The sequence below is a fragment of the Sarcophilus harrisii genome, chromosome 1, assembly GCF_902635505.1.
Source record: "Sarcophilus harrisii chromosome 1, mSarHar1.11, whole genome shotgun sequence".
Taxonomy (NCBI): Eukaryota; Metazoa; Chordata; class Mammalia; order Dasyuromorphia; family Dasyuridae; genus Sarcophilus; species Sarcophilus harrisii.
This window is the reverse complement of record NC_045426.1, coordinates 32,796,350-32,940,528: the sequence shown is the minus strand read 5'-3', so window position 1 is coordinate 32,940,528 and position 144,179 is coordinate 32,796,350. Positions and strand designations below refer to the sequence as shown.

General features: G+C 34.1%; 1 long non-coding RNA gene across 1 annotated transcript; it reads right to left on the bottom strand.

The window, feature by feature from the left end:
• Positions 1-26,751: 26,751 nt before the first annotated feature.
• Positions 26,752-142,014, bottom strand: LOC105749579. The gene is made up of 4 exons (XR_004232194.1): positions 141,728-142,014; positions 58,248-58,312; positions 32,697-32,864; positions 26,752-26,908 (listed from the first exon to the last, which is right to left on the bottom strand). It is a non-coding gene; the product is annotated as an uncharacterized LOC105749579 (long non-coding RNA).
• Positions 142,015-144,179: the final 2,165 nt, after the last annotated feature.

Here is a 144,179-nt window from a genome sequence, read left to right as displayed (position 1 = left end):
TCCTTGCTCTATCCATTGTACCATTTAGCTATCTGGATTCTAGATAGAGAATTCACTCAGGAAAAAAAAAAAAAATGACAAACAAAACCAGAACATGACAAGAGTGAAAAGTGAAAAATTGTTTTATTATACTTTTCACTATAATAAAACAATTACATAGACACCAATCAGCTGAAAGGCTATTATTCTCCTATTACCCCCTCTAAATCTTCAAAGTATTTCAGGAGGATTGATTTTCACCCAGGAGTTCTGAGGCACATAAAATTCCCCACTGTTGTGTCCTCTGTGAGTGAGCAGTCTAAAAAATAAAATTTCCACAGGAATCTGAATTCTCACTTCCAGTGGAATTGACCCTCAGAAGTAGAAGCAGAAATATTAAAGATACTTCCATTGGGACTTAAATTATGGGAATGAAGAACTTAGCAGCTGATACAAAATTTATCTCAGAATGATCAATCATTCCTCCATTCTTGGCTTTATTTTTGTTGGAACAGCTCTTCGACTTCAAAGTTCTCCCATCAGGGACAAAATTAACTAATCAATTGATTAATTAACAATGTCCAATATTTTTATATTGCCTACTGAGTATCAGACACAGTGCTAAGTATTTTTTCAAATATTATATCATTTGATTCTCAAAACAACCCTGGAAAACAGCTGTTGTTATTATGCCCATTTTATAAATGAAGAGACAAAGGCAAAGAGGGTTAAGTGACTTTTTGAACTCATTCTAACTTTCTTTGGTAAAGAATAGTGCCATATGTTGATTTTGGTGTTTGTCTCTCACCAACTGAATGAAAGAAATCTTGCTAAGTGTCTCCTAATTTTTGAAGGCAACTAGGTAGCATAATGGATAAGTCTTTGGGCCTGGAGTCAGGAAGATCTGAGTTTAAATATGGCCTTAGTAGTATCTGAGTTTAAATATGGCCTCAGATACTACTTCTTATGTGACTCTGAATATATCACTTAGCCACTATTTTCCTCCGTTTTCTCAACTATAAAAGTGGACATAATAATAGCATCTACCTAACAGGATTGTTGTGAGAATAACATGAGATTATATTTGTAAAACACTTAGTACTGTGCCTGACACATAGTAGGCACTATAGGAATGCTTATTCCCTTTTTTTCTGATCTCACCACTCCAAGCAATATATCCAACTGGTCCTTGCATAGGGTGGCGCTCACAGTACAAGATGGCTATAGTATCATTTCTTACTTGTATTATTCATTTTCCATGGAGATTAAAATGAGAACTCTATCAGCCGATTTCCTATAAACTGGAAGTAGCAAAAGTTTATATCTTGAATTTTGGAAGCTCAGTCCAGAATATGTAGTAAACTCCCCCTCTTTTGTTACTTTTAGTCAATCAACTGATATTAATTTCCAGGCCATCATTATTTCATTTTCTCTTCCACAAACTTCTCCTATTCTCCTTCTTCCCCCCCCCCCCCCACTTCTTGCTTAGTGGACAACTGCCTGGTGGATATCTCTTCTTAAATGTCTTTTAGTTATCTCAAATACAACATGGCCAAACCACTGCTCATAATCTTTACCCTAAAGCTGCTTCGATTAAAATGTTCTGACTTCTGTTTGATATAAGCCTTTCCATTCTTCTGCCTGCCCATATTTGGCATCACATATTCCATCCCTGGTTTTCCTTTTGTTTTCCCATGACCCCAATATAGTCAGCTGCTGATTTTCCTGTTGCATCTGTGGCCTCCTCTTCCCTCACATTTAATATTTTCATCAGCTTTTACCTGTACTATTATAAGAAACACATAATGATTTCTAATTGGTTTCCTGGATTATGATTTATCCACTCTAGTCTTTTCTGTCTCCAATCCATTCCCCACATAGTTACTAAAATAATCTCATCATGGTCATACATTTATACTTGTAATTCTTTTGCTCAATGATTTTCAGGGGTTCCCATTCACCTGATACAAAATCCTTAGCCTGTTATTTAAACACCAATTATTCTTCCTCTTGCCCTTGTAGCATTGTTTTATATTATTCATCTTCATGAACTCTACGTTTTTACTAAAATGGACTCCAAGTAATTCTCAGAACTTCAACCTTCTTTCTCTTATCTCAACAATCTGTACCCTATACTTCTTCTTTTCTACCCTTCAAAGTCTTAGTCTTTCTTTAAAATTCATCTTCAATTTCAGTTCCAAGCTGAAGACTTCCCTCATCCTTCCAACCCTAGTTGACAATACTCTTTCCCTTTTAAATTTTTCATACCCATCTATGTGGTGTATTCCCAGCGAAATGTAAGCTCTGTGAGTGCAGGGATTATTTCATTTAAATAATGAATAAATTATTATTCATTTCAACAAATAAATGTTGATTTGCTTCATTCAGGCGTATATTATCTCTTTTGCTCACACATCACCATTCTAAGCTAAATTGGTGATTGGAAATTCACAAAATATTAAGAAGTACTTCACAGTTCAGTCCCAAAGAGTATCTCTGCCATTTCTTTGGAAGCCTATTTGGACAGTGTCTTAACCAAACTAAAATTATCTTACAGCTAAGTATATAAATACAACCCATAAGACCTCTACTAAGCTATATTTTTTCCTCAACTGCTTGTATTTCTAGATTGTCTGTATTCTACATATCTTTATGTAAAAAGAAGAAATGTGATACAATGGAAAAAACTGATCTCAGAGATAATATGCACTACCTTGTATATATATTGGTTGTGGGACCCTAGGAAAGACTCTCACCAATTGGCAATCCAATAACCAAATGTTTAATCTTTCAAGAAAAGCATTGGTGGAGAGAGTTTCCTGATCTGTGAGTTTCTTATATCAAGGCAGTCAGGGGTTTAATCTTCACACCTACAATTCTCATAGATGTTCTTCAACACTTCATGCCATTCATGTATCCCTGTGACATGACCCTCTGATGAAGTCTATGCATCCCTTCTTAGAATATGGTTTTTAAACAGAAGATACACATAGAATTACAGAAAAAATCCCAAATTGCATTGAAATATAAATCAAAAATTAAAGTTATGAATTCATGGACCCCTTGAAATGTATCTTCTTGAGGGTCAGTGAAACCTAGGCTAAGAAGCCCTAACATAAATCTGCAAACATATACAGCATGGCACGTGTAAATGTTTGTATGCATATGGAATTCTGCAACTCAATGACACTGGCTTCTTTGGTGTTTCTGGGTTTTCTGATTTTCTTGAGAAAAAAAAATTGTTTCATTCTTTGTATTTTTTTTTTTTGGCCTGGTCCATAGGTGCTTAATAAATACCTGTCAATTGCTCAATCATTCTAACCAGGGACACAAGTACATACCTATATACACATAAGTAAATACATTGTGTGTTATATTCAATAGAATGTTCAATCAGTTGGCAGACATTAAGTCATCAGGCAATAAGTATTAACCACCATCTATGGCCCAGGCACCAGGGATACAAATTCAAAAAATAAAGCAATCCCTTCTCTCAAGAAGGCTAGAGAAGCCATGGAAGGAGGATGAGGAGAAAGAGGGCTCCAAGCATGGGGGACAATCAGCGAAAATGCACAGAAAGATAGAGCATCATGTAAGGAGCAATGAGGCCAGAATCACTAGATTGACAAGTACATGGAGGGGAATGCAGTGTAAGAAGTTTAGAAGGTAAGACATAGTCAGGTTGTTAAGCACTTTGAACTCCAAGCAAGGTTTTTTTTCTTCTTGGTGGTAATAAGGAACCACTAGAACTGATTAAATAATGGAGTGACATGGACAGATCTGCTCTTTAGGAAAAGCAATTTGATAGCTGAATGGAGAAAAGATTGTAATGAGGAGAGAGTAGTCAAAGAGCCCAACAGGAGGGCTCTTCCAGGTATGAGATGATGAGGGTCTCAGTCACGGTGAGGGGAGTGTCAACAAAGGGACATGTATGAGAGTTGTTACCAAGGCAAAATTGACTAGACTTGGTAACAGATTGGTTGTGAGGAGGGAGAGCTAATGAAGAGTTGAAGGTAATATTTAGGTTGTGATAAAATGATGATGGGATTAAGTTGCAACTGGAAAGATGGGGATGTCTTCTATAGTAATAAGAAACAAAATAATGCAAGGACTGTGAGTAAGATAATGAGTTCAGTTTTAAACACAGAACATTTAAGATATCTATGGAACATTCAGGTTCAGATGTCCAGTAGGGAGATGAAACTATAAGTCCTGATGTTAGATGAGAGATTAGGGCTCGATGAGTATATCAAAGTTCCTCAGTATTGAAATAATAATGGAATTCATGGGAGGTGATAATATTGCCAAGAAAAATTTTAAAGAGGGAGAGGAAAAAAATGGTCCATGACAGAGCCTTGATGCTCATGCATGGTTAATGGGTATAGCCTGGTTGAAAATTCAAAAAGGACACTGAGAAGGTATGGCATATATACTATGATAGCTGAGATACTATTTATATGAAGCATATCATGGAAACCTAGAGGACAGAGAGAGTATTAAGAAGAAGAGAGAAAATGACAGCATTAAAGTTTTCAGAGAGGTCAAGAATGGTGAGGATTTCAAAAAAGATCATTATATTTGGTAATTAAGAGATCAGTAGTAAGTGGAGAGAGCAGTTTTCATTGAATGATGAGGTTGGAAATGAGACTGTATAGAGTTAAGAAGAGAGTAGGGTGAAAGGAAGTGAAAGTTGGAGATGGCCTTCTTCAGAAGTTTAGCCCCCAAAAGGAGTAATGTGGGATGGTACCAGAGATAGATAGATCACTTGAGCACTTTTTGAGAATGAGCAAGATATGATTTATAGGTAATTGGAGAGTGACTTATAAATAGGGAGAGATTTAAGAAAAGTGAAATTGAGGGTAAGACAGAGAAAGCAATCTACTGGAGAACATGGGATGAAAGGGGATTCCTTGTGCACATAAAATGATTTGCCTTGGCAAAACTAAATAATTCTTCAAATGAGCCAGGATAAAAGTGAAAATGATAGTGGAAGACATCTGAGGCATGTGGGATGAGAAGGAGAGAGGAAAAAGGCCCCAATATTTGTCATTTTCTACATTTACAATTAGGAGAGATATGAGATAGACATTAATTTTGTTTTAATTTGCAGTTATTTAATTATTTAAAATTTTAAGCATTTTTTCTCCCAAATAGCTATTGTTAGTTTAGATTTCTTCCCTTGAAGACTGTTCATTTTCTTTCACAAATTACTAATTGAGGAATGATTCTTATTCTTTGTTGTATAAGTTGGAAATAAGAACTTTATCAAAAGAACTCACTGAAAGGATCTCCTTCCCTCTCCCCTAAACTGTTTCCCTTATTATCTTAGCTGGAAGTAGAGATATTTGTGCAAATATGTAGTGTTCTGGTTGGTTTTCTGGAGGTCTCTTGAGCAGCCTTCCTTTCAACAGATTAATCATCACAAGAATAGCCAGGTGTTAAAGTCCCATTTCTTTATTGTCTCCTTGCTTGGGGCTGGGCTAGCTTTCTGGAGGCCCTTCAGGCTGGCCTTGGTATCAGTGGGGGAATTAGGAGGACAAGCCAGCCACCAAGAAGCTGATGAAGATGGAATGAATCTTTCTGGCTGAGTGTGTCCCAGTTTATATGCTCTATTATAATAACATTATCATAGGTGTGAATCTTGTAGAATAGGTGTTAATCTTGTAGTAGAACTCTATTAAGTACTAAGTTCATGTACTGAAGTAGAGAACTATTAATCACCATGCTAAACTAGATAGCTATTGTATTATCAATTCCACTGACTAAACACCTTGTAAGAATCCTTGTTTCAAATACAGAGTTCTGGCCCATAACACAAATCTATTTTTCATTTTATTTAATCCAAATTGTCCATGTTTATCTTCTGGGATCCTTGCTATTTCTTGGTTAGTCATGAATTCTTCCCCCATTCATTGATGTGAAAGCTATTTTTTTTTCCTTGCTCCTCTAATCTGTTTATGATGTGACCTTTTTATAACTAAATCATGTATTCATTTGGAAATTATTTTAGCATATGGCATGAGGAACTATACTAAACTTAATTTCTGCCAGATTGCTTTTCAGTTTTCCTAGCAATTTTTATTGAAGAGTTAATTCTTACCTCAATAGCTAGGATTTTGGGGTTTACCAAATATAAGGTTACTATGATTCTTAGCTTCTCTAAATATAGAGAATTGTGTGGCAATCTGTTCTTTGATTATTTTTTTTAACCAGAACCAAAGCATTTTGATGATTAGTGTTTTGTATAGTTTGAGACATGCTACTGTTGGGTCCTTTTCCTTCCTACTTTTTTTGTTCATTTCTTTTGAAGTTTTAGATTTTTTGTTCTTTCATGTGAATTTCATTATTATTTTAATAGTTCTATAAAGTAATCCCTTGGTAATTTGATTAGTATGACACTCAAAAAGTAAATTAATTTAGGCAGCATTGTCATTTTTGTTACACTGGCTCAGCCTAGCCATGAACAATTAATATTTCTCCATGGATTGAACATTCTTAATCAATACAGTAGCACAGTACATTAAATTTAAGAATTCAACAAGCTTTTATTATCAATTTATTATACTATTTGTATTGAGTAGGCAAAGAAAATCTCTGTCTTTAAGGAGTTTACAATCCAGTGTGGGTAGAGATGATGTCATTTGTACAAGGAAGCATTATGTAAGGTAAATGTTGATAGGGGGACATCCAGGCAAAGTGCTTTAAGATAATTTGATGGGGAAGGTATCCCTTATACCAAAGGCAATCATGGAAAGCTTTATCAAGAAGGCAGAGCCACATGTGGAATGAATATGTTTGAGGCATGGGTGAAAATAAGTATAAATTCATGGACTGAGGCAGGATAGCATGTTGAGACTCAGGGAACAATATTTGAACAATTTGGATGGGATGAAAGGGTGGGAAGGGAACTTAGAGCAAATATAACTGGGAAGGTATTTTGTATAAAGAAATACATTTCAAATTAGGGCAAAATAAAGGTTGCTTTTTTAAAAAAATGTTGTTATTCATTGCAAAAAGCCTTAAGAGAAGAAATTGCAATGCGTGCATCCAATCTCCCCATTTAACTATAAAAAAAATCTGTAGCAGAGTAAGATAAAATATAGATCCCCTATTCTTTCTTCACTTGATCTTTTGTGTTTGATCATAAATGCACATTGTGAAAGGATGTCTTATACCTCCAAGCTAAACACTGTTTGCTACTCATTAGTGATTTATAAATGATATTTTCTCCCTGGTGACATATCTTTTGATATGATTCTCTAATAATAACATCCACCAATATTAAAATAAGCACATCCCCATGTATTGTGATCATCTTCAACTACATTTCCTCACGAAAATTAAATTTTCGCACACCAACTGATATTGTATGCATATATTTGTCTACCATCATTATAAATCTCCTAAGGGTCTCTATAAAATGATAGTTTTGCCTCTTTGCAGTAATTCTACCTAATGCTCCAAAGCAAGAAACTAATTACATGCTGACTTTTCACTAACTTTGATCTTTCAAATACCATACTATGGAGGTTCTATAGGTAATCATATAATTACAATACACTAAATGAGTTGAAATTAGCCATAAACCTTTTTATTTAAATTATATTAACTCTTTCTTCAGTAGCCCCATGTGCTAGTTCAGCTCTTTCTTACATAAGTTTGCTGATATAAGGTTTCAAACTCAAATCCGATTAGAGGCACTAATGTTTATAACAAATGCCTCATTATAACACCAGCAGCTTCAATGAAGAAGAATATGCAAAGAATTTTTCAAAATATGCTTAAGGAAGGCCAAGGATAAACTACAGTGGTGTAAGGAAATGACTGAAATTTCTCTGGGGAATGTTTGAGTCAGGAGAGAAAAAAAAAATGACCTCACTTGTATTTTCCCATTGAATTGGTATATTTCCTGTAAGAGCAATGGAAGACAATTGTTTCTTTCAGTGAAACTGAAGGACTATGTGGCTGAAGAAAACCCTGAACTTCCCATTTGAAAAATGCCATTTTGTTTTTCCCCAATTTCAGATTAGCATGGTTATTAAAAGTTCTTGGCTTTTTATAAGTGTCTTTAATTTCTTTTAGTCTAAGAAGTCACGATTGATATAAATCCTTCAAATTTCTGTTGTCAACATCACAGATGATATTTTTTGCTAATCATTTCAGTTCAGCAATAAATCCGTTTGTTTCTTATGTTCTCAAAACACTATGTGCGGACTATAAAAAAATTAAATTAGGCTGAAGTATTAATTGCCTTGTAATTCTCTTAAATTAAGAAACCCCAATCCAAATTTTATAGATATCCCTAGCATACTTGATATAAATTTTTTTATTGAAATAGAATTAAGAAATGTGGAAAGAAAACATTCCCTTGTTGATAAAACAGATCTTTACCTTTACCTTTACCATGTTTGTGGGTCTTATTTATTTAACAACATTAAGAGATCCCCCAAACCTGAAGAAGTATTCACTTTAAAGCTGAATAAATACAATTTGTTTTGATTTGTCATCAATCATGTCATGTGATCACAGGGCATATTGTGTGCGAAAGGTCCTTGTTTTATCTGGAGCCTCAACCTTTAAAAAAATCCAAAACAGCCAAGTTGTTTATTTGACACCAGGATTGACCCTTTCTGACTTCAGGACTATGATCTGAGTAAAAGAAAGTCAAACATATTTTGCTTTCTGATTATTTGTATTATGCAGAGAGTCTACTTCTCTAGCTGAATTCTGCCATCATCTGGGGGCCTGAAAGAAAGAGTAAAAACCATTAAAAAAACAAACAAAAAAAAAAAAAAAACCAGCCGCTACATTTTGAAGGCAGTTTGGTGAGGAGACCAATTGTTGTTTCTATCAGCATGGTGTGCAGCACTGAGGAGAATGTAGTTTCTATGAATTTGCAGGCATATCATGTATGTACTCAGTATTGGAACTTGCATCATTTCAGAGTCCTGTAATCAGAAGAATGAAGTCGTACAGACAGTAAAGGAATAATAGTGTGGAAGTAGAGTCCTGGAAACATGGATACAAATCCCAAGGGAAAAATATTACCTATTTGTCCCCATACTTCCTGGGCCATGCTGAAGAATGGTTTACAAAAATTGTGGGATATTTCGTTAGTTTGTTAGTAAGGTCTAGTGTTTTTCTTACTGTTTCTACTTGTTGAACCAATCAGATACTCATTCTCATCACAAGCGAAAGGTCCACCTCAACCATAGCCTTTGGCCCCTTCTAACCTCAACTCAGAATCTACTTAACACAGAAGAGAGTGAAGCTTCACAATGTGGAGCAGGAATATTTTGGATTGTATAGGGGGAAAAAATATCTGTCCTCATGTAATAGGATTGTTTTGTTCTGATCTTTCTTCCCTTAAAAAGAATCTATCGGATTGTGTTTCCTTTCTATAGCTAGAAATGGAAACCGCAAGTCAATAGCCAGATATATACCCCACCATGTTTTCAGCCTTCCGTTGGCCAATAGGGTACAGAAGAAGAAAGAGAATTAGATTTGAAGTCACAGTAAAAGGGGTAATCTTGTATAACTGTAACTCTGTTACTTCTATGTCTATGAAATGGGCAAGATAACAAGATCTCCAGACTTGAGTTTCTCAGCTGTAAAACTGAGCAGGTTGGACTAGGTAACTCTCATTGGCTCATGTAGCATTTCATGACCCTGTTTGTGGTACTAAGGGATCTGGATTATATATGTTGGTTGGGGAGTTCAAATTTATACACAGATATTAAGTCATTACAAAGAACATTTGGCATGATGGATTTAGGAAGACCTTGGTGTTAGAAAAACTTGGGTTCAAATATTGGCTAGGTGTTCTTAGACAAGACATTTACATCTCATTGTTCCAGGCAACTCTTTAAAACTTTAAGATACAGATGAGTTGTGCCTTTGTATTATGGAGGGAATTTCTATAATGGATGTTTTTCATTCAGATGAAACCATTGTTCTCCACCTATTCTTCTACAAGGTACCATTTTAGGTATGGAAAATTCTTGTACATAAAGTCATTACTAATCAAAATTCCCTTTTACAGCCTTCAAAAAAAAAAGGTTAAGTGATAGCTTATTGGCTGTGATATGGCAGGGGATGGGGTGGTATTTAGTAAAAGAAGATTCTCCTTCAGGAACAGGCTAGAGTAGCTCTAGTGCTATAGGTAATACTGAAAGTTAACTGGCTAAACTCTCCAATTGATGAAGGGGAAACTGAGATGTAGAGGAATTAAATGATTTGTCTAAGATCACACTTAGGAAGTGACAGAGCAGGGATTCTGACTTAGATTCTCTTTTTCTGGATTCAGCCCTATATCCCTTGCAAAAACATTGAATTTTCTTCCAATCCCAAGATGCTGAATCTGTCACATAATTACTGCCTATTTGGAGCATTATAATCTAGTGGTTGGTGATAAGACCAAATGCTATCCTAACCTGGGTAGAGTAAACCATCACAAGAGTAAATTTTCCATTTTTCAAACATCCCTTTCTAGGACATCTCTTGAGTCCAATCTAAGGAAAACCAATCCATCCCTCATCTTTCAGTGTAAGGAACTGGTCCTTTCTTTGTCTCGAGCTGCCTGTCAGGCCAATAAAGTTGTTGTAAATGAATTCAAACGAGAGAAAGGATATAAATGGAGAACCCCTTAGATCTATCTCTTCCCTGGTGTATGCTCTTCCTCTTTTCCCAGAGTAGGGTGTAAGTTAATTGTATTTGAATGAATAATTCTAATAAAGCATGACCTTTAATGCCGACTGGTGTTTTTAATTTTGATTCACTGTCAGTCACTTCTGCGTGAGCTCCTCTCGGATGTGAGCTGGCGGAAAGGCCAGTGTGTATATAGAACAGAAAAACAAATACAGAGCTTGGGGCCTATCCCAGGAGGTAAACACACACCTATAGTGTAGATCTGACAAAGAAAGGAATCTACTTGCTGGAGTCAGTCCAACTCAGGAATTCAGAAGAAGCAAAGATTTATCAAACTCTCAACTTCGTGAAAACCAAAGAAAAGCAGAAAAAAAAAAAAAAAATGGAGGGGAAAAAAAAAAGCCAGGCACCTTTACAAGTAGGAGAGTCAGCCCACAGCTCTCGAACAACCTAATTATTGGAGAGCCCCATAGGCAAAAACAGCATTCCTGTGAATTGTAGAGGTGAATTGTGATTGGGGCCTACCAGAAGGGTCAGAGAATATCATCTTTGTTCTCTGGGCATCTGGGACCCGGACTTTGAGGTACCGTGTGAAGTAAACACTATTATGAGTGTTCTAAAACTTCAGCTCACTGACGGTAGGCTCAGGGGAGGAAAGGAATTATTCCTAGGTCTCAAGCTATTTCTAAAAATACTAATCATTTTATTTCTTGGACTTCAAAAATTAATTAAGGAAAATGTAATCCTTTTAAAATTTACCTCCTCAACCCCATTCTTCAAAAAATTAAATTAAATTAAAAGTATGATTGTAAATGAATGCAATGCCTTTCTTCTGATTAATCTCATCTGTTCAATAAATATTTAGGGAGGATCCAGCAACAAGACTTTAAAATGATGCATTATTGGCATTGTTAAAAGAGAACTTAGAAGCACCTATTACTTTGCATGGTTGATTGGATAGTCTACCAGACACACAGTTCCTTTTCTCTTCATGGTCTCAAAGACCCTTGCAAGAATTGGTCAATCACTAACCCCACTTTAAAGGTAGAGAGAGCTTAGAATGTCACATCCTTTTGTCCATGGAAACATGGGTAGAGCAGATTTGGGGCATGGAGTTATTGATTCTCTAATAGATAAATTTGACCTTATCATGCTGCTTACAATTCTAGCATCAGTTATCATGGTGATATCATGAGGTAGGAATAAGCATTTATATAGCTCCTAATATGTAGCAGAACCTGACTGTGCTAAGCATTTCATAAATATAATCTCCTTTGCTTCTCACAACAGCTCTGATATATAGGTGCTATTACTACTCTTATTTTACAAAATAAGGAAACTGAGGCAAACAGAGGTTACATAACGTCTTAGGCTCCCACAGCTGTTAAATGTGTGAAATGGAATTGAACTCAGCTCTTCCTCACTCTAGGTGTAGTACTCTATTTTGCAACCTAGCTGCCTGGAATAGAAATAGAATTTGTGATTCGGAGTCATGAAGAAAAAGGTTGAAATTTACCTCTGAAATGTATTGAGTGGCAAATCACTCAAGTTCTCTGAACCTCAGTTGGCTCATCCACTTAATGGGGGTAATAAGATCTGCATTACAGAATTTTAGTGAGGTTCAGATAATATAGTTTAGAGAGATTTTTTTTTAAGACATTAAAAATCCTTTGAACAATGTCAATTATTATCACACACAAAGCAAACCTCTCCTAGTGCAATGTATTATCTCTGTTCTTACATAGAGTGTGGGATAAGGCAGGGAGAGAAGCAGAAGGGTAGCAGGTGACCAGTGTACTGGGATATGTTGGATTTTTTGGATGTGTATATATAGGTACATGTATGTGTTTGAATATATAATTATATGTATGTGTATATGCATGTACATAACAGGAATGTGTGTATATATGTGTGTGATTTCAGTTCAGTACTTTCAGTCACATCTGACTCTTGGTGACCCCACTTGGAGTTTTCTTGGCAAAAATACTGGGATGGTTTGCCATTTCCTTCACTGGGTCATTTTATAGTTGAGCACACTGAGGCAAATAGGGTTATGTGACTTGTCCAGGTTTACACAGCTAGTGAGAATTTGAGGCCATATTTGAACTAAAAAATGTCTAAGTCTGATGCTCTCCATTCTACCACCTAACTGCCCACTGTCCTTACCAAGTCAGCCTTAGCTCCTCATCTGGCTGCTTCTTAACAGCCTACATATTTAAATGACTTTATACACACACACACACACACACACACACACACACACACACGGCAGCTGGGAAACACTCTATCCACTGAGTCACATAGTCACTCCAATTTCATCTACCCATAATCCATATCAATATGACAGATGAGAAAAGCAAGTCCCCGGGGTTACATAGCTATTTCAATTGAAATATCTTCACAAGATTAACCTTTGGTAAGAGTAACTGAACTACTTCTTGATCCCAATTATATCTTATCTCCTTATGGGTGTTTTACTTGGACTGCTCTTCCCCTGATCTCTCCCAGCTCGTGAAATTTCTAGTTGCTTTCAGAACTCAATTATAATGCATAACACTTTTTAGGATCACCATAGTTGTAAGTGCTTATCCCCAGGGAAATTATTTTCTATTTTCATAAAGATTTTGTATTAAATTATGTGGGTCCTAGTTGGTTGTTGTTCAGTCATCTCAATCAGGGTTACTCTTCATGACCTCATTTGGGGTTTTCTTGGCAGAGATACCAGAGTGGTTTGCCAGTTCCTTCTCCAGACCATTTTACAGATGAAGAAACTGAGGCAAATAGGATTAAGTGACTTGTCCAGGATCACTTAGTATTTGAGACTGGGTTTGAACTTAATTCCTCCTGACTCGATGCCCTATCCACTATACCATTTAGTTGTCTGGATACAAATTTCCTCTCATAAATGGAATGCAAGTTACTTGAGAGAAGGATTGAATATTTGATAATAGTTGGTCTCCTTTTTTTCATATTGTTCCCCCATAACACCTCAATTTATGTCCTATTCTATGGCTCTTCTCTCCATCCTTTTGTTATTCAGACTAGATCCTATGACCATATGAATATATGAAACAAGTATATAATTTTGCATGTGTATATGTATAAACACATACATAAAAGTCTTTGTATTCCTAGTATCTGATACTGCACCTGGGAAATATTCAGAGCTTCAGGAATCATTATCGAATTGAATTAAAAACATGAAACCCATCTAGACAAAAGGACATTGAAGTCTTTAGCATCCAATGGAAACAACTACATATTTGCAATTTCCTTAAATATTCTGCAGAGACTCAGATGGTTTATAAATCCTAGGTAGGCATGAGACACAGTTTGGAGTTTAAAAAAAAAAGAAATGAAAACAAACATAGCACTGTATCACATTAAATTCAAGAAGGTGTGAGTCTATGCTTAGAGCCTGAAAAATCCTTTTGGGGTTAAGCAAAAAATCCCATGATATTACCTCAAATTTAAGAAGGTGTTTAATAATTTGGGAGCTAGTAACTGTGATTTGTATATGGTATTAGCATTTGATTTGATTTAAAATTTATTTCTCAGTGAATCTAAAATGATTCACTATATATGGTTTTTAACTAAAATAATATTTTGTTAGACTCTAATATGATGTTAATACCCAGATGAGACAGGCCAGAGCCATTCAATGTTCATCTTAATTAACGAACATTAACTATCATTAGGATTTTATATGGTACAATGCACATTACTTCATAACTTCAACACAGATCACATACAGCTAGATTATAATGCGTGTTATCAATCATGACTTTTTCCAAGCTTTCCTAACACCTAGCTTTTATTTTAAAAGTTAAGGTCAATGTTAAGTGTTACACTTCAGCTGAAAAAGTTAAAAATCAATGTTAATTAACAATGTTAATTAAATGTTAATCAGATAAATGAAAACATTTTTCATCCATTTCCCTATTAAATTATAGCCAGGTAATCTTCCATGTAGTGTTTGAGATGACACAGGGAAATGGCATCCCCCACTGGGAGGGAAGAGGGAGGAAAAACTTGGAATAAAATTTAAAAAGAAACATAAGAATTCAAAAGGAGAAAGCGGTAATATTACATGGGGAACCTCCCCTTCTTTTCCCCAACACACCACGTCTATTCTCAGAACTAGCAGTGAATGATTTAGGAAATAATGCAGAAAGAATGAAAAATTTAGCTTTGGATTGTTTTCTAATTGGAAGACCTTTCTCCAACCACTCCTTCAAGGACTGGCCAGACAATTCAGATCAGAAACACTTGGCTTTAATATTTTGAATTAATGAAAATAAGATATTTTGAAATTTTTAGCAGTTTATTACAAAGCTACAAGGTTGTTTTTCCCTTCTAGCCAACAATACTGTTGGAATGACCAAACATTCCTAATGTGGGTTCATATTTTATTCTCATCCTGTTGGCAGCTCCCATTGCTAACAACAGGGGTTCTGATCAGAGGATGATAGCAGACTTGTGGTCTTCTGTGAATTTATGAAGAGAGAAGGAATCATCGTGTGCTTTAAGGTTAGCTTTTTTAATACACATAGATTTTGTTGGTATAGGGATCCCTTCTACTAACATAGATTGGTAGCCATGATGTAACTTAGTGACTTTGTCAAAAATTAAAATAATTTTTAATGAACAAAAATTGCCTTTCCTTCTCACCAATCTCATTGGTAGAAAATAAAAATAAAAACAAAGCCACCATAATAAATATGTTTAATGAAGTAAAATTAATTTCTGCATAGCCATGTCTAAAAAATACCAAATGTCTCAATTCCCATGAACCCATCACTTCTCTTTTAGAATGTGGATAGCCTGATTCATCACGTATCTTATGGAATCCATTTGGTTATTTTATGAAAATTCAAATTTTAAAGAGCTGTCTTGAGCCATGACAATTTAAGTGGCTTGCTGGGGACAATTGTCCAGTAAAGGTTCTGGGTTAAACTTGGACCCAGATCTTCCTGATTTGGCAAAGTTTTCCACACTGCATTTTATCCTTCAATTTTAGCACAGTAATTCATGGCAAAATGAATAGAGACTAGTAGTGAAGTAAAGACATCTCTGTTACTTTAATAATGACAAAATGTTCATAGATGAACATTCCATAGCACTGGACTGCTTTTTCAGGCTGATACCAGGGATGGCTCATTTTATTCTCTACTTCATGGCCACCTTCTCAAGTGCTTTGCTATTTCTACCATATACTAGGCTCTGGAAGTTTTGACTCTTTCATCTCAAGGTGCTTTGCAGTCCTGAGTGGTGACTGCTTTCCTTGGTTCACTCTTTCAGGCTGCCTCTGGAAATTCTTCACTTCATTCCTTACTTCTAAGGGCAATGTGTCACACTGGATAGAGTGCCAGCCATTCTGTCTTGCTGTCATACTAGTATTTTCCCCAACCTTTCAATTATAACTGTGATCAAATCAACTGCCTTTGTTCCTGGAGTGGGCATGTCAACATACCTAGCATCTCTGTTACTTTTCCCATCTAAGTTACACTTCCCTGGCTGCAAGTCTCCTATTTGGGCTGCATCCCCATTGGAATATATACTATGTTTAGGACATTTTACTCATCAGTAGGAAAGGAAACACACTGGAGTTTCAATATAACACTGTCATAAGGTTCCATAGCCCTGAAATCACACAAGTGAAACTGTGTGATAACGATCTGCCTTCATAATTAAAACCCAATAAGACAGAACTAAAGATAGATTTTATGTTGATACCTAAAAATCATATGTTAGGGTTCCAGGTTAACTGGGGAGGGAGGGGGGAGATGTATTTGAATTTATTCAAGGAGAAAACAAACCGATAGGAATATTTGATTCTAAATGTGAGGGAATTGTTAATAATAGGATAGAATGAGCTCTGGTTATAGATTTCATATTATAAGTATAAGATACACACTCGATCTTTGTAACATAAAACATGTGAAGACAGGAGCTTTTTTGTTTTTATGTTTGAATCCTTAAGAAAAAACTTAATATATACTTTTTCATTCATACATTTAGTATCTAAATTTAATCTTCTTTAGTTGGTACATTGTCATGACTTCATGACTTAAAGGGGTAGCTTTTTGGTAAGAAAAGCTCCATATTTACCCAGATGGGATTTTAAAAAGACTAACATTTTCTGATTCCAGGGTAATTCTGATAGTCTAGGATGGTACAACTTTCTAGGCCTTATGTACTACTGGAATAGAAATGAAGAATTGAGACAATACCATAGGAGAAAATGAGAAATAGCCTAGAGCATTGGGTGGGCATCCTGTTGGCAAATTAATGGGAGATTATGGATGAGTTGCAAAATGCAACTTTGGAAGCAGTACTTATATAGATGCAATCCTATTTACAGGGATATTGTAGTAACTAATTTATGGAGTCACAGACTCTTAAAATTTGCAGAAAGCAAACTAACTTTATTTTAAGTTGGGTAATGAAATAGAGAGAACATTAAACTAAGAGTCAAAATACTGTTTTCAAGAACTTGCTGACTCATTCTATATAATTCTGTGACTCTATGAAACTTAGAAGGGTAACTAAGTGATACAGACCCGTAATCAGGAAGACTCATTTGCCTCAGTTCAAATCCATTTCAGATATTTACTAGCTGAGTATAATTATATATTTACTGGACAAGTCATTTACTCCTGTTTGCCTCAGTTTCTCCATTTGTAAAATGAGCTGGAAAAGGAAATGACAAAACTATTCCAGTATTTCTGCCCAGAAAACCCCAAGTGGAGTCACAGAGTCAGACATGAGTAGAAATGACTAAACAACAAAAATGAAACTTAGAAGATGAAAATACTCTCTTGAGACACATATACATGGAAAAGATTAAGATTCTTCTCTGAGACCTGACTTTTGAGTCTTGAAGTCCAATGACCTTCTGAAATTCCCTACTTTTCCTAGGCTGTCTCTCTCTAGTAAGATGCGAGTCACTTCTGGAAATTATAGATGGTAGAAATAAAATTGCAACTACTTATTTTGTCAGCCTCAATAGGGCATAGGAGAAAGAATACTAGACTTTGATTTTGTAAGCAAGCCTAGTGCATGGACCCAAGTCATATGATTAACAGTGGGATCACAGAAATGTCAAACCTCTGAGCTTCAGCTTCTACTTCTACAAAATGAGGAAAATAACAGACTAATGCATTTTGTAAACTTTAAAGCACCATATGATTGTGAATTCTTATACTCCCTGAATCTAAGCATGCATATCTGTAATTATTAATGGGTGATTGGAAATGTTGAATAATAGCTAAAGAGAATTTTCTAGTCATTCAGAAATATATAGGTTAAGTCCAAGAATTAATTGACTTCAAAGTGTTCTTGCAAAGTTAACCTTGAAAGTTAATATAATTTTTATATAATTTTCCACAGGCTACAATATTGCAATAGAATACTGCAATCTAGGCTTGCAATAGAATTCATAGTTGAGTTCACTGAAGCGCTCCAAGTGAATGAGGGCTAGCTTGTGAGTGCTTCTCCAGTCAAAGCAGTCAGTTAGCACCCAGGCATGGAAGCATGGGTTGATAAGGATGTCAACCATAGAGAAAGAAAATCAGTTTTATAATTATTGATTTAAGACACTTTGGAGAAAATGGGAACCCTGTTTTCCTTTGGGGAGCTGAGAGGAGAACAAATGAGATATACTTCTATATCTATAATCAATATATCATCAATGTCATCTACATATATTCTTCTATATGGATATAATCTGCCATCCCTATTCATCAAAATCAATAAATGTTTATTAAGTACTTATCATGTACCAGGCACTGTGCTAAATGTTGAGGATACAGCCTTCATGGGATTTACGATCTATCATTTTTAGACCTATAATTTTATTATAACTATATTCATATCACATCTATATGTCCACATATATCTTCTCTATTTTAACTCTATATGACTAATTATTTATATGTAATGTATTCTTTTTAAAAAAATGAAGATTTTTTTTTTCCCCTCTAGTAGAATGTGTGCTCCTCAAGGGAAGGAATTTTTTTTTCTTTTTTGTATTCTTAGTGCCCAGCACTATGTAATAAATGCATTTGAGGTACAAGAAATAGTTACTGAGCTGACCTGGACAGAGCTGGAACATACTCTTAAAATGTTAGCCTAAGAACTTTTCAGACCTCAATAAAAGACAGGAGGAAACTTGTCTATAGGGAGTTTTCTCTTGCATTTTCCAAATGTTATTGCATTCTTTTTTAGAGTGAATGTATCATGTCTGAAGGAATTTTCCTTTTTTTTGGAGGCCTCTGCTGTTTGCCTCAGCATTTTCACCTTCTTAAGCTCAAGAAATGCAGTGAAAAGCCAGGCTTGAGACAAGAAGGGCTTGGAGGGCTTTGAGTGAGTGAGTCATTGAGGAAATCTGATTTAAATGACATTTTTTAAAAGCACAAAAATTAGGAAACAGTAAAAAAAAAAAAAAACATTTGTGAGAATTGAATGGAAAATATTAGATTTCATATTGGTATATTATATATACATATACTTGTTAGCAGTTTATTTTTCTGTCCCAAGTGAACTTTCTGGGAAGGAATCTTACAAATAATATAATATTCTCACATAAAAAATGTTAGCGTAACATTTGTAAGACTACAGTTCTCTCTTCACCAGCCCCAATTGAGCTAGTCCAAGTACCTTATTTTTGAAGGAAACTGTTAAACTTTCTGCTTAGGAGCATCTGGCAGCTTCTATTTAGTAATAATAAAAATAAATGGAAAAATACATGCAAAGTGCCTCAAACATCTTTTATGGTTAAGAATAAACAAGAAGAGATTTTTTTCCATTCATCTATTCAAAATAACATATCTGAATAATGTTCCTGTGTTTGACATCAAAGTCCCGCATGTTAAATATAGGATACTTAATCCTAGCTGCAGTGGCACATGGAAGGATGATGCATGGAACAAAAAATCCATTCACTTACCTTATTTTATTGAATTCCTCTCCCTGCCTCCCCCAACTCTTTTTACATTTCATTTGGAGAAATCTATTTTGCGTCATCATTATAAGAATCTTTTGGCTGAGGATATGACTTCTCATCATCTGGATGTCACCTTTTTTTTGTTAAGATAATAAATAAAACTAAATAATGTTTGGATAGTGATGTATTTTTTTTTTAATTTCAGCATTCTCACTTGAATCCTAAAGGATTAGGATCAAAATATGTTACTTTTTTTGTTGTTGTTCTCAATTCTCATTTTTTTCTGAGGCCATCTTTTTTTTTTTCTTCTTGTCTTCCTTCCTTCCTTCCTTCCTTCCTTCCTTCCTTCCTTCCTTCCTTCCTTCCTTCCTTCCTTCCTTCCTTCCTTCTTTCCTTCCTTCCTTCCTACTTTCCTTCCTTCCTTCCTTCCTTCCTTCCTTCTTTCCTTCCTTCCTTCCTACTTTCCTTTCCTCCATGACATGGATTTGTTTTATGAAATGACAACACATTAAACTGTGATTCTAAAGACACAAAATTAAATTGCAAAGGGCAATAAAAAATGCTAAATCTGAGGACATTTTCCTCTTATATATGGCATTTATATTTCTGAGACTGGTATCAGAATTTAAACATTTGAAGAAACATAAGCTGCTTTTCCTTCCCTCAAAATTGTATCTTATTTATTTTGTATACCTTTTATATATACTTTTATCTATAGATATTGCCTTCCCTGATAGAATGAATGTAAGGTTCTTGAGGACAGGGATTTTTTTGTCTTTGTAACCCCAGTAAAAGTGTGATCCCACTGACTTTTGCACAGCAAGTACTTAATTGATGCTTGTTGATTAGTAAATACAAGTAAATTGATTGTGTAGCATAATATTTTTTTCTTGATTTTTATATATGTTAACATTTTGGAAGGATAAAGTAAAGTTTGTCAGCAGTGGTAGAGAAAATTTTGGATGTTTTTTGATTGATTTATAAACAAGTTTTTGGTCCAGTTGAATATTTTTATTTTTGTGTTCTATTTTAATATTTGGGGAATTGGAGTAGGTTTAAGGATGTGTCAGAGAGAGAGAAAGAGACAGACAGAGACAGTTACAAATACACATACACACATACACACACACACACACACACACACACACACACACACACACAGAGTCAGAGACAGAGACAGAGACCGACATAGAGAGAGAGGTTTGTGGTCCTTACTAAAGACAAAGAAGATATTGCAGAATTGGAGGGGAGGGATTTTTTAAAGATGTCTCATAGTCTCTCCAAACTATGCAAGAAATCAATCTCTAAATAAGTAGTCTTAAAGGAAAAAGAAAAATGAACATTCACAAGGTGAGGCTCTAAATAAACAATTCTTAGAAGAACTCCTGGCTGGGCTCCAGGCTCCAGGGATTTAGAAGAGGGCTGCCTAGATTCCAGAAAAAAAGGAAATCAAGAAGGATGATATAAAAACAGTCCATCAGGAAGCATATTTATGTAAATTTTCCCTCTGCCATTTGCTTTTCTTCCCTTTGCAATGTTTTAGTCATATTTATTCCCATACATGAGGTTTATATGGGACTCTCATTTCTCAGTGGCACAAGATCCCTCGTTCTCAGCCCTCTCCCCAAGTGCCCCCACTCTACAGCCCTGGTGTTCAAGGAACATTCCCAAACATGAAACTGAGTGTTTGTTTTGAGATCGTTGGAAATATTTTTCCCCTTTATTTTCACTCAGTCTGAGAACTTTGGCATTTGACTAATTTACCATGCATTTAAGGTTGGTAGCAATATTGGGAAAGAAATATGATAATCACATGCTGCCACAAAGTATTCTATAGTGTTCTCTTTTCCAGCTCTAGTTTCACATGTGTTGGTTCAATGGGAAATTCAATAGACATTTATAGGAAATAAATTGAGAGATGAATGTAAACCATATGGCATCTGGAGGTTTATTTGTAAAGCCTCAGCATCAAAGCTTTCTCCAGATCACACCATATTAGCTATGTTTTTCCAGTCCAGCAGAATCAGGAAGGCAACCACAGACTTCCTTGATGGAAAACACATGAAAAACAGAACAAATCTTAATATATAGCTGCAAAAGCAATTCAAGTAGCATCACTTAAAATCCCTTTATTGCTCATGTGTAAAGGGCATTGTTTGGCAGTGTGCGAAAAATTAAACAAGTTGATTTGCTTAAAACTTCCCTTGAAATTGTGGGGCAAAAAAAAATATTTAAGCATTTCTGACACTTAAAAAAATTGTTCAAACAAGTAACATTTTTATTGAAGGTATTTAGAAGAAACATACTTTCCATCCATGAGCACACATAGACATCACAACCCAAGAGTAATACAACATGCAGAAATATTTCGTGTGTGCCATACAGACGTACGTGGAGAGTTGTGTTATTATAAGTAATAGTTAAAAACATTGATTGGACAGGATGAGAAATGGGTCTTGGTCACATTTGTTTAAAAAAAATTCTTCAACCTTGAGTGTGTTTTGCTTTCTGTCATTTGGCAATAGCTAACATTAGATCTGATATCAAATTAATTCTCAGGCAGCAGGCTATATAAATCATTATGAAATGTCAAAAGCCCATACCTAATTTTTTTTTAAAGTTTTCACTTACTTTCCAAATAGTTTCCATTTTTCAGTGTCAAAGACTTTTCAGGCCCTCAGTCAGTTTTAATGATTTCTTATCATTTGATATTTAAAATTTCCTCATTTAAGGAGCATACTTGTGTACCATTTTCCACTACTCCATGGCAGGTGAAATATGTATAGGCTAACTGAATATTGCTTTATTTCGTTATCGATGGTTATCAATGGACTACAAAATATGAAAGTTTAGATCTGTTCCATTTTCTTGCATTTTTGGGGGGGAGTGGAGGGTGAGGAATAGCTCCGAGAAAATTTGTGCAACCTGAATGAGAAACTTAAATAAATAAATAAACAAATGCTCCTTCATGAAGCCACAGAATAAAAAGAAAAAAAAAAAAAAAACTTTGTTTGGTCCTGATGATATAAACACAATATCCCACACTTTTACATCTTATCTGTGACTGAATTAGCTACCCCACTGAAAGGCTCATCATTTTGTAGGTTAATCTTCTAAATGTATGGCAGTTAGGGAGTGTCACTCAGGATTTGAAAAAAAAAGCCAACTATGTGAGCAACATCACTTAAAAAATATGTGGCTAACTGCTGGAAGCTATTAAAAACCAAATAAACAAAAGAGATTACACTTCAAAGAAATGTCAACAGTTTTTCCTCTCAGAACAGAGGAGTTTTCTTTACTTATATCCACATCCACATCTGGAAAATGCTCATGGCTTTACACATCTTTTAGAGTAAAAATGAATTTATTGATTAAAATATTTCTTGATGGATTAATGTAATCTTTACAATAAAGGCAAACACAATCCAGCTTTTTTTTTAAAAAAAATATGGGACAAAAATCAGATTTAAGTAGCACCCCCTTGCTGGTACAGCTCTTTGGAAATCAAGAGATTTGAAATTTTATATTCTTTGATAGAAAAGAAAATGTAGTATCTTCTTCTTCATGACCCATCTTTATGTGAGCACAATTAATTCTTCAGTTGACAGTGAAGGGAAAAGATGATGTGTAATACCAATGCAAAGTTCAAATAGGCTTACCTACTGCAATTAAGTAGAAACAGACTTTGAAAATAAGTCTAGCAAATTTATGCATGGTATGATTTTTTTTTTCCTTTCTGGGAGGAAATCAAATTTCTTCACAATGGATGAGATGATTTCCAAAAGAAGATTTCAAAATGGGTAATGAACATCTCTATTTCACAAATGCCACCACATGAATTATTTATATGTTTGGAAATAATATTGAATTGCTCATTAGAAAAAATGTGCCTGCCCCAGAAGTCCCCAAACAATGACTTCATATGTTACATAAGTTTTTACAATTGTAGGAGCTGATCGTGCAAAGAAGGCTAATTTGACTTGGGTTTTTAATTAATTCAGTAGTAGTAACTTGCTCTAAAATTGGCTGCCAAGAAAAAGGAGACCTTTGGTATGTAACCAAGTATCCAAACATGGACAACACATAGATTTTTTTTTTTTAAGTTTGAGGAAATTCACATTTTTGAGCAAAGCAAAGGAATTTTAAAACCCAGACTAAAATGCCAACTTGTCTCCCAAAGAGAGAAGAAAACAGCTGGGAAAATATGTCTTAAAGGCCACAATAGAATTTGGATATAGAATAAGTGCTCTGTATTCCAATTTTATAGAAAAATTAAAATAAACTCCACCAAGCCTGCTGTCGAAAAGGAGAGCCGATCGATTTTGTTTATTTGTAAGTGGCTAACAAGTAGATTCTTTCGCACTAACCAAAGCAGACGGTCATTATAAACACAGGTTGCTTGAATTCTCTGCACCCTATCAAAGGAAATGAGTTCCTCTCTTTTCCAAACACTGTCATTTGTTTATTGAGCCTCTTTGGGATTTGATTTTATTAAAAAGTATGTAAGCTTACATCTCTAACCTCCACCACACCCTCCAACAATGTCAACCTTGTTGAGCAGAGCCTGCATACTCATTATACAAAAATTTGCTGGCAATTTAAAAAAGAAAAGAAAAGAAAACAAAACAGTAGCCTGTTAGAATCCTGAGCTAAGTATCTATCTATCTACCTTTCTCTCTCTCTCCTCTCTCTCTCTCTTTCTCTCTCTCTCTCTCTCTCTCTCTCTCTCTCTCTCTCCCTCCTCTTCACACATGCATGTATATATGCATATACATAAGTAACCACACATGCATTTATGTGTACATGTATATATATATATATATATATATATATATATATATATATACACACACACACACATACATATACACTTGTGTGTATACACATATATAAAATACTTATATTCCAGGGCAATTATACTGGAAGTAAATAGTAGCCACTTCAGTAGTTTTGGATAATTGGTTATCTAAATTTTTGGAGGTGAATATGTTCTTCTTAGAAGGAGGCACATTATTGCTTATATTCTGTAATACAAGCACATATTCTTGGTTACCAGTGAAATTATAAATAAAGGAATGAAACATCATTTTAAAAATCATTTAGGTTTTATCAGTATAGTACAACTGAATTCCTCATTTAAGCAACTGTTTTATTAAAAATAAGGAGGGGGTGATACTGCTTATATTAGCTTGTGTCAGATATCAGATTTCAGAAAACTTTAACACAGTAGACACTATTAAAACATCATTATTAGAGTTGTCATGCTTGGATGCTTTGAACTAAAGTGAATTTCATGTATTTTCTAGGAGACTGCAATAATAAATCCTGGAGCTAGCATTTGTGAGACCTGACCTCAAGTCCTCAGGAATTGACTTTAATGGAAAAACTGGACAATAAGATGAATAAGAGGGTGGAGGTAGAGTCCTGATGAAAGTGCAAATGGAAATACACACCCAGCATTACGGAAGTTCTACTCTGCCATTTTGAACACGTTACTGCCAGATTTGGTGTAGAAATATTGGGGACTGAGTTGGAATTCTTTCTTGAATTTCTAATCCCCTGCAAAGACAATCCCATATCTTGTTAATATTAGAGAGTATCATTTAATATTATTTGTCCTCAAGCAGGAGCCTTTTTTTTTCAGTTTAAAAGCTGGTGGGTTGGATGTCACTTGTCCATGAAAATGAAGAAGCCACCTTGATAATATTACATCTATCATTTCACATCAAAAAAAAAAAAAATCTGTCAATTGTATAAATGACCTATTCTTTACCTGTATGGTTCCACAAATTTTCTGAAGCCAACACATTTGGATATATATGCTGTATGGTCATTTAGAAATTTACAGACATCTAAAAAACTGATAAGATATTTTGTTTTTTGTTTTTCATCTAGATCACTGACATCTTGTAAAAATTTTTGAGTGAATATATAATTTAATATTTAATTTGATTGAGTGTTGAGTACCAAAGAAACCATTCTTCATCAACATGGATTGATATTTTTCCTGAGTACTTTGGTCTAAGAGAATTGTCTGAGGCACTGAGAAGTTTAGGGACTTTTGCAGGGTCACATAGCCAGTGTATAGCAGAAGAGAAACACAAACGTAGCTCTTTCTCACTTTAAAGCCAGTTCTCTATCCTCTATGAAAACTGTATGAGATATAGGATATCAAAATGGAAAGAGAGCTGACTTTAGTGTAAGGAGGAGCTGAACATACCTGTTTTATGCATAACTGGTCTGACTGGGGTGGGGGATATTTCACTCACCTTTTCTATAGAGTGTCCTCTCTATGGCTCACCACTATTTAGTATGGCGTGCTGCTCCAATCTTTTGGACAATACAACAAAGTTGTTCAAAAGAGTTTGGAAGGAGAGGTCTTGACTTAACTCATGTAACCAAGATCTTGAAAGATGAAATGTCCAACTTTGATATAGAGACATTCCTGGTTTTGATGTAAATAAGCAGAAGTGGAATGTAAATTCCTTGAGGGCTGGGGCTAGTTTGTTTTTATATTTTATTCCTAGAAACTGGCACTTTGTCTGGCACAAAGTAGGTGCTTAGCAATTATTTGTTGAGTGAATGAATGAATGGCTATATTCTAATTTCCTGCATTCCTCTTTTATATATCATAGAAGTACATGAAATTTAATTAAAGCTAGTGAAGATCTTGGGAGGAGGAAGCACAGTTTTTTTTTTTTAATAGTCTTTTTTATTTTTCCAAACACATGTAAAGATAGTTTTCAATATACGATTTTGTAAAACTTTGTGCTCTAAATTTTTCTCCTTCCTTTCCTTCCCTCTCCTCTCCCCAAGAAAGCAAGCACTCTGATATAGGTTAAATATGTGCGATTCTACAGTAATTTTTATATGTTGCTTTTCATTTCTGCTTTCAAAATTATAATATACTTAGTCACTTTAACTTTTGATGAATTATACTAGTGGGCAAAATTAAAAAGGAGGAAGTTACCAGGTAACAAGCCTTAGAGGAAACTTTTTGATCTTTTTTGATCTTGCAGAAGAATTTTGCCTGTGCTCTTGTAACCACAGCTAAAAACAAACAAATAAAAACTCTAACTGAAAAAAAAGAAGGATATAAAATCAGGTGTTGTTGTTCAATCATTTTTCCAGTCATGTCTGAATCTTCATTTGAGGTTTTTGTTTCTTTTTGGCAAATATCCTGGAGAGTTTTGCCATTTTCTTTTCCAGTTCCTTTTATAGATGAGGAAACTGAGGCAAACAGTGTCGGAACTCAGATCTTCATGATTTCAGGCCAGACTCTCTATAGTATCATTTACTAAGATGATGATAACAACAACAGCAACAATAACAACACTGAAAGAGAGTGGGATACAAAAGTAAGGCATCTGCTTTCAAATCCTAACTGTAGAATCTGTAATTGCTTATACTTGTCACCTATCAAGAGGGGCTGGATTAGAGCATATTCAGGGGCCTTCTGTCTTCTAGTTTATAATCCTCTAATAAAGGTTCTGAAGCTATACTTGTTTGAAAAAAGCAAAATAAAAACTAACTCTACATGTTAAAAAAAAAAATCTTTATTCTATAAAGCCCTGCCCTCACTGCCTTGCTTCCAGGGGTGACCAAGAGATGCTTCTGCAAAAAGAAAACCACATTCTGTATTTAAAAATAAGTTGAACAAGTGAGTAAATAAATCTAAGAATAAACCGGGTGTGTATATGCAAACAGGTCCAGTTAGCATTATAGGAAATTACATCCCTGGTATTATTATGATTATCATTATAATAACAAAGGACTGCCTACTGGGAAAAGGAAAGTTATAAAAGAGAAAGGGAGATATTTGTTAAAGGGGATAATGAGTTAAACATATGCATACATACCAGTGTGCACCCTGCTTCCTGTATTCCCCCAAATCATAGACTAAAATGGATCAAAAGGGCAATTCAGGCTTTGGAGAGATAGGTAGGAGGCAAGGAAATGTATCTGTGATCTCATCAATAAGGGAAACGTCCAAGTGAGGAAACTCCATCTAACAATGCAGGTTGCTGCCCAATTTATCATTTTTAGAGAGTTGCTTAGAGTAATAAAAATTCAGGATCATATAGACAGTATAGTCTATGACAGGATGCCATCTCTCAAGTTCCTTTAATATGCAGGAAGAGCAAAAAGGGACTCCCCAAACCTTTCTGTCTCTTATTCTCTCTCTTCCATTTCTCACCCACCTCTGTGGTCCTTTTGTCCTGATTTCAGTGGAGGCCAGAGTCTTTTATTTCCCCCAGTGAATTTTGAATCATTAAGGACTCAATCAAATCGGATGAACAAACAAATATCATGTGCTGGCCCCAGAGCCTTCCAAAAGTAGAGAGGATGAATAACATAGAGAAACAATCAACCAACCAGCATTGCTGTGCCTCGAGGCAGCTATTGGCCATACACTAAGGAAAGTCACTTAGTGCCTGCTCTCAGGGAGCTTACTTCTGTGCACAGAGAAGAAATCATTTTTCAGAGAGGTCTATGAAAGAGGAGAATTCAATAATCATTACAGCACCAGATGGATGATGATCCTGACTAGATTTATAGATGATCTTAGAAAATTCCACATGAGATGGATGAAATAATATTTACCCATCAGAGTTCTGCTAAGATCTGACTTGAGGGTTTCTATCTCATGCCCTTCCTCCTAACAAAATGTATTTTATGCTGCATTTTATCAATCGATATTTCTTTTGAGCGAATTAAAAAAAAAGGTTTTGGGGACATTAACACAGTTTGCAGCTCTCAAATTACATATGTATTTGTTAGCATATGGTTAGGAAAACCATTGAAGCCAGTTTATTAATAGCTACAACTCCAATTCCCTCTATACTTCCTCTGTATATCATGGAGCCATCAAGGAAATTAAGGAAATCTGGTTAAACTTTTGAAGATCTTGGAGGGAAAAGACAACATGTAATAGATTAAATTTAAATACCACTTACTATATGCTAGACACTGTAACTCAGTAATTTACAATTTTTATCTCATTTAAGAATATGATCCTATTTTTATAAGACAAGGAAGTTGAGCAGAAGTAAAGTGACTTGACCAGAATCACACAGCTAGGAAATATCTGAGGTCACATTTGAACTTTGGTCTTCATGACTCTGGATCCAACATCCCACTCCCACATACACATACATGCATATATACACTTATGACAGAAAACTAGAATTAGTATCCAATTAGAATTGGTTCCAATATTATCTAAGATAATTGCTAGTTTTATATTCTGGGGCAAATCACTTTGCCACAGTCTCCTTTTCTATGAAATGAGGACTAGAATAATCATAGGATTAGCTCATAGGATACCTATGAGGCTCATATGAGATTTTTATCTCTTGCTGCAAAGGTAACATGGAAGCATTTCTTTTTTTGTGATCATTAAAGAAAAAAAAAACATTAACAACTTGATCATATTCTTAAATTGAGGGACAACAATGGAGAACAAATCCATCTTGTACTCAAAGAAATAGTTTCCTCTGAAATAAAGTTATTTATTCATTCATGTACCTATGAATTCATTCATTCATAAGTGCCAGGGCACTAGAGAAAAAAATCTTAAAACAAAATAAAAGAAAAGCCAATGCTTTCAGAAATAAACATTTAAAATAGGAATATATCAGAAAATAGATTGCGTAAAGATCTGATTCAAATCCCAACTCTGGAGGGGAAAAAAAAAAAAAAACAATACAATCAGCTCATTGGGGATAATGCTATGGGTAAATGAAACAGATATGGGCATTGGGAAATCTATCCCTTTTTATTTTTAAATGCCCAAATGTTTACCAGCTGACCTTCCCCTTTACTGCAGGTCTGGGAACCAAGGTGCACACAATAAAGTTCAAACCAATCAACTGCTTTCAGCTGTTCTTGTGCAATGAATTTTTAAACATTTGGTCATTAAGCCCAATCTATATGCAGGTCAGTTTTTGAACAGGATGGGAACAGTTTGGGAGCAGATGCCAGGGCACTGACTCATGAAAAGGGGATAGTAAAGAAGCTGGGAGTGTATTTATATAGGTCCACCCATCAGGTGCCTTTTCCCCTAGTTTGTCTGCCACCTTAAATAGCTTTGAGATAGTTTAAATAATCAAAAAAATATATTAACTTCCCTTTCTAGTTTTTTTTTTAATGCTTTAACCAAAAAATTTGAAGAACACGCAGCTCTTATCGTCAGTTGGATTCTCTTTTTAGACTAAAGACCCCATTGATCACTGATGATGTTGGAGCTGAGAATGGACCCGTTGTGCTTTATTAGTGAATGGCATATTGTGTCAGTAGCAGTGCATGCTTGATTCTTCTACTTAGTCTTGAACATCAATGATCTGAGAGCTTTCAATGGTAAAGAATTTAAATCACTTAACTATTTCCCTTTGTTGCATTCTGGCTGCCATATGTATGAGAATAAGCTTTAATGCTGATATCTTGGGGTCAAAACACAAAATTGTTTTGAAGTTAGGTAGGAAAGTAATAGAACACAGCATCCCAAGAATCAACTATAAAGACTATCTTTAACAACAGATGGTCTAAGCCAGTCACTCAGTTCAAATGACTTCTTTCTATATAAGGAACAGCTAGTGACAACATTCACCAGATTGTTTAGATGTGCTCTTTATGACATGCATTCTCTTCCTATGCCCATGTGCCCTTTTCTCCCCCCAAAAAATATGATGCATGGTGAGGGGCTGAAAGCATTTATGGTTTGGATTAAGGGACAGATATAAATAAGATCATATTTATAAGTTATCCCCAACAAATCATTGGGGAACGTGGACAGACATGTCTGAATGGAGGGGGGGGGGGTGGGTGGAATAAGACATCACAAACCAACCACAGCTTGCTGATAAAAAAAAAAGGCAACAACTGGGATTTATATGGCACAGCTGGTAATGTATAGTGCTTTGTAGAGCTTTGGCATCTGGTCACTTGTTTTAAATTTTTGAATAGCCAATAATCCTGCAATGAAAGTAATTGTGAAAATGAAGCAAGAGTGTTAGGAGGTTTGCTGTAGTGAAAATGTCAGCTGCAAATTAAAAATAAACAACCCCCCCCAAACCAAAAAGGATGAATTTTTAGAATACATTGTTCACAAACTTAGAAGCCAATAGGGGAATTCTAAAATGAGGGCAACTGATATTTTAAAAAAATCAATATTTTGTTTAGTTTTCATTTTTGATCAGAAAGGATCTGTTGGCTATGCCAAATGAATGGCGATCATGGAGATTTTGTACAAGATAGACTAAATATACCTAAGGAAAGGCATGCCATTGATCTGTACCCAGAGTACCTGAGATTCTATTTTGTTTATTGATCCAATGTGTCAGGATTCCTCTCCCTCATCTTCCCAAACCTCAACCTCAATGGTTACTAAGTCTCTCTAAAGCAATGTTATTGCTGTATTTAGTATAAACTTTTAAATTGTTTTGATAGGCCGCTGGGGAGGATTTCATGGAGATAAAGAGAACTGGCAGTATGCTGGTGGGGGAGAATGGACACAAGAAAACTCTTTTAGGCCCAGGATGGTCCACTTTGGATTCATTAAAAAAAAAAAAAAAGGTAAAAAGTGGCAAAGTTCATCAAACTGAGAAACTAAAGCAATATTATGTGACATAAGAGAAAGCTGAATGTGAACTCTTCAAAAATCAAATAATACTTTGGGGTTGGGAAGAAAAACATTTTCTGTTTCTCCTAACACCCTTGTTTCATTCATTGAGAAGAATAAGCAGACTAGCTGTGGAAAAAGCATTTGAATCCCAATTCTGCTACCTAACTATAGGCATAAGCAGGGAAAGGTCACTTAATTCTCTAGAACTCAAGTTTCCTCATCTGTACCATGAACAAGATGATTTACATAATTCCTGAGGTCTCTTCAGCCAAGAATATCTATGATCCTAAATTTAGGGTTAGAATTTAAACCAGGAAGGAATGTGAATAGAGATGTCTATCTGACAAGCAATTGGAATTCTTATTTTGATCATTTTGATCATTAATTATCTGGTTATTTCCAACAGAGGTGATTTGGGGCTCAATTCTAAAGACACATTTGCATTCTCCCATTCACCTTAGGTATGTAGACACAGTCCCAATTTCTAACACACACAACAGAAGAGTTTTTCAGCATCATTTTGCCAAGTTTTTAACTGCCTTGAAGATCTTTCTGTTTATTAAGATCCTTTGAAAAGTTTTCACCATATAAAATACTTTATTGGAAATAGTGAAAATGATTCATTTCAATCGAACACACACATACACATACATATGCACCCATATGTACACATATTTATACATTATATAGTCAGTGTGTTGTGTTTGTGTTTTTGCACATACATATAAAGTGGGGCTGAGGATGGAGTACAGGGGAGTCAATAAGACTTGCTCCAGACACTCATTAGCTGTGTGATTGTGGGGAAGTCACATAACACCGTTTGCCTCAGTTTCCTCATCTGTAAAATGAGTTGGAAAAGGAAATGACAAACTGCTCCAGTATCTTTGCCAAGAAAACCCCAAGTGGGATCACAAAAAACTGGACATTACTGAACAACAACAAAATAAATACACACATATTTTCAAAGTCTATATAGATGCTGTATGTATCTATATTGGTGACAATAATACATAATCGATAATGATGGTGGTGATGAGAATGCTGAAAGAGAGAGACAGTCATAGATAGATAGATAGATAGATCCCCATCTAGTTGTCATCTGTTCTAGTTGAATATATTCAACTATATATAATTCTCTCCACCAGGAAGGTTTTAGTGTTTACTATAATCCCCTGATTGGAGGAGTTGTTTGAATCATAGTTTATCTGAAAATCTAATGCATATGTCAGGGATACAAGAATGGTGTATGCTTCTCAAAATACTGGCTTTACCACAGATCGTTTTAACCCTGTTCATTGATGGCTTCTCGCCTGATAACTGTGACATTGGAATTACACTGTGGGGGCATGCAAAATTGGCTGCAACTTTCATTTCTCTGTCTGGGCTGGAGAAATTCTAACTGCAGTGGTGCAGGGAAACCATTTGCTGGAGTACCACCTGAAGGAGGAAGTTATTAGATGCACGACTGAACAGAACAGAAAGTTATGTCTGAATACGTACTCAAGGCAAAACAGATGTTATCTTGACCTCTACTCACAAGAATCTTGCACCTTTTACGTTGACTCTCTTCTTTCTTAGTGGTATCTTTTGGCCAGGTGCAACCATTGATAGAGCATTGACTTCTCTTGGAGAGACAGAGTATAACTGAACCTGACAGCTGAGGGGATCCTGCAGTAACAGGGGCAAAAAGCAGTTTTAAAGCAAACTTCACTCTTCACTCTTCAGATCACTCCAGTTTCCATTGAATTAAAAAAAAAAAAGAATCATCAATATTTTGAAAGTCACATCTTTACCAAGTGAAGAAAGACTGAACTACTTTTAGATCCACCTATTTTCAAGGCTTTCTTGCCACTTTACCAAGCTACCACTCTAATACTTCTTAGCTCAGAAGCAAACTGAACTCTTACTCTGTTTTTTTTTTTTTAATTAGAGATAGGAATACAGACTAAACCTGTAATAAGAAACTCCCAGGTGAGGAAGCTCCCTTTACCAATGAAACTTTTCCTCATTTTATAGTTTTAGAGAGTTGCCTAGCATTGAGAGTGACATGATTATTGTCAGTATGGACCACAAACATGATTTTAAAGTCAGCATTCTCTCTACTCAGCCACAATAACTTTGATAATTCACAGATACCATACTTTAAATCCCTTCAACATAACGTTACTCAGAATCAAAAAAGTTGGAACTTTAGAAATCATATAGTCCAAACTCACTTTACAGATAAGGACACCAAGACTGGTTTTCTGACTTGCTTAGGGCAGCTAAGTGCAGTAGATCGGGTAAGAAGAATTAAAATATGTTTGTTCTCTCTCTCTCTCTCTCTCTCTCTCTCTCTCTCATCTTTTTATCATCTATCTCTCTTTGTCTCTCACTCTCTATTATCTATTTATCATCTATCATATATTACCTTTCATCTATTTATTATTTATCTACCTGTCATCTATCTACCTATCAACTGTATATCTATCTATCATCTGTCTATTTATCATCTCTGTCTCTATTATTTATCCATCATCTTTTATCTATATATTATTTAATCTACCCATCTATTTATCTACCTATATGTCACCTTTCATCTATTTATTATCTCTCTATCATCTATTTGTTCATCCATACATAAATACACCTGCAAATAAAGTAATTAACTACTTATTAAATTCTTCACTCTTACTATCCATTATAATACTCACTTTTCCCCTAATCTACAACATCACTCTCCCAAATAAAACCAGCAACTTCCCTTCACTATGTAAAAACACAGTTAAACTCGCTTTCTTTACCAGCCTCTAACCCTATTCATCTACTCAGGACAAGAAGCCACAATTACAAACTGACAGTGATTCTCAGTAAGTACATTTAACCTAACAATAAGCTTCAAACTAGACTACTTCTCCATTATCTTCATCCCTGTTGCACTATAGTCACATGATCTATTCTAGAATTCTCAACATGATACATACATGCAGCACCTAATATCCATCGCTTCTTTAAATATCTAATCACTTTCCTATTTACTATGATCATCCTTGTCTCTGCAAACAATCTATTTCAACTTTTCATCAAATGAGATATAGTAATCCATATAATTATATATGTAATATATATTTTCTATATATACGTATATGTATAGGCATATATATAATGTCTGTACTAGCTCCCTGGAGGGCCTCAGGATCAGTCAGAGTCAGGATCAAAGTCCTTGGTTTTTAGGGGGAGAAGTGAAGGAGGCAGTCAAGCTGCATGGCAGCCAAAGATGTATCCTGGATTTTGGAGTCCAGAGTTTCCAGCCTTTCTCCTCCTTGTCCTACAGTCAAGGGACGCTAACCTCTCTCTCTCAGCCCTCTAATCCTTACCTTCGATTACCTCACCACCACACATTCAACAAGCACCACAGGTGAGGAGAGCCATCACATCACATTTAAATATATGTATATGGAACCATTATCTTACATTAAATAGGTAATTAGCCTTAAGTGTTTTGCTGTCTGATTCAAGTATACCTTTTCAGAGTTTCAGCCCTCTATACATATATCCTGAAATATGTGTGTATTTAAATGTATTCTATATATGTGAGTGTAAGATATATGTATATGCATATGGTATACATGCATATATATTTCCTCTTAAATATTTATATATGATGTTTATGTAGATGTGTATATAGACATATATGTTTGTACATATGTATTTATTTATCCTATAATAATATGTGTGTATGTGTTTCTCCTGGAAGAAAATGTCATTGAAGGTAGGGATTCTTTCATTTATTTTTGTATTTACATCCTTAGGATCTACCTAGCCCAATGCTGAACACATAGTAAGTGTTTAATAAAGGCTGGTTGAAGGAATGATTGGCTTGATGGATTGGATCCATTTCACATTGCCTATTTTCAGAGACAGCAGGACAGAGTGGGAAGAATGGTCATTTGGAAATATAGGGCATGATTTTGACCCCAGCTCTGTAACTTGTTACCCATGTGACTTCAACTAAATCACTTACCATCTCTAGTTCTTGCTTTTCTTATCTAAAAAAGGGGGATAAGGAAATGACTCGTAAGGTCACACAGGTAGTAGCAGAGTCAGATTCAAACCCTGTATTGCTGATTGTAAATCCAAAGATCTTTCATGATTTCCCATGTTGTTGTTGTTTTTCCCCAATTGTAGGTAGAGCGCCTTTTTATTTAAAGTATTGGAATTCAAGTCAGTAAGGTCTGAGGTCAAGCTCTGACTCCCAAGCTTATGATATGTAGTTGGGGCAAATAACTTAACCTCTTCTGCATAAAGGAAGGGAGAGGGAAGGGTCAAATATGATACCCTCAAAGGTTTCTTCCAGCTGTAACTCTATAGCAGTATAAAGTATAACTGCCACAAATAGTGAAATTCTGTGATTATTTCTTCTTTTTAAAATCATTTTCTCTTTTTTCTTACTCAGATTTGAGATTAGATATGATAGTATAGATAGAAAGTTGGCTTTGGAATCAGGAAGATGAGTTCAAGACTTGTTCTGAGACACTGGGCATGTTACTTACTCTTTCAGTGACTGAGATAACTGAGACTCTCGGTGACCCAGTAGATGCTTGTAAAGGGTTTTCTTTTTGGGGGCTATTCACATAGATAAAATCACTACATATGAGACAGAAAAGCAATACATATAGGCATATATGTACATCCATTCATCTATCAATCCATCCTTATTTAGATATATAGATTTATCCATCTCTTTTTTTTACTGTTTCCTTCCTTCCTTCCTTTCTTCCTTTTTTACTTCCTTCTTTCTTTTTGTCCTTCCTTCTTTCTTTCTTTATTCTTCCTTTCTCTTTTTTCCTTGCTTTCTTCTTTCTTCCTCTCTCTTTTTTCCTTTCTTCTTTCTTTTCTTTTTTCCTTCTTTCTTTTTCTTTTTCTTTCCTTCTTTCTTTCTCTTTTTTCCTTCTTTCTTTCTTTCTCTTTTTTCCTTCCTGTTTTCTTCCTTTCCTTCCTTCCTTCCTTCCTCCCTCCCTCCTTCCCTTCCTTCCTCCCCCTTCCTTCCTTCCTTCCTTCCTTCCTTCCTTCCTTCCTTCCTTCCTTCCTTTCTCTGAAATGTTACAGTCTCAGAGATTTATCAAGAGCAGGGATCTCAAATATAGTCCTGGGACAACAGTCCCAAATGAGACCTGAACCAGATGAAAATGTAATTGGAAAAATTGAACAAAATGAATAAAAATATAACAAAGCATTGATGGCTTTACATTTTAAACCACATCAATTCAGGACCTACAAAGATTGGTATGTACAGGTTAGTATTGCCTTTTTCTATCTGAGTTTGACAACATTGCAACTAAAGCCATTTCACCTCTTCCAATGTTCTTATCAACAATAAAATTGGATTTCTTGTTGAAAAACACACTTCACAACAACAAGAAAGCCAATCAGGCATTTTTCTTTAAAAAACAAAAAACAAAAAAAAAAAACCCAGTAATCTGGAGATAGCTTCTGAGTAAGGGACCTTTGAGGAACAGTTGTGGGTCTCTCTTTCCAAAGTTCTCCTCTGGAAGAGAATCAGTACATATGCATTCAAGGGCTACCTTAGCGAGCTAGCCCTTCGATTTAACACATGCCAAAGCCGGGGTGTCAGCCAGCGGCGCGCAGAGGTCTGAATATCTCAGACTGTACAAACAGGTAGAGAAGCCTGCTCAGTTGAAACCTTCAATTGAGTATTAGGGAGAGCAAAAATGTGTTATGGAGGAATTTATGAACCTATTTGAACATCATAAGTTTGAAATTTCCAGACCAAATTGAGCCTTGTACGATTCCATTTATCACACTTTCCATTTGAGGCCGGCTGAGAGAGGAGGGAGGTTTAAGTGACAGTTTCTCCCCCTCACTCCCAGGCCACCTGATCAAATTGTGGCAGATGGCCTGAGCGGCACGTAGGAAGGAGATGAGGAGAAGGAGGCAAGCAGCAGGGGGATTGGGGCCCGAGCTCTGGAGCCGGTCGTACCAAGGAAGGAGAGAGAATAAGAGATTTTTTGGAGGGTGCAGTGGGGAAGAAAGGATGGGGCAATCAAGGAAAGGGAGGGCCCCCAAAGGCGAGGGCAGAGACCTAGTTCAGCTGAATCTCAAAAAAGCCACGAGGAAGGGAAAATGTCTGGCAGCCAAAATAGGGGAAAGTTGAAATAGAAGGGGAGGTTGATTTTTGAGAACAGTAATCAGTCAGAAAAACTAGCACAACAGAAGCGGTTGGGGCCAGGACTGTGCCTGGAGCAAGGAGGTCTCCCCGGCAGACTTTATTGCTTCTTTTGAAAAGGGGAACATGCTTGGAGGTGGGTGGGGGCCCCTCGTGTGGCTACCTGCCTAGTTGTGGTCAGGGTATTGACTTTGCTGCCTGGTTTCCTTAGAAGGCTGGAGGGTTTTCAGAGTCATTTCAAAGGCCTCCAAGCATTTTCCTGAGAGAGGGTGGTGTGTGTGCCCCAGGAGAAACCAAATTGGGGCAGGTCTGGTACAGCCTTCTTCAGTGGATTTCCCATCCGCCCCATCACCACCCTCTCCCCATTCTGGTGTTTTCTTTGCCCTTTTCAGAGTCCTAGCCAAACCAAACATCCTGGAAATGCAGCTAAATTTATACCCTTGAAGTACAGGTCTGACCATGTCACTTCCTTGTTGAAGAAGTACCTTATTGCCTCTAATAGAAAATGCAAACTACTTAGTTTGGTGTGGAAAATCCAGCAGGATCTGGGGCCAGGATACCTTTCCCTGGTTTTCCTAAGTTACTCCCCTTTACACACTACGTTCCACCCAAACTGGTCTATTTGCCATTTCTTTTATGCTTTTCATCTCCATTCTCCCTAATTTTGTATTTTAGACTGCTCTCCTCAACCCCCAACTTGTTTCTACCAGAAAGGGCAAACTGGAGCATGTTCTAAGGCCTGGGCCCTCCATGCTTCCTTACTTCTGACTCATAAAATCTTTATTTTCCCACAAGGGAAGTTCACAAGCCACCCAGACCAATTTTGATCCAACCAACTACTATTAGTCTACTTCACACCCCCAATGAATATGAAAATACCTCTAAAAGTTATTATTTTTTGAGCATAACCAGGAAATCATTATACACGGCAACATCAAGATTATATGATAATCAATTCCGATGGAAGTGGCTCTTTTCAACAATTAGATGATTCAGGTTAGTTCCAATGGTCTTGTGATGGAGAGAGCCATCTGCACCCAGAGAGAGATCAGTGGACATTGAGTGTGGATCACAACTCTTTTTGTTATTGTTTGCTTGCATTTTTTTCCATTTTTTTTCCCTTTTTGATCTGATTTTTCTTGTGCAGCATGATAATTGTAGAAATACGCATAGAAGAATTTTACGTTTGACTTATATTTGCCATCTACGGGAGGGGATGGGGGGAGGGCAGGAAAAAATTTAGAATATAAAATTTTGTAAGTGTAAATGTTGAAAATTATCCATGTATATATTTTGAAAATAAAAAGCTTTAATTAAAAAAAGAAATAATAATTTTATTTGCTTATCTGTGTATATGTTTTCTTTTTCTTTTACAAAGAACATAAGCCTTTTTAGGGTAGTTATTTATCTACTATTGCCCCTCAAGTCCCAGAATTAGCATGGTGTTTGGTATATAGTACAACTTAAAAGAACAAAACAAAACAAAACACCAAAACTCATCAGGTGACTGAAGGACAGCAAGGCACTAAAAAGCCTTCTTTGGAAGATCTGATCACCAGTTTTCAGAAATTGGGGCAGAGGAAATAAGTCTGAACTTGGAATCATGAGATCTTGAGTTACCTACTGCCGGAGTATTTTAGAACAAGTCAGCTAATCTCTGTGGTCTTCAGTTGTTTTTCATGAAAATAAAGAATAAATTTTGAAAAATAAAATTATGGAAGAAAAATGTAAGGAACATAAGGGAGGGAAGGGAAAAAGGATGGAAGGAAGAAAATGAGGAAGAGAAGAAGGAAAGAGAAAGTAAAGAAGGAAAGGAGAAATAAAGATTAGCAGAAAGATAATAAAGAACCAAAAATAATGTAAAGAAACAAATGGGAAAAAAAAAGAAAAAAAACAAGAAAGAAAAGAAAAAACAAGAAAAAAAAGGAAGGAGGGAAGAAACAGAAAAGAAAGAAAGAAAGAGAGGAACGGAGGGAGGGAAAGAGGGGGAGAAAGGAAGGAAGGAAGAGAGGGAGGAAAGAAGGAAAGAAGAAAGAAAGGAAGGAAGGAACGGAAGAAGGAAAGAAGGAAGGAAGGAGGAGAGGGAAGAAGAAACAAAAATAATTAAATAGTTTTATCTGAGGAAAGCAAATGATCAATGACCAATACTAGAGTTGAATTTGGCAATTCCTCGTTTTATATTTCCTTGAGGTAGTGGTAAAACTTTGCCCTTGGAACAAAAACCTGACAATGCTTCCTCTTCAAAGACTTGCAAAAATATTAGTCATTTTGCAAAAGAAAAATTGATTGTTTGATAAGCCTCTAGCATGTGCTTCTCTAAGATCGAGCCAAAATGTTTCATTTAGATCTTCAGATAGCTTAGTAGTATACATCTTTCTTCTTTTTTTATTTTTATTAAATATTTTATGAAAACCTTAACATTGGGCAGCAATACAATCAATTAAGTGAGCCTAGTAACTATTTACATTAAATTAATTCATTTCAATACCTCATTCTAGCAGCTTTTCTGTAACTGCCTTTAAGTTATGTTCAGACTTTCATTTATTTATTTATTTGGTTCATTCATTCACTTTAACTCCTGTGTAATCATAGTGAGTTTCCTGCTTTGACTCATGCTTTTTTTTTTTCTTTTGTACTATTTCATAAAAGTCTTTCCATATTTCTTTGTATTTGGCATATCTGTGAGTCTTAACTGTATTTTGAGATTCTGTGATTTAAATGAAGTATGATTTATGGAATCATTTTCCTACTGTAGATCATTTATGTTATGTCCAAGATTTTTTGTTTTGTTTTTGTTTTGTGATTATAAACAATGCTGCTATGAAAATCCTTAAATGCAAAATTCTTTCTTCATTTTTGACAACATATTTAGAGGGTATTCAAAAGAATAAAATTATTGAGTAAAAACAAATGATTGTTTTTGTTGCAATTATAGCAGATTGTCAAGTTATTTTCCAAAAGATGTCTATAAGTTTACAATTCAACCAACAATGAATGACTATAAATATTTCTTCACAAGATCATCATTGAATTTTGTGGCTGTTAATTGAGTTTGACAATTTAATAGTGAAAAGGAAGCATCTTAAAGATTGTTTGTTGTTTGTTTGTTTTTTTAATTCTTAGGGGGTAGTTAAGTGACACATTAGAAAAATCTTAGGTCTGGAGTCAGGAAGACCTGAGTTCAAATACGACCTCAGACCTTTATGATTCTGGGCAAATCATTTTACCTCTCCCTGCCTCATTTTTCTCATTTACAAATGAAGATAATAATAATACTTAACTCCCATGGTTAATGTGAGCAACAAATGAGATATTTGTAAAGCACTTAGCATGGTTTTTGGAACATAGTAGGCATTTAGGGGCCTCTCCTGATTATTAATAAAGTAGAACTTTAAAAGGTATGAATTATTGGTCTTTCAGTGTAATCAGTGGTGATAGCTGTCTTACACAATTGTTTATTGTCAAAGGCTACACTTGTGGCATTAGTGTAGGAGTAGGGGGTCAATGTTGAACCATCTAATCAGAATCTTAATTCAAGTCTACATCCAATGGGAAAATTCCCTTTCCCCTTTGTCCAATGTGTCAATGCACCTTGAACATGGTAAAATAAAATCAGCCATATGAGTACAAGTTACTGAATATAAATTCTTTACTAATAACCATAGGAGAAACAAAAATAATAATAAAAAACCCTCAACTATCTATCTATCATCTATCTATCTATCTATCTATCTATCTATCTATCATCTATGTGTTTGTGTGTGTGTATATATATGTAGTGGGGGTTTAATGCAATGAGGCAGCTTCTGTTTATTAAAATAACCTTATAAACCTAATCCCCACCAAGAGGCAGAAGTGGTAAAAAGAGAGATGAGGCTTAAAATTATACACACTGTACCCCCTCAAGTTATTTTAAGTTTTAAAGTTTTATTAAGTTTTAAGTTGTCAAGTTCGTTTTTAACTGCAAGCTTCTCTTGGATTAGAGTTCCAGACACTCTTATCTAGCTCAAACCGGTGGACTCTTACATTCTCATGGTTCATATTCCAAGTCCAGATCTTAGATTTTATCTCTTATACTTATAAAGATTTAAAGAATGAACAACAAAACTAAAGACCTAGCAGAGTTATATATATAATCTATATATATCAACAAAACTAAAGACCTAGCAGATATATATATATATATATATATATATATATATATATATATATATAGTAAGGGTTATATGGCCTGGGAAGGGATAAGGAGACTCTAGTGCTTTTCTACCTTACTGGACAGTCTCCTCAGCCATTAGTGAATCATATTGTTTCCTGTCAGACATAAATTCAACAAAAGCCCTAGTGAGTGTGTTGACTTGCCACGGGAAGATATTGATAGTTGTGGCCCAATAGCTAATAGAAAAAAGGATCCTCAATGCCATGGAGTGGGACAATCAATAATGCCTTTGTATTCTCATAATTATGGAAACATCTTTGAAAAGATATATATATATATTTATGTTTATATATGCATATATTTATACATGAATATACATACTTACATATACACATAGCTCACGGTTATATGCCTTTCCCAGAAACAGGGAGTTCACAACGATGGCATAATCATTCTCCAATGCCCAGAGTTCAGAAAGACATCATACTCTCTGTTCTCATTGAAAGTAAGTAAGCATTGATTGTAATGCTATTCTGCTTATGGATGGGAATATGTCTAGATTGGGAAGGCAGTGATCAAGAGCTACAGCCAATTCATAAAATTTTAAATCCCATCCCATCCCACCTCCACTGGCACAATATCTATTTCTTTTGTTTCAGATTTCCTCATTCTGCAATGCATCCACATTCATATACCCCAAGTTGTTCAGCCCTTTCCCAATCAATGGGCACATCTAGTTATTATCACAAATGATCCTTGGGTCTTACCAGTTCAAAGTTCCTACATATAGTCTTGACTATAATATATAGCAGCTAGATGAAGCTGCTATATTTGGAGGTGGGGACATAAATAACTAATGTAGAGACTTCAAATTAGAAACATTTTTCTTCAGTAAAGCCTGACTGTAGTCTCTGGGAATGTTGGGTATATTTAAGTGTAATAAACCTACCCAGATCCTTGAGAGTTGATGTTTCCCAAGATGGCTGAATTTTCATAGTGATAAATATTAGTTCAGATGGTTACTATGAAGTCTTTACTTTGTTTTTAAATTTATCACAGAAAAGGAGTGCCTTGCTACCAAGAAAGTGAAATTAAAAAATCATCAAGCTGAACAGAGTTTAAGTATTTCTTAAATAGCTTGAAAATCTGAACCATATCATATCCTTATTGTGTTAACTCATTGTCCTTTGGAATGGACAGTGAAGAGAATAATGCTGGGTGCTCTTTGGAATCAAATATGCTGAGCCACCACTTCCTTTGGCTCCCCAGCAAGCAAATAAAATCTATGCTTTGAAAATAACAGATACGAGGCAATACTCTGATGTGAAATGATATTATAAGATGCTCCAATGGCTTCCAATTTAGCTTGGGTTTGCCTGGAAAATGTGTATTGGAAATTCCTTTCACCATTATGAAATTTAGCTTGCAAATCTAAAATATCTTACAGGCTAAAAGAGAAATAACAACACTCCTGGGAACAGCTTTGGCTGTCTCCCAGAATAATATGGGGTTATGGTCCATGATAGGGTAAGATGAGGTAACAATTTCCCACTACTCTTCCAAAAATACAGGAAATCACTGGGCTTTAAATAGAATTGGGCGACGTTACCAATTAAAAGAATTTGGATCAAGGAAGGGGACATGGAATGTGATGTCGATATTTCCAGTTCTTACTCGGAAAACCTTATTGCAAAAGGTTTGAAAGATAATTGAGAAAATAATTTCTCCCAGGGTGAGAGTTATTGGTGTGAAGATAAAATACAGCGTCCTTTATCATAGAGATGGAGAACCTGCCAAATAGCTCACAGTGATAATTCTATGCACAGAATTCCTAGTGGGCTTCAATACCTTGCCAGCTGAGAGCTCTTGCTCAGTTGAAAGTTGGAAAAGAGACTTGAGTCCCCACCAAGGATAATGTGTTAAGCTTGGTAATTAAAGGCTGTTTTTCATAAATAATGCCAAAAGAACATTAAGAACATGGGGCTTGTACACTACTGTACTTTTCAGAAATTGAGGACTTTACCACATTCCTTCTTGGTAGGAAATTTTTTTTTTTTTAAACCTACCATTATAAATAACATTCAAAGTGGAAAAATTCAAATAACAAAATCAAACCAAAATATCTGTTCATTAAGAGCATCACATTTTGGGGAAAAGATTCCCTCATTAAGGTTTTATTATGAAATGCAGATAAAAAGAAAAAAAGTTTTTCTAACACTGTTGGTAAACAGAAGTAGCTAAATGATCAAATATTTTATCAAGAAAGACAATGATCTTTGATTGGCTCTCATATTATCTTTGTGCTATAAGCAATATTGATACAGTGAATTTCCATTCATCCAGGAGCAAAAAGACCAGAAAATTGACTGAACACCATATCGGTTTGGGTACTTCCTTCAGCACCATAGCTCATCACCTATCCATGTCTGATCACACAGCAACATAGCAACTCTTGTCCATGACCTTACAGATATACTGCATAAAGGATCTGCCCAGTGTCCAGGAGCATGTAGACTAGCCTTCTGGTCTCCCTTTTGTCCATCTTTCAGTCTTCAAAAGCTTAGAGGAAATTGTTTACACCTTCCTTTTTGAATATTTTTCTCTGATAATGTGTTGCCAATCTCATTGTGTTACCATGTGTCTGCTCATACTCATCCTGCAGTTCTCCATTCTCCTTTCAATGAACCTGAACATTAATTGTGAGATTGTGACTTATTCTACAACTTATAACCATACACCATCATCCAAAGACTATTTGTGGCTTAGGATAGTCATTGTTACACATGCACACACACACACACACACACACACACACACACACACATTACTGGACAATAGCATGAATGAAGAGGATTTATGAAGTGCTTATAATATGCCAGATGGTGCCAGATATATTAGGGCAAAACTATTGGTCTTTGAATATGTTATTCAAAAGTCTTTTTAGTTAGACAAATGTTTATTAAACAATTACTATGTATAAAGTATTTCAAAATATAGAATCATACAATTGTGACTACATTCTAGTTCTCTCATATTAAATACCTGTAGAGTAACTACTCTGGATGTCCATTGTGCCAGATAATTTAAGGATACCCAAGAGACATATGCCATGGTCCCTACCACAAAGAAACTTCCAGGCTTCTTGGAAAGAAAACGGATGTTCAAAATCAAACTCTCCAACCTTCTCACAAACTCTGAATTCCAAGGCGTGCCTTTTTTTTTTTCTTTTTTTTTTTTTTTGATTGTGATATAGAGAGTCCAGAGGTTGCCAAAATAGCTTTAGTAACAATGGGAAGAGAGTTGAAGGAAAAACAAAATTAAAAAACCCCAAAATATAAACAAATCAACCAAGCAACCAAAAACCTAAGTTTATGATTTCCTTACTCAGCATGATGAGAGACAATGAAGGCATAATGATAAGATGTCTGGAAGACATTAAGGTTCAAATCCTGCTTTTGATATTTACTACCTCTATGGCCATAGAGGAAACACTTAAGCTATTTGAAACTCAGTTTGACCATCTGTAAAATGGGGATAGTATTTCTCATATGTAGAATTAACAACAAAGTTATTATTAAAAATCAAATGAGATTAAAGCTCTTAGTAATCTGCTATTATGCTAAACTGATTAATTTCACAAAACAAGGCTTAAGAAATGTACATCCCCTCCATACAACATTATTTGATCTTCTTGATTTATTTTTAGTTATTAAAAGAATTATAATATACAATTCTGTTATAAAAAACAATAATGTTGTGGGAAAAAAGGAAAAAAAATGACCCAATTCTAGAATATATTCATTCATTCATTCAACCAAACATCTATTGTCTCCTGTGCCCAAGACACTCCATGGGGAAATAAATACATGTATAATACATCTTGCTCTAAAGGAGATTGGCAGGGAAAGATTTACACATGTCATTATCCAGCAAAATATATGTTACTTGATGGCCATGACTTTCTCATTTGGTCTTGTGATCAATTGATTTTCTCTGAGGTTGCCTTCTTTTCAAGTAGCCTGGAAGTTTCTTGATGGTAAGGAACATCGTTGTTTTCCAGCATAGTGCTAGTATATTGTGGACATTTTATAAGTACTTAAAGAAGGTATGAATGAATGAACAACAAAAAGAGGAAGAATGAAGGCACAATGACAATTTGAGGAGGGAGACATGACTCATCTTTGGAGATTCAGAAAAAGCTTTATAAATGTAACACTTTTATAAAAGTGCTTAAACTTAGTTTTGAAGGAATTAGGTCATAGATGTAGGACATCTAATCCAACCTTCTGGTTTTACATATGAGGAAAATGAGGTCCAAAAATGTCAAGCAATTTGCCTAAGATTATAGAAATGATAAGTGAAAGCTCTGGAATGGAGGGATTTAAACAGATAGAAATTGTTGGGCCATGGGTTTGGGAGAATAAAAGGCATGATAGCAGGAAAGAGAACGACATTGGGCCATGGGTTTGGGAGAATAAAAGACATGATAGCAAGAAATAGAACGACAAAGACCAAAGGCTAAGAATTCCAATTTGGCTAGAACAAAGAGGAATGATAACTATACGAAATAGGGCTGGAGAGGTAGAATGGAAGCAGATTGCAAAAGGCCGTGAATATCAGGATCAGACTTCCAAACAAATATTGAGAAAGAAATAATAATTTTTCTTTGCGTAGTGACTGCTGGATGATAGTATAAATCACTTTCTCTTAGAAGAAACCAAAGCCTCCTCTTCAACTCTCATTTTTTAAACACTGAGAAATTTTAGTAATGGAAAAAAAAAGATCCGTACATATACAGAAAAAAGATAATTATTTTAACATTTGGTGGCCTTTTATTAAAGATTCTGAAAAAATAAACTCTATAGATGCCAAGTTTTGCAACATGATCTTCATCAGTCTGTTCCTCTTTGGAGGCATGGAACCGAATGGAAAAGAAGGCTAAGTTTCCTTAAACAGAAGAAAGATGGGTTTCCTTTACACAGGCTCATGTTCATTTTCATGATTTCTTTTTTATTTTGAAGAGGTTATATTAGCCCAGGGTTTATTGATGGTATAATCTAAGACCTGACTTCTTAATAGATGCCCTCTTAAAGGAGAAATATAAATAAATTAGACAAAAATGAGGGGGGGGGGGGAGGCAGGGAGGAAGGAAATCAATGAGATCAAGCAGATGTATTTGACTTATTTTCTTATTCAGGAATAAATGCATATTCACACTTTAAAAAAACAAATTATCATATTATTGATTTTAGTCTCATAAACTATCCCCCTGCAGAGAAACCTCGTAATTAATTTTGGTATTTTTCCTCTAATGGAAGATGAAGAGCATTACAACTGTCACCTAATAAGCAACCTTTTATATATATCAAAAGAGAAAAACAACAGACAGGACCCTTGCTTCCCTTCACAGGCAAACCTGGAGGAAATTAAAGGGGAAGTTCAACTGGAAATTAGGGGTAGTGAAGAAAGCCCTAAACTCCATACTTTTAGTTTCCCAGTACTATACTCTGGCAGTCACTCGGACAGGTAGCAAAAAAGGAGATGGAAATCACTTTAGCTGGGACTTAAAAGAAAAGTCTCATAGGTTCAGCTCCCATTTTTAATACCCATCCTTTGTGTTACTTTAGAGAAATCACTTCCCAGCACTGGGCCTCAGTTTCTCCATTTGAAAAATGAAAAGGTTGGACTCACTGGCCTTTGTGATCCTTTTCTATGATCTGAATTGAAGTGCTTGAAACTGATTATAATTACTAATCAATGGTGACCAAATCCCAATTTATCTAAGAATGGGAACATGCAAGAAATAATAACATGTTTTTTTTTTTCCCTCAATTGAAAGCAGACTAGAGCTCTCTGCTTTAGGCTGTTTGTGTGTCCCATCTATTTCTGGCCCACACCCAGGGCTGGAGGGAAGAGCTTAATACACTAATAGGAGACAAAGGCTATCCTTAAAGTAATACACCCCCAGAGGGCAAATTCATTACAAACACACCCATACAGCTGCAAGGTTAGGCAGGCAACAAAAGGAAAATCAGGTTTAAGAGACTAAAAGCTTACAAAGCTTATTCCATTCATGTGGCATTATATCATTATAAATTATTCTAATGTTTTAAAAAAAACACAACTAAATGGATTGATATGATCACAGACTTTTGGGGTGTGTGACTTACATCTCTGAAATTGAATTATTACATCTAGGATGGGTTTTAACTCTTTCAGGCTTGTTTTTAAGGAAGTGGATGAGAGAAAGCATTGGGGATGATTGTTTCTAGGGCAGAATTTACCAGCTTTTCCCAGTATATCTCGTAGGGATAGCTAGATGGCTCAGTAGTTATAGTGCTGGTTTTGGAATCTGGAAGACTTCCTGAGTTCAAGTGTGGCCTCAGACACTTCTCAGCTGTATGGGTCTGGGCAACAACTTAATTCTATTTTGACTCAGTTTCCTCATCTGTAAAATGACAAATCACATCACTATCTTTGCCACTAACAAATAAAAACCCCCTTATAGAATCAGGAGGAGTAAAACCTGATTGAAAATGACTAAACAAACACACTTGACAAGTTGTTTAAAACTCATATATTCTGGAATTTATAAAGTTATCTGAAGAAAGGGAAGTCTAATGTCAATCTTGTATCACAAGATAATAGGGTAAGAACTAGAGGGGATTTTAGATTGCATAAATGAGAAAATTGAAGCTCAGAGAGGTTAATACACTTGAGTAAGGACACATAGGGAGGAAGAGGAAAAACTATGACTGGAACACTTGTCCTCTGAATATAAATTCAGCAGTTTCCCCACTAAATCACATCATTCTGTCCAAATTACTTAGTTTATAAATGAGAACACTATGGTCCTAGAAGAAAAGGCATAGAGCTATCACATATAATAACTATGATTTTTACTAGTGTCCTGAAACACTAGTGTCCTTAGTGTTTCACCTATCCATTGATTTCCATGTCTAGTCCAATATTCAGTTTATATAAGACTTTAATAACTGTTCAACTGGATATTTTAAAGAGTAATAACAATAACAATAACTAACATATATAACACATCAGACTTTTCAAAGAATTTTATAAATATCATCTCATTTTATCCTCACAAAAATCCTGAGAGGTAGATCCTATTAATCCCCATTTTTACATTTTTAAAAAAATATATGTTGAGAGATCAGGAAATTGGACAGAGGTTAACTACTTACCTAGAAAGTCACATAGTGGACTTGAACATAGATTTATTCTAATTTTTTGCTTTATATTAAAAAGTAGTCTCTGTATCTTGAGTGAAAATCACTCACGAAACCTCTGTGCGTGGGTGAATCCATGAAGCAAAGTCATCTAAAAATGCTTAAGAAAGTATATTTTTAAAGGTAATACAATTTGAAGTAATTTGAGAGAAAGGGAGAGACAGACAGACAGACAGACACACAGAGAGTATATATATATGTAGTCTTTGTGAATATATTAACTTGGGAAACTATAAAGTAACCAGGTTTTCCCAGGTGGTGAAGGATCTTCTTCCTTTGTAGGATTACATTTCTTTATGATCCTTCTAAGGAACTCCTGATTTGGGGGCTTCTGGTATTCATCAGAAAACTTGTAGTGAGCATTATTACTATTAGAGGTAAACAATGGCACGGATAGCAAGCCATTGGGAATTAAGATACCTGGGCCATCTTTGTGGTACAGCCAAATGTCAAGTTGCACTGGATATGTAAACAATAGCAAACCATGGAATCAATTCAATACAATTCATTTATTAAGGGCCTACTATGTAGAAGAAATTATGCAGATCACGGGGTTACAAAAACAACAGCAACACAAAAGTGGGATTTACCCTCAAAAAACTTATGTTCCTTTGTTAATGAAATGCCAGATATCTTTTATTTAACTAGTAATGTAATAACAAGATCTAGTGCAAATAATTAAAGAGATATTCACAATTCAAGGGTTAGTCATTAGAGCACAAAACTAATTGATCCAATAGTGAATATCTTTTAACCAAATATTCAAGCTACTTTCAGGTGCTCTATATGAGGCTCTTTACCAGCACAAAGACATTTAATTATTACAATTAAATAGCAAATTATTTTGATGTCACTGATTTGGGATTTATGGCCATTTGGATAGAGAAGAAACAAATTTACTTTGTATTAAATTTCCTCTAATTTTTGCCATAGCATTTCATACTAATAAAAGTTGAAGTAGCTTAGAAGGGATACTCAAAATATTTGTAGACCAATCAAGATGAATGGAAATTCCCCCTCTATACCTTAACTGACAAATGATCACCTCCTTTCTGCTTGAAGATATTTGATGAGGGAGAACCTAAGCTCATGTCCCATTACATTTTAAAGGAACTGTAATTGTTAAAAATTTTGGATTTACTTCAAATTTTTGTCTACTTCTCTAAGAATTCTTATTCTGCCATCTGGGGTCAAGTGTGAACCATTTTCTTTATGACAGACATTCACATACTTGAGAAATAGCACTCATACCCTTTTGTCGTACAAATCTTTTCTTCTTTAGGCTAGAAATCCTCAATTCTTTCAATTATTCCTCATGTTATTGTGAGTCTTTACTATGTTGGTTATCTTCCCCTTTCGTGATACCAGAGTCTTTTGCTTAAAATCCTTCCTCTGATATTTGCTAGCTGTGTAACCCTAGGCAAGCCATTTAATCCCTGACAGTCTTGTTTTCTCATATGTAAAATGTGGATAATAATAGAATTTATCTCAGAATGATTGTGAAGATGAGATGACATAATTATATAAAGTATTTTGCAATCCTACAGTTTTGGTGATTGTTTCATCACCATCATTCTATTGCTTAATTTGCTTTTTTTTTTTTTCTCTCACTTGACTAGTCCTACCTTCTTTCTACTAAATGTGGATGCAAAGTTCATTTCCTTCCTTCTGCTCTTTTCACCCTAGAGTTTCTCTATTAACATCTTGTCTCTTTCCTGGCAATGTCTTTCAGCACTTCATCCATGACTTTCAGCTCTCCATCTCAAGCTCTGGATTTTCCATTTTAATTTATCCCCATAAATTGTACTGTTCTCTGTATCTCTTTTTGGATGAACCATTAAAACATCAAACTGACAACTAGTATGATAAATAAATGAATGAATGAAAAAAGCATTTATTTAGGGTGTACTGTGTGCAAAGCACTGTGCTAAGCTCTTGGGACACACATTCCAAAGCAAATGATTCCCAGCTCTAAAGCACTTTACATTCTAATAAGGGAAGATAACACATAGAAGGGAATAATGTACTGGGTTGATTGTCTTGATTTAGAAAGTAAAAAAAAAATGGTTAGTAAAGTAATAGGGGACAGGGGGATGCATTTTCTCCAGTATCAATGATAGAATTATTTTGTTTATATAAATTCAAAATTTCCAAGGAGCATTAGTTAATATCAAAAGACCAGTATTTTAATTCTTAGTCTTCTAGTTACTACTCAAGTTAGATACTTAATTCATCTCCCTGAAACTCAGTTTCCCTCTTTTCTTTTTTTCTGTTGTGTTGATGTTTTTTACATGATAATTATTATTTCTAGTTAAATGCTACTTCTCACTCAAACAGTGAATTCTCTCTTGTAACAAAGAAAAGCTCTAAATGAAACCAACTGAGGAAATAGCCATGTCGCGCCTAGTCAAAGCACTCTGTCTCTATCTCTGTCTCCACAATCTGTCCCCAATTCTTTGCCAAAGTATGCTTCAATATCTGTTCTCCAAGACTAAAATATATCATTATAACTACTTGGTGTTTGGCTTCCTTTTACTGTATTTATTTAACTTAGTATAGTCACTATTTATATGATCCTTTTGGTTCAGTTTTCTTTGCTCTAGAGAGCTTCCTAAAAATTTTCCTGTTTCTATGAATTCTTCATATTAGTCATGGCCCAATAATATTCTGTTACACTCATATCACATAATTTGTTCAGCTGTTCCCCAGGAGAGGAGAAATCTTTTTTCCTTTTTTTTTTTTTTTTTTAAATAATACTTTGTTACTGTCGAATTTGCTGCTATGTGCTCTTTGGGGGGGGGAAAAATAGAACCTTTCCATCTTTAACTTCCTTAAGATATATGTTCAGTAGTGAAATTTCTGAATCAAAAGGTTTTAACTATTTAATCACTTCTGCTGTATACTTCCATACTATTTTCCAGAGCAATTGCATTAATTAAAAATATACTAGTGACCATGGATAACCTTGCTTTGCTCCTAATCTTAATGGAAAAGCCTTTAGAATTAGATAAATACTATTTATTATATTCAAAAATGATCCACTTATTAATATTTCTTTTTTTCTGTTTTTGACATAAAGGAATATAATATTTGGTTAAAATCATTCCCCCCCTACTTTTCATAAAATAATCAATGGGAAGGGTATACACATAGAGTAATGGAGGGAAAGCTTAGGTAGAGTTGGTTTTGAAACCAAGAAGACCTGAGTCACAGACATAATAAATTAGGACTAAATTTTTCTGTGCTCTAAGTCATTCTTAAGATTACATTACAAAGAAATTACATGAAGATTATTCACCCCAATGAATGCCAATATACGAATGAAATTACAGGATTTGATCTTTTTTCTGCATACTACCTATAAAAATCACATGATTTTATTTTATTTTTGGATTATTAATGTGATAAATTATTTTTATAGTTTTCCTAATAATAAACCAATTTTGAATTTGTAGTTTAAATACAACCTGTTCATTTTTATTATGTTGTTAAAATTTCCCTGGTAAAGTTTTACTCCATATTTTTGCATGAATGTTCACTACAGATATTGGTCTATAGATTCCTGTTTATCCAAATGAAGAAACTTTATTTCCATATTTTTTTTCACAAATAATTCATGTCACATTGGAATTAATTTTTATTTGAATGTTTGATAAAATTCACTTCTAAATATATATTACCCCCTTTTGACTAAAAACCAAAAGTTGCAACAGGCTACCTTATTGTTGTTTTTGTTTTTCATGAAATGTAGTGTTTTTCTTCTTTAAAATATAATATGATGGTTCTTTCTGGGAGCAGGTTTCTTGGGGAGCTTTTCTGGAGGCAGCCTTTGTTTCAGTTAAAAGTAATAATCACCCAAATGCAGCCAGGTGTTAAAAGTTCAGATCTTTTATTGCTTCCTCCAAAATAGCCGGGTTAGTTTTTCTTAGAGGCCTATCTTTCTGCTTGGTTCCAAGAGCTCTTGCAGTTTGTCTGCCAGCTTCTGCCTCCAGCTCTCTCTGAATCTTCTCAACTGACGCCTCTACTCACTCCTGGCTCTCAATCTCCCAGAGTGTCTCTGGCCCTAAGAGCTTCTTGCTTATATGAGCTCTCTAAAGGTGTGAACACAAGCATTGTTTCTATCAATTGTACTTAGTACCTTGTTTCTTCTGGCCCATAACATCTCCTTGTAACATCAGATAAATCATACTGAACCATGCTAAATTAGATAATTATTGTCTCTATCAATTCTAATGACTTAACAATTTGTAAAGATTCCAACAATGAAACCTTTTTGTTTCTCTGATTTCCTTATCAATAAACCATTTTTTTAGATGCAAATTATTTAATCTACATTTGTTTATGTACTTTCTAAAATGTTTTTTATTAACTACAACATTTATTGTGTTGTGATTAGTAAAGTATTGCTTAATTTCTATATTTAATAATCACCAGAAATTGAGCATATCTATTTTTTCTAAGATTCTAATTTTTAAAGAAAATCCTTAGCTTTTTTCTCATTTGTACTTTTTTTCTTAGATTTATTTGTCTATATGGGAAATATTGGTGATAAATATATTATACTTTTATTTTCTCTTTCCTTTTGTACTTTGCTTATTTTTTAATTTACATTTTATATTATTGAGTACATATATATAAAATTTTGATATTATGTCATTATCTGTGAGACTATTAAACATCTTATACTTTTGTTGTCATCCAGTTGTTTTTTACTTGTGATTGGCTCTTCATGACCCCAGTTGGGGTTTTCTTGGCAGTGACACTGATACTAGATTGGTTTCCTGTAACCTTTTCCAGCTCAATGTTAAGGATGAGGAAACAAGAAAACAAGCTAAAGTGATTAGTCCAGGGTCACAAAGGTAGTCAGTGCTGAAGTCACATTTGAACACAAATTTTCTTAATTTCAGGCTAAGCTCTCTTATTTACTGGGCCAACTAGCTGTCTGTGACGTAGTTCTCTTATTTAATTCATTTAACTGGGTGTACATTTTTTTACTATTTTACTATTTTTACTATTGCCTTTTCTGAAATGGTGTACCTTAATTATGTGAAATAGTTTCCTCTTTTTCTCATTTCTTCTTGAACATTTTTTTGGCCTTCTTCTTGTTATTTTTCTTAAACCTCTTCCCTTCCATCTCCTGCTGCCAAATTACTATATATATATATATATATATATATATATATATATATATATATGGCTAATGTCTGAACTTATATGTTTCCTTCCTTTGTGACTCTGGAAGATAGTGCTATTCTGATAGGAATTTGTCTCTTTTCATCCTATTAGAAAAAACATTGTCTTTGGTTAGTTCCTTCTGATAATAAACTTATATGACTAACTATATACTCATTAATCAAGAATAGTGAGAAAGATCCTAATATGCTGAGGGAGACCCCAATGATGAATTTGTACAAGGACATGGATAATATCTGTAGAGGATGCATAAACAAAGATGGATTTTGAGGAAGGAAGATTCATATTGATGAGATTAATGAATAAATAAATTAATCATTAAGCATTTATTGAATGCCTATTATGTGTCAGATGCCATATATGCATAATAATAAAATATCATAATAATAAACACACCATATATGATTATAGATTAATTACCACATTGGAACATTTTCTCATTTGTTCTTAGTGAATTAAAGAAATGTAAACCATTATATGCATCTACTAGCTGGTGTCACAATGAATAAATTACTGGCTCTAGAGTCAGGAAGACTTCAGTTCCAATAGTCTTAACTTCTTAATAGTTGTATGATCCTAGCCATGTTATTAATCTCTATTTGCCTTAGTTTTCTCAACTTTAAATGGGGATAACAGTAGGACCTTCCCAATGTTGATGGTGGGATTAAATGAGGTACATATTTGTAAAAGGTATTTAACACAGTGCTTGACAAGTGTATGCATGACATATATACTTATCCCTCTCCCCTCCCTACATCCCCCTCAACCCCCTTCAATCTCCCAAGACAGATCAGTCTACTACTTTGACTTAAATATTGCATTAATTCTTTGGGGGCAGAATTAGTTGTCAAGGGATTTAACTTTAAAATTGGTAAAAACTTTTCCAATCTTGAAAATTTCATAATCATACAGTGGCCCAAATATTTCTTACACATTCTGGAATCAAGAACTTTTTTTCTGGATTCATTTTAGTAGGTGTTTTATACCTTATTAGTATAAAAGTTGACTGTCAAATATTTTAGAGTATTTGGACATATCTCAGCATATAAGTTGATAAAGGCAACATAAGGTATGTGTATCAAGAACATGTTTATACATGGTTGAGCCTGTTTAATTAAAAGATTTCAACTAAATCCATCAGAAATGTCATGTTTTTGTAATAGCTTAGAAGAGTTTTTTTTTCCTAGTTATATAATGTGTTTTAATTATTTGACTGATGTTGAAAGTTCTCAGAGTAATAATGGAGCATTCTCTCTTTACCAATTCATTATATATCTATATGTATGAGAGAAAGATATTTCTCAAGAGGGAAAAAATATCATGTATTTGATCTTTAGAAAGCCCATCATAGATACTCCTTTCAAAATATTTAGCAGTAGCACATTTTTTTGGTCTTTTCATGTCATATTTGTATTATTAACTTTCATTTTTCACAGTGTCTTCAGCTAGATAAAAATGCATTATAATACTCTTTTTTTGGATTGAATTATCTCAATAGACTCTTGTATACTAATACAACATGCAATATATATATATATATATATATATATATGTAAGTATATCTATATATAATATACTAATAGGATATACAATAGGACATTTGTATGCTGATGATTCTATGATCTCATTGATGAGGTCATGTTTTTTAATGAAATGGAATGGGAAAGTGTTCATTTAGTGCTTAATATATGCTAAGCCCTACACTAAGTCATGGAAGTACAAAAAATTAAATTGAACCAGTCCCTGTTGTCAAGAATCTCACATTCTAATAGAAAGAAGGGCTCACATTCAGTTCACAGCACATGGAAAATTCAAGTAGTCCTTAGTTTCTGATAAGGAAAGTATCTGGACAAATGGCAAAAGCTCTGAGATCTTGGGGAACAATGAGAGAAAAGATGGTCCTAGCTTACAAAGTAGTGGATTTTTAACAGTTATAGCATAGTGGGACTGAAGGATTCTCCTAGAAGAATGAGAACTTAGGTTCAGTAACCACCTGATGGCAAATTCCCATGGTCTAGTGGGGACTTAAAATGGCAGCAATGAGGATAAGTTAGAAGAAAAAGAAGAATTGGGACTTTACTTATTCTGGAAGGTGGTGCTGGTATGGATGGGTAGGGTGAAAAGCTGTAGGATCCCTCTGTCATATTTGGTCCCAGTATTGGACCATCTCTCCTGTAAATCCCTTAACCATAAACATAACATTAGGAGATAGACCAAATGAGCTTGGAGATTTTTTAGAATTTCATTGACATTATGAACACATCTATGGGATCTATACCTGTTGTTGCAAGAATTTATTCTTTTGGAGATTTCAATGTTTCCAAGTGTGCAAAATTTGGGGGACAGAGAATACTTTTACAATTCAAAAATATTAGTCTTGTGATCTCTGTCCTCAGATGAGAATAGTAAACAACATGCACTTCTTCTGCCTACATTTTAAACTAAATGATAATGACAAGAAATGCCCAAATAATTGCTGAATTATCAGAAAAAATATTTTTCTAGGAAAAAGTGGAGTTTTCTCTTAGGGGAAAGTGATAGGCAATAGATAGAGCATATGTAATCTTGTTTCCCAAAGAAAAATGCCACCAATAAGTTGGGCACATCTCCCAAGATGAAATTATGGGAGAACACAAAGGAGAATCTCCCAGGAAGAGTTGGAATCTGAACATTGGATAGAGCACCCACATCTAAAATCTAAGATCTGCAATAATAGAGTATTTTCAATAATTATGTGGTTTATTGGGTTTTTCATAACATCTTTGGTTTTGCAATAGAGAAAGAGAGATCTAGAGCAGCTAGTTAAGTGCAGAAGGTCATGTAGAGGGAGAACTAAAATTAGAGGCTTTGAAAGAGATTTCTTTCAGGGTTCTTTAATTAGAGGTAATGAATGAAACAAATCAAACATTCCTTGAACAAAGCTAGTCTGTGCATCTGAAGACAATCAACCCAGCATCAAGTTCTGTGCTATAGACAAATACAAACTAATATGTATTATGGAAATATGATTTACACAATTTATTTAGATATTATAACCTATAATAAAGGTTGATATATGCAATATATGATTCCCATTTATTTGATGGGCAATATGTCTTACATTGCAACATTCAATAAATGTTCACTATGTAATGTCTTCTAGAATGTATATGAGAGACAGTGTGGTGCAGGAAAACCTAGGTACAATTTTCACTTCTGACATATGTAGTTTGTATGATCTTTAGCAAATTATTTAAACTTTGAATTCACTAGGCATCCCTTAGCTTAAAACTTATAGATCACTGATAGAAGTTTCTCTATCTGGAATTATCTATGCCAAAGAAATCATATGTTTAGTCCATGTGTATGTGTGTGTGTGTGTGTGTGTGTGTGAATAATACATACTGATAACCCATACTGACTTTTAATAATAAATTATTAAATTTCAATGGTTCAGTGTAGGAAAGCATTTCGATCACTATGTAGCCCAATTCATACTTGAAAAGAATCTCCACTATAACACATCTCATATGTACTTGAACATCTTCAATAAAAGGGGATCTAGCCTTCTCCTCTGCAGTTTTTTACACTTTTGGATAATTCAAATTATTAGGAAGTTTCTGTTTGAATTGATAAAGTCTCGGTGCAGATTAAAGCATCATTTTTTTTCCCTTTTTTTTTTTTTTTTTTTTTTGGTGCAACATGACTAATATGGAAATTTGTTTTAAATAATTTCACCTACATCATTTATATCACATTGCTTGACTTCTTAATGGGTAGGATGAAGGGAGAGAATTCAGAATTCCGAATGAAAAAAAAATATTGCAAATAAATAGATAAATAAAATGTTTTTAAATTTTGTTGTCATTTAAATAAAGATTAAGTTTTGCTTCTTTGTAACTTGGTCATTTCTGTTTCTACTGTATGAATCCAAAACAAAGTGTCATCCTTCTCCCATATCAAACTTTCAAATACTTGAAGATAGCTATCATATTCACTCCAACTCTTCTCTAGTTCCTTTAATCAATCTTCGTATAACATGGATTTAAGACAACTCATGTAGGTATACCTAAAATGTGTCCTTTATGTACCAAGGCACAAAAGAATGTTTCAAAACATTTGGTTATTTAATGTCTCATTTTTAAAAACTTGGATTTGTCAAGTGTATCTGTTAATTTGAAAAAAAAAGAGCTTTCTTTTCTTTAGTTTCATAAATAAAAGTAATGTCTTTTAAATTGCATATTCAATAAAAATAAAATTCTTTGGGAGCACACCTTAATAAAATATGCTGCTATATTGAAGACTCTTACCAATCTGATTGTCCTTCTTTGCAAACTCTCCTGCATGTCAGAGTTCTTCAAATGCAACCCTGTGACTAAAACAAAAGATCAGATGGATTTGATCAAAGGAGAGTAGAATAGAATTTGTTTCATTTCCCAATAAGGTCAAAGACAATGCTACTGTAAATGAATGCATATGTGAGTGCTCTCTCTCTCTCTCTCTCTCTCTCTCTCTCTCTCTCATACACACACACACACACACACACACACATACACACACATAAATTTGATTTCAACACTGTTCTAGAAGGCCAAAAGAATAGCTATATTAAAGTTTCTCATGTTGACAGAGAAGCACTACCAATGACAATATATTTGGAAAATGATTTAACTTATGTCACAATTGAAGCAGAGGAACCCTAATCTAGGGTTAGATTTTTTAATATAATTTTTCCCCATTAAAAATAGGTGGTGATATTCAACAATGGTTCATATTAATTAAAATTTCTTATTTTGAATAACTTTATAAAGGGAATAATACTTAAATGGTTTAATTATTCCAATGGGAAAGAGAGGAAGAGGACAAAAAATTTGATTGAAAAAAAAAAGATAGTAAAAAAGCATTTTGAGCAAGAAAGATAGCTACATTTAGATGATTATCAATGAACCAGAAATTATTTTATTTTTCATGTACATAAAGTGTTTAGAATAAAAAGGATTTGACAAAAAGGCATTTTGGATTTTTATCTAATCCTACAATTTGAAAAAAAACATTGTTGATTCAGTGGAATGGAAGGGATTTGGAGAAGTCCATAAGGGCATCTTGTTCTTCATTAAGAATTATATTCCTTTATAAAACTTTCCAATGATACTAAAATAATAATAATAGGAAGAATGGTTTGAAATAACACTTTAGCATTTATAAATTAACTTTGATATGCTATTTCCTTTTGCAAGCATTCTTATATCCTAGGCAAGCATTCTTTTACTGTTTTTTTCTCACCTGAAATAAAATATTTGCTTATTGAAATCTTACTTGGTGAACAAAGATGGCAGAGAAAAAGCAGAGACTCATTTTAGTTCTCCCAAATTCCCCTCCAAAAAATAACTTTAAAATTAGTTCTCAAAACAACTTTGGGGCAGGGGAAAGTGAAGCAGAGCCCACAACAGAATGGAGTGAAATGCTTTTTCATAGAAAAGATCATGGGTCAGGAGAGTGGTGACCACAACTCTCTTTAGCTCATAACATCTTGGAAGAGCTGATAACTCACAAAATCCTCAGATCTAGTTCTGAAAATAGCTGTACAAAACAAAAAAACAAACAAAAACCTGACGCTCAGGACAGTACTCCCTGCACCCCCAGAGTCCAACTTTAGCAAAAAGTTCAAAAATCAAGAAAAAAGCTGGGAAAATAAGCAAACAACAAAAAACAACAGAACCCAAAGAAAAATATGAATTCAAAAGAAGATAACAAAAGCAAAATAGATTCATCTAAAGACTCAAAGGGAAAAAAAAAAACAAATATGAATGGTCCCACGTACAAAGGAATTTCTGAAAGAGCTCAAAAATGATTTAAAAAATCTAATAAGAAAGATGAGAGGGGAGTGGAACCAATATGGTGGAATAAAGCCAGGAAACTGCTCAAACTCTCCCAGTTTCCCTCAAAAACCACATGAAATCAAGCCTCTGAACAGAGTCTGATCGAATAAAACCACTCTCCAGCTCATGATAGACTGGAAAGACTTCAAGAAAGGTCAGTTACTCTAGGGTGAAAAGGATGTTTAGCTCAGTTCAGATAAACTCTGGGAAAGGTTGTGAGAAGGTCTTAATCATAGAAAATCAGCAACTAACACCCTCAATCCTGACTCAGTAGGGGAGCAGATCAGTGGGGCAGCTTTCAGTCCTAGCTTAGAAGGCAAACTCTGCAAACCAGTCTGTTTCCTCAAAAAAAAAAAAAAAAAAAAAAAAAGGAGGTAAAGCTATTCCTGCAAACACAAGGAACCCCTGCTCAAAACCAAGGCTCAGAGGTCCACAGGAAGCATGGGACAGTGCCACTTTTAAGCCCATGCTCAGAGTACAACCATAAAAGTAAAAAAAGAGGAAATACCAAAAGAAAATGAAAGAAAATGAGCAAGAAATAAAAAAGAACCTTGACCACAGAAAGCTACTCTGGTGACAGGGCAGAGCAAAACATAATATCAGATGAGAACAGAATGTTCACAGAAGAAATCTCAAGGAGTGAGATAAATTGATTTCAAATCTAAAGAGGCTTCTTGGAAGAGAAGCAGAGGGAAAAAATGAGAAAGAAATGTGAGATTTGCATGATACAGACAACAGTCTGAATCAGTGAGTCAAACAACAAATCCCAGAGACAATACATAATTTCATCTAAGAAAATGACAATAAAAAGACAACAAACCAAAACCTATGAGATGTAGGCAAAGCAGTTCTTAGGGGAAATTTTATATCTCTAAATAGTTACATAAATACAATAGAGAAAGAGGAGATCAATGAATTACCCATGCAACTAAAAGAGCTAGAAAAAGAACAAATCAAAGAACCCCAATTAAATACCAAATCAGAAAATTTGAAAATCAAAGGAGAGATTAATAACATAGAAATTAAGAAAACTATTGAGTTAATAAACAAAACTAAGAGTTGGTTTTATGAGAAAACTTACAAAATAGATAAATCTTGATTAAGTTGCTCATAAAAATGAAAGGAAAAAAAACCCCAACAAATCACCAACATCAAAAATAAAAGAGATGAACACAACATCAATGGAAAAAAAATTAACGCAATAATTGAGCTGTTGAGGCAGCTAGGTGGCACAGTGGCACCATCCCTGAAATTAGGAGGCCCTACTAAATTCAAATATCACCTCAGACACTTTATACTTCCTAGGGTCACTTGATGTGACCCTGAGCAAGTCACTTAACCCCAATCACCTCAGCAAATAAATAAATGAATGAATGAATAAATAAATAAATAAAAAAATTAAGAACTATTTTGCCCAACTTTATTGCAGCAAGTTTGACAATCTAACAAAAATGTATGATTATTTAGAAAAGTTATAAACTGCCCAGATTTGCAGAAAAGGAAATAAATACTTAAATAATCCCATTTTAGAAAAAGAAATTGAACAAGTTGTTAATGAATTTCCAGGGTCAGACGGATTCACAGTGAAGTTTACCAAATATTTAAAGAATAAGTAATTCCAATATTATGCATACTACTTGAGAAAATATGTAAAAAAGGAGTACTGCCAAATTCCTTCTGTGACACAAATGTGACAATGATATCTAAACCAAGAAGGGCCAAAACAGAGAAAGAAAATTGCAGAACAATCTCCCTAATGAATATTGATGCAACAATTTAAAATAAAATATTAGCAAAGAGATTACAGCAATTTATCAGCAGGATAACATATTATAACCAAGTAAGATTTATACCACGAATGTAGTGCTAGTTTAATGTCAGGGAAACTATTACCATAATTAACTTTATCAATAACAAAACCAACAGAAACCATATGATAATCTCAATATCTCAATAGATGCAGAAAAAGCTTTTGAAAAAATACAGCACCCATTCCAATTACAAACACTAAAGAGCAGGGATAAAGGGAGCTTTCAATAAAATAATAAGCAATGTCTATCTAAAATCTACAGCAAACATTATCTTGATGATATTAAATTAAAAAGGTTTTGCACAAACAAAATCAACAAAAACACAATTAAAAGAGAAGTACAAAGCCAGGAAAAATCTGTACTGTCAGTATTTCTAATAAAGGTCTCATTTCTAAAATATATAAAGAACTGTGTCAAATTTATAAGAATACAAGTCATTCCCCATTTGATAAATGGTCAAAGGATATGAATCTTCATTTTCAGATGAAGAAATTAAAGCCATCTGGCGTCATATGAAAAAATTCTCTACATCACTATTGAAAAGAGAAATGCTAATTAAAACAACTTTGAGACCTCACACCTTTCATATTGGCTAAGATGACAGGAAAAGCTAATGATGAATGCTGGATGAAATGTGGAAAAACTGGGACATTAATACATTTTTGGTGGAGTTTGAAATGACCCAACTATTCTGGAGAGCAACTTGGAACTATGTGCAAAGGGCTATAAAACTGTGCATATACTTTGATCCAGTTGTGCTATTACTGGGTATACATTCCAAGGAAATCATAAAGGAGGGAAAAGGGCCCATATGGGCAAAAATGTTTGTAAGAGCTCTTTTTATATTAACAAAGAATTAGATAATGAGTAGATGTCCATTAATTGGGGAATGGCTGAATAAGTTGTGTATGGTGGATGAAGGTAATGGAATATTATTGTTCTATAAAAAACGATGAACAAGCTGATTTTTGAAAGGCTTGGAAAGAATTACATGATCTGATGTTAAGTGAAACAAGCAGAACCAGGAATACATTGTACACAATTATAGTAAGAATGTGCAAGGATAAATTATGAAAAGCTTGATTCTTCTCAGTAGGTCAGTGATCCAAAGCAATCCTAATAGACTTTGAACAGAAAATGCCATCTGTATCCAGAAAAAGATCTCAAGAGACTGAATGTAAATTTACGTATGCTATGTTCACTTCTTCTTATTTTTTAAATCTCTGCCATTTTTTTTTCTTTTGCTCTGATTTTTCTCTCCCAACATGATTAATAAATCAATGTATATTAAAAATAAATAAATTTACAAAAAACAAAACAAAAATATGGGAAATATGGGGGAAAGAAGTAAATCATGCAAGAGAATCATGCAGAAAAAAAGGGTCAAGAGCTTGGTAAAGAAAACACACAAAAACATTCTAAAGAAAATAACACTTTACAAAATTAGAATAGGTCAAATGGTAAAAGAAGTAGAAAAAATCCACTAGTGAGAACTTCTTAAAAAACAGAATTGGCCAAGTAGAAAGAAATGTGTGATAATTAACTGAAGAGAAGAATTAATTAAAAGCAATTGGTTGATTGAAAAATACTTTCTAACTCCAGAGAGACTTGATGGTATCTGAATACAAAGCAAGGTATTCTTAAAACAATCACAACTCACTTTAACTTTTTTTGGTTTTGGGGGGATGTTTTTTCTTGCCCAATATGAAAATATGTTTTGTAAGACTGAACTTGTATAACTTATATCAAATTACTTGCCTTTTCATTGAAAGAAATAGAAAGGGAGAGGGAGAATTTTGGAATTCAAAATCTTTTAAAAATGAATGTTATTCTTTTACATGGAATTGGAGACAATTAAAATTTTTAAAAGCTTTTTAAAAAAGAAATTCTAACTGCTCTTCAAATCTTCCTTCAAAGCTGTTTTCTCTTTGCCAGCTGTGAAGAATTTATAACTTCAGATTTATTTTAATACATGTTGTAACCATATATTACTTTTTATTTAGTCACTTGTGCAAATGTCTTTGATGAAAACCTGTTCTTTTAGAAGTCTTATAACACTTTATTTTAATCTCTAACATATATGTGTGTGCGTGTGTGTGTGTGTGTGTGTGTGTTTATGCTTTAAGAAATAATGAGCATGGTGATTTCAGAAAAAATTGGAAAGACTTACACAAATTGATACAAAGTAAAGTGTGTGTTTTCTATTGCTATGGTATTGTCTTTAAACTATAAGTTTTAGTTCAGGGAGAAATGAATGGAGTTTTTTGGAAAGAGTTCTTTGAAAAGCCTTGAAAGAGTTCTGTAGGAGAAGTTTACTTTAGAGCCTAATTTGGTCTCTTACTACCACTGTGATCAATCACTTAACCACTCTCATGGTCAGTTAAGATCCTAATATTAGGAATTGCATTAGAAAAATTGCATTAGGAAAAAATGAGTTCCCTCTTTGGGTTAACTTCCCAATGTCATTTCCCCATTTTCTTCATCTTCATATTCTTCACAATTCCCAGTATGGTATTTAGTGGGAGAATATCCAATGAATTGTGGAAAAAATAAAATATCTCAACAAAATCATTACATTATTTACATTACAATTTGTCTTATTTGACTTAGCTCATCATCAGTTCATAGAGGGGAGAATATATATATATATATATATATATATATATATATATATATATAATTCTGTGGTTTTTAGCATTCTTTGGGATAAGCTTTAAAATTTACTTAATTTAACCAATTTACTGGCCCATCAGTCATTATTTTTTATGACTCTTAGTCTGATCATAGTTGGATCATAGATTTAGAGATTCAAAGGTCATTTAGTCCCCTTAACAGGTTAGGAAACTGAGGCTTAAAGAGTTTCAATAATTTGCCCAAGATGGCATAGATAGCAAGCACCAAAGGTGAGATTTGAACACAATTTCTATAACTTCAGATTCATGACTTTTCTTTTTATAGTATAGAACACTCACTAAACCCATAGCCTCATACATTTTAACCAAGATGGCATCAGGAGTTTGAACTAAACAGACACAAGACTTCTTGTGTTCAGTCATTTTACTCATGTTCAACTCTTCATGACCCTATCTGTGTTCCCCTCCAAAAAAATTCACTGAAATGGTTTATCATTTCTTTCTCCAGCTCATTTTACAGATGAGAAAACTAAGGAAAACAAGTTTAAGTGACTTGCTCAGAGTCACACAGTTAGTGTCTGAAGTCACATTTGAACTCTGTCCTTCCTGATTCTAGGCCCAGCACTCTTTCCACTGCCCTATCTACCTGCCCATATTTAAGGTTAAAAAGTCCTTAGTAAAAATAACTATAACATTTATGCATAAATGTTTATTAATATTTGAAGAGAACTTTACCTGTGCTATCCCATTCAATATTCATAATAACTTCCTGAAACATGTGCTATTATTATGCCCATTTTAATGATTAGAAAACTGTGATCAAGACAGGTTATATGATTTATCGAGAGTTACATGGCTAGTAAATGTCTGAAGCAGAATTTGAATACAGATTCTCCTGATTCTAAGTCTGTCCTTATAGCCATTTTGTCACCTACCAGTCTTATTTTCCATTCAATCAGCAAATGGATTAATCATAGTTTTTACTATGTGTAAATACTTATCTGCTTTATATTAATAAAAAGGTGATTGCTAATGTATAAATGTATGAATTTTCCCTGGAACATAATGTACTTTTCTAATGCACAGAAGGCATATAATATTTCATATTAACCAACTAGACTGTAAGCTCTAGGAAGCTAAGTATACTCTTCAACTCTGTATCTCTCTTAGGATATAGTATTGTGGCTTTCAAACAGCAGGCATGTGATAAATTAAAACAAAACAAAAACATTTATATTTATTATATAGATAAATAATATGGACTTAATATGTTATAACATTCATTATCTATGCATTAAAAACTTGTCTATTTGTCACATACATAGGTAATCACAAACATTTTCCAATTTGCATAAATTGCACATAAATAAAATTAAGATTCTCTATCTTTTATTTGGTAATACTTATTTGCTAATATAACTTGTTACTCAATTTTCTGTGTTTATTTCATGGAGATCTTTCTTAATTTTTTTTTAATTTACTTTGAATACTCTCCAGCTGTGTTTGGAAACATCATTTGCAATAACACATGTGCACCTAAAATTCAGTATTACTACATATTATGTATTTGTGTGTCTCTGTGTGTATCTAGCACATGTTTTTGAGGTGGATCACAGCTTTTCAAACTATATTCTTCAGGACTGATGAGGGCTATGTATTTTAAATAGGAACTCTGAGAAAATAGTGATGCTAGGGATATTTTCACCTTTAAAATATGAAATTTAATTGTATGGATGCATCAGAAAAGCCTCTTTGATGTGTTTTAAGAGAGCTTTATATTCTCTCTGACAAAGACAAAGGACCTCATGGTATATTGGATGAAACGAATACCTTTACTCTATTAATTAGTAGTCATCACAGAGAAGTCGTAGTTTTAGGTCTCATCTTAGAACCTGAGGGATGTCCTTTTGAATGTTGTGCCTTTTTAGGACCCTTTTGGTAAAATCCTAGGGTATGTGTTTTCACTCTGGGATGACCTATCTAGAAAAGCTGTCTTGCTCCTTTCATACTCAAGAATAACTGATCCATAGAAAACCAAAGGGGCGGCTAGGTGATGCCATAGTGGACAGCACACCAGGTCTGCAGTCAAAAAGACTCATCTTCTAGGATTCAAATGCAGCCTCATGTACTTATTAGCTGTGTGACTCAAGGCAAGTCACTTAACCCTGTTTGTCTCAGTTTCCTCATTTGTACAATAAGATAGAGAAGTAAATGACAAATCATCCCAGTATCTCTGCCAAGAAAACTCCAAATGGGATCTTGAAGATTCGGATACAAGTGAAACAATTGAACAGCAGAAAGATCAAGTTAGAATTCGGGTTCTCTCTTGACCAACTGTATTGCAAGACTTTTATTTTGCTTACTTTTGCTTTCTCAGATTTTTGCTGATGAGGAGTCGTGTCACAGAACATTTATGTTACAGACATAGATCATCCCCCAGATAGATTGTAAGCTCTTTGAGGGCAGGGACTTTTTTATTTTTGTTTTTTGTTTTTTTTTTAATCCTAGCACCTTGCTCAGGGGCAGACAATTAAGAGGTATTTATTGGGATTCTCATAATTGATAGAACAAGCAGGCCAGTGCCATATACAAGATGAATAGACATTCTTGACTATTCTACCAGAGCATGATATTTTTTTTTTCATTTGAAAGAGACTCAACTTTATAAGATTTAGAACTAAAAGAAGCCTAGAACTCATTAGCCTAATGATGTCAAACTCAAATAACAATTAAGGCTTCAATGTCATACATAAGGACCCGTTTGGCCCACACATTGACTTAGAAAATCAAATATGATCTTTTTATTTTGTTAATTATTTTTCAATTATATTTTAATCTAGTTCTGGCATCATTCAGGGGTATCGTTGGCTGCGATGTCACCACTGAAATAATCTAACCTCAATACTTTGCAGATATTGAAAATGTGACCTACATGATGCTAGGTAGCTTGTCCAAGGTCATGTATGTAGGATGTGGTAAGATTAATAATTATAACACCAATTTATCTGACTTCCAAATCAGAATTCTTTACACTGTACTACAGTGCCTCAATTACCTCTATTTTACTAAATAATAATAATAATAATGATAATAAAAACTTCCTAGAACTGTCTTTATCCTACAAGTATTTCAGACTTATAGAAACCCCAATCCATCATTTATGGCTTCTATCTCTATGTCATGCTCTAAAAATTTCTGTGCCTAATTTAAAGTAGGAAATTCTGAGCTAAAAAATTTAAAACATAGGGAATGAATAGAATTGAGCATTTGATGGTAAACCAACTTACAAGGGTCAACAAGCAAAGTCATTCAGTTTTACCTAGAGTTCCTAGATGCATTTTGCTGTCTGCATCCCAGTAAGAGCCTGGAAGGAGCATAGTTCTCATGATGGAGAGAAATTGAACTGTTGAGAACTTTGAGCAGAATTTCTCAACACTACACCCATCCAACAACTCTATTATCTTAGGAAGATTCTGAAGATCCCCTGGCAGGATAAGATACCAAACACTGAGGCTCTTTCTCGAACTAAACTGCCAAACATCCAATGGAGTTTGGGATTGGGATGGCCACATTCTTCAAATGCCAAATGTACTCTGGCCAAAAAGGCTATTTTATGGAGAACTCTCACAGAACAAGCACTCACGGGGTAGTCAGAAAAAAGCAATAAAAGGACACTCTTAAGGTCTCTTTTTAAGAACTTTAGAATCAATTGCATGACATGGGAGACACTTGGACAGGACCGACCAACATGGAGTGCCCTCTTAGGAGAAAGTGCTGTATACTCTGTGAATGAAGCAGAATTGAATTAGCTAGAAAGAAATGCAAGCACAAAATCATACAATCCACCCCAAATGTTCATAAGAACTATTTGTGTGTGACTTGTGGTAGAGCATTCTGAGCTTGTATTAGCTTGATCAGCCACAGTTGGACACACTAATTTGACTCTAACATAGTGATGCCATTTTGGTTCTCTTCATGAACCACAACTTTCACGTGTATATCACCTCCCTCTTCCATCATATACCCCATCACCATGCTTCAGGCAATGTGGTCTGCTCTATTTGGGGGATTATTAATGTCTAAAGAAAACTTTGGCTTTTGAGGTCTCTGTTGAAAGATCACCTCCCCATCAGTAGTATATCACAGAACACTCAATTTATCAGCTTTCATCTGAGGTGACCCTGCTGGGGCTTGAACCTATGGCTCCAGGGAGTCTAGGTATTCCACCATTGATGTTTGACTGCCTCCAGCCAAAAAAGATTAGTGTCATCAAAAATAGATTAGCAAGTCATTAAAAAAATTAAAGTAAGCCCTTTGTTCTAAAATATTTGTCAAAGTAAGCAAATAAATTAGCCTTCATTTTAGATTAATTGCCTTGTAAATGAAGGTTTGGGGTAAATAATTTTTAGGATTTTTAAAAAAAATCTAGAATATGTAAAACTGTGATTAAGAACCTAACTTTTTAAGGGACCTTTTTGAGATTTTCCTTCTTAACTTTTTATCAGTGAAGAATTTCTTAAACATCTTGTGCTCATAAGTTACAATGTAGACACAAATATACTTTGATATGTGAATGTTTCAACAGAGAGCTTGGGGAATTCTGGAATAAATATCATTCTTAGTAATTCTCCCTATGGGCCCCGAAACTTACATAATGAGTTCCCCAGTGATGATCAATAGACAGATTTCTTCCCTTCTTTCCTGGATTCACCTTTCAGGCAGAACATATGCTGGATTAAGTACCATATTTGGTAGGCAGTGTTATACAGAGGAAAGAGAACAGGGATTGGATTCACAGGATCTTGTATCAAATCCTGCTTCTGGTGCTTACTATTTGTCTGACCTCAAGTGGAGTCATTTAACTCTTTGGGTCCTCATTTTCCTTTTCTGTAAAATGATGGGGGCTAAACTAAATGGACTGTGAGATCCCTTTTTTTACCTCTAGCTCAGAGAATTCTTCAATAGTAAGAATGGCCAACTCTACTTTCCTATGGTTTTACTTTTTTAAAAAAGTGAAATTGATATAGTTAAAAATATTTTCTTTGCCCTTCCTCAGAGTTATCTTTTGGAACAAAGAATGAAGAGAAATGGGGAAGGGAAGGAGAGAAAGGAGGGAAGGAATAGAGAGAAAAAGAGAGAGAAAGAGAAAAAAGAATGGTAAGAGAGAAAAGAAGGGAAAGAGAGAGAAGAGAAAGAGAGAAGAAGGGAAAGAGAGGAGAGAGAAGGAAAAGAGAGAGGAGAAGGAAAAAAGAGACAGAGAGAAAGAAAAAGGGATAGAGAGAGAGGGAGGGTGGGGAGAGAAAGAAAGAGAGAGAGAGAGAGCAGAAAGAGAGAAGGAGGGTAAAAGAAAGGGAGAGGGATCAGGGAGAAAGAGAGAGAAAGAGAGAGAGAGAGAGAGAGAGAGAGAGAGAGAGAGAGAGAGAGAGAGAGAGAGAGAGAGATTTGAAAGTAGGGGACCTCCAATAAAGGGAGTGGCCATCTTTGTTAAGACTGGTCCAGCCACTGTTTAATTACCCTTACTGAGAGGGAGTTCTTTCTTAGATCTAACTGAATTAATAATAGCTGACATTTACATAACACTTTACTGACATTAACTCATTTGGTCTTTACAACTCCCCTGCAAGTTGGGTAGAGCAGGCATTTTCAATCTCATTTTATAGATTTGCTCTGGGTCACATAGCAACAGCCGAGCTTGACTTGAACTGAGATCTTCTGACCAAATCCAGTGATCTTTACTTTCTTTATATTCCATTTGCTTCTCCATATCTGATCCCTCTTTGTCTTTGCAGGATGGAGAACAACTGGGTACTGTCTTTCCCATAATAACCCTTTATATGATTGAAGACCTCTTATTAAGTAATCTCTCAGTCTTCTTTCTTTCTAAGCAAAAGGACCTCAACTCCTTTAACTTTAATTCTAGGGTATATTTGCCATCTATTTAATCATTGCTTTTCTTTGAGTCTGCTCTAATTAAACCACATCCCTTTTAAAATGAAGAGACAAAAACTGGACCCAATTTTTTAATGAGAACCAGACCAATGTTGAATATAGATGTCCCTCAATGTACAAAACATTTATACTCCCAGGTGTAGGGGACGGGAACCTTTGTACTACTGTAACAGATGACATTCTTCCCTAACCTTCCATCCTTGATATGTTCTGCAGGGTTCATTCAGGTTAATAATAAAAGAATAGTGTTGTCTGAAAGGAGTGGGATTCATTTTCTCATACTATTTCTTACTGGGATTCTACATCCCAGGCTTCTATATTATGGATGATGAAAGGGATTTGGGGCAAGCATGTGACGAAAGTATCATAAATGGTAGTCTGGGAAAAGCGAGGAGTTCAAATCCAACTTCTGACACATATCCCCAAGTTTTCTTAGCTATTAACCAGGAATAGCAAGAACACTTACCTCACAGGGTGGTTGTGAGATTATGAGGATTAAAACCTCTATTTAAAATGTTTTGCAAATCTAAAAGTATTCAATATACAGGATAATTAAAAACAGTGTTGATGATAATGATATTCTAGAGATGATTTATTTTCACATGAGATTATATTAAATCTGATAAAGTAGGGCATTGTGAATCCCTTTAATGACTCAAAATTCCAAGTTTTTTTTTTTTTCAAATAAAAAGGATGGCATCTAAAGCATCACTATAACTGATGCCTTGTTCTAAGTCAGCATAAAGAGTAGGCTGTTAGCTTGCTATTGCTGCAAATTGGAGAAAGAATTCACTGAAGATGAGATGCTTTACTATGTTTAACAATAAAGGAGAAAGAAGAACATATTTTTCCTGAATAGCTTGCTTTTTTTAAAACAATTATTCTAAATACAGAAATGCAATATATGGCTCATCTTTGGAATTGGGTTCCATTAGACCATTCCAAATGCCTAGGTTTGTTGAATAGAGATAAGCAGGATAAATAAAGGCTAACTCAGGTGGGGACTACCTTTGCTCTCTGGCTCCTGCTGACTTTTTCAGTCTTATTACACCTCATTCCTCTGTACACAGGCTATCTTCCAGCCAAACTGGCATATCTCCTGTTTCTTCAAACTTGGTTCCATCTCCTGCCTCCAAGTTTTGAGCAGGCCATTCCCCTTGTCTGAAATACACTCCAAAATCATGTCACTCCCCAGCACAGCTAACTGCTTCCTTCAGGTCTTGGCTAGAGTTCCCCCTTCTGCAGGATGCTTTTCCCTGTCCTCCTTAAATTTTGTACCTGTGCTCTGAGATCTCTCACCAACCCCCAATTTATCTTGTATATATCTTGTTGGATACAGTTGTTTGTGTGCTGTGTCACCCATTAGACTGTGGGTCCTTGAAAGTAGAGGCATTTTTGGCTTTTTTGTAATCTCAGCTCTTAGCATGATGTCTGATACATGGTAGGCTCTTGATAAATTCTGGTTCTCTGACTTCTAAAAAATCTCCAAGAATTTCCTACTGTTTCTGGAGTAAAATTAGAAACTCCTCAATCTTCCATCTAAAATCCTTGGAAATATGTCCTACCTTCTTTTCTATTTCTTCTTTCTTAGTTTTTTTTTTCCTTCATGTCCACTCAAATTAGCCTTGACTGTTAACTTGCTGTTCTCCAAAATCGACGTCATGTACGATTTATATGACTCCTCATGTGCCTGGAACACTTTTAGCATCTGTCTCTTTAGGATGCTTTGGTTTCTTTAAAGTCTCTGTTTTAATACAATCTTCTATAAGAAATCTTTCCAGATTTACCTAGATGGAGGATTATTGGCTTGAGGTTTGTGAACTTTTAATATATGTATGTGTATAAAGATACATGTAGCTATAGATATATGAATAATTTTAAAATATTGTATATTTTATTATTATTATCAATTAACTTTGAAATTATAACTTCAAATTATATTTTATAATACAATTATCCATATTTGAATTTTTAAATATAATTTTTGGTAGAATTACCAACATTTTTTACATATTTTATGATATGCTTTTTAAAACATTTGGAAAAAATAAAACAAAACATTATTTTGAGAAAGTTACATAGGCTTCATTAGCCTGTCCATGGAGTCCAGTTCACAAAAAATGTGAAGAAGTTTTAGACTCAATGGTCTGTTTTTTCCCTTCTCACATGATTGTTTATTTATTGGCTATGTTGGATCTTAAGTTTATTTCCCTTCTCTCTCCGAAAGAACATTAATTCTTATGGTCATATTTTTTTTTGGTGTTTTTTTTGTGGGCAAAAAAGTTTAGATATCTCTGGGTGTCACAATGGATAGAGTGCTAGGTTTGAATTCAAAAACACCTGAAGTCATATTGACCTTAGACACTTTTTATCTATGATCATGGGCAAGTTACCTAAACTACTTCTCCCTCAGTTTTCTCAACTGTGAAATAGGAATGATAATAAAAGCACATATTCTTCAGGGTTGTTGCCTGGATGAAAGGGCATAACATTTGTATAGGCATGGATAAACTTTGCTGAAGGTCTTATCTAGCATCTCATATATAGAACAAAGTAAGTTGTATATAAATATACTTGGAAGTTCTTGTATCTTGTATATATATATATAATATATACTTGTATCTTAGTCATAATGTATTAGCATATCTTATTTAAGTCTAAACTATGATCATACCTTGAATATGTGAAATATTCACAAGGAAACATCATCACAGAATCATAAAATTTTTCAGGGGCCATCTGGTTCAATCCTCATACTTAAACAAGGATCCTCGCTATATCAGCCAAGAAGGGGTCACCCTGTGTTTGAATGAATTGAGCATTGAGAAGGAATGAATTGACTTCTTTTCCACTTCTAGACTATTCTCATTGTCAGAAAGATTTTTTTCCCGTCATCAGGAAAATTGTCCTTTTGGGGCGGGGGGGGGGGAACAAGGGGGAAAATTCTGCCATATTCCTAGTTTTTTCAGTAGGATCAGGCAGAACAAGTTTAAAAAACTTATTTAGTCTTGTCTATGTGTTAACCTTTTAACTACTTGAAGCGAACCTCCATGTCCTTCAGAGTGTTCTCTTTTTCACACTAAACAACACCCACTTCCTTTAACCTATTCTCCAAATTCAAGACTTGTCATCATCCTATCTGTCCCTAGACTTGAGCAGATATAGCCTGGCCAGGATACAGCCAGAACATCATTTCCCTACTCCTGGAAGTTGCAAAACCCAAGATCCCATTGGCTACCACATCACCCTGCTGTTTCACTATGATTTCATAGTCCATGTGAGTTTACCCCCAAGCACCCAGCATTATGTCTTCCTGTACATCCCAATACCATTTTCTAAGAAGTGAGCAACTTTCTTCCTGATGGAAAACTTTGGTGAGGCAGCTCATGGCTGCTTGCTTCCCTACACTGATTCTAAATAAAGCCAATGGTGGTGGAGGTGGTGACGGTGAGTCATAAACACTCTGTCATTGTAACATGTCAAATGTGTCCAAAAGAAACATATTTTTATATTGCAGATTATTTTATTATTAGTTTAAGAAGGTGCATTGAGCTCCCAGCAAAGCCATGAGGAAGAATTATGCACTCAAGCATTTCTAGCTCTGATGTGCAATGCCTCCAGACAGCCAACATGCTGAGGCAAACAAAAGAATTCCCAGGGCTCTTCCATTGCAGGACTTATTTCATACTGGATCAATTATGCAAATTAAGGTGGGGAGATAGTTCCTTGTTTTAGTAAAGCCTGATTGCTTCAGTGCTCACAATCCCAACTCAGTGTAACTGGAAGGGGTACATCCAGACAATTCTGTGAGTCACCTGATTATTCCTGGAAAGGGTGCTCTTTACAAGGGTAAGGAAGGGGAAGTTTGCATTTTTCCAACTTTACTATACATGTACATTTCACATGACCAAATGATTTCATTTTAATGATCCAGGGGAAACATATTTACATTTTGTTTTAAATAAATACATAAAGTAGAAAGTAAAAGGATGAGGTAAAAATTACTCCACCTCATCTTTAGTTCTGATGCCTTAAGTTGAAAATTCATCTCAATTAATCAAGAGGACTTAGACTAAGTGTAAAAAGTCTTTGAGAGCCATTGGATAAAGTGAAATGATGCCAGATAAGAGGTTTGTTCCAACTGGCTAGGGAATTTCATTGCACCATCTGGATTCTGGATCCTGTACCAAGATAGCTGCAATGGTAAAGACTTAACAGAAATTGGAATATATGACTTTCTGACACACCTTTGATGAATAGAAGTAGGATTGAGCTGTGGTAGAAAAGAGAGAGGTTGAAGAGGGTCCTGAGGTTTTACAGGCATCTTGTAGAAAGAGACCCAATAGAAATCCCAAGAAAATGTTGGCTGTCTTCCCAACTTCTCCTCCTGGTGCTTATCAATTAGCAGACACCATAATACAATTTGATGTTGCATTACCAAAATGTTTCCAAAAGTCTTAATTTTGACTCAATCACAAAGAGATCAGAAGTAAGTAGTGTTAGATCTCTATATAAAAGAATACACTGAGACCAGCTTCTAACAAAATGTTAGCGATTTTTATAACCAGAGGCTCAGAGCATTTGTGATTGAATTCAAAACTTTTATCTAAACTAAACTTTCTAAAGCAAACACACACACACACACACACACACACACACAAAAGAAAACAAGTGTGGGCTTTGAAAGGGGGAGTCATGACCCCTTGTTTTAAGTGAGGTAATTATCATAGTAGGGGTAATGAACATTAAAGATGAATTCAAATATCTTAATATGAGTCAATAATTCAATAAAAATTATGAGGTACCTACTATGTGCCAACACTTGGTAAGTATTGTGAGAAAATGACAGGTTTCAGATTTTTGTTTTGAATTATTGAGGCAGCCCAATGTAATGAATGTAATTTTAGAATGAGAAAGAATTGGCTTTAAGCAAGTAAGTTCAAAAGAATAAGCACTAACTTTAGAATCAGTCAATATGAATTCAAAGAGTTCAAGATCTGGAAGAGACATCCAGTCTTTAATATTTTATAGATGGGAGTCGAGGCTCAAGAAAGTTTAGTAATTCATCCAAAATTATTGCTATTGTTCTAGTTCCTTCCAGATCTTTGTGAACTTTTGGAGGTTTTCTTGGAAAAGATATTGAAGTAATTGACCATTTCCTTCTCCAGTTCATTTTACAGATGAAGAAACTGAGGAAAATAGGGTTATGACTTGCCCAGAATCATATAACTAGTAAATGTCTGAGATGGGATTTGAACTAAGATTTTTCCTGACTCTAAGCAAGGTGTTTTACCCACCTCACCCCCTAGCTGCTAAATATTCAAGATATAATTTCCTAGTCTCCTCTTTATTAGAATATCACTTTTGATAATTATTACCTCTGTGAACATGAATAAGTCAATTAAGGTTCTCAAGACTCAATATCCTCCTCTATAAAATGAGGGAGTGGAGCTAAATATCCATCTCAGCTCCATATCTACAATACCATGAAGGGCGTTTCCTAGTAGAAAAGAAGCATGAATCTTGAGGCAGAGGATCTGGTTTCAAATTTTTGCTTTGCCATTTGATTATGCGATCTTGGGCAAGTCCTTTTGCTTCTTTATAGCTCCACTTTCTCATCCATAAATATATTCCATGACCTCAAGTTCCATTATCACTCCAACTGTGTGACTCCGATAAAGTCAGAGTTAGTGATAATTCTGATCTCAGAGGACTATTGTGAGGGTCACGTTATCTAATGAGTGTAAAGAACTTTGAAAATTTTTAAGTTCCAAATACATGTGTTTTAGTAGAAATGAGTTGGTTTTGGAGTTAAAGGATCTGAATTCAGAACCTGTTTTTGCCTCTTGAGTGACCTTGGGAAGTCACTTAACATGTTAAGACCTAAGTTTCCTTATTTGAAAATCAAGAGGGGTTAGAGTAGATGGCTTCTAAATCAAAGAGGAACTCCCTAGTTTTTAATTTATGACCTTATTGTTCTCTGAAAAGTCAGATGTTGAAGTGGGGGGGGGGGGACTGGTTTTATTTTATCTTTTTTTTTTTTTTAAGAATTACATTTAAAGAAGTTGGTGAAATAGCAATACTCAGCTTAGGTTAAAAAGAATGACTCTGGGGTCATTCAAGAAAGGGGAAAATCAATATTTGTTGAATTGAATTGAAATGTGTTGATTCCAAAAGAGCCACTTTTCCACAAGTTTCTTTGGCATTATATAACCCTAATTTGAAAATTTTTAGTGTGATGACTAAGAATTGTCTCTTGGGCTGATTGATGCCCATGTGGAGATGCCCACCACAGCAATGTCCATTCTACTTTAGTGACAGCCAGATACCTCGAGACATAGCATCACCTTTGCACACCAGTGCATTAGCATTCTTACCTCAATTTTCAACTCATACCCTCATATACAGAATCGACAAGCCAAAGATATAAATTCAAACCAGCTGTAAGTATTTTTATTTCAAGGCACATAAATCTTTCTAAGTCCATCAATTAATTTTATGTAATTTTAATTACAACTTTTAACCTCTGTAATTATTACAAGCCTGGATGTTTCCCCTTATGTCAACAGATGCCAATGAGGGATCTGGAAGGTAAAGTGGCTTGGGAGACAGAGAGGACACGCACACACACACAGAGAGAGAAGAGAGAGAGAGAAAAAGAGAGAGAGAGAAAGAGAGAGAGAGAGAGAGAGAGAGAGAGAGAGAGAGAGAGAGAGATATGAAGAGTTGGAGAGACAGATACAGAAGAGAGAGAAAAAGAGAGATGGAGAGACAGATAAAGACAGAGAGATAGAGAAAGACAGAGAGAAAGAGAAAGAGAGAAAGAGAGACAGACAGACAGACACACAGAGAAAGACAAAGAGAGAAACAGAGAGAGAGGGAGGAAAAGACAGAAAGACAGACAGAGATTGAAAAGGAGGGTGAGGAGACATACAGAGAGATGAACAAATAGAAGGAAAGGAAGATGGAGAGACAGGGACAGATGCAGACTTAAGGGGAAAGAGACAGAGAGAAAGTCAAAGAGAAAGAGACAGACAGACAGACAGACATTGAGATTAAAAGGGAGAAAGAAGAGACAGATACAGAAATAAAGTGAGAGAGATGAATAGAGGGAAAGAAAGATAGAGAGGTAGAGGCAGATGTAGACTTAAAGGGAAGGAGAGGGGGAGAGAGAGAGAGAGAGAGAGAGAGAGGGAGAGAGAGAGAGAGAGAGAGAGAGAGAGAGTGAGAGAGAGAGAGGGGAGAGAGTGGGGAGAAGAGAGAGATTTGATTCTTCATCCCAGGCTCCTTTAGCATCCTCAATAGTACTTGGAAAAAAGAAACAACCCAGCTTTTTTTAAATTTAAATTTAATTTTTTGGGGGGTGGGATAGGGCTTGGTTTCCTTATCGAAAAGGAACGAACTCTGAAATACATTACTGCCTCATAGGGACGTGGGAATTAATTTAGGTTTACAAGCTTTTTCTGAAGGTGAAAAGTGCTTTAGGTAAGTGCTGACTATTGCCTTCAAAACGACCCTATATTTTATCAAATATAATGGAGTCAATTATTAAAACAATGCAGACTAAAATTTGTCTACAGCTGAATAAAGTGAAAGGAGTTCCAATACAAACCTTTTAGATGTGTGTGTTTTATAGTGCTCCTAAAACACATGCCATCTATAATCACAATAGTTGAATTTTCCTGAAAGTTCCTGCAAAACCTGAAAGTCACTTATGCAAGAAGAATTTGTATTGCATTTGTGAAAGCCAAATTACAATAGCTGACAAAACATGAAAGTTTCATCGCGGTGGATTAGAATGCTCACAAGGAACTCAGAGGAATTTATCGTTATTCAACATTTCCGCTAACATTCTCTTAAAGTCTCTTTGGGGAGTAGATTTGCCTCTGCACTCTGTAGGAAACCCGTACACATAAAAAGGTTAGATTAGAGACACGTAGTAAATAATATAACAAACAGTTTCTGTCATGTTAGACTATACTCAGCTTAGAGCAGTCAGCCAAGCAAATATGAACTCTTCGTGGCCCTGCGTGGCCAGCCATTTGGTCACCAGCACCTTGGGAGCACTCCCTTATGGCTCCCATAACTCTTCCTTTGCTCAAGCACCCTCTTTAGACACACTAAAGAGCTGATTATTTTAAGATGATACCTTTTCCCTTGTCAAACATAAATAACATTTTAAAATTTTCTCCACTCTTTCTAGGGAAGAGTTAGAATTTGAAAAATAATATCAATTGCAAACGAAAAGATTTTTAAAAATACTTTGTGAAAAGAATCAAAAGGATGGTAATCTTACTTGCTGACAAAGAAGTTCAAATTAGGTAGAAGTCATCAGGATGAGGAAAAGAGGGATCTGGTAAGAGCTACTTAAACTGAGGATATTGAAATGACCTTGTGTATGTGCCCATATATTATAGGAAATAAAATATTGGGGAGATCTGACATGTGACCTCACAAATTAATGGTTCATCAAAATCAGGAAATAATACTTTGCTTTTCTACCATTAGAAAACATTATGGTGATAAGGTGCCTGGTAGATATCACAAGTGAAAGACTTTGCCATTGTTTATTATCTTCATTTTCCATTTCTTTAGATGTACAATCTTTGAAGGAATCTCTGGTAGGGATTTAGAGAATCAAGTATCCCCAGAGTTAATAAAATAGAACAATGAAATTCCCTGCAAAATTGGTCTTTTACTGTGATTTAGAGCAAATAGTCTTTGGGGGTAAAAGTCAGGAATTAGTCCAAGGATACAGAGATACCACTAAAGGGAGAAATCTGTAGCCTGCCTAAGAAAATAGGAACTTCTGAATCACATAACCAATAACATGACAATCTAGATTTTTTCCCCAATTGTAAAGAATGCTCAAACCTTACCAAAATAGAAAATATGTAGGAGAAAAATCAATACCAATGGTCTCTATGGTCTAGGACATCAAATACCCAAAGGAGGTAAATTCCCCAACAAGTAGCAGAGAAGGCTAATCTTTTACTTGTTAACTCAACATCCCCTCCCCACTCACACGAAGCTCCAGGAAACAAAGACCCAAGCCAATATACTTAAATTAAAAATTAGTATCTCAACTCACTATATCCTGCCCCTCTCATACATACCCTACTTCTCCAGTGCTGTGGCGATCTAAATTAGGGCTCCATGTTACAACAGAACTCATGAAGAAAAAGGAAAGACAGAGGGAAATGAGGTAGAATATAGGAGACATATAGGGCAGTGTGACACTCCACCAAACCTGAGGGTAAGAGAGCAGCTTTCAGCCAGGAACAGTTTTGAGCCTCAAGAAGTTACTTAAGGGTTATCTGTGATTTGTCCTTGATGAGAAGAGGCAGAGCGTCTTTGAAATCCAGTCTCTAGACCATCATCATTAAAAGGAAAAGATTCAGAAAGTGAAAGATAGGTGAAAAGAAGGGCAAAAAAGACTAAAACTAGTAACAATCTCAGGAGCAACAACAAAAAAAAGTCTAGTATAAGCAGACAAATCAGTAAGGAAGATTTTATAGATATATGTATGTATGTATATATATATATATATATATGTATATAATATTTTAAATAATTGCTTTTTATTATCAAAATACATGCAAAGATAGTTTTCAACATTCATCCTTGCAAAACTTTTTGTTCCAAATTTTTCTCTCCCTTTTCTCCTCACTCCCTCCCCTAGACAGCAAGTAATTCAATATATATTAAACATGTGCAATTCTTCTATGTATTTCCACATTTATCATGCTGCACAAGAAAAATCAGATCCAAAAAAGAAAAAAATAAGAAAAAAGCAAACAAATAACAAAAAAGGTGAAAATACTATGTTGTGATCCACATTCAGTCCCCAAAGTCCTCTCTATGGATGCAGACAACTCTCTTCATCACAAGTCTGTTTGAATCAGTGTGCATCACCTCATTGTTGAAAAGAACCATGTTCATCAGAGTTGATCATCACATAATATTCTTGTTGGTGTGTACAATGTTCTCTTGGTTCTACTCGTTTCACTTAGCATCAGTACATGTAAGTCTCTCCAGGTCTTTCTGAAATCAACCTGTTGATTGTTTCTTAGAGAACAATAATATTCCATAACATTAATATACTCTAACTTATTTAGCCATTCCCCAATTGATTGGCCACTATTTTATAGTGGCCCCCAATTGCCACTATAAAAAAGGTTGCTACAAACCTTTTTTTGCACTTGTGGGTCCTTTTCCCTTTTTTATGATCTCTTTGGGACACAGATCCAGTAGAGGCACCAGCAAATAAGATATTAAGAGCAAAGGGGAATATAACTTCTCTATCAGATAAAATAATCCAGGCATTTATCAGTAAATGTTGCAAGATTAAAAGATCAATCAATACTGGATGAGATAGAAGATTTTAAAGATTCCCATGACAGCATAGAACCACAATATGATTTTCCTGAATGCTTTGAAGGAGAAATAAGAATTGTGAGAGAAGAATTTATGACATGCAGAGTAGAAAGAAATAATTGGTAGAGCTGGGAAATGAATTAACAATTGTAAGCTTCAAATAAAAGAAAAGAGAAAAAAAAGAAAGAACAATTGGGAATTCAAATTCATAGAAATGAAGGAAAATCCAGAAGAAGAAAAGGAAAATGCAGTAACATCAAAAGAAAACATGATCTCTGTACAAGTAAAACATTTTGATCTTGACAACAGCATGCACAAACAAGGATTCCAAGGTTCCAAGAGGGATGTGAAAAATAAAAAAACAAAACAAAACAAAACAAAACAAAAAGTGAATACCGTAATGCAAGAAATAATCCACAAAAATTGTCCAGAACTTCTGAACACAGGAAACAAGGTGCCAATCCAAAGAATCCACAGATTGCATCCAGAAAAAAAAGTTAAAAAAGTAAAAGACCTTCAGATTTTAAGGAAAAGAATATGAGCTTTTTCTGTACCCACCAGAAACCTCCGGAGAGAATGGAAGCATTTGTTTCAGAGAGTAATGGAGCTCAAAAATGTACCCTAAGGTGACCTATTCTGTAAATCTGAGTTTAACCATAAATGAAAAAGAAGAATATCCAATAAAAAGAAGCATTTGAAACATTCCTAAAAAGAAAACCATATTTGAAGAGTTTATTTATCTCTCAAACAGCCCAGTTAATAGAAATACAAGCAGGGAAATCAGAGGATAGTTATCTTAGAAGATTGTGTATAACTAAAAATTAGGCGTATAATTAAAATGAGAAGATTCAACATGGTGTTAGTCTTGTAGAACTTGCAACACTAAACATTAAAATGCCAAAGACATCATGTAGGAAAATGTTCTGGGCCACAGAATTTGACTCCAAAGGACCACAAAAAATTAGAGTCGTGGTTGGTATTTGATTTGTACATGGAAGAGAAGAAGGATATTGGTGCTTGTCAGTTCCCTGAAAAAGCAATCTATTTTTGTTGTTGCTGCTGCTGTTGTTATTTCCTACCCTAGTTTTTTTTTTTTTTTTGGTAAGCCTTTTTCTATAGGAGATATTTTTTACATCAGGGTGGGGGGAACCCATAATTAGAGGCTCAAAAGAAAAAAATCTAAAATCTATCTATCTATCTTTTTACTTCCTTCTATCTTTATATCCATGTCTATCTTTCTATTTATATCTATATATCAATATCTATCTGTCTCTTTCTATATTTATATCTATAAATACATCAATATCTGTCTATATCTATATCTATCTCTATTGTCCTATCTATACCAATATCTATATCTATCTATATATCAATATCTATATTTCTATATCTCTCTATCTCTTTATCTATATGTCTATATCCATATCTATCTCTTTCTATATTTCTATCTATATATCACTATCTGCCTATATCTATATCTACCTATATCAAAATTTATCTCTATAGTTCTAGCTATATCAATATCTATATCTATCTATATATCAATATCTACATTTCCATATATCTCTATTATCTCTCTCTCTATGTCCATATCTATATCTATCTATCTCAGATATTTCCTAGGGCTGACTAGTCAAAAATCCAATAATAATAATTACAGAGGACCTGGGGCAGCTCTTAAAACCAAAGTAGAATAAGTTACCTAAAGTTAGGTTCTTCTTAGGAAGCATCTCTAGGCATAAAGATAATGAAAAGTCACAGGAGGACAGAATATAGAGATCAGGCCTTGGGAACAGGAATACCTGAGCTCCATTCCTGACTCTGCAACCAGCCAATGGTGTACCTTTGGAAAGTCTTTTTTTTAATTAAAGCTTTTTATTTTTCAAAACATATGCATAGACAATTCTTCAGCATTAGCCCTTGCAAAACCTTGTGTTCCAAGAATTTTTTTTTCTGGAGATGCTAGGCAGTTTTAATAACACAGTATCTGAATCTGTGAATAATCACATAGATACTAGAATGTCTCTCAGAAGCCATCTAGTCCAACTACCATCATTTTATATATATGGAAACTGAAGCCAATGAAGGGCAAATGACATCTAAGATTATAGGATCATAGATGGAGAGCTAGAAAGAATTTTAGAGTCATACAATCTAATCCTTCTATTTTACAGAGGAGATTAAGAAAAACTAAGCAGCTTGTGTAAGGTTACTCAGGAGGAACACAATTGATATTTGAAACCATGTCAGTATTCTTTCTCTTCCCCAAGGTCATATTGGCAAAGGCAGAATTTGAGCTCAAGTTCTCTGACTAGAATGGGTACAATTCTTTCTCCTGTAATAGCTAGATAAATAAACACCTGAATTCCAAGTTGGCACAAGTCACTTACTGGTTGTGTGAGCCTGAGTAAGTCATTCAACCTCCCTAAATCTCAGTTTCTTTAACTACATAATAGGGCTCTAACATCCACCTCACATGACTTTTGTAGTGAACAAATGAGATTATATATATATATATATATATATATATATATATATAGCTTTGGAAAATTTAAAGTACATATAAACACTAGCTAGCATTTCATCATCATTATCGTCATCATCATCATCATTATCATTATCATTAACATTAACATTATCACACTGCTTCCTGTAGATGATGGAATTTCAGGTGCATTACATGCAACATAACTGTTGCATCTTCTGGGTGACAAATGAAATTCAACAGTTAGAGATTCATGCCTTTAGCTTAAGTCTTTGCTGTTTTTTTCTGTTCTTTTATAGATTTTTTTAAGTAGCTATTTTTTTATAGCTATTATTATCTTCAAGGGAAACATATATAAAATTATAGGACACCTCAGTCAGGGTGACATAGATTCTGACCAGTGGAGGAAAAAAATCATAAAATCCAGGGTCTGGGACTTTTAAGAAAGTCTGCTAGCTCCATGGGATTATTATCCTGATTAGAATGCTAGAGAATGGTTGGCTCCAAAGTTGACAAATAAGTGATATCTTCCAAGTATAAATTAAATGGTTAATAAATATTTGTTGACTTGGTTCTTTTAGCCACACAGGTGATGGTGAATTGATTTATTTTAGGCTATTTGGAAGATTTCATACTAGATAGGTGGAAGTTACATTGTACATGAGGAAAGTCAGGCTCTCTGTCTTTATTTCTGATCTGGGTTTTTAATAGATCATTTTTTTGAGGGAAAGATTTTTTTTTCTGGAGATGCTAGGCAGTTTTAATAAACACAGTATCTGAAAAAAAGTAAAGTTGTAGATTTTCCAAAGAGCAATAGAGAAACACATGGCAGACATAAGGAGGCTACATTGCCAATGAAGGATGGTCCAGAAAAAGTAGCTTAAAGAAGATCATCAGAGGAAGATGCTTGACTGGTAAAAAAAAAAAAAATTAGACCTGTCCTGTAGCAAGAGTGTTATAAGATGGCTGTGTAATACCCTACAGGCTTCATTGGTATCCACATACATACTTCTAGAGATTTGAAGGAAAGTTTTTAAATGGTGGATAACCATTGGGTAAGGATTTATTGGATGATGTGGGAAAAAATCTCAGAGGATTAATTGAGATTCAAAGTTTGCTATCTTCATCACTGGAAGAAGTATTTACCTCAGTGAGTTCAAAGAGTCCATCAAGTAAGTGTCAAGTTCAATTTAATTCATCATTTGTCATTTAGCACCCATTTTGTGTTTAATGCTATTCTAAAATACAAAATCAAAATTGAACTACCTTGTCCTCAATAAACTGTAATGTATTCAAATGGAATGAATTTCTAGAATTATTTTTGGTCTTTGCATTTTAGGAAGCATCTCTAGGCATAAAGATAATGAAAAGTCATGGGAGGACAGAAGATAGAGATCTAGTCTTGGGGACAGGAATATCTGAGCTCCATTCCTGACTCTGCTACAAGCCAATGGTGTACCTTTGGAAATTCTTTTTTTTTTTTTTTAAATTAAAGCTTTTTATTTTTCAAAACATATGCATGGACAATTCTTCAGCATTAGCCCTTGCAAAACATTGAGTTCCAATTTTCCTCCTCTTCCCCCAAGCCCTCTCCTAGAAGGCAAGTAGTCCAATACTTGTTAAATGTGGTAGAAATATATGTTAAATCCAACATATGCATAGATGTTTATATAATTATCATTTCACACAAGAAAAATCAACTCAAACCAGTAAAAAAGAAGCAAAATAAAATGCAAGCAAAGAACAACAAAAAGAATGAAAATGCTATGTTGTGAACCACAGTCAGTTCCCACAGTCCCCTCTCTGGGTGTAGATGACTCTCTTCATGACTGAACAATTGAAACTGTTTTAAATCATCTCATTATAAAAGAGAGCCACGTCCATCAGAACTGATCATCATATAATCTTGTTGCCATGTATAATGATCTCTTGGTTCTGTTCATTTCACTCAGCATCAGTTCATGTAAGTCTCTCAAGGTCTCTCTGAAATCATCCTGCTGGTCATTTCTTACAAAAGAATAATATTCCATCACTTCATATTTTGATGTGATTGATGTGATACAATTTATTCAGCCATTCTCCAATTTATGAACATCCATTCAATTTCCAGTTTCTTACCACTACACAAAGGGCTGCCACAAACATTTATGCATATGTGGGTCCCTTTCCCTCCTTTAATTTCTCTTTGGGATATAAGCATAGAAAAAACACTTATGGATCAAAGGGTATACACCTTTTGATAAGTTTTTGAGCATAGCTCCAAATTGCTCTCCAGAATGGTTGGATCCGTTCACAGTTCCACCAACAATGTATTAGCGTCCCAGTCTTCCCACATCCCTTCCAACATTCCTCATTGTTTTTTCCTGTAATCTTAGTCAACCTGAGAGGTATGTAATGGTATCTCAGAGTTGTCTTAATTTGCATTTCTCTGATCAATAGTGATTTAGAGCACCTTTTCATATGACTAGAAATAGTTTCAATTTCTTCATCTGAAATTGTCTGTACATATCCTTTGACTATTTATCATTTGGATAATGGCTTGAATTCTTATTAATTTGAGTCAGTTCTCTATGTATTTTAGAAATGAAGCCTTTATCAGAACCTTTGAATGTAAAAAATGTTTGGAAAGTCTTTTAACTTCTGAAGAAGAAGGAATTTTTATATTAGTATATTCCCTATATTGATGAAACCATAGATTCAAAGAAGCCACATCTCATTTTCCCCTTTTCTTTGTGTAGTCAAGCATCCTGCATTTAGGAATCTTCCAGATAATTAAAGCTTTTCTTCTTAAGTGACATTTTAAGCAATTTGAACATTTTTATGGAAATCTTTTGAAAATGTCAGTATTCTATGCTTCCCTGATTTCTTGGAGAGCTAACTGAATATAATTTGACATTTTCCCCAATAGGTTAGGGTCCTAATTATAGCCATTAGTTTGTGTCTAGTGGGGAAAACCAAGAGGATGTTCATTCATGGAGAGCAGGGACTATTTGTTTCCTGGTATTTCCATCATCTAGCAAGGAACCTGTATATAGTAGACATTGAATTAAATATAATAGATTAAGGATTGAGTAAAGAAATAGAAACACCAAATATAAATGAAAATGGAGAAATAGGACCGTTTGAGAGTACAGCAGCAAAGACAAGGGTGGACCTTGTATCTGTAGATCTTGGAGGGCAAAAAGATGAAGATTTTTGAAAAAAAAAAAGAGAGAGAGAGATACTACTGTTAACTGAACTCACAATTCATGTACAGTCTCATTGTGATTTTTGGAATCAGGATCCCTTGTAATGTGCCTGTAGTCTTTATAAAATCTGCTTGATTATAACCATTTTTGTAGGATTATATTATTATTAATTAAATCCAGACCCTCTAACAAACAAACAAACAAAAGGAGTTAATGAGTTGAGCAAAGTTTTGAAGAAGTGAGAAAAGAATAGAATTCTCTAAAACATATGTAGAGAATTAGTTTTAGTCCTCAGAAAGCAGAACCTAAAAATACCCAAAGCATAAATCTATGTGGTAAGCAGTGCTTTACAGTGGTAAACAACTCAACTAGTAGGAACTACTAGTTGCATTTGTAGAAACTTCTAAGTATTAGTAGTTAATTCTTATAGCTAGTCAAAATCTTTTCTCTCCAACTTCTACTGATTAGTGACAGTTTTGCCCTTCAGGATCAAATAACAAATGTTTACTTTGTCTTTAACATTAGCCTTGAAATTTTGTTGATGGCCACTATAAGGTCTCCCCTTAGTTTGCAGTATTCTGAAATTTCAGAGTTGGATGTGACTACAGAGGCCACCTAACCCAACCCAACCATGGATACAAACCCCTTCTTCATCTTTTGAGTCATCATCCAATCTGTATTTGAAGATTCTTAGTGAATAGGAATCCACTACTTACCCCTGGAGTCTACTATGATTTTGGATAGCTTTATTTTTTGCAGGTTTTTCCTGCCATCAAGAAAAAATTTTGTCCTGTGTCATTCCTGCTCATTGCTCTTAATTCTGCTTTGTAGGGCCAAGGAGAGAACCACTGTAATTCTTTTCTTTAACAGTCTTTCAAATACTTGAAGAGAGGTCTGATTTCCTCCACCAAGACTTATCTTTTACAAGTAAAACAACCACAATTTCTTCAAGTGATACTCATGTAATTTTCAATGTCTTGAACATCCTGATTACCCAGGATGCTCCCCAAATCACTGATACAATTCCTACCATGTTGACTTTTTTGTGCACTATGAATAACGAATATGTTCATTCAACAGCATAAATCCTTTTTGCAAAGCACTAGAAATATTTTTCTTTTGCTTGATGTTCATATGGTAGTAAATTAGGAATCAAGGGAACTTGAAAATCCAAACTATGAATTTTAGAAAGGTGGAAACTAAGGTCTAGGGAGATTACTTGACTTGTCCAGGCAGTGATCATAAGTATTCTAACACCAAATTTGTCACCTCCACTATAACAAAAAAAAAACAAAATCAAAAACAAAAAAACAAAACTTTACAAGAGAGATGAGGTTGACAGTAATCTAGCTTAAGGATGGATAGAATACCACTTACCATATTATTTAAAATGTGTGCACATCTGTATTCCCAAAGAGAAAAGTTGAGGCAATAGTGTGTAATACGGCACTCCATATGTTTTTTTTTTGGTGGGCTAAAGCCTTGGAAATGAGAGTTCTAGAATTTATACTACTTGACTCCAAGGTTCCTATGACTCTTCAATTCAAATAACAAAAAAGACAAACATGAAATCCTCTTAATTTTTCTTTTACATTTTGTCTTATAGTTCATTTAAAATTAATTTTCTCTTTGGGATACATTTATTCCATTTCTGAATTTCAAAACTTAGAAAAACAGTTATAGCCACATCTTAACTAACTCACAAAATATTCACTCACACACAAAACAGCCTATAAGGAAACACGTGCTTTTTCTGCTTGCCAACACTGTTGGGTCCCAATCTTGTCTGGCAGATAAAGTCACAAATATAACCACAATCCAGGAAGTTTTCTCCACAAAGACTATAGATTACTTGCAGCATGTATGCAATTGTTTTCTAAGGTGTGGTAAAATCTGCAGGGTTTGGGGAGGTGTAGCTTAATGACATAACTGAGGGCAAGAAGAATTCAAATAAATTTTGATATACAAAACCAGTATTAGTCCAGATGAAGAGAAACACAAAGGTCAATAAAGAATCTCTGGTGTCTTAGGCTGAAGAGATCAATTTATTAGTCATTCTAACTCTTGCTGCCTTTATATTTTCACATCTTTCTGGGGAGAAAGTCTGCTTTAAATATTGTGATATTTATTTTTTTGATTCCAGGAATATAGACTTAGGATTCAGTTTTGCAGTTTTGAATCCTGCTAACTTTTTCAGTACTAAATGCTTCAAAGTAAACTTATTCAGTTACTCCTATGTTCAAGATTTTCTCATACAAAGGAACATCAAGACTTGTAGTCATACCACAAGCGATATGCAAGGAGATTCCATTCATTTTCAAGATTGAACCCTATGGTTTTAGATACTGTTAAAATTTTTAAAATTGTTCTTCCTGAAAGCCAAAAGCTGCAACAATATTTATTTTCTGTATGTTCTTTGTTCCTCTAGTGAAATTATATTCCTGGTAATTCTACAGGCACAACCATGGTCCCCACTAGGCAATGATGTGTTTTGTCTTCTGCAATGGGCTGCTAATTATTACTCTTACAAGGAAAGATTCAGAAATAGATTTAGGCTCCTAGGCTTGGAAAAAAAGAGAAATGCATTATGAAAATTATGTATTTGCCCTCTGGGGACCTCACCCCCTTTATGAAAACCCTTGCCAATCAATCCACAGAATAGGATTTGATTCAATTCTGGGACAAACATTGGCCTGCAGCTGAAGTTCAAGGTAAGATGCTTCATGTTTCCATGCCAAAAAGGGAGGTGGAAGAAAATGGGGACTTAAACCAAGGGGGCAAATAAAGAAATGTGTACATATATATTTATGCATTCTGTACCTCAGCTCTAATTGCTCAGAAGATTATTTATTTTTCTCCTTTCTTTTCTTTAAAAAAAATACCTTCCAGCTTCTTAACATGTTTTTCAAAGTATAAGCTAGAAGGCATAATAAAAAGCAAGCAGGGATATGCTTTTTGAATAGACTGAAATAATTAATGTAAGAATGCTTCCATTTGGGCATTTTTTATGAACTGAAATACATTATTTTTGCTTTTAAAATGGAGGTAATTTGTTACACAAAAGTGGTGTTTTCTTTAATCTGAAAATAATATTAATTATAACACTATTTGGGAATGGAATTTTAGAAGACTAAAATTTCTTTTGTAGTTCAAAATGATTTAGCTACTATAGTCTAACCAGCTAGGCTACTCAGATATTAAAGTCTCCCTGGGCATCACCTCCTGGCCTGTTGTCACCATTAAACTCTCCAGGTATTCTGATAGCAAGCATACTAAGTCTCCAAGTGTTATGTCAGCTGTTAGATCATTTCTACCACCTTTTTCAACAGGTGTGATATTTGTTGGTTTCATGAAAGGAACATTAGCCTGGGAGTTCGAAGATGTGGGCTTACAATATGGCTGTTATGCTTCCTGATAGTGGGGCCTCTGGAAAATATGGGATTTAGCCTGCATTTCTTCCTCTATAAAATCAGAATAATCACAATTATAGTAGCTACTTTGCAGGATTGTTGCTCTAAAAACCTTAAAGGACCATTAAAATATAGCAGCCCACACAATTATCATAATTGTTGGGAATCCTTTGTTCCCCAATTACAGTTATTTAATAGTTTAAAGTCTGCAAAAAAAAAAAAAAAACTTCACTCATAAGGGTAGCACATGTACTATTATTCCAGTTTTATAAATGGCAGAAATAGGCAATGTGAACTTCAGTGATAAATATCTATTTCCTTACATGGCATCTCCTAGATCACATTTTCTCTCCTTCCTGACACTCTCATCTTTTTTGGCTTTGAAGATCTTAAAGCAATACTATTCATCTTTCTGTGTCTCTGCTGCCTAGAAGTCACTCTTTCTCCCATAGCTTCTTAGACTCCAACATTTCCTTCTGGAAATAGCTCAAATATCCCCTTTTGCAGAAAACATTAACTGATCCCCTCAGCATGCATTAGTGTCCCAGTTTTCCCACATTCCCTCCAACATTTATCATTTTCTTTTCTTGTCATCTTAGCCAATATGAGACATGTGTGGTGGTACCTCAAAGTTGTTCTAATTTGCATTTGTATAAACAATAGTGATTCAAAACATTCTTTCATATAACTATAAGTGACTTTAATTTCATCATCTGAAAATTGCCTTCATATCTTTTGACCATTTATCAATTGGGAAATGACTTGTATTCTTTCAAATTTACAAATCATGTATACATTTTGATCTTATTTTGGTATAGGGTATGAGGTGTAGGTTTATGCAGAATTTCTGACATATTTTCCAGTTTTCCCAGAAATTTTTATCAAATAGTTAATTCTTATTCCAGAAGCTGAAGTTTGGGGGTTTATCAAATATTAGATTTCTAGAGGTCTTGATTATTGTGACATGTGTATCTAATCTATTCCACTGATTACCACTCTATTTCTTAGGCAGTGCCAAATGTTTTTTCTGATTGCTGCTTTATAATATAGTTTTAGTTTTGGTACTGTTATGCCACTATTCTTTGTATTTTTTCATTAATTCCTTCCAGATTAATTTTGTTATTATTTTGTCTAATTCTATAAAATAATGTTTTTGCAGTTTGATTGGTATGGCACTGAACAAATGGACCAATTTAGGCAAAATTGTCATTTTTATTATATTAGCTTGGCCTATCTATAAACAATGGGTATTTTTCCAGTTGTTTAGATCTGAATTTATTTGTGTGAGAAGTGTTTTGTAATTGTGTTCATATAATTCTTGGGTTTGTCTTGGCAGGTAGATCCCCAAGTATTTTATTTTGTCTACAGTAATTTTAAATGGAATTTCTTACTGCTGGGCTTTGCTGGTAATACATAGAAATGTGGATGATTTGTCTGAGTTTATTTTATGCTGTTACTTTGCTAAAGCTGTGCATTGTTTCAACAGATTTTTTGGATGATTTTTTTTGGATTCTCTAAATATATCTAAGTATATCATCATGTCATCAGCAAACAGTGATAGTTTTCCCCCCCCTCCTTGCCTATTCTAATTCCTTTCATTTCTTTTTCTTTTCTTCTTGCTAAGGCCAACATTTCTAGTAAAATGTTGCATAATAGTGGCAATAATAAGCATCCTTGTTTCATCCTTGATCTTACTGGGAATGTGTCTGGCTTCTTTCCATTACAAAGAATGCTTGCTTTCTTTAGGAAGGAATTACATAGATATTGATTATTATGTTAAAGAAAGTTCCCTGCATCCTTTTGCTCCCTATTGTTTGTAATAGGAATGGATGCTATATTTTGTCAAAAACTTTTTCTGTATCTATTAAAATTATCCTATGATTTCTGTAGTTTTGTTTTGATTTCATTGATTATGGTGATAGTTTTCCTGATACTGAACCAGCTCTGCATTCCTGGCATAAATTCCACTTGGTCATAGTGTATTATTCTGTTGATAAGTTTCTGTAATCTCTTTGCTAATATTTTATTTAACATTTTTGCATCAATATTCATTAGGGAGATTGTTCTGTAATTTTCTTTCTCTGATTTGGCCCTTCTTGGTTTAGATATCAATGCCATATTTGTGTCATAGAGAGAATTTGGCAGTACTCCTTCTTTACATATTTTTCCAAATAGTTTACATAGTATTGGAATTACTTATTCTTTAAATATTGGGTAGAATTCATTTGTGAATCCATCTGGCTCTGGAGATTTTTTCATAGAGCCTTCGTTTCAGTTCAGTAATCACAACAAGAGTAGCCAGGTGTTAAAGTTCAAATCTTTTATTATATCTTTCAAAGTCTTGTCTCCTTTCCTAGGGCCTGGTTATCTTTCTTAAAGATCTTCCCAAGTCTTGGTTTCAGTGGAAAAATTAAAGAGGAGAGCTTGCCCCACAGTGCTGATGAAGATGGAAATGAATCTCTCTCCTTGGCTCCAAGAGCTTAAGCTCCTACCTCCAGTACTCTTGTCTTGTCTCTGAATGAATCTGGCTGATTTTCTCTGAGCTTATACACTCTCTTATCACACGTGTGAATCTTGTTGAACTATATTAAGTACTAAATACATGTACTAAACCAGAGAATTGTTAAGCACCATACTAAACTAGATAACCATTGTCTTTCTCAATTCCATTGACTTAGCACCTTGTAAGGATCCTTGTTACAAGTTCAGAGTTCTGACCCATAACAGTTCAATATTTTTTTGTTTCTATTTTATTAACCTCTCCTTTGAGTTTCAAAATATCCATTTGGTATTTAATTGGGGATCTTAAATTTATTCTTTTTCTAGTTTTTTCTAGTTGCATGCTTAATTTGTTGATATCCTCTTTCTCTATTTTATGTAGCTATTTAGAGATATATTTCCCCTAAGAACTGCTTTGGCTGCATCCCATAGGTTATGGCATGTTGTCTCATTGTAATTTTCTTGGATGAAATTATGTTTTGTTTTTGTGATTTGTTGTTTGACCCACTAATCCTTTAGATTTAAGTTATTGAATTTCCAATTGGTTTTAAGTCTATCTTTCCCTGACCTTTTATTGAACATAATTTTTATTGTATTGTCATCTGAAAAAAAGCATTTACTATTTCTGCCCTTTTGCATTTGTTTATGAGGTTTTTATGCCCTAATACAGGGTCAATTTTTGTGTAGGTGTCATGTACTACTGAGAAAAGGTATATCCCTTTCTGTCCCTATTCAATTTTCTCCAGAGGTCTATCATATCTAGCTTTTCTAGGATCCTAATATTCTCCCTAGATTCTTTCTTGTTTGCTTTGTTGTTAGATTTATCTGAGTCTGAGAGGGGAAGGTTGAGGTCCCACAGTAGAAAAGTTTTGCTATTTATTTTTTCCTATAACTGACTTAAAATCTTCTCTGGGAATTTGTCTGCTCTACCACTTGATGCATATAAATTTTGTATTGTTATTGCTTCATTGTTTGTTGTACCAGTTATCAAGATGTACTTTGCCTCCTTATCTCTTTTTAAATAAGGTGTGTTTTTATTTTTTCTTTATCTGAGATCATATTTTCTATCCCTGCTTTTTTTAACTTTAGCTAAAGCATAAAAAATTCTGTTCTAGCTTTTTACTTTTATTCTCCATGTGTCTCTTTGCCTCAAACGTGTGTCTTGTAAACAACGTATTTTAGAATTTTTTTTTAGATTTTCCTAAATAATTTTTATTTTTGTGTGTGTGTGTGTTCTACTATAGTTTTTTTTTATTATAGCTTTTTATTTACAAATATATGCATGGGTAATTTTTCAGCATTGACAGTTGCAAATCCCTTTGTTCCAACTTTTCCACTCCTTCCCCCTACCCCTTCTCCCAAATGGCAGGTTGACGAATACATATTAAATATGTTAAAGTATAAGTTAAATACAATATATGTATACATGTCCAAACAGTTATTTTGTTGTATAAAAGAGTCAGACTTTGAAATAGTGTACATTTAGCCTGTGAAGGAAATCAAAAATTCAGGCAGACAAAAATAGAGGGATTGGGAATTTTATGGAGTGGTTCATAGTTATCTCCCAGAGTTCTTTCCCTGGGTGTAGCTGGTTCAGTTCATTATTGCTCTATTGGAACTGATTTGGTTCATCTCATTATTGAAGTGGGCCATGTCTATCAGAATTGATCATCTTCTAGTATTGTTGTTGAAGCGTATATAGTGATCTTCTGGTCCTGCTCATTTCACTCAGCACCAGTTCATGCAAGTCTGTCCAGGACTTTCTGAAATCATCCTGCTGGTCATTTCTTACAGAACAATAATAATCCATAATATTCATATACCACAGTTTATTCAGCCATTCTCCAATTGATGGGCATCCATTCAGTTTCCAGTTTGTGACCACTACAAAGAGGGCTGCCACAAACATTCTTGCTCATACAGGTCCCTTTCCCTTCTGTAAGATCTCTTTGGGATATAAGCCCAGTAGTAACACTTCTGGGTCAAAGGGTATGCACAGTTTGATAACTTTTTGAGCATAGTTCCAAGTTGTTCTCCAGAATGGCTGGATGTATTCATAATTCCACCAACAGTGTATCACTGTCCCAGTTTTTCCACATCCTTTCTAGCATTCCACATTATCTTTCCCTGTCATTCTAGCCAATCTGACAGGTGTATAGTGGTATCTCATAGTTGTCTTAATTTGCATTTCTCTGATTAATAATGACTTGGAGCATTTTTTTCATATGGCTAGAAATAGTTTCAGTTTCTTCATCTGAGAATTGTCTGTTCATATCCTTTGACCATTTATCAATTGGAGAATGGTTTGATTTCTTATAAATTAGAGTCAATTCTCTATATATTTTGGAAATGAAGCCTTTATCAGAACCTTTGATGGTAAAAAGGTTTTCCCAGGTTATTGCTTCCCTTCTAATCTTGTCTGCATTAGTTTTGTTTGTACAAAAAGTTTTCAATTTGATATAATCAAATTTTTCTATTTTGTGATCAAAAATGATCTCTAATTCTTCTTTGGTCATAAATCAGGATTTTGTTTTTTAATCTACTTTGCTATTTACTTCCATTTTATGGGAGAGTTCATCTCATTCACATTAACAGTTATAATTATGAGCTCTGTATTTCCCTTCATCCTATTTTCTCCCCTGCACATATTTTTGTTCTCTATTTCCACCCCGTCCTTAGTTGTGTGTTTTTCTACTTACCCCACCCACTATCTTATTTTCTATAACCCATATCCTTTTCATTTCCCTTTTTCCCTAATATTTCTGCCCTCCCTTCTATCCTGTCCCTCCCTTTTCTTTTCCTCTTTCTCCTCTTTCTTTATAGGCTTAGGTAAGCTTTTATACTCAACTGAATGACTGAATTATTCCCTCTTAAAGCCAAAATTGATGAGATGAAACTTCAGACAAGGCTCATCACCCTCTCTTCTTTCCCTCAATTGGATAGAGGTGTTTTGATGAACTTCATGTGAACTAATTCATCTCATTATACCTCCCCTTTCTTCTTTTTTCCATACAGATCTTTTCCCACCTCTTATTGCCCTTTTCTTTGATCTCGTCACATCAGAATCCCTTCAGAATCACACCCTCAGTCCATGTGATGTCCCTCTTTGTCTGTTCCAGTGTCAGATACCATTCTCAAGAGTTATAGATATTGTATTCTCATCTAGTGATGTAAACAGTTTAACCTTTAGATACACATTTTCCTCTGTTTACCTTTCTATGGTTCTCTTGAGTCTTGTTTGTAGATTAAATTTTCTTTTTAGTTTTAGTTTTTTCAGTAGAAATGATTGAAAGTCTCTTACTTCATTGAAGATCCATCATCTCTCCTGAAAGATAATGCTGAGTCTCACTGGGTAGTTAATTCTTGGTTGTAACCCCAGGTCCATTGCTTTTCAGAATGTGGTATTTCAGGGTCTCTGATCTTTTATTGTATAAGCTGCCAAAACCTGGCTAATGCTGAGTACTGCTCCTTGATATTTGAATTGTTTATGTCTGGCAGCTTGCATCATTTTTTCCCTTGAGATTGCAGTTCTGGAGTTTTGAAACAACATTCATTGAAGTTTTCCTTGTGGGATTTCTTTCCAGAGATGATTGATGGATTCTTTTGATGAGTAATTCCCCCTCTATTTCTAAAATATTGGGGCAGTTTTCCTTAATAATCTCTTGTAGAATGCTACCTAGGCTCTTTTTTTGGTCATGATTTTCAGGACGGTTAATAATTTTTAAGTTTTCTCTTCTGGATCTAATTTCCAGCTTGGCTATTTTGCCAATGAGGTATTTTACATTTCTTTCCTTTTTTTCATTCTTTTTAGTTTGTTCTACCGATTCTTGCTGATACACAAAATCATTAGTTTCCATTTGCCTTGTTGTAGTTTTTAATGGGTGATTTTCTTCAGTTATCTTTTGTATCTCATTTTCCATTTGGTTTATTCTACTGTTTAAGTAATTGGGTTTTTTAGACCATTTTTCCCCTTCCTTTTCCAAATTGTTGACTCTCTCATGCATACTTCTCATTTCTTTTCTCATTTTTTCTTCTACTTCTCTTACTTGTCTTTTGAAAACTTTTATGAACATTTCCAAGAAACCTCTTTAAGTTTGAGACTAATTTATCTTACTCTTTGAATTTTTTTTCTTTCTTGCTTTCACAATTGGTGTTAAATGACTTGCCCAGGGTCACACAGCTAAGAAATGTTACATGTTTGATGCCAGATTTGAACTCAGGTCTTCCTGACTTCAGGGCTGATGCTCTATCCACTGTGCCACCTAGTCACCCCACTCTTTGGGATTTCTTCTGTGGACATTCTGTCCTCTTCTGAATTGGTGCTTTGGTCTGCTCTGTCATCATAGTAGCTTTCTATGGGTTTTGGTATTTCCCTTGTTCTAAGGTGGAACTCTACTCTTAAGGTACAAAGTGGCTCTGTCTCAAGTTTCCTGTGCAGCTCTGAGCCTTGCCTTTAAGCATAGGAACCCCTTCTGTTTGTAGGGGATAGTTTTGCCTGTCCTTTTCAGGAAACACACTGGTTCCTTAGAGTATGCCTTTTGTTTTGGTACTGGAAACTACCACACTAATTTGCTTCTATACTGAACCAAGACTGAGGGTCTTAGTTGCTGACTTGCTGTGGTTAAGACCCCCTCACCAGCTCAGAGTCTGTCTGAGCGGGGCTGAATACCCTTTGCACCCCAGTAAGTCTGACCTTTCTTGAACTTTTTTTCAGTCTCTCTTGAGCTGGAGAAGGGTTTCATTCCATTAGACTCTGTTTAGAAGCTTGGTTTCATGTGGTTTTCAAGGGAAACTGGGAGAGCTAGAGCAGCTTCCTGACTTTTCTCTGCCCTCTTGGCTTCACCCTTGGACTTCTTCTGCAATCTTTTCAGTTTCATTGTTTCTCTTTTGTTTGTCTTTCTGTTAAACTTATCTACAACTGAAAGAGTTATTTCACTGAATCTTCCTATCACTATATGTTCTTCCTCTTTCTTCTTGTAGCTCAAGAATTTCCTTTATGAATTTAGATGCTAAAGCATGTAGAATATATAGAATATCACCCCTAGCTGGCAGGTAGTTCAATACATGTTAAATATGTTGAAATACATGTTATATCCAATATATGTACACATATTTGTACAGTTATCTTGTTGCTCAAAAAAAATCAGATCAAGAAGGAAGAAAAAGAAAAACTGAGAAAGAAAACACAATGCAAGCAAATAACAACAGAGAGAATGCGAATGCTATGTTGTGTTCCATACTCTGTTCCTACATTTCTCTCCTAGATCTATTTTCCAGGTCACTTGTTTTCCAAAGTAGGTATTTTACATTTTTTTCTATTTTTTCTTTTTTGGGGGGGTTTTGCTTGACTGATTCTTGATATCTTATTGAATCATTCATTTCCATTTGTTCAGTTCTGATTTTTAGTGAATTATTTCCTTTCCTTTCCCCATTTTCCTTCTAGCTCTCTTTTGTGATCCTTTTTATTTTCTTACAGGAGAATCTTATATGAGGACCAGGTTATATCACCTTTTAGGGCTTCATCTGGAAACAATCTGCTTTTAGTCTCTCCAGAGTTTGAAATCTGTTCTTCTCTTTCATCATAAAAACTATATGGTTAAAAAAATGAAAGATTAGAGAAAAAAACGTCAAATATTTACTTGGAAAAACAACAGACCTGGAAAATAGATCTAGGAGAGATTACCTCAGGATCATTGGACTTCCCGAAAATTATGATGAAAAAAAGAGCCTAGATACTATTTTACAGGAAAGCATCAAAGAGAACTGCCCAGAAGTAATAGAACCAGAAGGTAAAATAGGCATTGAACGAATAAATCGAACACCTTCTGAAAAAGACCCTAAAATAAAAACACCAAGGAATATTGTGGCCAAACTTCAGAACTATCAGACTAAAGAAAAAATATTACAAGCAGCCAGGAAAAAACAATTCAAATACCGAGGTGCCACAATAAGGGTTACTTAAGATCTGGCTGCCTCAACATTAAAGGATTGAAGGTCCTGGAATCTGATATTCTGAAAGGCAAAAGAACTTGGAATGCAGCCAAGAATAAACTACCCAGCAAGCTGAGCATTTTCTTCCATGGAAGAAGATGGACATTTAATGAAACAGAGGAATTCCATTTGTTTCTAAAGGAAAAAAAAAAACAGATCTAAACAAAAAAATTTGATGTCCAACCATAGGACACAAGAGAAGCAGAAAAAGGTAAAAGAAACACTTGAGAACTGTATTTCTGTTGTGGCTATACATAAAGACCACATGTATAATTTGATTCTACTGATATAACATAAAAAGGGGAGTAGGAATAAAAAGAGGATAGTGTCAGAAAAAGGGAAAAGGGGAGATAAAAAGAGGGAAACTACATCCTACTATGAGACAAAGGAAACCTATCATATCTGAGGGAATTCAGAGAGATGGAGGAACATCGTGTGAATCCTACTCTCATCAGAGTTGGATCAAAGAGAAAATAACTGACATATTTGTTTTACAGAGAACCTTCTCTCACCTCATTAAAAAGAAGGAGAGGAAAAGGGAAAAGGAAAAAGAGTAATAAGGGAAGGGTACAAGAAAGGGGAAGGGATTCAAAGGGAGGAGGTAGGGATCCTAAAGAAGGAGAGCTGTGTCATGCAAGTGGGACCCATAAGTTATAGGGAAGGGGGTAACAGGGGGCAAGAAAAAGAAAAGCATAATCTTGGGATTATGATGGTAGGAAATACAGAATTAGTAATTTTAACTGTAAATGTGAATGGGATGAAGTCTCCCATAAAACAGAGGCGGATAGCAGACTGGATCAAAAGTCAGAACCCTACAATATGTTGTTTAAAGGAAACACATTTAAAGCAGGCAGATACATATAGAGTAAAGCTAAAAGGCTGGAGCAGAATCTATTATGCTTCAGGTGAAGTCAAAAAAGTAGGGGTAGCCATCCTTTTCTCAGATCAAGCAACAGCAAAAATTGATCTAATTAAAAAAGATAAGGAAGGAAACTATATCTTGCTAAAGGGTACTATAGACAATGAAGCAATATCAATATTAAACATATATGTATCAAGTGGTATAGCATGTAACTTCCTAAAGAAGAAGTTAAGAGAGTTGCAAGAAGAAATAGGTAGAAAAACTATAATAGTGGGAGATCTCAATTTTGCACTCTCAGAATTAGATAAATCAAACCACAAAACAAATAAGAAAGAAATTAAAGAGGTAAACATAATAGTAGAAAAATTAGACATGATAGATCTTTGGAGAAAACTGAATGGAGACAGAAAGGAGTATACTTTCTTCTCAACAGTTCATGGAACCTATACAAAAATTGACCATATATTAGGACATAAAGACCTCAAATTTAAATGCAGTAAGGCAGAAATAGTAAAGGCTTTATTTTCAGATCACAATGCAATAAAAACTACATTCAACAAAAAGTTAGGGGTAAATAGACTAAAAAGTAATTGGAAACTAAATAATCTCATCTTAAAGAATGATTGGTGAAACAGCAAATTATAGGTGAGACATTATACCAAAATTTGTGGGATGCAGCCAAAGTAGTAATAATGGGAAATTTTATATCTTTAGAGGCTTACTTGAATAAAATAGAGAAAGAGAAGATCAATGAATTGGGCTTACAACTTAAAAAGCTAGAAAAAGACCAAATTAAAAACCTCCAATCAAATATTAAACTTGAAATTCTAAAATTAAAAGGAGAAATTAATAATATCGAAAGTAAAAAGATCTATTGAATTAATAAATAAAACAGTTGGTTTTATGAAAAACAATAAAATAGATAAACCTTCAGTAAATCTGATTAGAAAAAGGAAAGAGGAAAACCAAATTGTTAGTCTTAAAAATGAAAAGGGGGAACTTCCACCAATGAAGAGGAAATTAGAACAATAATGAGTTACTTTGCCCAACTTGATCCCAATAAATTTGATAACTAAGTATAATGGATGACTACCTCCAAAAATATAGGCTTCCCAGATTAACAGAGGAGGAAGTAAATTGCTTAAATAGTCCCATCTCAGAAAAAGAAATAGAACAAGCTATTAATCAACTATCTGAGAAAAAATTCCCAGGACCAGATGGATTTACATGTGAATTCTACCAAACATTTAAAGAACAATTAGCCCCAATGCTATATAAACTATTTGAAAAAATAGGGAATGAAGGAGTCCTACCAAATTCCTTTTATGACACAGACATGGTTCTGATACCTAAACCAGGTAGGTTGAAAACAGAGAAAGAAAACTATAGACCAATCTCCCTAATGAATATTGATGCTAAAATCTTAAATAAGATATTAGCAAAAAGACTACAGAAAATCATCCCCAGGATAATACACCATGATCAAGTAGGATTTATACCAGGAATGCAGGGCTGGCTTAATATTAGGAAAACTATTAGTATAATTGGCCATATTAATAACCAAATTAACAAAAAAGATATGATCATCTCAATAGATGCAGAAAAAGCATTTGATAAAATTCAAAATCCATTCCTATTAAAAACACTTAAGAGTATAGGAATCAGTGGTCTTTTCCTTAACATAATCAGTAGCATCTATTTAAAACCATTAGTAAGCATCATATGTAAGGGGGATAAACTGGAACCTTTCCCAATAAGATTAGGAGTGAAACAAGGTTGCCCTCTATCACCATTACTATTCAATATTGTATTAGAAATGCTAGCTTTGGCAATAAGAGCTGAGAAAGAAATTAAAGGAATTAGAGTAGGTAATGAGGAAACCAAATTATCACTCTTTTCTGATGATATGATGGTATCATATCATAAATATGATATATAAATATAAAAATATCAGAAACCCCAGAGATTCTACTAAGAAGTTATTAGGAATAATCCATACCTTTAGCAAGGTTGCAGGATACAAAATAAACTTACATAAGTCATCAGCATTCTTATATATCACTAACAAAATCCAACAGTCAGAGTTACAAAGAGAAATTCCATTTAAAGTAACTACTGATAGTATAACATATTTAGGAATCTATTTGCCAAGGGAAAATCAGAAACTATATGAGGAAAACTACAAAACTCTTTCCACACAAATAAAGTCAGAACTAACCAATTGGAAAAATATTAAATGCTCTTGGATAGGGTGAACAAATATAATAAAGATGACAATACTACCTAAACTAATCTATTTATTTAGCACTATACCAATCAAACTTCCAAAAAACTATTTTAATGACCTAGAAAAAATAACAACAAAGTTCATATGGAAAAACAAAAGGTCAAGAATTTCAAGGGAATTAATGAAAAAAAAAATCAAATGAAGGTGGCCTAGCTGTACCAGGTCTAAAATTATATTATAAAGCAATGGTTACCAAAACCATTTGGTATTGGCTAAAGAAATAGACTAGTTGATCAGTGGGATAGGTTAGGTTCAAAGGACAAAACAGCCAATAACTCTAATAATCTAGTGTTTGACCAACCCAAAGACCCCAGCTTTTGGGATAAGAACTCACTGTTTGACAAAAATTGCTGGGAAAATTAGAAATTAGTATGGTAGAAACTAGGCATTGACCCACACTTAACACCATACACTAAGATAAGGTCACAATGGATTTATGACCTAGGCATAAAGAATGAAATTATAAATAAATTGGAAGAGGATAGGACAGTTTACCTCTCAGACCTGTGAAAGAGGAAGGAATTTATGATCAAAGAAGAAATAGAGATCCTTATTGATCACAAAATAGAAAAATTTGGTTATATCAAATTGAAAAGTTTTTGAACAAACAAATCTAATGCAGACAAGATTAGAAGGGAAGCAATAACCTGGGAAAACATTTTTACAGTCAAAGATTCTGATAATGGCCTCATTTCCAAAATATATAGAGAATTGGCTCTAATTTATAAGAAATTAAGCCATTCTCCAGTTGATATATGGTCAAAGGATATTACCAGACAATTCTCAGATGAAGAAATTGAAACTACTTCTAGCCATATGAAAAGATGCTCCAAGTCATTATTAATCAGAGAAATGCAAATTAAGACAACTCTGACATACCACTACACACCTGTCAGATTGGCTAGAATGACAGGGAAAGATAATGTGGAATGCTGGAAGGGATGTGGAAAAACTGGGACAGTGATACATTGTTGGTGGAATTGTGAATACATCCCGCCATTCTGGAGAACAATTTGGAACTATGCTCAAAAAGTTATCAAACTGCATACCCTTTGACCCAGAAGTGTTACTACTGGGCTTATATCCCAAAGAGATTTTTAAAAAGAGAAAGGGACCTGTATGTGCAAAAATGTTTGTGGCAGCCCTGTTTGTAGTGATAGGAAACTGGAAACTGAATGGATGCCCATCAATTGGAGAATGGCTGAATAAACTGTGGTATATGAATGTTATAGCATATTATTGTTCTGTAAGAAATGACTAGCAGGATGATTTCAGAAAGGCCTGGAGAGACTTAACATGAACTGATGCTGAGTGAAATGAGCAGGACCAGAAGATCATTATATACTTCAACAACAATACTATAAGATGATCAATTCTGATGGACGTGGCCCACTTCAACAATGAGATGAACCAAATCACTTCCAATAGAGCAGTAAGGAATTGAACCAACTACATCCAGCAAAAGAACTCTGGGAGATGACTAAGAACCACTACATAGAATTCCCAATCCCTCTTTTTTTGTCTACCTGCATTTTTGATTTCCTTCACAGCCTAAATGTACAGTATTTCAAAGTCTGACTTTTTATATAGTAAATTAACTGTTTGGACATGTATACATATATTGTATTTAACTTAGACTTTAACATATTTAACTATTGGTCAACCGGCCATCTAGGGGAAGGGGTGGGGAGAAGGAAGGAAAAAGTTGGAATGATAGGATTTGCAACTGTCAATACTGAAAAATTACCTATGTTTATATCTTGTAAATAAAAAGCTATAATAAGAAGAAAAAGAAAGGGAAAAAAAACTATATGGTTAGAGTTCTCTTTGCCTTTTTACTCATTTTCTAAAAAGTTGGGGTCTCTTTTTAGGACAAGGGAGATTTTCTAAGCTTCCTCTACAAGTGGCAGCAAAGCAGCTGCAGCTGCACTGCATCAGTGCTGACTTACTCCAGGTGCTGGGCAGGCATGGCCAACTCCTGAGAGTCTCTGGCACTTTGGGGTTCATTATTTATGTTAGATGTTTTATAACTTTTTGCTGATCTACTGGCTTGCAACCAGGGCAGAGTGGTCATCATTGCTATAGATTCCTTCTCGTAGATTCTCCACAGCATGGAGTCTGCACCCCACCCGGGTCTGCACAATTTGTGCTAGTGTCTGTGCTCTATCTGCCTGTGCCAGGTCACCTCCCTTCATTCTGATTAAAACAGACCTTTTCTGGCACTCTTCAAAATTATTTTCTGCTGGTAATTTGTTGCACTCCCAATATTCATGGATTCTGCCAGTCCAGAACTAATTCTGAGGCTGAATTTGCTAATTAGTTGAGGGTTGTAGGAGAAGATTAGAAAGAAACATGTGTCCTCTCTGCCATCTTGGCTTCGTGCCCCCCCCCCCCGGCATTTTCTATCCAAAGTCTATTGCCTTGGGATTGCTTTGGATCACTGAACCACTAAAAAGATCCAAATCTTTCATAGGTGGTCATCACACATTCTTGCTGTTATTGCTTACACTGCATTACTGGTTCTGCTTGTTTCACTCAGCATCAGTTCATGCAAGTCTTTCCAAGTCTTTCTAAAATCAGCTTGTTCATCATTTTTATAAAACAATAATATTCCATTACTTTTTGTATACCACAATTTGTTCATTCATTTCCTAATTCATGGGCATCTGTTGGAATACATGGGAGCTATTGGAATACACAGAAGCCATCTGACAATGGCTGCTGGAGATCTACCCAGACCTTTTTGTGAGAGGATGATATAAGGAGACTGAGAGGTAGTTGCTGCTTTCTCTGACTGAGAGACTGTTGTGTTGTCTGACCTCTCTCCTCTTCTCTCTGCCTCCAATTTATCTTATTCCCAGTCCACAACACTTGTGTCAACAAAGGCTGCCCTGCAACGCCTTCAAATGCTATGATCCACAGCTGTGGGAGCTCTCAGAAAATTGACCTGTCCCTTAATAATTCCCCATTTTTTGTTTTTTGCTGTTATTTCCTCCCCACAGCATGGTCTGCACACTGAGGAAGGCAAGCAGCATTATCACCTCTGGATGGTTGTAGCAGGTGTTAATCTTATCATGGAGGCAGGAACTTTCAAAAAGAGAAGAGGATTGTAGTCAGAATAGACATTTAAGTCTCCCATCAGTCTCCTGGCTTGGCCCTTTGATGTGTTGGCCTATTTAATTACTCCTACTAAAAATGTCTTACTGGGGCTCTTCTTCCTTTCTTTCCCCATGGATTACTGAAGGAACTCTGGAAGGATCCTTCTCATGAACAGTTCTGATTCTTCTTGTAATTCTAATGCTTCTTATGCCCCATGTTGAGTGACAAAATGCAATGTCTGGACTAGCTTTCTGGAGAGCCTAGGGACTAGCTTTTGTCTAGTAGGATAAACACCAGGAGAATGGTCAGAAATAGAGTCCAAAGTCTTTTTTGTCTCCTTCAGTCTCCCAGTCTGAATCAGTCTCTTCCATAGTGCAGGAGGCAGGAGAGCCACCAAGAGGCTGATCAAAGATAGAATGTCTGTGGCTGACTTTGTCCTCAGTTTAAATACCTCAGTGTAATTACATCAACAATAGAACTATTACATCACCATGCTAAGTACTAAGTATATATAAACTAGATAACCATTGTCTCATCAATGCCACTGAGTTAACATCTTGTTTCAAGTATACTTCTCCAAAGTTCTGTCCTCTACAAGCATCTTCTCTTTCTCTAATTCTTTGCTACCACAAAAAAATAACTGCTATAAACATTTTGCATATGGGTCCTTTTCTCTCCTTTATGATATCCTTGGGATACAGATTCAGTAGTGACACTGATGGATCAAAGGATATGCAAAGTTTTATGGCTCCACCAAAAATGCACAAGTTCCCAGTTTTCCCTTGACCCCTTCAACATTTTTCATTATCTTTTCCTGTTATCTTAGACAATCTGACAGGTGTGAGTTGGTATCTCAGTTTGCAATTCTCTAATAAATAGTTATTTACAGTGTTTTTTCATATAAATATAGATGGTTTAAATTTCATCATCTGAAAATTGTTAGTATACTCTGACCATTTATCATTCGGGGCTTGATTTGTATTCTTCTAAATTTGATACAGTTCTTTATATATTTTAGAAATGAGACCTTTATCAGAAACACTGACTGTAAAGATATTTTTTCTGCAAGTTTGTACTTCCTTTTTTTTTCTGAGGTAATTGGGGTTAAGTGAGTTGCCCAGGGTCACACATCTAGAATGTATACTTCCCGTTTAATCTTGCTTCTATTGATTTTATTTGTGGAAAACCTTTTTAATTTAATCAGAGTTGTTCATTTTGCCTTTCATAATGTTCTTTAGTTCTTCTTTGGTCACAAATTCCTCCTTTCTCTAAAGATCTGATAAGCAAATTATCCCTTTTCCCCCTAATTTATCATCCTTTCTACCCAAATCACATACCAATTTTGATCTTTTTTTGTTATGGGGTGCAAAATGTAGATCTAAGTAGGTCAAGTTTCTGACATATTATTTTCCAGTTTTCCCAGCAATTTTTGTCAAACAGTGAGTTCTTGCCTGAGAAACTGGAATTTGAGGATTTATCAAATATTAGATTGCTATTGGCCTTGATTATTGTGTCATAAGTATCTAATCTATTCCACTGATCTACCACTTTATTTCTTAGTCAATACCCAATGGCTTTGATGACTGTTGTTTTATAATATAGTTTTAGGCTGGTACAGCTAAGTCACCATCTTTTGTATTTTTTATTTTAGTTAATTCCCTAAATATTCTTCACCTCTGTTCTTCCAAGGTCAAGTCTACTTTTCATTTGGGCCCTTTGACAGAATAACATTCAGAAAGCAATTATTAATCACCCACTGAGGCCAACGCCCAGTGGTGGGTACAGAATACAGAAACAAAAATAGCAGTACATATCTTCAAGGAGTGTATGTTTTGGGAGATTCAACATGTTCCAAAGTAATGAGGCATTTGGTATTTTGAATGATCACGTAGAACTAAACCCCCTTTTTTTCAATGCCTGAGCTTGCCAGGATTCCCTAGGCTACTTTTTAATTTCTGTGCCTCTATTTCTTTACGTGAAAAGGTGTAATGAATGAATCCTATCCTATGTCACAAGATTATGAAGATGAATTGGGTAATATCTGAAAAACAAACATTTTCAGCTCTTTGGTTAAATATAAAATCACAGTACCCTTATGGTTATATAATGTTCATTGGATTACTTATTTGCTATATATATACTCTTGGTGGCAATGGATTGCTCAATAAAAGAAAACATTTCTCATTGAAATAGATGAGCTCATAAATAATATATTTAGTTGTTTCACTTCTGCTATTCAAAAATATAACTTTTTATAAATGCAAATATTTCTCTGCGTGTGTATCTGTGTGTGTGTGTGTGTGTGTGTGTGTGTGTGTGTACAGCCTAGATTTCTTGAGGCCAGGGCTGTTATCCAGCATACCATCAGGTATGCAAAGAGGTCTATTGTGCTCTAAATTGGCAGAAAGCTTACTAAGGCTCTCTCAACTAAAAGAGAGGTGGCAAGTATCCAATTCTACTGTCAATTCCTTAGCTTATTCCTCTGTTCCTTCCTTGGAACACAACCATCTCTCATTTCTCCCTCCTCAGTGCTCATTCATTTGCTTAAATAATAAAAGGAGCCCTCCTTTACTAAGCCTTTTTTGTTGCTATTGTTGTTTGCTATAATAGACACTATCAAAGACTGTGATATTTTATCACACGCAAATTTTAAACTACTGTGTTTTAAATAGTTAAATTTATATAAAGACTCAAAAGTGAGGAATAACAAAAAAACATCTCCTAAATTTTGTATTGTGTCAGTTCTTAGGGGTCTTTGACACAGAGGAAGTCTTTATTAAATAGCAATAAAAAGAATTCATGACATTTATTGACTATTGAACAAAGTTGAACATCAGCCATCATTTTTCAATCTCTAATCTTTGGGGGTTGATTTGAAAAATTTCAAAGAAAACTATTTGACTAACTTCATTGTGTAGTTTGGGATGGAATAACAAGTTTAGTTTTCCTGGACATGCCTTACAATACTATAACAATGGCCTTCCAGCAAAGAACTAAGTGCACCTTAAGTAGGCCAGAAAGAATGTTTTTGGCAGAAACTTGAGTGACTTGATGAATTAGATGTTAAGCTGAAATTTGAGAGAGAGAAAAAAAGTCACAGTTAACATTGAAAAATCAGATATTATGGAATACAATTGTGGTATATAATAAAATAAGAGGATGTGATGGATAAAATTTTGGGAGAATTTCTTAAGAAGCATCTTCTGTATCAAATAAAATTAATTTGAAATTTCTTTTAAACACTAAAAATCTTAGAATAAGTGAATCTTTCTTATATGTTATAAATAATATTGATCTAAAACAAAGAGCCAGAATTATGTATAATGGAGATAAATTAGAGCCCTTTCCAACAATATCAGGGGTAAAACAAGGATGTCCCTGGACAATGTAAATTTACATAGTGCTAGAAAATCTAGCTATAGCAATTAGATAAGAAAAATAAATTGAAGGAATAAGCATAGACAAAGAGGAAACTAAAATTAGTTAACTACTGTTATTCAAAAATATAACTTTTTATAAATGCAAATATTTCTCTCTGTGTCTGTATGTGTATGTGTACAGCCTAGATTTCTAGATCATATTATATGTGGTGTGATCTTTTTAGAGAACTCTGTAGTATAATCAATAATTTATTGAAAAAATAAATTATAGCAAAGTAGCAAACTATAAAATAAACCTGTACATTTAATAAAGCTTTCTACATATTATCAATGGAAACTTCAGAAGCGAGGCATTTAAAATCACTAAAAAATGGAGCATTTATTAGAAGGCTACATACCAAGATGAATGGCAGAATTATATGAATACCATTATGAACCCTTTATAGAAGTAAAGACAGCTCTAAAGAATAGAGAAGGTATGTGCATTTTTGTATATAGGTACTCACTTTCATATATAGATATGTGTATATATATATATATACACGTATGAATATATAAACATATATATCTATAAGCATGTATACATATACATATTTTTCCTAGTAGGGTTATATAATAAAAATGACAGTAGTACTTTAATGAGTTATTCATTGCCATATGTTCAAATTACCAATGGTTTTACTTTAGAGAAGTAGAAGTAGAAGTAACAAAATATATTTGCAGAAACAAAAGGTACAGCTTTTTAAGAAAAATGGTAAAAAGAAACAAGTAGAAAGAGAATTTAATGGCACCAAATCCCAAATGATATAAAAAGTAGTGTCCATAAAGCTATCTGCAACTGGTTAAAAAAGAAAATAGTTTTATAGAATAAAGTAATTATATAACATGTTGAAGCAAATGAGCATAATAACATAGTATTTATAAAACTAATAACCCCAAGTACTAGATTAAGGATTTATTAATTGATAAAAACATCTAAGAAAACTTTAAAATAGTATTGAAGCAATTAGGCTTAGACAATAGTCTCACATTATAAACCACAATAAGCTCAAAAATATAACCATACACTTAAGTATATTATAAATACATTACAGGAATAAAACAGAAAATGCATTTATAATTATGAATAAGGAAAGACTTCATAATAAGACATATAAGAGATGAATTGAATAATTCTTTTCTGTGTAAAATTAAAAAGACTTAGCATAAACAAAATCAATGAAGTTAAAATGAGAAAAAAATCCCATAGTAAATTGGATAAAAATCTATGGCAAGCTTTAATTTCCAAGATATATAATTAAATATATAAGAAAAAGAATCATTCTCCAATAGAGAAATGGTTAGTAGATAAGAACTGAAAAATCTCAAAAGAAGAAATTCAAACTATCAATAGATATGTTAAAATGTTTTAAATTCAGAAGTGAAGAAAAAGGCATATCTAAAAGTATTTTTAGCTTCTATTTTTGGTTGTAGTAAGAAACTGGAAAGAAAAGGCATGAATATCAATTTAAGAATGGTTAAACAAGTTATGAAATGATGTAATGTAATATTACTGCACTCTAATGAATGCTAAAAGCTATAGTTTTAGAGAAACTTTGGAAGGCATGTTAACTGATAAAAGCTGAAATGAGAATGAGAAAAATTTATATAGAAATAGCCATGTTGAATCAAAAAAACAGCTTTGAAAAAACAAGAATCATGATGACCTATCTTAATGTCACTACCAAGAGATATTTACTGAGTTAATTTGGTAATAGTATTGGTATCTGAGAAGCAATTAGTAGAGGAGAAAGATCCTTGTAAAGGGAGTCAAGTGACTTCTTTGCAAGCTTCCATTTCCTTACTGGGAAAATGAGGCTAATCATTATCGTACTCACTATCATGAAGGTTTGCGGTGAACAAAGAAAGAGATAATATTGGAAAGTCATTTGTGTTTAATGGGATATATAAAGTTCAAGATATTATTGTGATGATTAATAAACATAAGAATACATATCTGATATTTTTCATATGGTCTAAAGTTTAAGAAAATACAATATACTTTGGGAATGCTATTATAAAAGAAATATTTGTCAAATTTGTCAATAATTTGTCAAATAGGTATAGATTTTTGGTTAGGACAATATGATTACCAAAGTCATAACACCACCTCCCCTCCTTGAAAATTAATAGTTTTGTTGTCAGTATATTAGTTTTTCAGTTACATGAAAAAAAATTAGTCAAACTATTTAACTGATATTTACCTTTACTACTTCATTGAATCTATGACTTTATCATTATGAATAGCACATATAACTATATAAATTATGATCCTTTCATTCCTACTTATCTTGTATATGTCTAGTTCATGTCCTCCCATGAATCCCCCACAGTGGGGTATTTCCAATGGGCTAAGGACTTTCCTCTAAGTCATTTAATATTGGATGGTATGATCAGATTAAGTTCTACATGGTTCACCTCTGTCTCCTATAACATGGGTTAGGCTAGATTTTTGTTTTCTAAAAGGTCAAAATTTCCAGTGCCCTTGTTGCCTTTGTTGACATATTTCATAGCCACCTAGTAGCAGAAAGGTTGCCACTGGTGTGGGCTTGTTGTCATTTGGACTTCGTGGATATCTAAAGACTATACAAAAACCATCATACTCTACTTTGCTGAAGAAAGTAATGTAGGAGCATGTCTACTATAATGAAGTACCAGAGTATCTTTGTTGTACATCCTTTCTATTGTAAGGCTATGTAAGGCTCTATTTATTAACCTTGTTTGACCTAAAAATGTCTCATTTTGTATCATTAAACTGGAAATAACAGGATAGCAACATCATGTTTCTACTTAACCATTGGTATTAGGGAACAAGTAGATTGTATATCTTCTAGACTTTTATCTTATTGACCAAATAATTTCTTTCTAATTATAATTTTCTTAGATACTTTTGACAATTCTTCTCACATTCACTTTATTAGTAGTAGTATTGATGTGTTGTGGAGAGAAAAAAATAATGATCTCTCAGAAATTTTCAAAATTTCAACTGGTTTTATCCTCATCTCATAGATAAAGCTTTAGTTCCATTCCATTTCATGTTAAGAGTAGTAGACTTAGTCAATCCTACAGAAAAGGCGTCTAATCAAACTAGAAGATAAATGATGTATACATCCCAAGTAGTGAACTTGCCTAGTTTTACAAGGGTCATGGCACTATTAATAAGTGAAGGAATGCATAATGAATGTGGAGGAACCACTTTTCAAAGATCTATAGTGCATATAGTTGGATATAAAATGCCAAATGTGTGTGTGTGTGTGTGTGTGTGTGTGTATTTCATGATGGCAACTGTTCATCAATTATTAGACAGGGAATTAATAAGATATATCTGGGATGTATTGTTGGAGCTGCCAATCAAAAGATAGCAATTTAATAATCCATTAATTTTTTGTAACTAATTCGCATTATATTTCATATACTCTACATTTTAATCAAATTGGACAAAATTTTGTTCCCCAAGTTCAACATACCATCTACAATTTTCAAGGAGTTGTAGTTGGTATATATTTTTCCTTGTGTAATTCTACTTTAAGAAGAAAAGAATAGGGAAAAAATCTGATTCATTATCTCTTTTTATACTTATAAAATATTGTGGATGGGGTGGTTCTAGAAAGCTATAAACAGCATCAACTTATAATGGAAGGAAGCAATGAAAAGCAGCAGAGATATGAGACTTAACTTTGCCAGATTCTACTGAGAATATTTATTGATGGAAATGGAAAGAAGACAGCAAGTGCAATGGGACAATCGCTTTCCCAGAGTTTCAGTAGTTTCACGAGAAATAGAAATCACACAAAGATGTTTGTTAAATTTTAAACTGGATGATTCTTTTTTTCATTTTGAGTTTTTATGAAGTTTATTTCAAAAGTTGACACTGAAATCACTGTTTTTGAAAATTAATTGCTGTGCTTTATTTTACAAGGGTTTTGTTTCACTAATAAGCAATGTTTGCTCGTCAGTTTTCAAGATACTTTTACAAATATTTCAATGAGAGTTTTTTTATGAAAGTAATATTCATATTTTTGTGAATGTCTTTTTTTCTCCTGAGCAAATTCTGATCATTCTTCTGATCAACCAGTTAATGAAAAAGGTACTGTGCTAAGAGCTGGGGATACAACAACAAAAGTAAAAAAGAAAAAAGCCTGCCTTTAAGGACTTTATATTTTCAAAGGGCAGATGTAAATATAGAACTACATAGTCAATTCATTTAAAAATCAATAATATGAATCATCTCTCTACATCTACATACAGTAATAGAATGAAAGATTCTTGAGGGCAGAGGTTATCTCATTTTGGCCTTTGGACCCATAATTTCTGATATAGTGCATGGTATATAATCATTTCATAAATACATGTTGATTCTTCCATATAGCTACCATTTTCAATCACCTAATGTTGACTTAGGAGGTTGTGAAAATTTCAAAACTTGCATTCACAAAGCCTACTATATTGATTGAACATTACAGTATATGGAATTCAAAGGACATAAAATCAAAAGAGCAAAATGATGAGGCTTTAGTAGTTTGCTGATGCCCCTAAAATAAAACAAATGCTGCAGTCTAAATTGAAAGCCTTTCCCAGTTTGGTGTCAATCTCTCTAGACTGATATCATATTGTTTTCTATCATGTACCCTAAATTCAAAGAAAAAACAAAACAAAACCCAACAACCTCCCCACCAAAAAAACTGAACCCATTTGCTATTCCATGACATTCCATATCTTCCCTCCTCGTCTGTGTTTAGAGTATTTCTAACTTTATTTCCTTTAATCTCTTCTTCCTGACTTTCCTGGTTTCCCTCAAGCTTCATCTCAAATGTTGTGAAGGTCTTTCTAATTATTTTCTTCTACTCCACTACACCCTTCCCACTCTGGTACCCCTACCACTGCTCCTAGTGCCTTCCTTTTGAAATTTTCTTCTATTTATGTGGTACATATCTTCTTTGTCTACAATTGTTTATATATGGCCTTCCCTAAAGAATGGGAATTCCTAAAGGGCAGAGAGTGTATTCTTGACTTTCTTTATGTCCCTAGATATTTGGCATAATGCCTGTCATATAGTTGGTGTTTAATAAGTACTTGTAGATTGAGCAACTATTTTCCATAATTGTAAGGCCTTGAACTTTCTCTGTGGGAAAAGCATTACTTCCTTCAAAGTTCAGGTCAAGTGACACTTCTAAACAAAACCTATAAGTATTTTCTCTAAGCAGGTAAGGAAGGTAAGGAAGTTACCTTCCTTATATCCTTACCTCTTTTCTGAAATCACCATATATTTATTTTCCAATTATTTATCTCTGTATTCCTTGTTCTCTTCTAGTATTGTTTCAGTTTTGTCTTTTTAACCAAGTTATATATACATACATACATATACTTGATATTTATATCCATTGTAATATGTATATGTTATATCATATATGCACACATGTATGCATACATACTATATATTCTTTTGTATATCAAATATACACCTTTATATAACTATACACAATGTATATATACATATACCTATATATATATATAGTGTCTATATGTAAACATAAACAATTCATACACATATACACGTATATAGTGCAAGTATTATCCATGTACAAAATCTCATAGTCATAAATCATTTTGATGTACTAAGGAAAAGATAACTTATACTTCTCTCAAGGCCATGTTCGAAAGCTATTTCTTCCCTCCAAATCTGGAATAGTCAGAAATGACCTCACCTTTCTAGGAACTAATGTAGTACTTTGAAATACTATATTTAAGCTCTTCTTAATAATGGCTAACTAATAGCTACTGTCCCAGTCATATAATCTCTCTTAATTTATACTTATTAAGAAAGAGAAGTCAATTGATGAAAGAAAAAAAAAACACTATGCTCTTAATTTTAAATAATGGCTTATTATACTAAGAAAAGGAGGAGGAAAAGGGATAAGGAAAACTTTTTTTCTTTTTTTTTCTTTAAATTCTATTTATTTTGCTTATTTAAAACAAATTTAAAAAAAACAAAATAGAAAAAGCAAAAAGAAAATTGACATGTAAAAAGCAAAATATAAGAAATGATTCAAAATATGAAACAATAAATTTCCATTTCAAGAAAGTCTGTATAAAAATATTACAATTTTTATATTTCTTCAAAACTGTCCATCTTTGTTTCTTTGTAGGTTTTCTTTTATTCTCTTTTGTTTCCTTGTTAATTCTTTTTTCCCTTTTCATCACCTTCAATGCCCCCCAAGAAGGCTACAAGTAAATGCAAATATAATTAACACACACACACTCACACAAATATCAATAATCATACACACACACATATATATGTATATATATATATATATACATACCTGTATAAAGCCATATTATATTTGTTTGTCCTCTTTTTCTCTAAATTCACCAACTAATCATTTTCTACATACAGTAATATTCCAACCTCTATTGTTTTGTCATTTTAAATAGTTTAAAACAATATTTATTAATATAGTTTAACATCTAGTATATTTTCCTTGTTTCTTTTGAGTAAATTTATTTTAGTTTTACTTTTGTTTGAGATCAAGGGTTACTACCCCTACTTTTTTTTTCTTCTAATAAACTCTACTCCTGATCAATATTATTATGCTTGTGTGTATCTCTTATTTCCTCTCCCTACTGCCTCCTCTGTTTTGGGGCTGGCCACATTGTTTGAATGCCAAACGTACACTTGCTAAAAATAAATTATTTTATGGAGAACTCACACAGGACAAGTGCTCACAAGGTGATCAGAAAAAGCAATACAAGGACACTCTTAAGATCTCTCTTAAGAACTTTAGAATTGATTGTATGACATGGAAGACACTGATACTAGACCACCCAGCATGTGTGCCCTTATCAGAGAAGGTGCTGTGCTGTGTAAGCAAAGCAGAATTGAATTAACTCAGAAGAAATGTGAGATGCACAATTAGAGAAGCCACCCAAAGTGTTCATAGGGATTATTTGTGTCTGACCTGTGGCAGAGCATTCCGAGCTCATATTGGTCTGATCAGCCACAGTTGGACACACTGTAACATGACTCTAGTAGAGTGAGGTTTTTTTGTTCCTCTTTGAGAATGAAGGGCCACTATTACTGTTCTGTAAGAAATGACCAACAGGATGATTTCAGAGAGGCCTGGAGAGACTTACACGAACTGATGCTGAGTGAAATGAGCAGGACCAGGAGGTCATTATATACTTCAACAACAATACTATATGAAGACCAGTTCTGATGGACCAGGCCATCCTCAGCAACGAGATCAACCAAATCATTTCTAATGGAGCAGTAATGAACTGAACTAGCTATGCCCAGAAAAAGAACTCTGGGAGATGACTAAAAACCATTACATTGAATTCCCAATCCCTATATTTATGCCCACCTGCATTTTTGATTTCCTTCACAAGCTAATTGTACAATATTTCAGAGTCTGATTCTTTTTGTACAGCAAAATAACGTTTTGGTCATGTATACTTATTGTGTATCTAATTTATATTTTAATATATTTAACATCTACTGGTCATCCTGCCATCTAGGGGAGGGGGTGGGGGGGTAAGAGGTGAAAAATTGGAACAAGAGGTTTGGCAATTGTTAATGCTGTAAAGTTACCCATGTATATATCCTGTAAATAAAAGGCTATTAAATTAAAAAAAAAAAAAAAAGAGAGAGAGAATGAAGGGCCACAAGCAACCAATCAACTTTTGACTTTGCTACCTCACTTTACTTAATCTACTTTTACTAATCTACCCTCAATCTTCAACCAGAATCCCTCCCATATCCTTTCTCTACACATTTTCCTTCCCTCTTAATCCCATTCCTATTAATCTACATACTCTTCTCCTTTTCTGCTTATACATCCTTTTATATCCCCCCTTTCCTATTTTTTCTTCATTTCTTTATAAATTTAGAAAACTTTTTTACTCTTCTAGATATATATAAAAATTTCCTTCTTTACCCCATTCCTAATGCGAGTAGTATTGCCAAATTCCCATGTAAAGCCTCTATGTCAGTTCTTACTCTTGTACCTCATTATCATAATTATGCTTTTTACCTTTTCTGACAGTTTTGCTTTTTAGAATCACATCATACTCAGCTCTATTCCAATCTTTCTTTTGAATTACCCAATTACGAATGACAATCTTAGATATACGGTTAACATTTCCATCTATAAAGCATAAAGAGTTTTTCCTTATTGTATACCTTAAAATTAGTCTTTGATGTTTACCTTATATATCTTTTCCATCTGACATGTCAAATATTCAATTAAGTTCAAATCATTTTGCAATAAAATCTCTAAATTTTGAAATTCATTAAATATCTTTTTTTGACATTCAGGATTATGCCTAACTTTTCTGAGCATGATTATTTCTGGCCACAATTGAAGTTCTTTTGCTTTTTGATATATAGTGTTTGAAGACCTGTGGTCTATTAATGTAGCCACTGCAAGGTCTTGTGTGATTTTAGTTGTGGCTCCATTTGATTGTGTTTTTTTTTCTTGTTGCTCATAATATTTCCTCCTTGAATTGGGATTTTTGGAATTTGATTATGATGCTTCTGTATATTGTTTCCTATATGTCATTTGGGATTGTTTCCAATATGATGTTTCCTAATCTTATCTCTTTCAAGTGGTGATAGGTGGATCTTTTTTATTTCTATTTTCCTCTCTCCTTCTAACATTTCAGGATAATTTCCTTTAATTATTTCTTGATATATATATATATATATATATATATATATATATATATTTAACTTTCTGGTAGTCCAGTTATTCTTATTTTCTCTTTTTGATCTGTTCTCCAGAACAATTATTTTTTTTCTGTGTGATACATTCTCTTTTATTTTTTCATTAGTCATATTTTGTTCTTTTTTGCTTGTTTGTTTGTTTCTTGGTCTCATCACTCCACTGGCTTCCCCTTGCCCATTTCTGGTTTTCAAGGAGTTATTTTCTTCCTTAAGATTCTGGACCTTCTTTTCCAGTTGGTGAACTTTCTTTTCATAATCATTTTTTTTTGGTTTTTCTTGGATTGTTCTTTTTATTTTTCTAGTTTTTCCCTCAATATCTCTTATTTGTTTTTTAAAGTTCTTTTTGAGTTTCTCTGTGAATAATTTTTGGACAGGTGATCATTTAACATTACTCTTTGGGGTAGCTTTTTGTTGCTTCAGTATCCTTCTCTAAATCCTGGTCTTCTCAATTCCCGTAATAACTTTCTATGACTGGTTTCTTTCACCTTTGCTTGCTCATTAAATAAAATTATGGCACATTGTTGGTGTACTTCCAAACTTGATGTGTGGAGGATGGAGACTTTGACTTCAGGTTCTCCTTCAGTTTTCCTTTTGGGCCTGGAAACCAAATGCAAAAATTTCATCCTCCTGTAAGTGTCTGCAGCCAGTACCTTTGCCAGTATTTCTGCATTTACCAGGCCCCCGGCTGGTTCCTCCTTACACAGAACCACATCTCAGCAGCAAAGCTGAGCCTGGATTACCTCAATCTTCACATTTTAGAGGCTTGCCTCTTTACACTGTTTTACAGGTGAAAGTTCCTATGGTAGGGGCTGAGGTTACCTCCCAATCTCAGCCCCAAGGCTGGATACTTCCTGTTTCAGCAGAGATAGCCTGAAGTGTTTGTACTTCACACACAAACTTCACTCCTGGTATCTCTCTGAACTAAATTTGCCCTAAAGCATTATTTTGTCTAGTTTCTGGGGGAAATGTGGAGAGTTTGGAATTTTTTGACCTACTTTGCCATCTTCCCAGAATCCTCTCCCAAAGGATAACTTTTTTCTGTATTGGCAGAAATAGTTGATGAATCTATTTTCATGTGTTTATGATTTTAAGTTTTCACAAGGAGTTAACAATATTTATATCCTTAATAGTTCTTGAAAAATAAAATCTCATAAAATACAAAAGACTAAGTAAAAACAGAAAAGAGAAAAAAATAAACATTGCATTTTTTTAAACATTCAAGAAACTGAGATACAAAGAAACCAATTACTTTTGTGATACCACATGGTTCCCTAAGATTCTGACCTTGTTTCTGTGCTGTTTAAAAAGAGCCAGTAATTTGTATGCATGCATTGATCATCTTTGATGATGACATGAAACTGGAAGGGACAACTAGGTCCCAGAAAGAATAGTAAAATATCACACAGTATTTCTATGTCGAGTTGTATTATAAAGTATTATTCCTTGTGCCACATGTTATGGTAAAAACAAACAAACAAACAAACAAAACCTAAATCTTTGAAATTTCACTCTTCTTTAGGAATACTCTCTACCAGGAATTCTTATCTAGAATCTGTGAACTTATTTGAAAACATATTTTGATTGACTGTACTTTAATATAAGGTATTTTAAAAGTTTAAAAGGTTTAAGCTACTAAAGTTTTACCTCATCCTACTTTAGGTTATATAGGCTTTATTCCATTTACATATTTGAATAATTCAGTTTATTGAACTTTGTTTTAACAATACATGTATTTTGATGAAATTCAATATTGTGGATGTTTTCAGCAGAGTTTAAGCTCATTGAAGGCAGGCAATTGCATTTGTTTTTATATATCATGTGTTTGGCACAAGGTAACGACATAGTAATTATTTCATAATTTTGTTGATTTTATTTGACTTCCAGATATCTGGGCATATGGAATTATATAAATAAAACATAAGAACAATTAACGAACATTTGCTATCCTCGTTAAACCAGGAAAATAACGTCTAGAGTATATCTATAAAATAGATCTGTCTGACTCTGTTTTAGCATTTGGTCCCTTTCTCTTCCTGCATACTTATTCCTGTTCCTGCTTTAAGAGTTGTCTACATAGAAATGTAAGAATACTTAAAAATTATGTTATTCTAAGCAGCTGTGAAAAGTTAACACTCTGTCTTTAATTGTGTCTACACAATGCCAAACATCCAGATGCAAAGAGAACAATTCAGCCCATCATCTGGATGCTGGGAAGAATCTGGATAACACATGTCAGGTAAACAAAACATCCAGATGATTGACTGGGAATTTTGCTTTGCCTTTGGATGTTTTGTCATGATAGAGACACAGTCTTTCCATCTCTCTTTGGAGTTAGCATAGATTAATGACAGGCATATGGTCCAATGGTCAGAAGCATCTTTTTTCTCACTATGCTCTTCATTTGTGTGTCTCAGAAACAACAGATAATATTTAATGAATGATTCAATTGATGAGCATATATCAAGGAACAGACACCATGCAATTTTGGGGGTTAAAAAGACAGAAGAGAAACAATATCTGTCATCAGACTTGACATCAGTTTTCCTGGTGATTTGGGGGGAGTAACTATAGACATGATATATATATATATATATATATATATTTTTCTAACACATATAAAAGAGAAAGACATGATAGTTGGGGGGAGTGAGAAACTAGTACTTGGGGGAATTTAAAAAAAAATGTAGATGGTGGCATTGAGTGAGCCTTCAAGAAAGGAGGAACCAATTCCTGGCCTGGAAGCCAGCCAATAAAAGATATGGAAAAGGGAGATGTAATATTCTATATTGTCATAGTATCCAACTCTTTAAGGAAGGATGAAATGGTTAAGAATAGTTATTGGGGCAAATAGGTTAGGAAATTAATTAGAGAGATATAAAATGATTTCCTTGTTGCTGTGAAATTATAGAACTTAAATTTGTATTGGATTCAGTCATCACAGTTTTGTGATTTTCTAGAGCTCTATTCAGCAGCATATGAGTAAGACCAAAGGATAAGAATGATTACAATAACATTAGGTTGATTTTTAGCAAGACACAATTGGCAGTAGGAAAAAATTCAGGTATAGAGAAGAGCTGAAGTGATTCACTATGGGGTCAAAATGGGGTTGGAAGGAGAGTGAAGTCAGTGATGATGGTTTGGAAATTAACTGAGGAAGGTAGTAATTAGAGGTCATGATAAAGATGAAGAACATGGTTAGGGATTTTCAGGCATAGAGAAAAGTGGGATAATAAACAATTATGATCAGATAAAGTAATTTCAATTTTCTGATCATGGATGTGGAATTCTCAAGGATGATGATGAGATCAAGAGAATGTCTAATTTTGATTGTAGTTGAGAATGAATAGAAGAATATGTTATAGGAAATTAGTAGTTTAATAAATTGAAAAAGACTGAAAGTATAGCTCCCGATATATAAATCCTGCTGCCCTTGCCCAGCTGCCTGCTCCTTTGTTGACATCTCCATCAACCCTACTTTTCCAAGATTCCATTCCAGATCCAGCTGCTACTTCTACTGTGATCTCTGGAAGTCTGATCCATAATCAACAAACTTAGTTTCATCTTGAACTTTTTTTTTCCTTTCTTGCTCTTTTGATTTTCTTGTCTTCAATGAAACGTCTTTATTTTCTTTGCATTCCTGTACATCTCTAGTAGGATTGGCTATACTTTCTTCCATATCTTTAAACTCATTGGTCATATTTGGAAAAACAGTATTCTTCTTGCTTCTTGTGGCCATTTGTGAGCTCTATCTCTGTCTCCCTTACTCATTAACTTATATTTTTGTAAGAGTCATGCCACCTAAATCAGCATTTCTTAAACTTTTTTTCATTGGCGACCCCTTTTTGCCTGAAAAATTTTTATTGAACAACAGGTATATAAACATATAAAATAAGCATATAAAAATAAAATAAGTCAACCATAATTTTTTGATCCCTACATTTAGCTATGTGACCATATATGGTGTTGGTGACCCAGAGTTTAAGAAGCTTTGATCTAAACTTATTATCTAAACCATACCCTCATGAATATTATCTATTGATTCCCCAAATCTTTCTCTGAACCACAATTTTCATACTCATATTAGTGGATTTCAGTATACACATGTGAGATATCTGAGAAGGTATTTACAAAAATTATAATAAAATAAAGGTATTTTAAAGAAATGAGTTTATTTCTATGAAAATTTATAATCTGTCCCTTCCACTATCTCCTAAACTATTCACTAAACCACAACTTCTACCACAAAAACAAACAAACCAATGCCTCCAAATAAAAAAAAAATAAAACCTTTGCCATAAACATTTAAAAATCTGCAGACAAATTATTCCATTGGCCATGCTTGAAAGAACATCTCTCTCTTTACTTTAATGTCATAACCTCTCTGGAAATAGATGAGTAATATGTTTTACCTTCAATCTTCTGGAATCATGGCTTTATCATTATATTGATGAAAGTTTAAAACTATTTCAAATTGTTATTTATCTATAATGTTGTTGTCACTGTATAACTTGCTTTCATTAACTCAATTTGCTTTTTTTTTCATGTCATAAAGGTTTTTCCAGTTTCCTCTGAAACTATTTCACCATTTCTTATGGCATAATGATATTCTATTCCATTCAGCCAGTTAATCAACAAGAATTCTATTAAGCACTTATTAGATACAAGGTATTATACTAAGCACTGAGAATACAAAGGAAGACCTAAAAATAGTTCTTGCTCTCAAGGAGCTCACAGTCTAATGAAGAAATACACTCACAGATACAGACACACACAAAACAAGCAAGATACTATAAGCTCTTAAGCCATTCCCTATAGGAGGCTATTCGTTTATTTTCCAATTTTTGGCTATAACAAAAGGAGCATCTATATTTCTGAACCTATAAGTCCTTTTGCTCTTCCTTTCATTTCTTTAGGATATGGGTCTAGTATATTGCTTTCCAGAATAGTTGGACCATTTCAGAGCTTAATCAACAGGGTTCCAGTATGCCTATTTTCCCAGAGTCTCTTAACATTTCATGCAACATATTTTTTAAAAGCCATCACACACAACGCTTCAGGAATGGACCCAGGTCATAAAGTAGGACACGTTAATGATCATCTTTTGGTTCAGAAGTCCTCATCTAGCTGAACACATATATTGGATACCAGATATCTGATGCCACATTTCAAACGTAGCAAATCTAGATGTGCTATTAAAACACCTAGAATCAATGCCATTTTTTGGTTTATCCGTTCCTCAAAGCTTTGTTTTTCAGACTCATATATAGGCTTGAATCCACAAAAAGGAACACCCTATTTTCTTTTTGTGTTAGATTAAAAAAAACTTTCTGAATCAGCCACAATTTACAAGAAAATCCCATTTGAAACAGAAATCAGTTTTGTCCAGAAATGATTCTCTTCAAAGCTACAACCCAGCAGTATGACATGGATATTGTGGGGAGGAGGCCTATGATTTAGCTTACAAAGGAGAAATATAAGAACTGTGCCAGGATTAATGAAATACATTTTAAAATAATATATTCTAGAAGTCAACATCTTAATTTCATGATCTTTAATGGATCTTTGTGCAAGCCTACAATTCTAGGCAATGTTCCTTTAAGCTATTTGGGTTTACTTTTTTCTTAGCTGGTTGTACAATTAGAAGAGGGAAACCTTTATTGTTTTTTTTTTCTCCTTCCACTGATGTACCTAGACTGGTCAAAGAGGACTTTAGCTTCCAGTAATCTTAACCCTTTTATGAGTGTAAATTGATCACTTAACATTTTTTAAAAAGTCCATTTGGTATCTGACCTGCTAACCTTCATATGACGACATGACATCTTAAAATCACAGTAAGTATTAGAAAAATTATGCCTTAAATATGGGCCTTTGTATCTTTTACCACATCCTCTTCTCCAGCGGTTATTACCTAATAATTTTTGACACCGTGATTAAACACAAAGTTTTCCATTTTATGATTCCATTTCAAATATACAATTGCCAACGTATATATCAAAGTGAAAATTAGGCATCCTTAAAGAGTCTGTAATTATATTTGTGCATTAAAATGTCAACTGAGCAAAATGAATGATTTCAAACAATATTTTAATCTAATTGTTTTAAAATCAAACAATTAATCAGGGTTTTATCATAGCTCCTAAATAATCTTTTGTGTTTTAACTTAGAAGCAGCCTCTGATGCTAAGCTTTGATTTGGGGATTTATTCAAAACAGCAGTATTCAATTCACTAATTACCCTCAAAGCTACAGCAGGTAGATCTGACTGAGGACCTATGCAACACAGTAAAACCAGTTTCCTATCTGTTAATATTTTAGTGCTTTCTAATGAGAACTTAATTTCATGAGGGAGGCTGTTTACTTGGTATGAAAGTAAAAAAAAAAACACACAACAAAAACTCAGCTTTATTTAGAATGCCAGATTTGGATGGTTAAGTGATATCCCATCCAGAGTTGGTAAATAAAAGTCTTTATTAAATTGTGGTCAAATTTGGATTTGTGAGTAACTACAAGGAAGCTGTTTAAAGAACTAAAGGAGAGCTACCTAAAATACAAAATACTACAGGTCCCTTTCCAATGACTAAGTGGTCAAAGGGTACAATGAAACATGTGGAATAGAATATATATGCACACACATATACATATATGTATATATTTCAGATGATTGATACGTTGGTTTATTTTGCTGAACTGATTCTTTTCACTTAAAAAAAATTCTTGTTAAGATATGGCTTCTATGGAAGGGAAGAAATACATTTGGAAATGAAGGCAATGTACAGTTATCAGTAATTTGTTAAAAGCCTGAGGGAAGAATTATCATTGTTTAACATGGTACAAATCTAATAAACTTATTCACGATAAGATATAGGTAGTGATTTGGGCAGGAAACTAGGCTGTAATGGCTGTTCATGCTCTTTGATATCCTTGGTATCTTGTACCCATAATTGTACCCTGGAATATTTCCTAGGATGACATTTTTTTCTATAAAATATAATCATATTAAGGAAATCTCATTCAACAAGATTTTATGATGTACCTATTCCTAAGCAAATAGTACTATGATGGTGGTAGAGATATAAAAACAAAAACAAATATCTCAAAAACATATTTTATTGGGAATAATATATGCTCACATGTGATTATAATGGGGACTTGGGCAAAGATAGCTGAGTCTTTGGAATATGTTGCACATGCTATCAAGCTAGGTGTAAAAAACCAAGGATCCTGCTTCTAGAAATGCATGAGGATACATAATGGAGGGGTCCTACTTCCCAAGTCAGAGCATGCATAGGTGCTCTCATTGTTTCTGGTGCTCTTAGTATGTGAAGATGGGGAGTCTTTTGACTGACTATTGGGAGATGATTGAGGATGCTTACAGAAAGTATTATCTATATTAGTGGTTCTCAAACCTTTGTTCTCAGTATCTTCATGTTGTTAAAAAAAAAACTCTTGAGGATCTGTTGAAAGAGTTTTTGTTCACACGGGTTATATTTATAGCTATTTACTATATTAGAAATAAAAAATAATTTTGAATTTGTAGACCCTCTGAAAGGGTTTCAGAGACCCCAAAAATTCTTTGGACTACACTTTGAGGACCACTGATAGATAATCCAACTCTTTTTTCATTTTCTGGGATCCAGAAAGGAGGACAAGAAGCAATGAACCTTGAATGGATGAGGGGTGTCAGAATGTCCCTCATGCAAAGCTGGTATAAGAGCAGTAGAGCCTGAGTTATCCTTACTCTTCCCACGAGGACTCACATAAAACCATGAGCACATGGTCCCACTTTTTTCTGCCTTTTTATATCAATTCTTTTGTGCTTCAAGTAAAGGCATCTTGGAGATAGCTTGGACTTTGTGAGATTCCAAAATTCAGAGGGGAGAAATACAGTGATGGGAATAATCCTGGTGTGTGAAATCCTAAATACCAACCTGTGGACAACCAATCCAGCAGAAAATTGACTTGATAGCTTCTTGAAGACAAGGAACATTTTTTGACTTTGTGTTTCCAGTGCTCAACACAAAGTAATCATTTAATAAATATTTATTGAGTTACTTACTGAGATGCCCAAAAAAGACAACTAACATTTCTTCTCATTTTTCAACATGTTAACTTTAAATTAGAAAACAAAACAAAACAAAACACCCCAGCAATTGCAGTCAGAACAAATGCCCCCAAATAGGAGATATAGAGAGATAAATGGGGCTATAGCCTTCATAATTAAATTACTTCCTGAAGGTTGATAAGCAATCTCTGATTACTATTTGGTGTAAAAAATGCTGATTCTTACAAATAACTGCCCTCAGCATTCAGGAAATGTGTGTTGCTAACAAAATCACAGAGTCTCATAGTTGGAAGCCATCTGGGAGGCTATTAGATCCATCCAGAATTGAATTAAAATCCTTACCACCACATATTCCTTGGGAATAAAATCTTGTTCAGGGAGGTTTCTTTCTTTCTTTCTTTTTTTTCTTATTTCAGGTTAGGGCAATTTAGGAAATTCAATTAGCAAAAAGGTGCTCCTCATTTGGGAAATAAGAAACAGTATAGGAATATGATGCAATACTATTGTAGTAGAAGAAATGATGGAGAACATGGTTTCAGAGAAACTTGGGAAGACTTGTATGATCTCATGAAGAGTAAAGTGAGCAGAATCAGGAAAACCATTCATACAAAAATAACAATATTGTAAAGTAAATCAACTCTGAAAGACTTGGGAATCCTGATCAAAGCAAGAAGCAATCACAGTTCCAGAGGACTCATGATGAAACATGATTTCCTCCTCTTGATAGTGAGGGAATGAATTTAGAGTGTGGATTGAGATACAGTTTTTGGAAGTGGGCAATGAGGGGGATTTGTTTTGTTCATAACGGGTTTAGTTTTTCTTTATCTTAATGGAGAGGTGAGGAAGGGAAATAGGAGAAAGACAAGATGGATTTTTGTTGGCCAAAAACTTTTTAAAAAGATTGCAGTTCAATTAGAAAACAACCAAATTTATTATGTATATTCTATGTGTATTCAGAGTCACATGCTAAATGCCTAGGGAGGTATCCTCATGGAAATTTTAGCTAATGAGCAATAAATAGATTTTGCTACATTTCCAAAGAATATATTTAATTTAAAGTGTATTATTCCTACTTATCTTATGAATTGCCCATTTGTAAATATATTTTTAATTGTCTCCAAAAGTAGAGGCTATGCATTTCTAGAGAATAGAAGCTACTTTTACCTCTTTCTATATCATCAGCATTTAGAACAGTAATTGGAACATATAAAACTTTAAAATGTAGGTTTCTTATTGGAATGGTGTCCAAAAGTGAAACAGAATGCTTTGGGAGGAGTGGATTCCCAAAGCTCTTTAAGCAATAACCTTTACTTTATTGATTGATTGAAAAAGATAGAGGCTGGGTGAGTGGGGATTTTGCTAAAGATTGAACTATCGATATCATCTAACAACAACAAAAAAAAGATTCTGACATTCTTATACTAGAATTTGTTGTTCTGAGTTTTGATAGGCCTTGATCTTTTTAAATTTTCAATTAAATTAGATTAATAAAAATAGTTCTCTATTTCCTCCCTATTATTATTTCTCTGAGTCACATTCTAGATGATGACAGATGATTCTCTGTTTTTTTAAAGTGTGTTTTATTTAAGAGGCGTTTTTATCAGAAAAGGCCTATTTTCCAAAATCTGTTAAGAATATGTTTACTTGAGGCTTTAAAGATCTCGTCCAAAGGAATTTAAACTAAGAAAGAAAAAAGGAAGAAGACTCTCTATGTATCTCCACCAAACCATGTACCACAGAAACTTAGGAAGTAGAAAGGTTTCAGTAGAGGCCTCTAAATTTTATAGGAACCAGAATGAATAAAATGAACTGAAGTGCAAAGGTAAGAATGGCAAGATGTGTTCAGGCAATTAAGGGCTATATGTATCAGCTGGTCAGTTGACAATTATTAAGGGTCATATTTATTAAAAACCTACTAGGAGTTAAATACTTTGTTAAGCCCTGGTGATTCAAAGAAAAACAAGGACGTAGTGTTTTTGTTTGTTTTCCCCCACCAAAGAACTCATAGTCTAATAGGGAAAATGAGCCTGAAGTATCTGTTTAAAGAAATGATAAATGAGAAAAAAAGTCGAAAAGGTAGTTTTGGGAATAGATATTAAAGGTCTTAAATGCAAGGCTAAGAGTTTTGGTCTTTATTCTTTAAGCAAAAGAAGACAATGTATGATTTTTAGTATCTGAGCAGCATGATGAAAGTGGTCATAATTAAAGGCATAATGCTTAAAATAATAGAGGGTGGAAATGAATTTTCTGAGTTCAAATTTCTCCCCTTTGGTGAATAGCTCTCAATTCTATTTGAATCTTCATTTTCATTTCATATTAGTAAGATTTGATCCTTTCCATTAAATTCATTTTTCTCTTCAATATTAGGTTCAATTAAAACGATTTCTGATATCAGAAATGAAGCTAAACACATGGTGAGGGGAAGAGATGGTAGCAGGAAATAAGAAGGGAGGGAAGTGTAAAGGGAGAAAAAAATAGAGAAAACTGATGTAAAAACAGAAAATAAGAAGACTGAAAAGTTCTTGGGTGAAGTGAAGGGAGAGGTGAGCTAGAGTAAAGAAAGAAGAAAAAAGAATAAAATTAAACTATAAAGAGTTAGCAAATACAGAGAGATTGCACATAACTTTATCTTCCCCTAAATTGCCATAAACTGACATTTTGACTGTAGTATACTTTAACATATTTTTAGCTATTTCATCTTGTTCCTCAAAGTCATTTCAGAGATGGGAACTTTACATGTTCTGTTTAGCACCTAGCAGATGCTTTAAAGCTAAACAAAATATGAAAGGAAAAAAGAATAATAAAGTAGGAAAGATTTATATTGCATATGAGAATAAGAGAAGGTTGGAAGAGGAGAAAGAAGAATGAGTACCTGAATACATCTTAGATTTCTCTTGATTATATATATAGAATCCATTGGAAAGTTAGTTCTAAAGAGTCATCTGTAACATGGAAATTGGTCCCTTTTCTAGGGACAGGATGGTTCACATGCCATGATTATTGGATTAGAGATTTTCCAAAAAGTATGGTATCACATTTGATAGAGAGTTATAAAAATTATCCAAAGGAGGAAGGAAGTTGATATAGTAAATATGTTGATTTATTTAACTTTAGGGAAACATTTTTTGATCTGCTTTCACTGTAGTCTTAATAAAACATGCACATTTTGCTTCACGATTTTTTAAAAAATATATCATAACTCAGAAATTGTAAATGGTAAAATCAAGCCATATTAGTAAACTCAGTGTTCCTAAAATTAAATCTTTTTGATAGATTCATTCTTTTTCTTAATGGACAAATAATTTGATTTATTTATCGAATTCTGAAAATAACCAACATATCAATTTTTAAGCACATTTTTCCACAGTAAAGTGAAAATCATTTGTTGCCATTAAAATCTGAATCCAAGGATTCATTCTGTTATGAAGATGATTATGGATTTGCAAAGGTTATATTAGCAGAATAGCTTTGAGTACTAGCTCTAGATAAATCTTATGTCTACTGCCCAAGTTTCAGCCTAAAAAAAATATAGTAAAATTCTTGCCTACATGACTGGACACCAGTCAATGACTTATTTTCCCTATAACATTAACTCATACTGACTGCTGTCAAAAGTATCAACATATCTTAGATGAGCTCCATCTTGTAGTGGGTGAGGAAATGTCTACTTTAATGAAATCAAGTTCCTATCAAGTTCAAAAATCTAGAGGTCATCTAATATAGCTTCCTTATTATTGACACATAAATGTTATATTTAAGCCATTATCCACTTTGAGTTGCTATTTTTCTCAGTTATTAGTTTGTATATTTTTTTTCATGCAAGATAAGATAAAGGTGGGTAATGGAGTGATGGTTTTGGTCTGGTTGTATCAGCTGAGTTGAAATGCACAGTTAATAAATATGGTCCTCTAATCTTGAACTTATAAATTATAATCCTATTATTTTCATATCACCTATGAATGAAGTTCCCAAGTAGATTCCTAAGAATAACAATAAGATAACCTTCATCAGCCAGATGGGAAAAATAGAAAAAAAATTTCCTCCACCTGAAATTCTCTAGGATTTAATATCTTTTAGGAAGTAGGGTGACATTACAGATTTCCTAGTCTCTCAGGTTTGAAGCAATAATGCTTGTTCCTCTACTTTTAAAGGGTTATCTCTAGAAAACATGTGGTAAGTACTATAAGCATATGCATGCATGCATGCATGTAGGTATATATACACACACACACACACACACACACACACATATATATGCCTGTGCTTATGCAGTATGTATGGGTGCACATATACTTGCATGCACATATATATGTAAACATATATAAATAAACTCACATATTAAACTTATTTATTTTTCTATTTGCAAAAACCTTTGAACTTCAAAGAGGAAAAGTGATATAGTACTTGGACAGCTAGGTAGTATAGTAAAAATAATGTTGGTCCTGGAATCAAGGAAGATTCCTCTTTTTGAGTTCAAATATGGCCTCAGACACTTACTAGCTATGTCACCTTTGCCAAGTCACTTAACCCTGTTTGAGTGGAAGAAGGAAATAGCAAACCACTCCAGTATCTTTGCCAAGAAAACCTCAAATGGGGTCATGAAAAGTTGGATATGATTGAACAGCATCAACAATAACAACAATAAATATAGCCCTTGTCTCTCAAATTATAGACTCCCAGAAGGGATATAAAATATATACAGAGAAAGACAATATAAGATATAGAGTGAGAAGCCAGAAGGAATTCTAAGACAATTTGATAAGTTATATAAGACATTTTTGAAGGGGGGGGTAGGAAGGGAAGAAGTTTTCATGGAAAAGATATCACTAGAACTGAGATTATATTTATGAAGTGGAGAAAATGTAGGAATGTTTTTCAATCATGAGGACAAACTGTGTGAATGGATGGGGGCAGGATGAGTTCACAGAACAGCTAGTAGTTTAGTCAGACTAGAATATAAAGTGCATGAAGGGCATATTTTGAACTAAAGCAGCACTTAGAATCAGATTGTGGAAGGCCTTGTGTACCAGAATAAGGTGGTTATATAAGTTTTTGAGGAGGAAAGTGATGTAAGAATGTTTTATTTTATTTATCAGCAAGACATTAAAGTGGTAATCACAAGTAAGAAATTGGATGCACAAGACTAGAACTCATGAGATAATTTAGGGAACTCTAGATAATGTTAATATATGTTGACATATATGCAGATAAACACACATTATATATATTTGTATATACATATTTATACAACGGTATATGTGTATATATGTGATTTGCATTGAGATAATAATTAGTTCTCATGGGAGAAGATGGGATCATTAAAAGAGATAGCATAGAAATAAAAAATAAAAAAACCTAGAGAGAGTGACAGAGCCCTGGGGGATATTCACAATTATGGAAGGGAAGAAATCAGGAAAGGAGACAGGGAATGTGTAGTCATTCAGATAAGGAGAAAATCAACAGGAATAAACGAATTACCAGCCAAGAAAGTAGAAAGTATCCGAACTAGTAGGTCAGAATGTCTGCTGCAGGTAGTTCGAAGGACATAAGAATCTTGAAAAGGCCATTTGGTTTTTCTTTTGGGGAGGAATACAAACATACACACACACACACACAGACACACACACACATACATACACACATATATAATACAGATTGTCATAAAATATAAGATGTTACTTTCATAATTCATATGTTTATTTTTATCTCATTGGCACCTTTACTTAATTATTTAATTTTTAAATATTCAAGAATCCAATCTTCTGACTGTCTCACTAGTGATATAGGTCATTCACATTAAGATTTAATTCACTCTACAATAAGAATAACAGTTTCAGAAATGCCCAAGTTAATGATGCTGTGCTATCTCTTCCCTTTTGGTCCAACCCTCAGACCCTGGCTTCATTCTATTCAATATTCACTGTGCTTGTTGGCCATTTGCAGAACTGTACTAAGTAACCCTTCTATTGTTTTTGTCACTCTTGTTATGTGGTCCGTTCAAGTCCTTGTCATGCAGTAAACTGTTTCCTGTGTATTTGCTACAGCCTCCCCAAAAACTTCATATTTTATTTCAGGTAATTTGCACCCTTAAATTTTGCATAATTCTTTCAGTTTACACAAAAGATCAAGTTATCTCTTCTCAAAATTTAATAAATTTTTTATTACTCAATTATTGCATGATTTCACAAGTATATTTTCTTTTCCTCAAAATGCAGCTTACAAGTCATCTATGTCCTCTCATCCTATTATACCCATGTAAGTGCCCTCCCATAAATCTCAGGAAGTCTATCTAATATCATGGAAACCTTCCTTTAGTTTTGTTGACATTGCATAGATTTGAATGATTGCACAGGTTCCCCATCACTTATCTATAACTTTCACCACATGGCCAACCCACCTTTTTTTTCCCCAAGCATATCTCTCTCTGCATATCTTTTACACCTTTTCTCTTGGGCAATTCGTAGTTAGTAATGTATTGCAGCCTACTCACACCCCCCACATGCTTCTCCAAAGCCCTATGGGTGACCCTCAACTTTAATATTTTGGAGACTGTGGTATTCCATGACTCATAGCCATATGGCATTACCAGGATAATATTATTTTTTGATTCTCAGTATACAAAAATTCAAATGTCTGGATAGGTATATATATATGTATATATATACATATATATATTTCCTTTACCATGATATGTCTTAAGATTATGATATATAAACATATTTGTTCCACCCTTTAATCATATAAAATCTTTACATCATGTAAACCTTTGTTTCTCTATTAATGATGTATATGCCATTTCATAAATACAAAGAAAGAGATTTGCATTTTCTGTGAAATATTGTCAACTAGATAAAATCTTTAGTTGGCACTCAAGTGACTTTAATTGTGGGTTACTCATAGTAGACATTTAATTATGGGGCAGCTTTGTACCTATATTTAGACCATTCCCAGTAATTTGAGTATGTGATAAAAAGAAACAAATCACTCTCAACATCATCCTAAATGAAGTAAGACCAGGAAGGTAACTGATAACAAAAGTCATCATATAATACATTTCAAAGCTAGTGGCAAATGACTCTTGAATTATTCATACTGTGGGTGACCTCCTTTTCAATATGGTGACTTTATTTATTCCTTTCAAATTTGTACATCTATTACTTTTATAAGTTACTAGGATGAAATCCTTCTGCACAGAGAAGCAATATAGGTTAACTACTACTAAGAATAATCAGTTAAATTGAGATAGGGTGAGCTCCTTCCCTGACTGACTCCTTTCTCATCTGATAGGCTTTGTCTCCTCATAGAAAAGGCTTACCACTCTACACCCATTAAATAAAGTCATTTACCCAAGCTGTAGTTTGTGGTACTTGTCTCAGGCACAAACATTCCTAGCTATAGCTCTGACAGTTTGGACAGATTCGAGATTGGGCTTGTTCTAAAGTTACTTTATTAAGATAGTTCTGAGAATATCCAGAACTGGAAACAACTTGGAAAAAAAAAAGTACTCATGCATTTAAAAGATAGATCCTACAAAAATCAAAGTCAAAGAATCAAAATTCAGTAAGAGCCTGACACTGAATATACATTTGCCTCCAAATTACTAAGGGTTGTTTTCCCTACATTTTATAGGTTGTGCTATCTTGCAAGAATCCTTTTGTTTTGTGAGAGATAAGAAAGGGAATTTTGTATGGTTTGAACCATTGAGCAACAGCAGTATCTAAAATTCATTTTTAATGTCATAATTAAGGTGCTTAAAGTTTCTTGTGGGTGACACTCAGAAAGTCTCTCAACAGCAACAAAAAGCAGTAGGACATTTTAATTATTTGTTCAAATAAGTAGAAAAAAAATAATTCTGACTAAACTGGAAGGGGGAAAAAATCAAGCTGCCAGTAACATCATCTGAAACAGATGGTTCCAAATAGTTGGAATGCTACTTTCTGCATACTTCAGTGACTCCTGAAATAACAGAAAACTCCATAAATATATAGAAAAGCAAACAGACAAATCAGATATAGTACTGAGCCTCATTTTAGTCAGTATGAAAACTGTCCTATTTCTGAAAAATTCTTCCATAGTCAACATGGAATCATATACATTGCTAGACCTCTTTCAAAACTAGGTGAAACAGAATTGGAAGAAATCATAAAAGAAGACAAAATACCTTGGGACGTTGACTTAAGAGAACCATAAATGTCATGATTGATATTTGTAATGCAGAATAATTAGAAAATTTATAACATTATATTTATACTTAAAGCAGAAAGCTCATTGTTGGCTTGCTTCTGTCTTACTTATAGAAATGTAATTTAATGAAATATGCTTCAGTTTCCCAACTATGACATTTTACCCCACAAATTCAAGTTGAGCTTATGTTTTACTATTATAACAATTGAAAGAATAAAAATTATGACTTAAACAAGTGAATCTTATATTTTTAAAGAATTTACAAGTAAGTAGAATGATAATTTATAAATTTTCTCATTAATCTTCCTTCTGAAGAATTGGCACTTGCTAAAATCTTTAGTAATAATGATAGATCCTAATAACAATGAAGAAATTTTCTTTCACTTTTCTTTCTTTCTTCCTTCCTTCCTTCCTTCCTTCCTTTCTTTCTTTTTTCTTTCTTTCTTCCTTCCTTCCTTCCTTCCTTCCTTTCTTTCCTTCCTTCTTTCTTTCTTTTTCTTTCTTTCTTTCTTTCTTTCTTTCTTTCTTTCTTTCTTTCTTTCTTTCTTTCTTTCTTTCTTTCATATTGCAGATGATAGTCACAGGTTTTATTTTTCATTTGTTCAATTTAATTTCATTTTAATAATAGAAGGGGAAAGAGAAAAAATCAGAAATTACTGGTAAATGAGAATATTCTTTGAATTTATGTGGGGAAGATAGATCTGTTTTAATATTTACTTGAGAAATATATTTACAGCTAGGTCATGATTAGTGTGAATAATGACTTCTGAGAAGTGGTCACATGTATTAGAATTTGCACTATTCGAAGTTGTAATTATATAAAATATGGTAATTGGTTCCAGTCCAATGGAAATATGCAGTGCAAATTTGAATAATGCAACCACTTCACAGGATTTATTATTTGCACAAATAAGGACCTAAATGTAATTCCTATGGAATAGGATTCTCCTTTTAACACTTTGTACAAAAATCAGCCTTCTATCACATATCATCAATGCTTTTGTTTGGACAGGGATGGTAGAGTTCCTTATTAGAAATCAAAAGATATTAATTTCATGAGCTTCCCAGAATAGCAGATGAACATTCTGTTAAATTTAGCAGTTATATTACTACTGGTTATTATTAAATACAAATTAAATTGGAAGAAATGAAAGGAGTTCTACAAATTTCAACATGTACTTATCTGAACAGAATAATAAGCAAAGTTGACTCATGTCAACCTTAATAAATATAAGCATATATATGTATATATATAACACATTATGTTTATGTAAAGATATATAATTGATTCAACCAGCTAGCATCCACATTTGCCTTGTCAGGGGTCTGTTAAGATAATCAGAATTCCTTTTAAATAATCTCTTAGTTATTTGTTTTACTTCAGCCACAATGATTCTTGCATCTACATGTATTTTATAGAGAGTGTCAATCCAACACAGCACCTGCAGGCATTGCAGAATGGAACATCAGTAAGAATAGAGAATTTTCTACTAGGACGGAATATTTTGGTTGCTAACATACCAGCTGCCACAGTCACTGTAAGCCACATTAAATGCTCATGTATTAGCTTTTAGAAATGCTAATAATCTGCTTCCTCGATTCCAAGTCAAGTTAGACTTTGGCAAGAATGAAGAAAAGAGAAAGCAAAACTTGTACTTAAAATGGAACAGAAAGGGAAAAAAATGTGAGAAACAAAGGCAAATAAAAGGATCGAGGCCATCAAGTAATGATAGAAGGGTAGCACAGTAAGGAAAAAGTGACTTATCAATATTATTTCCCATGTTCTTCTTCTAGGTCATCAAGTAGATTAATATGTAACTGCAAGCTGTTCATCCATTGTGGAGGAGCAGCAAATATCTCCCATGGCACTGATAAACTCTCTGAGGCTAGAGGCCAAGGTGTTTATGCTCTGATGGAGACATTTGTGCCAGGTACCTGCTCCCAGTGATATAGTTAGGAGCACTGTGATCTAAGTGCAACTTGAAAAGTCTATTATAGTCCCGTGCATTTGTTATTTCAAAGGTGGACAACTGTGTTGGTTATTATCAATATGTTGTGAACAGGGACTTTGAGACTTGAGATTTTGTTTAACTACCTTACCATAAAAATGGTAATATTCTGCAAAAAAAAAAAAAGGACACATTTAAGATGAGACATTTTATTCTTCATGAAATAGGAATATTCTTTAGTACATGTGTGAGATACTTCTGTGGTATCAATGACCATCTGTTTCTGAAGGTTCAATTTCTTCTTATAAGGTTTCATCTTGGTATGCAGAGGCTAGACCAATTATATTGTGAAGGCCAAGGCATTTTGAAATCAAAGATCTTTCTTTAAGTTCTCTGTTTAGTTCTTTACTCATATTTGACCTTAGGAAAGGCTTTTTTTCCCTACAATTTCAGTTTCCTTCTCTAGAAAACAGGGTTTTAGACCAGATAATCCTCAGGTTCCTTCCACCTAAAAAACCATACCAATTTGTTTGTCCTGTTAAGTTTCCTTTTTCTCCTACTAAAATAATCTATTCTCTGATTTATTACTCATTTTTTTCCTTTAGTAATAGCATGCATTTTCTTGGTTCAAATCAAAGTGCAAATTTACATTTTCTCTTACACAATTATAATATAGAAACCATAACCCACTAATAACCATAATAGCCCATAATAATTAATAACCATAAATCCACTTTGCAAGTATTAATATTTAAATAATCTCAGTCTATACATTACCATAACTTTCGAGGTACACTCTCTAAGTTCTCAGTGGGATTCTTTTTGTACTCATTTTCCTTCTTTTTTTCTTAACATGTACAATGTTAGTATATACCTATTCATTGAGCTCTGTCTTTTTTTCTTTTTTGTTTTATTTTATTTTAAAAAAAGGTCTTTGTAAATTTCTTTTATTTCTCATACTTGTTAGTTTTAATCACATTATTGTATTCCATTTCATTTATCATACCATAATTTGTTCAGTTGTTCTTCCTATTGGTAGACTTGACTCTAAGTTATTTTTTTCCCAGTTAAAAATAATGTTCTTATGAAATCACTTACCAATTTTATTTTGCTTTTGTTTAATTGTTAGGAAATAAATACAACAGTGAGATTAATATGCCAAAGTATATGATTTTTTAAAATTTATTGTATATTTCTTGATTGCTTTCTTTAAAAAGATTCTAAAAATTTAAATCCAACCAATAGCAAATTAATGTACATGTTTGTTTATAAATATGCTAATAGTAGATTTATTACTTTTCAACTTTTTTCTTGATTTAAAAGTTATCAGGAGTACCACCATGTTGTCTTAATTTGAATTTTTCATACTTGTCAGTTTTAATCACATTATTATATTCCATTCCATTTATCATATCATAATTTATTCAGTTGTTCCTCCTATTGCTGGACATTTAGCTTGCTTCTAGTTTTTTTCCTCACCAGTGAAAAATTTGTTGCTATCAAATAACAATTTTTTTTGTTGTTTTAATTGTTAGGAAATACATACAACAGTTAGATTATCAAGTCAAAGTATATGGTTATTATTTTTTAAAATTTACTTCATATTTTTTGGTTTTCTTTTTTCTTTATTAATTATCTTTTTTCTAATTATATATGTATATTAACCATTTGAATACACATTTCTTTGTGAATTATGTTAGGAGAGAAAAATCAGAACAAAAAGGAAAAACCACAGGAGGAAAAAAAAAAAACAGAAAAAAGAAGTGGTTATATAGCATATGTTGATTTATGTTCAATCTCCATAGTTCAGTTTCTGGATGTAGATGGTAGATGGCATTTTCTATACAAAAATTATCAGGATTGCCTTGGATTATCGAACCACTGAGAAAACCCAACTTTTTCATAGCTAATCATTGCACTGTCTTCTTGTTACTATGTATGATATATTCCTGGTTCTGCTTGTTTCACTCAGTATAAGTTTATGTAAATCTTTCTAGGCCTTTCAAAAATCAGCTTTTATAGAACAATAATATTCTATTGTCTTCATATACCACAACTTATTTAGCCATTCCTCAATTGATTGATCTACTCATTTTCTAATTCTTTGTTACCACAAAGAATGCTACAAACATTTTGGCACATTCTTTTCCATCCTTTATGATTTCCTTAGGATGCAGACCCAGTAATGGCACTGCTGGGTCAAAGAGTATTCATAGTTTGACAGCCCTTTGGGCATAGTTCCAAATTACCCTCCAGAATAGTTGGATTAGTTCACAACTCTACCAACAAGGCATTAATGTGATGACCGCTTATTTTAAAATCAGCTAGAGTCAGGAATTCAGCTTAAGGGAAAATCTTCTATCTTTATTCTTTTTGAGGTGAAGGGGGATTGCAATAGCAATGTGAACAGCTGTGACAAGAAGTCAGCCAGCAGTCTCTTTCCGCTCCTCTCTCCGCCCCTCTGCCTCCACCCACCAAAATCATCATTTCCTATACAACACATCAAGACTTGCACAAAGAGTGGGCGGGGGCCATTCTTTCTCCAAGCATATATATTAATAGAGTATAGTCCAATTACTATTTAGCCTCACGTGCTTGGGACCTCAGTGCATCAAATTGAGCCTCAGCCCATTACATCTCCCGCTTTCTTTTGTTTTAGAATACAGGTGGTCATGCCATCCCTGACTCCTCAGGGAGGTCAGAGCCCCCAAGGGGAGGTGATCACACTAGAAGGAGGGTATGTAAACAATAGTCACACATATACCTTCTTCACATTAGTATCCCAGTTTTCCCATATTTATCATTTTTTATCATTATTTTTTCCTGTCATCTTAGCCAATCCGAGAAGTATGAGGTGGTATCACAGAGTTGTTTTAATTTGCATTTTTATAATCAATTCTTGATTGTTTTCTAAAAAAGATTTCAAAAGCTTGAAATCCTATCAATAGGTAAAGGAGAGTTAAGAAAACTTTAGCTTGATTGTTGCCTCTACTGCATATTTGACTCTGTGGCCTGGGCAAATACTGGAACTTCTCAGAGCCTCAGGCAATTCTCCAAGACTGTGATGTGCAGAAATTTCCAATCTGCTTTGAAAACCAATCTGCTCCTTACTGGGAAGTTTTGATATTCATGAAACTGTGAAATAAATTTATAAATAAATTTTTGAAGTGTGTGTGTCGGGGGGGGGGGGATTGGGATGTGCCCCTTATTTTATTTCTTTCATTTTTTTTTAACAACTCAATCTATCAATCTAATCTATCAATGAAATGGTATTCATTGAGTGTATCATGGAATTTATGAATCTTATTATATTTCTTATCCAATTGTTGGCCAGTTTCTTTAAGAAGATTTGTCCAATAGTGTTAATCTCAAGTAGTTCCTGCTATACAAGCCATCTTTTAAAATGCTAATATTGTCCCACTGATGTTCCTAGATTGCAAATTATGGAATACTATGATTTCAGTAGAATCATAATCACACTTAACCCAGAAGATGATAAAGTATCAAAAATGGCTTGTGCATAAGAAGGCCTAAAAGAGGTGAACTAATATGTAATGATAAAAGACTACAGGAAAGTGAGGCTAGACCCTCAAATACATTATTTAAGTAAACCTCTATTAAACATCCTTCTGTGAGGAAGGACCTTTATGAAGTGCTGGAAATACAAAAACATTTTTTTTTAAATCATCCCTTCCTTAAAAAAAACTTGTATTTTTTCTTATGTATGTGTCCCCATAGAAAGTTACACCTGAATTAAACCTTGATGGAAGAAAGATTTGAAGCAAAAGATGTTTTGCTTCAGTATATTCCAGGAATGGGGACTTTACTATTTAGGAAATGGAGTTTTGTGATTGGGAATAGAAAGTATGGGTAGTTTATCCAGAATGAAAACCACATAAAGAGAAGTACATGGAATTAATTGTGGCAAATGCCAAAGGAAGATGGAGTTTTTCTCTTGTCTGAGGCAAAAAAGGAGCCACTGAGACCTCTCTAGTATAAAAGAGGCATAATAATCAAAGATTTTTGGGTTTATCTTTTCCTATATATTTTTTTCAGTTGTGAGGAAGTTGGGTTACAGAGTGAAACACTGGAAATGTGAATTCCAATTATGAGGTTCATAAACTCATTGAGTAGAGAAGTAAATAATACAGAAAACAGAAATTATGTTTGTATACAGATATTTTCTATCTGATTTCTACATTTCCTGATTCTGATAAAACCCAAGCAGAAAAGTAGAGCATAGTTCTATCAAGTAAGAACTTTGGTCCATACCAAGAACCAAAACCTGAAAGGGAAAATTCATACTTCTTTAAGGACATAAAAAGGAAAAAGTGAGTTTTTCAAGTTTTCTTTATATATAAATGCCATTAATATAATTTATTTCAAAAGATGCCATAGCCATTTGGGAGAGTCACCACTATTATGCCTTGATTCCTGGTAGTCCAAGAAAAACCTTTCCATCAGAATGATCTTACACATGGATTTTTGGGACAGACTATCTTTACTTATTCTCTCCTTCAGGCTATATGATAAAGAAAAATGTTTAACATCATTTTTGCTGACTAAATAGATGGTCTTCATTTATGTTCTTTGAAAAATTTGATAATTTGCGATTCAGTAAGGTAATCTAATTTCCTTCTTGATAGATGACAAATATGAAAGTTATCAATCTAGTATTAAGATATTGAAATGATACTTTTCCTCTCAAGTAATTTTAGAGAAAATTTTGGTCAACACAATCAATGGATATAAAATATTAGAGAATTCATAGAAAAATAAATACTTTATAACTTTGTATACTAGAAAATATTTATTCTTCTACATATTTTTTATGGAAATGGTGAAACTTTCTAGGTTTAACTCCTGGGCAGTTCTGAAATACAATATTCACTGCCCTCTTTGGACAGCAAATGCATTTATTTCAGAGAGGTTCTGCTTGAGTGTTTTTACGTATTTCAGAAATTAACGGTATAAACACAGTACTCAGAAGAGAAATTGTTTTACATGTAAGCAAAAATGGCTCTTTTCCTTATCATGTTATGACATGATAAGGAAAGGAAAAAAAGAATGCAAGTTTTGATTTAAAAATCTGTCAACCATCATGTAATTTAATATGTAGTGACATATACAGCTAAAAGGTACATATTAGCATTAAGGACCCAAACTCTGATGATTAATATTGCAGTGATGATAGACAGAGAGTGCCTAATTTTAATCCACTGTTTATCTACACGGGTAATTTATAGATCACTCGACATGTTTTAATAGGAGGCATAAAATGATTTCCTTTAAGACCTATTTCCTTTTGAGATCTGACATTTATAGCTACATATATATGCATATAAATGCTCACATATGTGTGTGTGTGTGTGTGTGTTTATCTCAAGAGTTGCATTCACAGGACATGTATACAAATAGCTTGCCACCTACTCAGTGTTTATAAAAAGTCATCTATTAATAACAAAGCGACTTCAGAGACATGTGGTCTTTTAACATTCAGGTAGAAGACAAATCTTTAACTAGAAATAAAGGTAGAAATAAAGAGAGTGGTCAACACATTGGTTTAGCTGCCAAATATAGTATTTACCACCACAGACCACGGCTGACAACTGCACATGTAGCTTTCTTCACCAAAACACTGCCAAGACTAGGGTGTTTATTCACTGATTGGCTGATAGTCACTATGACAACTGATGCCACAATTAGACAAGTACAACCCTACTTTCAAACATGCACACAATTCATTAATTCAACAGGACTGGGTTGACAATATGTTATGAGGGAAATATTTAATACAATTACAAGGCTGATATATTCTCCTGTTATCTAGAGGAAAATAAATTACAAGAAGTGATGAAAACAACCATTTAATTAGGAAAAAGTAAATTTGACAAGCTACTCAGTGTTTTTTAGAATAGAATAATTTCAAAGGTACGCCAAAAGTCTAGGAAGCTATTTTTTAAGGTGGACATTTATGGGATTTTTTTCTCAAAGGAAAATATCACAGAATTGTAGGATTCTATAATTAGAAGAATCCTGGAGATTATCTAGTCCAAATCATCCCATTTTACAGCAATGGAAATTAAGGTCCAGTGAGGTTAATTGGCTTACTTGTAGTTAAAGAACATGTAAATATTAGAGCTGCAACCAGAACTCAAATCTTATTCCATTATATTCTTTTATAGTCTCTTTTTACATCATCATACTTTCATGGGAGGAGGTTGAGCCCAACTTCCAATATGCAAAATAATAATTTTTTCTCTTATAATTCATAGGAAAATAATGCAAACTGACTCATATTTAAGAATTACTGATAATTTGCTGTGCTAAAAATTGTTTTTGTTGCTATTCAGTGATTTGAGTGATGTTAGACTCTTCATGACCTCATTTGGGATTTTCTTGGCAAAGATGTGGGTGTAGTTTGCCTTTTCCTTCTCCAGCTCCTTTTATAGATAGGGAAACTGAGGAGAAAAGGATAAGTGACTTGTTTAGTGTCACATATTAAGTATCTAGATTTGAACTTGAACTTTCCTGATTCCAGGACTGAAACTCTATATTCTGTATAGGCTCACTGGCCCAGGATACAACTATTGATGTAATGTCTGCCACTTAGGAGTATTTGTTCCCTTTCAAAAATTTAAATTTACTTATTTAAAATGTTTACAATGCCAATTGAATATAAGCTTTTTAGGAGCCAGGGCTAGTTTAACTTTTGGTTGTATTCCTAGCTTAGCACAGAACCTTGGACATAACAGGTATTTATAAACATTAGAATTTAGTAAAGGAAAAGAGAGTTAAATTACTTACCAATATTTTCATATAAGGGCCATATATAAAATTTGAAATGTCTAAAACTCAATTAAACATCTTTTCCCCCAAACATATCTCTCACCCCTAGTTTCTCCAAATTACAAAATTTTGAAATCTCAGGTGTCAAATTCAACAAGTGTAAAGCAGAACCTATATTTTCTCCAAAACTTACCCCTCTTCTGAATTCTCGATTTTGATTGAAGATATTGCCATTTTTCCAGTGTCCCAAGTTTTCAACCTCAGGATTATCCTAGATTTCTCATTTTTGTTGATACCATGTATACAATCATTTGCCAAATCTGATTCTTTCTGCCTCTAAAACAACTTTGATATCCATTCTCTCCAAACACTGAGCCATTATCCTGAAGCCCTCATCCTGCCTTGGCTAAACTATCTCAGTAGTTTTCTTGTCTCTAGTTTCTTCCTTCCTCCAACTCATCCTTAATGCATTGTCAGAATGATTTTCCTTAAGTGAATATCTCACTGTTTCTCTCCTCTGCTCAAGCAAGTGGCTTCCTGTAGCCTATAGTATAAAATAGCAATTCCTATGGCTCTGAGTAAAGTCTCTAATTTGGTTCCTACTTAAATGTCAAGTCCTTTTTCAATCTATTCCCTTCAATCTTTTCCATGCTCCAGCCAAACTAGACTATTATGTCATCCCCTCACCTCTCCTGCCATTTATGTTCTGTAAGCTATTCTCAGTAAGTTCAATACTACATGATTTTGCCTATAGAAAGCACCCTCCCTTATTTATTTCTACTTTTGTTTGATCTTATCTATTATCATCTCTTATCTATTACAGTGATCTTTGATTTCCCAAATTTCTCATCTCTTTCTTATGGACTTCTCTTGTGCATTTATCATATTCTAGTGTTTATTAGAGACATTTATACTTCCTTGTCTCCCTTATTAGGTTGCAAGCTCCATGGTAGTAGAGACTTGATTATCATGATTCTTTATATCTTGAATATCGTGCCTTTTGTACTACATAAATATTAAGTTAAATAAGATTAAAGTTGAGTTGAATGGAGAAATTTGGATGAATAATTCTCAACGGATACTATAACTGCCAGTTATATTTCCCAGAGTCCAGTCACTTTTGACTCCATGGCTTGCCTTACACTGTCCAATTCCTTTTAGGTTCAAAGGTTTGAACCCTTCTTCCAATGCAATTGAATCAGTAAATAAACTGTCCTATATATCACATTGCATTTACAAATAGTTTACCCCAGATAAAACTTTTTTAATTGTGACTCTATACTTGGTGCTTTATATATAAGACATGCTTAACAAACATTCGTTAATTGACAGATTAATCACTGTAATTAGGGCAGGGATTATCTTTTCCCTCTTTTTTTTTTTTTTTGGTACCTCCAGTTCTTAGCACAGTACCTAGCACATAGGAAATGCTTAATGAATGTTTATTGATTGATTGATTGATTGAAATCTATGATTCTAAGACTCTATATTTTCCTTTATTGCTATGATATTTATCAAGTTAACTAACCTCCTTCGGAAGAAGAAATAACCTTTTTGAGTCTTTTACTATCTTTGTATTTGAGATTTCAAATATTACAAACACAAAACCCCTACAATTATTGTTTTGAGTAATTAATTTGTATTTTTTTCTTTTTTAGAGAATTGCATTTTCTGAAATCACATATGTAGAGAGAATATTGTACAAAAGAATATGTAGCTTAAAATGTGACTGAACTTATGGTCACAAGTGAATGCTCAGTATAATGTTTTCCTAGAAGATGTTCTTCTCGAAGTGGTCCAAATTCCATTCTCATCTCCTCCAAACATTTTTCCTCTCATTTGTCCATAAGGGCTATACAGAAGTGCATGATGAAAAACATAAAGTTGGATTAGTTTCATATAAAATTATAGGAATCAACACATATTTAGTCTCACTTGAACAAGTTTTCTTCCTAAGAATATCTGATACCAAACCTCCCCCAGTTCCCAGGCTCTTATCACACTACAAATTATTTTTTGTTTCTTTAAGAGCTATGTGGGTATGTTTTCCATATTGCTTTGCTTGCTTGATCTCTCTTTTCACTAGAAACTGACACCTTCTTTAATTAGGTTGTTCCTGGAAGAATCTGTCTCTATGAAAATAAATGATTATAGAACTGAGGTCCTAAAACTCAACTCTCATGAGGAAATATTGTGAAGCTTTCTGTAGATTGCAAAAAGCACACTTGCTTGTAGAGCTTATAGATTCAAAACTAGAAGGGATCTCCAACCCTCTCATTGTCCAGGTGAGGAAACTGAGGTCCAGGGAGGTCAAATGATTTGTCTGATGCTACAAAGGTGTTAAGAGCCAAGATTTGAAACCAACCTTGTTGACTCCTATGGCAGAGCATTCTACCATCTCTTCTTCCCTTTGAAGGGATGAAAGAACCAATTTATCCTCTGTAACTTTTGGGACTTTTTCTACATGGCAATGAGGATGTTATATCCCTATTTCTCACTCAAACTAAATAGCAAAATCTATTCTATTTTAGGAGGGTTTGGGGAGGAAGGTGTTTTTACTTTCCCTATTTTTTGCACTTCCATAAAACAGACTCTGGTTTTATAAGGCCCTTTCCTAATGTGATCATTGCGCCATATCTCAGAAA